The 144179-nt window shown below is 35.2% G+C and overlaps 5 protein-coding genes, 1 non-coding gene and 1 pseudogene across 8 annotated transcripts; 4 read left to right on the top strand and 3 right to left on the bottom strand.

Annotated features, from left to right (window-relative positions):
- Positions 1-11078: 11078 nt before the first annotated feature.
- LOC132032022 (uncharacterized) lies at positions 11079-13243 on the top strand. Its single transcript, XM_059421850.1, has 3 exons — positions 11079-11551; positions 11725-12050; positions 12342-13243. Exons 1-3 carry the CDS (start codon positions 11079-11081, stop codon positions 13241-13243), a joined length of 1701 nt encoding a protein of 566 aa, XP_059277833.1.
- Positions 13244-26733: 13490 nt separating this feature from the next.
- Positions 26734-28282, top strand: LOC132031182 (acetyl-CoA-benzylalcohol acetyltransferase-like; annotated as a pseudogene).
- A 19861-nt stretch (positions 28283-48143) lies between these two features.
- LOC132031181 (uncharacterized) lies at positions 48144-104471 on the bottom strand. Of its 3 annotated transcripts, none has more exons than XM_059421056.1 (5): positions 103355-104471; positions 84037-84154; positions 83597-83820; positions 48916-49131; positions 48144-48810 (listed from the first exon to the last, which is right to left on the bottom strand). In XM_059421056.1, exons 3-5 carry the CDS (start codon positions 83776-83778, stop codon positions 48795-48797), a joined length of 414 nt encoding a protein of 137 aa, XP_059277039.1. In that variant the 5' UTR covers positions 83779-83820; positions 84037-84154; positions 103355-104471; the 3' UTR covers positions 48144-48794. The 3 variants fall into 3 exon arrangements, with proteins under 3 accessions (XP_059277039.1, XP_059277037.1, XP_059277038.1); XM_059421054.1 differs by lacking the exon at positions 103355-104471 and adding an exon at positions 90787-90946 and having other exon boundaries at positions 83933-84374; XM_059421055.1 differs by lacking the exon at positions 103355-104471 and adding an exon at positions 90562-90750 and having other exon boundaries at positions 83933-84374.
- A 1467-nt stretch (positions 104472-105938) lies between these two features.
- Positions 105939-106355, top strand: LOC132032021 (uncharacterized). Its single transcript, XM_059421849.1, has one exon. The coding sequence runs from the start codon at positions 105939-105941 to the stop codon at positions 106353-106355; it is 417 nt and encodes a 138-aa protein (XP_059277832.1).
- A 24011-nt stretch (positions 106356-130366) lies between these two features.
- Positions 130367-131166, top strand: LOC132029340 (uncharacterized). Its single transcript, XM_059418641.1, has one exon. The coding sequence runs from the start codon at positions 130420-130422 to the stop codon at positions 131110-131112; it is 693 nt and encodes a 230-aa protein (XP_059274624.1). The 5' UTR covers positions 130367-130419; the 3' UTR covers positions 131113-131166.
- A 7705-nt stretch (positions 131167-138871) lies between these two features.
- LOC132031179 (large ribosomal subunit protein uL5z) lies at positions 138872-141997 on the bottom strand. The gene is made up of 5 exons (XM_059421053.1): positions 141944-141997; positions 141694-141801; positions 140990-141032; positions 140189-140384; positions 138872-139255 (listed from the first exon to the last, which is right to left on the bottom strand). Exons 1-5 carry the CDS (start codon positions 141944-141946, stop codon positions 139063-139065), a joined length of 543 nt encoding a protein of 180 aa, XP_059277036.1. The 5' UTR covers positions 141947-141997; the 3' UTR covers positions 138872-139062.
- Positions 139449-139598, bottom strand: LOC132032278 (small nucleolar RNA snoR2/U65). Its single transcript, XR_009408418.1, has one exon. It is a non-coding gene; the product is annotated as a small nucleolar RNA snoR2/U65 (small nucleolar RNA).
- Positions 141998-144179: the final 2182 nt, after the last annotated feature.

Raw genomic sequence — 144179 nt, 5'->3', positions numbered from 1 at the left:
TTTTTTGATTTTACATTTTTTTTTTTTACTATTTTTGTCTTTTATTGTTTACTAATTCATTTTTTTTACAGTTTTATATATGGAGACCGTATGATTAGATTTTGAATCAGTTGCAGACATTTTGTAGGGCTGGTGAGCCCATGCGGAGGTCGCGGTGTCCGTTGATACACATGGATGTCGTTGAGGATCACGCGCCTCACTGCTTCTTACGAGAATTCGGGCATGCACAAGATATAGTTGAGCCAGTTCTTTGGGAGCACGACCACTATATGCGGGACGAGCATGCGACCGTCACTCCTGCATACTTGGCCTTTATGCAGGAGCAGATCTAGCGTTGGGATCATAGGATGGGGACACTAGCCGTGGTTGGACAAATTAAAATACTTATATTGGTTAGTATATAATTTTCCATTGCTTAGGATCCAGCTACAGCTTCGGCTCAGGGCCCGCTCGAGAGATCACTGAGGAGCAAGCTCAGGAGCCCTCTCATTAACCCTCTCAGGAGCCCGTCGACACACAAGTTTGATTTTTTACCATAAGATAATGTATTAATTAAATCTAACTTAAAATTAATACTAATTGTGTATATATTATTTCAGGTTCATCCTTCTCCCGATGAGATGGGCCCATCTCCCAATGTTGATTAGATTCTGACCGTACATAGCGCACGTAAACCCAAGAAGAAGCATATTATGGTCAAGGGTGCAAGGAAGGAAGGGAAGGAAGGATGATCATGACATAGAGCATCCTATTATTAAGAGAAATAAGAGGGGTGGAGATGATGGTGAGGGTGGTGGGGGTGGTGCGGATCGATTTAGGCCTAAGGCTACTCTAGAGGCTCCTACATATGGGACCTAAGGTTACTCTAAAGGTTTCCACATGTGGAACCTATTAGAGATTGTGTATATGTAAATAAATTGTACATTTTATGTTAATACTATATTCTTTTTTATATTATTTTCTTAATAATAATTAGTTATCTTAGTCTTTATTATCGTTGATTAATAACTCGTTGTAACATCCCGTACCTTAAGGTTAGGATGCGTCATAGTAAAACCATATGAATTGAAAGGGATTACGATCATATACGAGGTTATAAATTTAGGACCTCATAAGTTCGACGAATTTCAAAACCATTATATGTAGCCTTGATATGGTATTTCCTTTTAAGTGGAACAATTTTTGTAAATATTTGATAAACATGATTTTAGCTAGCTATGTTATTACAACTTTTCGGATACGATTTAAATTATATAAATGCCATGAGGAGAATAACAACTTTTTCGAATACGATTTAAATTATATAAATGCCATGAGGAGGTTTATAAATGAGATTTTATTTGATGATAAGAATAGAAATTATTTCTCATTAGAAGGTTATCCTTTTACCGTTTTGAGAGTTAGTAGGACAAAAAAAAATTGTACCCTTCATAATAGGTTGGAAAAATTAGAATTTTGATAAATTATGTTTTGTGCAATATTTAAGTGAATTGAGATCAAGAAATTAGTCGGGGTTATTACATAATTATTACGTGGACATGGTCCACGTGTGTATGAACAAATGGCAACAAGTGCATTTAATTTCATGCATAGGGTGTTGTGTGGCATGTTTTGGGTGATAGGTACTAAAGAGTAGTACCCAGGGAGCTTACACGTGTAAAGGCGGACGGGGTGCGTGGGGGTGAGTATTCCTCTAACCTTTTATCTTCATTTACTTTACCGCTTAATACAAAAAGAGGGGCTGCACGTTTCTTTCTATTTATAGAGGACTTTCCCGTTTTAGAGTTTAACAAAAAACTTATGCAACAAAATGTTCACTTTTGGAAAAATTCATTTTTGAAGTAACAAAAAGAAAATATCCAATAACATTTTCACTTTAGAGAAAACGTACTTTGGAGTTACCAAAACGTTAGGTAGCAACCATTGTTTTCACTTTGAGGATAATTCTTTCGAAGGCAACTCAAGTTCGATTCGTCGTCTATGATTTTCTACGAGCTCATACAAGCGTCCAAGGTATGTATTTATTAAGAACTCACGGGTTGGTGAACGGAAGCCGTGAGTTCAAGTTGTAGTAATTGTGTATAAGTAGGTTTTGGGTTGTTTTCTTATGGTATGGAGATTGGTGGAGTTTGGTAGCTCGTGTAGAGCTTGGTTGTTGTTAAAAGGAGGTCGGGTGTGGAGTACACCATTGCACATAGCATCGGGAGCTCGTCACTCTTTGATTGCTTGATGATAGTGTTAGAATAGATGTGGTATTTTGACGATGTTGATATTGTTGTTGATGTTTTGGGATTGAATTGGAGTTTGGATGGAGTAAGATATGTAGGGGAAATGCTGCCCGATTTTCGATAGATGACTTGTTAGCTTAAGATGAGATTGTAAAGGTGTGACAAGTATAATTGGGACTGATCTATGTATATATGTGTTGATCATGGACTCGCAGGTTCGGGAAGCCGACATTGAGTGTTAAAGACGATAAGGTATGTAAGGCAAACCTTTCTTCGTTCTTTTGGCATGATTCATACGGAAACAAAGTATAGTTAAACATGTTCCATAACAATTTCCACTCTTAGAAGATGAGAAATGATTATTCGTTGATACTCCATGTTGTTATCTTAAGTTCACAATTGTTTTGATTCTAAGTCCCGAAAGGGCACCTTCTTAGTTCTATAATCTATGCACGTTTACATGTTACCTCCGAAGTCCCGAAGGGGACAGCCATAAGCTTGTATGTCCATACATTATCTTCATGTTTAAGTTCCGAAGGGAACGGTCATAAGAATTCCTTGTTCATGCACTTCATGTTAATGTTAAGTCTCGAAGGAGACGAATAGTTATAGGAAGAAGTTCCTAATACGAGTAAGAGTTGCTCCGAAGGGAGTTTTCGAGTTTTATGAGTCGCATATTCATTTGCATATATATATATATATATATATATATATATATATATATATATATATATATATATATATATCACACACACACACATACGTATCACACATGATTTTGGAGAAAGGAAAGTGGCTATGGCGTTATCGTATTTACACCACCCACCTGATCAGCTGGACCACGATGATTATGATACCCGAAGGGGCTGCCCGACGGGGCCGATATGCTATTATGCCCGAAGGGGCCACGAGCAGGGTAAAGGTTGCATTATATATATTTATATATATACATATATCTGTGTGTGTGTGTGTGTTTTGAAAGTTCATTTGCATATTCATGATTCTCAGTGGCGGTCACAAGTACAGATAGAGTTTGTTACTCTTCTTACTATTTAAATTGTGACGTATACTGTTTTATTTCCATCTTACATACTCGGTACATTATTTCGTACTGATGTCCTTTTGCCTAGGGACGCTGCATTCATGCCCGCAGTCCCAGATTGTTTGACAGGAAAGTTATACATATGAGGACTGTAGAGTATCAGCTTGGATTGGTGAGCTCTACTTCATTCGGGAGCATTACCGAGTCAGTTTTGTTTATGTATAGCAGATTACGGGTATGTCGGACCTTGGCCCGACTTATGTGTTCAGTTATGTATTCTTAGAGACTTTGCAGATAGCGTCCTGTGTATAGTACATCGAGATGTCTATAGTGGTTCAAAGCGGCCATGCAGGCTGATGTGATTACATGCATTACTTAAATGAGTTTTTATTTAAGGTTTCCCTTGTTTATAAAAGTTTTATTAAAAGGCTTTCTTGATTTAGTATGACGGAGGCGTCGCCTATAGCTTGAGGGCTCACGAGATATGGTAAGTAAAGAAAGAACGATAGAATGGCACTCAGCCGGGTAGGGTCTCGGCTTCAGTCACGGCTCTCTGGTTTGGGTCATGACACTCGTGAGACGTTCTAAATAAATTATGAAAAAAATCTCGACATATTTGAAATAAAGTAATGCCTTGACTAAATAATAAAATGCTTAAATCAAAACCTTATAAAATGAAACACTTAAACCCACCTAACAATCACAAGTTTTCAAACAAAACTTACTTCGGGCTACTTTACAACCCCTAAAACGATCATCCAAACGTTTAGGTATACTAGATGTATTGAACCTACATTGTCATTCGCAAAAAAAAAAAAAAAATATCAGGTTCTATATAAAATATTGACATTCCGGAGTTTTGAGACAAGACTAATCTTTGTTCAAAGTATGAAAAAAACGTGAATTTCAAAACTTTGAAATTATACAAAGTGTGGAGAAAATAAAACTAACCCCTATTGTGCACAAAATTAGTGCGCAATAGGACTTAACTGTAGCCGTCACAATTAACTCCTATTGCGCACTAATTTTGTGCTCAAAAGGAACTTTTGTATCCTTTTTTTTTTTTTTTTGTGTGTTATTCTGGATAAAAATCCTACTTTTGGGATCATTTAAGTTGCGGACCCCAGAATAAAGCAATAACGTATACAATAAAAATTATAAGGCCTGGATTCATTTTCTATCATAACATCTTTTTAGTTGAGTTTTCTAGTATTACAACATGCTACACTAGCGTTGAATGGTTGGGTATATAGGATATCAACATGCACAATGATGGTTGGGTATATAGGATATCATCAAATGATGTGGTGCAGTCCTGCTTCTCGCTTAATCATAGGTTCCAGATTTGGGTTTTGGGTATGAAAAAAATTTCGGTAGGGAGCGCTTCCCCTGAATGAGCCCTATGCGGAGCGAATCCGAATTAATCGGGCTCCAATGCGGATACCGAACATCAAATGAGAAAAAATTGGGTTGGGTAGGATGTCATTGTTAAATTAGACATTTTCATCTTCCTCCCGCTAGGGGCAGATTTAGTCATGGCCCAAGGTGTTCACCAGAACGCCTTGCAAAAAATTACAGTGTATATTTAGGATAAATTTTCTATGTTCATGTATATATATTAACTTTTGAACATCCTGAACAAATGCAAAAGACTAGGTCGAGTGGTCCAGTTATTTTTCCGAACACCCTGAGTGAAAATCCTAGATCCGTCACTGCCTCCCGCTAAAGATGATGGCTCACCACTCGTCTTCTTCACTGGACAGATTGATATTCAACACTCATGTCACATGCTTCTTTTTCAAATTTTGGCATTTTTCATTTCAAAGGAATATATTCAAAGATGACATTTTATGTTTTTTCACTATTTACTGTGATCAATTAATTCTTTCATAGTTTATAGAAGAAATACAATATTAATTACTTATCCAAAAAAAAAGTGCAACTGTTCTGTCCCTCTAGAATGCACTTTTATGTTTGTGCGTTTCCAATAATCAATCATTTTTCCATACATTTAAAGAAGAAATATGTCAAACTGCTCTTTCCCTTTTTTCCTTAGTATATCTAATACTCCAGCAAAAAACTATGGAAACGAAATTGAAATGACATTATACGATGTGCCATCCCAACTACAACCCTGATTTTGACACGTGTGGAAAATTATGTAAGAAGCTATGGGGGTCCATAACGCTACAATCGATTTGCTACATGCATCAAGGGACCCATCAATTATTAGTTAGTTTCCATAAATTTTCTCTTGAATAAAAGTCCATTGGAAGGTGTTAGATACCTTTGAAAAATTTCATGGTAGGTGAGGGCTGCGGGTTTTTATTGAAAAGTACACATTGTGGGTTCTACTGCTTCTCTCTCTCCGGTCTTCACCGCTTCAACACCCCTCCCCCCCGCCACCCCCAATACACCTCCCATAACCTACACTAACCTCCCTTACTAATCATTAATCTCATTTGGCTAAGCTTGACAAAAATGCTTTTATTTTTTAGTTTGTTTACACAAGTCATTTGATTGCACAAAATGTAAAATACACAACAAAAAACAGTGAAAGAATTAGTAATGTCCTGAAATTAGTATTACCGTAACTAATTACTTCTGCCGATTCAAAATAAGTGTCACTTTAGCAAGTAAAAAAGTTATCCAAAATAAACATCACTTTAGGAATTTAAGACAAAAAAATTACAAATATTTTCAAATATGTCCTTAGCATTAAAGAAGTAGTCTTCTCTAATATTGCTCAATTATAAAATAAAAAACGGAAAAGAGAAAAATTACCAACTTTGAAAAATAGGAATTCATACCCCGTTATCTTTAGCGCTAGATACAAACGCTTATACTATAGGGTCAATTATACCCTTCGTCTAATTTGCCACGTATCATTTCCCTCAAATAATTTTTTACTCACTAAAATAACTCAATCCGACCCGAATTTTTTTTTAGCGGATAATTTTTCCAAAAAAATATAAAAATAATTCCGTATTATTGTCAAATAGATAGGGATAATTTAGTAAAAATCCGTATTATTTTTTTGGAAAAAAATTCTAAGTTATTTTAGTGAGTAAAAAATTATTTGACAAAAAGAGTAATTAAAGGCCCTTTTCCGTATAAAAAATCATCTAATAGATAGGGATAGTTTAGTAAATTTAACATTGTATTTATTAATTTCTTAATGGGCGTGATTTTTACTAAGATAACATTTATTTTGGGACAAAAAGAGTAATTAAAGGCGTTCACAATGAAGAATAATACGATAAGAATAAAAATGATTAGAGCAAGAATAAATATTCATTAAAGCAATCTTCCCATTCTTTCGCCAACACAGTGCACAGAAGTACTATTGTACCAAGTAGGGGTATAGAAAGAAAATGAATAAATATAATAGAAATATTTAGAATAGATTTTTTAAAGAACAGAAATTAATAGTAAAACAAAAAAAAAATTATAATTACACTATGTAATTACCAAAAATTCTCAACCTCCATTTTTAAGAATTAAAGAGTGCAGTTACTTTTTCTCAATCACACCCAATTATTTACTGACAAAATAATTACTTGATTGGTTACTCGATAAGATAAATATGCTAAAATTATATAATTACACTCAACTAAACCTAAAATTACTTGCAAAGTAACTTTCCATAACTCTTTGAAATTTGATGAAATGGGAAAGAATTGGGTGATAATCGAGATAACATTCTCTGAAAAGTTTTACAATGTGCGAGGCAGACCAACTCCTGCTTGTGTTTAAAATAGTAGATTGGGGAGAACCGAGGAGTAAGTGGGGGTGAGATTATGTTGTCGGTCCCGTACTATAAAGGCAATTAAATAATCCCCACATAACTAACATGGCCGTGTCTCATCCAAAATAAAATTTTCCGGGTTCCATAACGTTACTGTCGATTTGCTTCATCTTGAGGGGGACCCATCAATTAATTATTGAGTAGTTAGTTCCCATAAGTTTCGCTTAAATAAAAGAAAAAGCCCACTGGAAGGTGCTAGATACCATACTATTTTATTTTGTTAGGGGTCGTTTGGTTGCTAGTCGAAATAGTCCCGGGATTATAATCCCGGGACTAATTTTATCCCATATAATGGGATTATTTTATACTTCTAAAAGATGGTATAAAATAATCAAGATAAGTGGGTTAAGAAAGGTATAAGGTGGGCTATTCCGGCCCTAATTTTTATACCACGTTTGGTACAAGGATAAATTTATTCGGATTATTTTATACCTTATACAAACGCGGATAAAAAATAACTTATGCCCACCTTATACCTTGAACCAAACGACCACTTAAAGTATAAATTAAAGAATAAAGTCTTTTGGCCACAATATTTTGATTATAATGGCCCAAATAAAGTAAATTTATATGATTATTTAGTTCAAATTTAATAACTTATGCTTACTTAATGTCATTTCTATCTTTTCTTCTCAAAGTTTATCTTAATTTAAAATTATATAATAGATATTATGGCAAATACATAAGTGTGGTCAATTCAAATTGAGTGCTGTAGCAACTCTCATGTAAAATAGCCCCATGGGGCTTACTTCTGGCCCGTATTAATAATGAAGTGCGTATTTATCATAATATCAATATTAGTTGTTATTTTGGCTTTTCTTCGAATTCTGTGCATAGCGGGAGCATCGTGCATCAGGCTGCCATAACCCATATTAATTGTTGTATACAGGGGTGGACCCAACATGTTGGGTGGGGGGACACGTGTCCCTCCTAACTTCGAAAAAAACCCTATATATGTATATTTATATACCTTGAAAAATTATGATATATTTTAAAAGAACCCCTTAAACATAATTGTAAAAGTAGTTCAGTTGATAGGAGTGCTCACTGATCACCACTTGAGATCAAATTTCGGCTCCAACATAATTTCTTTTCACTTATATACTTGTATTTTCACCACTGCTATGCTATTAGTGAAGGTTCGATATGATATTATCCCTCAGTCGTCATTAAAATTTTTGTTGCTGTGTATGTTAAGATAATGGTGCATCTGCCGTGGGTCCGCCTCTGATTGTATAGCCTTAAGTTTTGAGAAATAGTTAATTAATGTTAGAGGTAAAACATTAAAAAAGAATATATTTTTTTATATGCTAAAGTATACAAGTAAAGTGGACGGAGGGACTATTATTTCCAAATATGGAAGTTTTCGCTTAAATAAAAATTAGTACTTGATAGACCCTATTTTAGCTTCGTCTTCTTTTTTCCTTTTTTTTTTTTTTGTTTTTTTTTTTTTTAATGAAAGACAAAACTGGGTCTTCACCTACCAATGTTCTTTTGTTTAAGAGAAAATTTATAAAAATTAACTACTCCATACAGCCTAAGCGGAGTTAATTACCTACTTTTACAAGGAAAAGAAAAGTTATCCCTTAGTAGTCCGAGAAATTAGAAATTGGAAATTGGGGGAAACTTCAAGGGATTAATATTATGCAGCTACTTAACTAGAAGTTGGAACTGATAAGATATTTTGATTTGTTTAATTTCATAAATTTGGACCAACATAATAATTATTTTTTAAAAGGTACCTCCTCCATCTCAAAATACTTGTCTATTGTGTCTGAATTACAGTCAAGACATCATTGTACATTCTAGGTCCAGTAGATTTCATAAAATTCCAGTAAAAGGGAAGTGATAGCGTCCATTGGCTTTTCGATGCAGAAGTGATAAATAACTTTTTACCTTATTGAATCATTTACTAAATAATATGTATACTTAATTTTTAAAATATGAGATTTGAAATCTTAAATATGAAATATGTTACATGTTACAATAAGTAACAATATAAGATATATTACTTGTTACAATAAGTAACAATAACGTGATGGTGTAAAAAGTTTTTACACTGACAATATATATACTTAAATTTTATTTTTTCTTCATTCGATATTTGTTATACGCTTTGGGACCTCGATTCATTCAAACTAATATCGAGTAAGGGAAAATTTTATTCTGGATGAGACACAGCTATGTTAGTTGCGTGAGGGGTTATTTAATTAACTTTATAGTGCGGGACCCACCACATAATCTCACCCCACCTTCTCGCCAATCTACTGTTTTAACCTTCCTCGTTTACCTCGCTATTCTGTCATCTTTTTTTTCACATTTTATGTTTTTCATCAAATCTGAAACCAATTTTATTATATGGAGACCATAATTGTTTAAGATACTTTTGAGTAAATTTTATGGTCATCTAAATTTGAGTTATCACATAATTTCTTATTATTATATAAAGGTCATTAGTTTTTAGATTTATCGCACAAAATCTTTATTATTTGTTTTTCACCTAAAAATTATTCAACTTTAAAATATCACAATTATTTTTCTATTTGGTCACATAAAAGTCATTTAACATTGGCAAGTTAACTAAAAAATAAATTTTACTTGAATTTTAATATTTTGTATGAAAAATATTATATGACGCTCCAAAATAAGTTAGTTTACACTTAGAATATACTCGAAACCTCCCTCAATAATTTGTTTCATAGCAATAAATTAGTTGTGATGTACAATATTACATTTGCTTTCCTTATTTTGATTTCTTGTAATAATTATAACTCATTATCATTAGTGTTAGAAAAATATGATTTGACTAGTAAATTTCATAATACTCATTTGTATAGTAAAAATCATAAACACCTTTTAAAAAATAGAAAAATAACTTTTATGTGATAAACTTTAAAATTGGATGGCTTTTATCTGATAAAAAATAGAAAAGTGATTTTTGTGTGATAAACATTACAATTAGACAACTGTTATTATAACAAAAAATAGAAATATAATTTTGTATGAAAAATCTAAAGTTAGATGACTACGGTAAGCTTTACACAGATATTCAGTTTTACTATCCATTTTTTTTCAATTCCTTCAAAAATCAGTTTTTTTACCTACCTTAATTTTTATTCAAATTATAAAAATAGAGAAAAAATAAAAGAAAATGATGATGGATTGATTACTCATTAAAAATACTGGTTGAATTCCATACAAAGAAGATAAAGTAGGAGGTAAAGGAGTCCGGCGCCCAAATGGGTTGTTTTTGAAGCTAGTAGACAAAAATAGCATGTCTTTTTTTCTTATATCAAAATGGGTATTTCGTTGGATATCCAACGAAATACCAAAATATTTACTGTTCTGTTCCGGTAAAAAAAAAAAAAAAACCTGCTGTTGCATTTCACCACAAGTGTAGCGAAATGCAAATAAAATTTTTGTTTGCATTTCGCTACATTTGTGACGAAATGTTACAATTTTTTTTTTTTTTAATTTCCTCCTATTTCGTTACATTGCCAATGAAATAGAATAATTTTTTTTTAATTTCCTCTAATTTTGCTACACTGCCAACGAAAAACAATACATTTTTTTTTTTGTATTTCGCTACACGTGTAGCGAAAAATGCTTTAGCCTTTTTTTTTCTTTTTACATCACTGTGGTTTTAATTTTTTTTGTACATTTCGTTTATATTGTGACTCTCATGACTTAAAAGAAAATAAACTTTAGATTCAAATTTCAGACGAGCATTGAATGGTCACATCAAAATAATATCTTTTGCATTTCGTGACTTAATTTGCAAAATTATTTACTTTTCTCCATTAATAAATATTGTCCTATCTTTACCTATGGTATATCCTTCATCTTTCAATTTTCTTTTATCCATCTCATATCTTTCATATATTGTTTTTCTCTTATCTGTTTCATATCCTTCAACTTTCATTTTTTCTCTCATATATTTCATAAAAGATGATGGAAACTCATGTTAAAGTGTATTTATTTTGGGGTGGTGAAGTTGTGTATGAAGCAGGTTAGATACAGCCGAGATCCTGAAATAGGGCAAAGGTTTCCAATTTCCCTAAAATATGATCGTCTGCAAGGAGTCTTAAGGAGTAAAATGTTCGTAAATGATCCTGAACTTTCGGTGGTTATAACCGGACGATGTCTAAGTTCATTTATAGCCGATGGTTTACCAATTTATGGTGAGATGTCGATTACAGACGATGAATCTTTATCGTTATTTCTTCGTAGTCCTGAGATTTTTAAAAATCACATATGCATAGCGGCGCTTGACATGTATGCTACAGTTCAACGCTCTACCCATGTTGAAGTACCTACCGAGAATGAGTTCGATTTCGAAGGTACTACCTATCTCCCAAGTTTGAATATTGGTTTTCCAAGGGGTGTAGTTCAACAACAAACAATGGTAGGATTTGGTAGTCAGTCAAATGATACAACTAATTATGGTACACAGTATGACGGTGGGTGGACCAAGTAATGCTATTACGCAGTTGCATAATTTGAATTGTAATGTACGACACCCTTCACATCTAGGTCCAAGTGAATTGGACAGTGATAGGTAAATATAATCATATTTTGTTCACTTTATTCATGGATCTTATAATTGTGTTTGACTTGTAAATTCTATGATTTTTTCTTATTTATAGGCATAATGATTTTGAAGATAACCCCACATTGACTCAGCTCACACAAATTGTGAGCAATAACGATTTAGCTAATGATATAATAAATGAGTCGGATAGCGATAGTCCATTAGATCATGAAGGGACGGACGATGATCAATCGTGTGCCGACGATGACGATTCGATGAAGATGTTGGCCCCAGATCTTAGTATTAATTATCATTCAAATGTGATCCCATATTTGGATAATATAGAAGAAGTAGAACCGGAAGATTTTTCATACATGAGAGATAACGGGTCTGTTCAGGCTGCACTTTGGAATTCCACTAATCCTAAAGTTATCAAATCAGGTTAGTTTGGTGCGACTAATTTTTTTAATAATATATTATTTTTGAATTTTGTGGTTTTAATTGGTGTAATTAGAAGTTGATATTTTTCCTTGTACATGCAAATAGGTATGTTATTTCACAGCAACAAGCAAATGAAAGGTGCAGTGAGACTCTATAATATAGCCCACAAAAAATAATTTAAAACGGACCAAGACAAAGGTACATTTAGGAAGTTTATTTGCAAGCGGCACGAGGAAGGTTGTAGTTGAATGATCCGTTTTTCGTTGATCGGAAGTGGTATGTGGAAAGCAGGAAAAGTGATTGAGCCACACAATTGTGACACGGATGATTATACAGAGGATCATTTCAATTTGAATAGCAACATGATTGCTACTTCGTTGATACCATCTGTTATGATCAACGCACAAATCAGTATTAAGTTTGTTCAGGAAACTATAAAAGGGATCCATCACTATACTCCTAGTTATAGAAAAGCGCAAAAAGGGCGTGAAGCTAAAGCTTTTGAGATGTTGTATGATGATTTTGAAGGTTCTTTTAGGGCATTGCCTCGATACATGGATGCCTTACAACATTTCAATCCGGGCACTATTGTTGAGTGGACACACGAGTCAACTACAATGCAAGGCGAACACATTTTTAAGTATCTTTTACGGGCCTTTAAACCAAGTATCGATGGATTAAAAAGTTGCGGGCCGATTATCTCAATAGATGGCACCCATGTCTATGGTAAGTATGAGATGAAATTGTTGATTACTATTGGCATTGATGCAAACGGAAATATTTTTCCACTTGCATATGCTATAGTTGCACGTGAGAGCTATGAGTCATGGACTTGGTTTCTCAGTTTATTATGGAGACATGTTGTTTGTGATAGAAAGGGAATTGGACTAATTTCTGATTGTCATCAAGGGATCTTGCAATGTGTAATGACACGTGAATGGTTACAACTACCCACCACATACCATAGATTTTGTGTTCGACATTTGAAAAGCAACTTTAACAAAAAGTTTCTTAACTCTGATCTTGAGAACCTAATGTGGTTGTTTGATAAAACTTACACACAGCAGAAAAAATACCAAATGAAAGAAGAAATACCAAATGAGGATGCAACAAATCAAAACTTTGTCACCTCCACTCACGCATATGTGGTTAAGCATACTATATCTTCCGAAGGAAAAATGGACATTGTATAAGGATAGTGGTTATAGGTGGGGGCTATGATGACAAATGTCTCTGAGTCTTACAACGGTTTATTGAAGAAAGCCCGTGGATTGCCTGTTACTGCCATGGTTCACATGACCTTTAAAAATCTTGTTGATCATTTTGTTAAAAGAAGCGCCCTTGCTGCTTTGCTAATGGTAAATAAGAAGACTTGGCCGCCCGGTGTTGATAAGAAGTTCCATGAATATTGGGATAGGGCCAACATGCACACTGATGTGATGAACTACAACGCTACGAATGGGGTCTTTGAGATTCTGACATTTGCACACGAAGGTAAGGGCGGAAATATCCATAAAGTCTCTGACAATGGAAAAAAGTGTTCGTGTGGGAAGTGGAAAAACTACCACATGCCATGTTCCCATGCAATTAAATTCTGTCGGATCCGTAAAATTCAGCCTAAGGACTATGTTAGCAAGTACTACAGTTGTAGGTATTACAAGCAAATATACAATGGAAATTTTTCTCCCTTAGGTGATGAGGCATATTGGCCTGCAAGTCCCTTCCGTTTAATTGCAAACACCATATACGAGCGAACTTTTCGGAGCCCGTTAGAACAACTAGAAGGAGGAATGAAATGGATATTCACTCCCATCATATTCTCGCATGGCTAGGAGGTGCGGAACTTGCAGGCAAACCGGTCATAACAAGAATCGTTGCCCCAATCGTACTCAGTAGTTGTTGTTGCTTGTTTGCTGTTAAGTTTTTTCATGAGTTCTATGTTGTTGTTATCTTATGTAATCTTCACCAATATGTTATCGTCCTTATTTTAAAATATAAACGGTTCGTATTGTGGAGTTTAATTTTGTCTTTAATTTAACACTTATTGTTTGATAAAACTTACACAACACTTTATTGAATGAACATAAAATTACATTATAATTGAAAATTAAAACACATAACACATAGTTCGTCTAAGGGCGTTCGTTAGGCATGTCAACATCCGATTTGTAAAGTTCGTGTGCTAAAACACTTGCTCTTTCATGTTCGTTAGCGTGCGATTTGTTCTTGCGAGTTGTTCTTCAGCGAGCTTAAGGATATAGTACCTACAACATCTCACCAACATCCTATTATTCTCCTTTCGAATTTGTTTCACAGCTACCTCATATTCTACTATATCCCTGCGCTCCATCCACACAGAGAATCGATGTGGCTTGGGTGCCCCCAGTTGCTCAAGCTCATTCATGAGCCTATTTGACTCATGGTACCTATGCTCCCATTCACGGCGTAATCCGAAGTAGTACTCACATGGATCTGATTTTTTCAGCATCTGAAAATCATCTTCTCATTCGTCAAGCATGTGTGGGTTGTACATGTCCATCTCAAAATCATATGGATCCCATGTTCCAACGTCATTGTTGGGTGACTCTGAACTTGAGCTATCATTCCTGTTTTCCGGGAATGCCCAAGCAAAGGGTGAGGAAGAGCTTCCAGGAGTGTTCTCTTTATTCTTCGACATTTTTTGGATAGTAAATGGATTGTAAATGCTCAGCCGAAGCTTTTGGATAATTTGAGAAATGCAAAACTAAAAAAATTAGCTCTTGCTTGTAAATGCTTACCCGAACATAATAATGAACGGTTAGAATACTTTATAATGTAAATTTTGTTATATTTCATTGCATATGCAACAAAATGTAAAACAAAAAATTTGTGCTACAATCCAATTCCTATTTCTAGCTTTTCGTCATGGACTTGTCAAATTCAAGCTCAAAACTTTGCGAAATGCTTTAAAAAATTAACGGACATTTTTTTTTTTACAGGGACAAGTCAATTCCAATTTTTTTTGAAGAATCTTGTCAGAAGCTTTGTTTTACTTATCTTTTCCAAGCTTTTATATTTCGTTGCATAATTTGCGAAATGCAAAACTAAAATTGACTTGGAAACGAATTCCTTTTCTTTTTACAGGGACAAGTCAAATCCATTTTTTTTTTTTTTGAAGAATCTTGTCAGAAACTTTCATTTTTTTTGACTTGGAAATGGGTTCCTTTTTTTTTTTTTTTTTTTTTTTTTTACAGGGACAAGTCAAATCCATTTTTTTTTTTTTAAGAATCTTGTCAGAAGCTTTCATTTTTTTTTTACTTGGAAACGGATTCCTTTTTTTTTTACAGGGACAAGTCAGTTCAATTTTTTTTTTTTAAGAATCTTGTCAAAAGCTTTGTTGTACTTATCTTTTTCAAGCTTTTATATTTCGTTACATAATTTGCGAAATGCAAAACTAAAAAATTGCCTTGGAAACGGATTCCTTTTTTTTTTTTTTTTTTTTTTTTTTTCATTTTTGACTTGACAACGGATTCCTTTTTTTTTTTTCTTGTTTTGTTTTACTTATCTTTTCCAAATCCATTTATATTTGTTGCATAATCTACGAAATGCAAAACTAAAATTGATAGGAAACGAAATGAAACTTTTTCTTTTTTTTTTTGAAGAACAAGTCAAATCCATTTTTTTTTTGCAAGAATCTAAAAAATTGGCTTGAAGCTTTCATTTTATTTTTTTTTTAAGAATCTTGTTAGAACCTTTCATTGTTTCTTGACTTGGAAACGGATTCATTTTTTTTTTTTTTACAGGGACAAGTCAAATTCATTTATTTTTTTAAGAATCTTGTCAGAAGCTTTCATTTTTTTTAACTTGGAAACGAATTCCTTTTTCTTTTTTACAAGGACAAGTCATTTCATTTTTTTTTTTTAAGAATCTTGTCAGAAGATTTGTTGTACTTATCTCATTACAACAAACATCCATTATGCATTTTCACAAAATAGGGGTAGTTAAGTAAAGATTAGAACATTCAAGCAATTTCCTTCCTTCTAAATACACAAAACTTCATCATTTCCAAACCATGCAAATGAAGAATAAAAAATACTCAATAGTACAAAGAGTACCATGACCAAATCCTTGCTAGGAGCACTTCTTTTTATTCAGTTCCAAAGCATAACAACAACAAGCTAACTTGAAAATTCCATAATGAATTTTGATGGAAATAAAACAAAATACTATGGTTTAGTAACCTTCTAGCCATTAAAACAAACCTAGACAAAATACTAATTGTGCTAAGAAAAGAAAAAGCTCATAAAATATCACAACCAAAAGTAGCAAGTTGGAGCAAATTAGCTATAACAAATTAAAACAAAATCCACCCATTATCACAGTACGAGTTAGCAAAAACTGAACAAAATCTACAAAAACTCTATTGTTGTTATATTTTTCACATTTCTCATCAAAAAAATGCTTGATCATCACTTAGGTTGTCTAAAACATCCCTACAAACTACTAGCACAGCTCGTGCCTCGCTTTCACGAACTCCACGACGAGTCCACTTCTGCGCAAATACTATATCTCATTCGTTTACTCTTAGAGAAAGAAGTAATGGCTACATCGGGATAATTCGTTGCCAAGCCCAAACCTATATAAGTAAATTTAAATGTATAAATATTTTTTGAATTAAATAAAATAACATGAAAATACACATGCAAATTGTGTTGTTATGGCTGGGTTCCGATAATGCGCTAATATTGTCGTGCAAGCCATCCGCAGTATTATAATTTTTAAGATTTATAATACAAATTATAATACTAGGAGATCTAATAGATTATTTATAAGACAACAGAGAAGTTGCCTCGTTTAAACGTGTATCAAGCAATACTTTTAAATTGTTAGCATGATAACTCAAGGAAATCAAGTTAGTCAGCATTTAGATATATACACAAATATTAATAATCCAGATTGCATTATATATAGTGGTATATTTAGTGGTTATAATAAAGCTCAAGTTTCGATTTTTCATTTTTCAAAATTCGGATAATGGTGGTTATAAGAATGTCGCTTGATCTCTTATTTTACCGCAAGTAGAGCAACATAATATTGAAATTCACGTACCTGCAATAAATCCACAAACATCACGGCTATTACACATCGAAGCACGACATAGAGAATTGTACAAGTATGATAATGTCGCTGCTCCCGAAGCTTTCCCGCCGATTGCATCAAGGTCTATTATGTTAAGCAAAAAGCGTAAACTGAGCAATGAACTAGTATTATCAGGGAATATCGGGCCACCAATCAGCCAAAGCAGGTAAAACCTGATCCTCTTTTGCACCACAGACTCATCAGTTTGTTCATCAATAATATCATTCGAGGCAATCAAGGTTTCCAAATGATTAGATAATTTTGTTATTATCAACAAGCTACTACCTTTAATTGCTTCTTCTTCGGACAACCAACCAGTAAGCTCGTACATCAATTCCCGCCACCTTGATTTAGTTATTTTTCTAACATTACTCTGCACCAATGGGTGGCCATCCACGGGAATGTCATACAAGACCTCGACATCCTGCAATGTGATGGTACATTCGCTAGTCCGCATATGAAATGTATGCGTCTCTGGACGCCATCTCTTAATAAGTGCAGTGATGATTCCTTCATCAGACTGCACATCACCTACTGCTAAAACTCCCCTAAATCCACACCTCTCAAGGTAATTAAGGATGCGATTATGTAAAGGGTGTTGCCTCACGTGATTCCAGAATTCATGATTCGCACGATGTATAGTTAAACACGCGTTCCGTCCCGCCAATCCCATCCCACACATTGTACCGATCGGGAGCCGTTGCTGGAGTATTAAACACATCATAGTTTTCTCGGACTCCGGATGTACAAAGTGACCTTTGGGGCGAACCATACCTATAACATTGCAACGCGAAGCCTCTGCTGTTAAAATAATTGACAATCAAGCAAATTACACAATTGTTTACTATATATTCAATAAGAAAGTCAACAAAGGTCAAACTATAAGATATATTATCACGTGAGAAAAGAAAAAATAATGCGAGTCCAACTGTCAAAAAATAATTGCAGTTCGCTATGTGGTCAACGAAATATAATTAAACTTTTGGTTAAGCTCATTATAATTAATTGCCATGATAGTATTCATCTTATATATAACTACTGTTTTTCTATTTAAAACAAACTATATGACTGGAGAGGGGATTAGTCAAGTTAGTAAAAGATGATTATCTACAAAAAATCACAAGTCCAAGTTCCTCACAATTTCTTGATTTTATACTTTTAATTTGAAAAGTAAAATTCTTCATGCTTATCAACAGAAAATAATCTCCAATGACTAGTCACAATTTGAACTTAGAAAATGACCCACCAAATGATACAAATATCTTTATGTTATACATATTTAGCAATCTTACTTTCCTCACAATTTCTTCATCTTTTTTTTTTTTAATTGATGTTCTATGAAAATGACTAACTAAAAGAACATTTTATAATAGGAATTTATACCTTTTTAACCAAGAAATTTCAACGATCTTTTTAAGATTTTAATCAAGTAATTCGTCGACCAATAAACTACTAACATTTTTAAAGCTTTTTAACCGGAGCAACAACCGAAATTACCAACTATTGATTAATTAAACTTGTCACTTTTGTTTTCTTTATTATAATCTACTACATTAAGTACAAGATATAAATAAATCAAAAAATAAATGTGAACTAATTTATAATGAATAAATCAAAAAATATATGTAAAAAGTTATAAAATTAATAAATTACCTCAAAATAGTTTGAAGAAGATTATGGAGCAAAGTTGAGATATCCTTTTTGTGATGGATTCCATAGAATAAGAGAAAGAATGGGAGAATGGATAAGAGAAGAATTCGAGAATGGATGAAGGGAGTGCGGCGTAGGAGCCGATGTTTAAAAATAAAATTGTGGTAAAAGTGGAAAGGTTCCAAAAAACGGTAAAAAAAAAAAAGAGGGTTTGGGGGGGGGGGTTCGGCGCATCAAATGAAATGTAATAAAATAAATTTTGGCTCTATTTTTGGAAATGCACGAAATACAAAAAAAAAAATTATATATTGTAACATTTCGCTACACTTGTGGCGAAATGTAATAGCAGTTTTTTTTTTTTTTTGACCGGACGGAATAATAAATTTTTTGGTATTTCATTGAATATCCAACGAAATACATATTTTGGTATTAAAAAAAAAAAGCATACGCTTATTTAAGTGCCTATGTGTAAGAAAAAAAACAGCCACTTTGCCAAATGCGACTGAGTAAAGGATGGCAAAGAAGAAAGTGCCACGAGTCTTTGATTGTTTGAAAGTAAGACCCACATTTGTCAATAAAGGAATGCCTCACACAAATATGAGTTGGCATGCCTCACACATTGTAAAACTTTTCCAGGACCACCACCTACCAAAGATATTTTTGATCATCACCTACCAACGATTTTTTCATTATTGATTCCATGAGAAGCAGTGGGCCACAGGCTATCATTTATGACAAGCAATATACGGGAGACGTGCCCTTTATATCCGTTGTTGATTCTCTTAATAAATTAATATAATAGAAGTATGAAGGTATGAATTCACATTAAATAATGGGATATATACTCAAATCTCTCAATAATTGTCATTTGTTATAAACATAATAGGATTTCAGTATAACAATCTGATTTTTTCCAAAATTAATTTTTTATATTATATTTTACTTCTCTATAACAACATTCTACTTATAACAACAATGACATTCATTCTAAATTTTAGACATTCTTTGTAAAATTACCTCTCTATAATGGAATTCATCCTTGTTATGTTTCTAATTACGGCTTCTGCTTTTTCATAAACAAGGGTTGTTGATAATGGAGAAAATCAATGGCTAAATGGAGATAGCAATCATCAACGAAAATTCCAACCTTTTTTATGGGTTTCACCTTCAAATTACCCAAGGCTTTGGTGTAAGTTGAACTTACTGCGTATCGTGGATTCGGAACATGATAATCTTACGAGAGAAACGTTATAAGCGTGCGTATGCGGAAGACATTATCACGAAAGCGGAAGCGTTAATTGTAGAAAGCTCGGTTTCTACCTTCTTGCCACTAGCCTTACGTTACCAGTACTCGTCAATGATGGAAAAGTATATAGAAGAAGTGGTAACCCTAATGGGTGGAGGGAGGACCAATTTATAGGGGTTGAGGCATTAATTCGGTACGTCCATCAAGATAGCCGATCTAACGGACGAGATTTATTCTTCATTAAATATTAGTTATGGGCTTTACATTAATTGGGCCACACATAAGAATAATAAAAATTCTTACATTCTCCACTTGGCCCAATGATCACATAGCACTAATATTAAATGACATAAAACATTAGTAGTGCATAAAATAAATCTCTTCTATAATGTCCATCATACATACCTTAATATGACAAACCACTAATGCGAGTTATGGCGGTTATACATAATTTTGTGCTACATACTCCCTTCCATATACTACAACATTAGCAACTTATCATACTAGGTTCATAAGTTATAAAACATTTAACATTATGGTCCACAATAATGTCTCACGGAGACTTATCCTGTAATATCTCAAAACAATAATGTGTACACCATTATGAGAAACAGGAAATTCATTAAAGTATATCGAAACACATAATGAGCTGGAGCGTCAAACATCATAAAGAAAAACATTAATCATAAGTACAACCAAGACCCATTCTATGTACATGTTCTTTAAATGTCTTTGGTTGTAAACCTTTCGTAACGGATACGCAATCATGAGATCGGTTCTAATATGCTCAAGTGACACCACTTTGTTTACGAACTTCATCCTTGACGGTAAAGCACTTTAATTCCATATGTTTGGCACCTTTGGAGTACTTATCATTCTTGGAGAAGAATATTGCTTGCAATATTATCACAATAAATTTTCGGCGCTTGGTAATGGTGTCGACAACCCCAAGTCTGAAATAAAGTTCCGCCGACCATAATGCATGAATTGTGGCTTCAAAACATGCCACAAATTTCTGCCTTATTGTGGATGTAGCAATGACGGATTGCTTAATGACATTCCTCCACGATATTGCTCCTTTCCACTAATAGGAACAAGTAGCCAAAAGTGGACTTTCTAGTGTTAACACATCCACCATGATCTGAATTCGAGTATCCAATAACTTCCAAATTGTTGAATCTCCTATACGTGAGCATATAATCCTTCGTTCCTTTCAGGTACCTCAAAACTTTCTTTGCAGCTTTCCAGTGATCAATTCCTGGGTTACTACGATATCTTCCTAGCATTTCGACCGCAAAACTAATATCCGGTCTTGTGTAAGTTTGAGCATACATCAAACTTCCAACAATAGAAGAGTAAGGAATTGACTCCATTTCTTTTCATTCTACATCATTCTTTGGACACTACATGAGACTAAATTTGTTCCCTTTTTGAATTGGAACAACTCCTGCTGAACAATTGTTCATGTTAAATCTCTCAAGAACTCTTTCGATATAGCCTTTCTGAGACAGTCCCAATAGTCCTTGTGATCAATCACGGAATATTTCTATCCCTATCACATAGGATGCCTCACCCATATCTTTCATTTCAAAATTCTTAGAGAAAATCTTTCGTCTCACGTAATATGCCCAAATCATTAGCGGCAAGCAAAATATCGTAAACATATAGGACTAAGAATATAAACTTGCTCCCAATCGATCTTTGGTATATACACCTATCAACGGTGTTTTCCTTAAATCCAAAAAGATGTGATGGTATCATTAAACTTTATATTCCATTGTTGTGAGGCTTGTTTGAGTCCATATATTGACTTCTTTAATTTACACACCATTTGACCTTTTCCTTTAATTTCGAAACCCTACGTTGGTCCATATAAACTTCCTCCTCGAGGTCTCCATTAAGAAAGCTGTTTTCACATCCATTTGGTGTAACTCTAAATCATAATGAGCCACCAAAGCCATAATAATTCTTAACGAGTCTTTCTTTGAGACCGGTGAAAAGGTCTCTTTATAATCGATGCCTCCTTTCTCGAGTATAACCCTTGGCAACAAGTCCGGCTTTATATCGTTCAATATTGCCATTTGAATCGTGTTTGGTCTTGAAGACCCATCTACACCCGATTCTTTTAGAACTTTCTCTGCAATTCAACGAGATCCCGGACTTTGTTGTATTCCATTGATTTTAACTCTTCTTTCATGGCATCAATCCATTTGTCGGACTCGATTACTTTCTATGGCTTGTGAAAATGAAACCGATCTTTATTAAGTCCAATGTCAAAATCGACTCTTGTAAATAAACCATATAATCGTAAATAGCCGATTTTCTTTCTCTTTGAGATTTTCTCAATGGCCTTGTTTGTGGTTCATTTGCGTCGAATATTTGTAGTTAGTTCCTTCCGGAGTGTTTCATTCAAATGTTGTTCGGTATTGTCCAAGTGTTCTTCGACAACGGGAACGAGATTTGTTATTGGTGTGGAAGTAGGCACATTCATGGGCAATGGAACATTAACCCTTACCTCATTTATTTTCACACTTTGTCGTTCGACACTCCCACTAACTTCGCCATTTTCAATGAATCTTGCATTACCGGTTTCAACAATTCTTGAGCTATGGTTTGGACAGTAAAACCTATACCCTTTAGATTTCTCTGGGTAACCAATAAAGTAACTTACCGTTCGAGAATCTAATTTCTTTTCATGTGGATTATAAATTCTAGCCTCCGGCGGGGCGGCCAAACACGCAGTGTCTTAAACTAGGTTTCCTTCCGCATTACCATACGCTCAAAAGGAGTCTTTGAACTCGCCTTACTAGGAATCTTGTTTAATAAATACACGGCGATACTAAGAGCATACATCCACAAAGTTTTGGGTAATGAGGAATTACTTATCATACTCCTAACCATATCCATAAGTGTTCGATTACGCCTTTCTGCAACCCCATTTTGTTGAGGTGTTCCTAGCATAGTATATTGTGCACATATGCCATGTTCCTCGAGGAACTTTGCAAATGGACCTGGACATTGTCCCAATTCGCTATATTTTTCGTAAAATTCACCACCTCTATCTGACCTAATGATTTTCACTTTCCTATCTAATTGCCTTTCAACCTCATTGACGTACACTTTGAGGGCGTACGTTGCTTGAGATTTTTCTTTCAGCCAGTAGATATATCCATAACGTGAAAAATCATCTATAAAAGTGATAAACTATTTTTCTCTAGCAAAAGATGGAACATCAAAAGGTCCGCAAATATCAGTGTGTATAATTTCAAGAAGCTGGGTGCTTCTTGTGGCACCTTTCTTACTATGCTTGGTTTGCTTTCCCTTAATGCAATCCAAACATATATCAAGATCGATAAAATCTAGATTCGGAAGAATCTCATTCTTTACTAATCTTCTAATCTTTCTGGATATATGACCCAAACTCCGTGCCAAGAAGCGAGAACTTTCATTCGGTGAACTACGTTTAATTCCAACATTTTGATGTATAGCAAGAAGGGATTCGGAAAAAAACGAGATCGAGTTTCAATTTATATAAACCATCAATAAGAACACGAACCATAAAAAACAACATTCTTATATAAATTGAAACATCCATGTCCAAACTTAAAATCAAATCTAGAAACATCAAGTCTTGAAAGAGAAATCAAATTCCTAGAAACTGAAGGAACATAAAGAGTCTGTAATAGATCAAGGTGATGTCCAGTCTCCAAGATCAAACGATAAGTTTCTATGCCTTCAATTGGAGCCTTCATATGATTTTCCATGAACAAGAAATCCTTATTTGGATTTGTAGTTTGGATCGTAAGAAATCCCTGCAACATAGTGGATACATGAGTAGTTGCACCAGAATCAAGCCACCAAGTATTATTAGAACTTCTACTAAATTTGATTCAAAACATACAAAAGCACTAAAAGAAGTACCTTTCTTTTCGAACCAAGCTTTACGTTTCGGGCAATCTTTCGATAGTGTCCTTCCTTTCTACGAAACACACATACGCTCGAGTTCCTTATGAGCATCTTGTTGAACTTTAGCGTGCTTTCTTCTTCTTGAACTTGTTGGCCTTCACTTTAAGTCCTTTACCGGCTCGACCCGAGGTTAATAGAATGACCTCCTTGTTTCTTAAGTCTTGATTCCTCCCGAGTAAGCATCTCGGACAATTCACTAACATCCCACTTATCCTTAATAGTGTTATAGTTAATTTGGAATGTCCGACTCGGGAGGCAAAATAGTTTAGAATAAGCGAACCAAGAAGGAGTCATCCACTTTCATCCCCAAAGTCCGGAGTCTTGTTGCAATATTAGTTATCTCGATAATGTGATTTTGCATACTACGTGACCCATCAAACTTCATGGTCGTGAGTTCGGCCATTAGTGTACCGGGCCGAGACTTATCGGCGGAACGAAAACGTTCTTCCACAAACTTCGTGTATTCCCCGGCACTTTTACGTACGTGGAATAGTACTCTTAATGTTGTTGGCAATAGTCATTGGCATAAACATAAGGCTCAACTGCTGTTAGAGCGTTCCCATGCTTTATGGAAGGACTTCTCATCCTCATTTGCTTGTATCAGTAATAGCGATGAGTTTTCTTTGCAGAGCCAAGTCAAGATCCATCACACCTAAGTGGAACTGGACTTGTTCATGCCATTCAGAGAAGTTCAATCCGTTGAACACAGTAACAGATGAAGCAAGCGAATGAAGAGGAATAGCTGCAAAATAGATATACATATGCTCACAAATTAGAAATGAATGTGGATTCAGCAAAGCAATAAAAGTATATCGTAATTCTCCTTTGGGTGATACTACGACATACTATCATAATTTAAATGCCACTTTCAACTTTAACGGGCAATTAAATATTTTCAATCAAACATATACGACATCTTTGGATATACAATACATATTTGATTAAAGAATACTAATTTGCCTCATTATGTTCACTACTCATAGAATAATTGATTCACCTTTGGGTAAATCCTTAAGTTCTAGCAATAGTGAATGTCAATTTATCCATCTATTTTCAATTATAGGCATTTCATTAGTTTAACGGACAATATTTATACATGCACATCTTTCACAAACATACTAGTTTGGCCACTTTGGTGACTAACAAACTATATAGACATTAATACATGTATAAAATAAATACATAACTTATGTATGTACATTTTAAACATTCTAGTTTGGCCACTTTGGTGACTAACAAACTATAAAACCATAATCACATACATAATATAAGCAATAAATAACTTTATGCATGTAAAATTCATAAACAATCTAGTTCGGCTACTTTGGTGACTAACAAACTATATAAACATAATACATGCATAAAGTTAACATGGAGATAATGTATGTGTAAATATTAAACATTCTAGTTTGGCCACTTTGGTGACTAACAAACTATATAAATATAATCACATACATAAAATAAACAATTAATTGCTTCATCAACCTAACGGCCTAGGTACTGATAAATAGCCCAAAATTAAAATTGTGGCCTAAGAAACAAACATAAATTTCATGATAAAATAGCAATAAGTTCATGATTAAATCAAACAATTCTGGGCCAAAATCCTGCCAAGACTTCCATAATTAAGTCCACATAGATGGCCTAATTTTTAATTACCAAAAATTGATGAGCCAAGTTTTAATTGGTCAAACCAATGACCTAATCCCATACGACGTATACGATGAAAACTTCTAACACTTAATTATTCTACGGTCAATTTCGGAGAACGAAACCAGATATCATGGTTCAATAAATAAAAATCTATGAACAATGATGACTTGCCTTTACTGATTCATGCGTATGGATAATGGGGGAAATCAAAAGCAACAAATAATTCAAAGGTAAAATAAGAGAATTGTAGTTTGTTTGATTTTCCCAATTAATTTACTATCCATTACAAAATTCAATTTCCACAAACAGAGAAATCGTATTCTGACCATAAATTGTGACTTTAAAGTCATGATTTCGTATTTTGCCGAAGGCTACACATGATTTCATATAACAACAACGCAGTCATATAACTAGGTCTTTTCTTAATGAAGATTATCAGTTCAAGTAATTGCGCTCTGATGCCACATGTAAGCTGAACTTAATGCATACCAGGATCTTGAACATGATAATCTTACAGAGAAACGTTACAGAAAGCGTACCTGATGCGGAAGACATTATCACGAAAGAGGAAGCGTTAATTGTAGAAAGCGCTTTCTACCTCCTTGCCCTAGCCTTACGTTACCACGTTCCAATGATGGAAAAAGAGTATATAGAAGAAGTGGTAACCCTAATGGGTGGAGGGAGGACCAATTTATATGGGTTGAGACTTAATCCGGTACGTCCATCAAGTAACTGATCTAACAGACGAGATTTATTCTTCATTAAATATTAGTTATGGGCTTTACATTAATTGAGCCATACATAAGAATAATAAGTTTTTTTACATTTGGTTCAATCAGAAATTGCAGTTTCAACAATTGACTTTTTTCCGGATATATATTTTGCTATTGATTTGCAGGATTTTTTGTTTTTTAACTATAGTTAGATAAATAGTTAAGGAAATTAATTTTAAAACATTGATTGAATAAGACTTAGAGGGATCTGTACTGGCTCCCATTTTCCCTATATAAAGGGAAATCACAAGCTTCTCAAATTACTATTAAAGTGGCTTTAATAGTCTTGATCCTTTTACATAATATATTAATATTAATTCTTGATTGCCTCCTCCTCCGGTCTGGTAGGTCGGTCGCCCTCTAGCTGTGTTTCCCTTGCCACAACTTGAGTACATCAATATGAAGGATCCAACGCAAGTCAAAATCTTGTCCAAAAGCCTCATAAAACCATCATCACCAACACCAAACCACCTCAAAAATTACAAGTTATGTTTCTTTGATCAAGTGGCTGACACAGTACACATACCTCTTGTTCTTTTCTATCCTCATTGTAACAATAACTCAAAAAATGAAGAGCTCGAAGAGTCCTTGTCGAGGGTTTTAACCCATGCTTACCCTTTAGCCGGTAGATTCAGTACAGAAGATGAATCCACTGTTCTGTGTCTCGATCAAGGTGTAACTTACATAAAAGCAACGGTCAATTGTAAGCTCGACGATTTTCTCCAACAAACAAAGAAGACCTTGATCCAGTATTGTCATTTTGGCCTCAAGGTATTATGGATGTGGACGAGACGAATATATTCGTCATGCCACTTATGGTTGTGCAAGTCACAACGTTCGAATGTGGTGGCCTAGCTCTAGGTTTTAGCTGTGCACACCCTGCTATGGATGGATTCACGGCTTTCACATTCATTTACGAATGGGCCAAAGTGTGCAAATTTGGAACTCCTTGTAAGGAGATCAACAACTTCATGAGCTTCAATTTGGGAACTGTTTTCCCTGTCAAGGATTTAACTGCCATTCTTGAGCCTCCTATTGACGAAGGCAAACGTCCAAAATCTAAGTTGGTTGCGAGAAAGTTTGTATTCGAGGAAGCTGCAATATCAAGGCTTAGAGAGAAATTTGATTCAGAAGGTTTGAGTTTCAAACCTTCACGAGTTGAGATGATAACAGCACTTTTATGGAGGTCTTTAATCCGTGTTGCAGGATCAAGCCCGTATTTGAAACGGTCTATAATGGCCTTTCCACTTAACTTGCGGGGTAAGGTTGCAGCTTTTCCTGAAATTGCAAACTCTTTTGGGAATTTAATCATTGAAATTCCTATAAGATTTGAACATGATGAGGAGAGAAAGATGGAGTCATTGCATCACATTGTAAAACTGATAAGAGAGACAGTTCAAGAGATTACGAGTTACTGTGCCAAAGGTACTCCAGATGAGATAGTTTCTCTTGTTGTCAACTTATACAAGGATAGTTATTCTGGATTAGAATGGGGAGGAAACAATGAAGTTGTGAATTTCACAAGCTCAAGTCTATGCAGGTTTCCCATACATAAAGTTGATTTTGGTTGGGGAAAACCAAGTTTAATGCATTTTGGCTCAAGGCATAGTCAAGTGTTTTGGTTATACGATACAGAATGTGAAACTAGCATTGCTGTGCAAATAGATTTGGAGGAAAAGTACATGAACTCCTTTGTCCGTGACCAAGATATCATGGATTTTGCTAAATTTTAGGCTTTCCAATTAATGTCTCTCTACTTTCCTTTAACTCTCTCTGTTTGCATTTTCTTTAAGGGAATAATAAATGAATTGCATATTTTGATATAATACTTATACATTATTAGCATTTTAAAAACTCTTGAAAAATAATTTGAGGAATTAGTAGCTAATGTTATCCGTAAAGAAGGAAAAAAAGGTTGTCTTTCTTTAGAATATTTTACACGCTACACGACACGAGTTTCATCCCTATCAATAAACAAATATATAAAGAAGAGAAGAGTGGTACGGTGAGCCATCATCTGCTATCATAATTCATTGCGAAAGAGAAAAGCTAACTAAGCTGAAACGATAAGGAAAATGACTAATATGACAATGATATCCTACCCAACCATGAAGTTTTGACATTTCTCATTTAGCAGGACTATTTTAAGATGACACAAACTTCTAATGCATTCAGGTTTTTGCACTATTTTCTGTGATCAATTAATTCTTTCATATTCCATCCATTCAAAAATAGATATCTACTTTTATTTATTCAGTTTAGAAATAAAACAAAATTTAATAATTAGTTTCTAATTTACCTTATTATTCACTATAATCATTTACCAAAACATTTCTCAAAACATTGCATTTATTATATTTAAAGGGTGTTATAGTAAACTTATCATTTTATTAATTACTCCTCCGTCCCAAATTATATGATACAGTTCGGAAATTTTGAAAATCAAACTACTTTATTTTAACTGTGAATTCGGGCATACAATCTTTAAGTTTTTGAAAAATAATTTACATATTTAAAAACTATAGAAAAAGTACTATGAATCACAATAATTAACAATTTAAAGTATTTATGAGACATACAAATAAATTGCGGGAAATTTTTTTCTTGTTTAACTCTCGAAATTCGAACTATATCATATATATTTGGGACAAAGGTATTACTTTTTAAGGGATGTGTAACGTGAAAAAGTAAAAATGAACGGAAAATATAGTTTATAGAAGAAATAAAAATTAAAACAAACGTGCAATAGTATGCATTATTATGTTTGTGCGTTTAGTCCTAGAGTGATCAATCAGTGTTTCATATTTTAAAGAAGAGATCTCAAACTGTTCTTTAGTTTTCCTTCTCTAGGGGGGAGGGAACAAGGAAATCGATATCACCTACTCCCTTCATCCCAATTTATGTTTGTGCGTTTAGACTTAGTAGGCGTTTGGCTATAAGAATTATTCACTTTATTTCGAATTTTTTTTTCACTTTTCAGCGTTTGGCCATGAGAATTCCGAATACGACTTGAAGTTATATTCCGGAATATCAAAAACTTATTTTTTGAAAATTTTCACTTTTTTACAACTATATTTCATTAAAAACTATAATTTCAAAAATTATGGCCAAAAACAACTTCAACTCCAACTTCAAAATGCCAAAAAAGTGGTTTTTTTTTTTTTTTTTTTTTTTTTTTTGTATCTATGGACAAACGGAGCCTTAGAGTGATCAATCATTGTTTCATATTTTAAAGAAGAGATCTCAAACTGTTCTTTCGTTTTCTTTCTCTAGGGGGAGGGAACAAGGAAATCTATCTCACCCACTCCCTTCATCCCAATTTGTATGATATAGTTCAATTGGACACGAAATTTAAAAAATGAAAGAATTTTTTTGAAATATATGGTCCAAAATAAGTCGTAGATATTTTTGTGCCTATAAATCATTTCATTAAGGGCACAAGGGGAAGTTTTAAGTTACTCCATCCATCCTATATTAGTTGTCCACATTAGTATAAACGTCCGTCCCAAAATACTTGTGAATTTACAAAATCAAAATAGAATTAATTAAGTTTTTCCTACTTGGCTCTTAACATTAATTGTTTTTTAAAGGTAACCAATATTAATTAGAGTGCAATTAATTAGAGAGAGAGGAGGGTAATGTAATAAAAATACACTTTTATTTATGAGTTTTTAAAGGGCGTGTAAAAGATAGAGTGGACAAGTAATATGGGATGGAGGGAGTAAATTTTTCTAAATATAAAAATGTAATATGGGATGGAGGGAGTAAATTTTTCTAAATATAAAAATGTATCATCCTTTTTGGTATAGATTAAAAAAAAAGTATATAACATAAATTGAGACAGATGGAATAATATATTTGATAATAAAAAACTATGGAAACGAAAATGACATTAACATTAAATGTCGCGCCATCACTCCCCAACTGCACTGATTTTGGCACATATAATAACAAGTGAAGATACACTAAAACAAACACTGTAACCAAAAATATTTGATACTAATAAAAAACTAAAATTGACATTAACACTATAATATGTCGCCATCACTATCCAACTACACTGATTTTGGCACATATGGAAAATAACAAAGTAGATAAACACTAAAATAAACAAGGGAAAAGGTGTAAATATATCATTCAACTTTGCAATTTAGAGTAGTTATACTCCCGCTATAAAAGTGATGTAAATATATCTTTGCCGTTATAAAATGGTGCAAAAATATTCTTTTTGCTTACTGATTTTTTTTAAAAATCATTTAATTTATTTTTTAATTAAAAAAATATCACGTGGCTTTAAATCTACCTTTTTTTTTAGTAGACATATTTTTCTAAAGCCACATGATAAAAATTTTTTCTTGGTGGGTCGGGTCTGGTTCGTTTAAAAAAATGGTAGACCAATTTTTTTTAAAGCCACAAAGTTTATTTTTTTTAAACTAACCAGACCCGACCACCAAAAAAAATTACCATGTGGCATTAGAAAAATATGTCTATTCAAAAAAATGGGTAGACTTTTTTTAAAGCCAGATGATATTTTTTTAATTAAAAAAAAATCTAAATGATTTTATTTTTTTAAAATCCCGTTAGCAAAAAGGGTATATTTGCATTATTTGTGTAAGGACGGGGATATATTTGCACCATTTTGTAACAGGAAGGATATATATGCCTCACTTTTTTAATGAGAGTATATCTACTCTAAATCGCAAAATTGAGGGGTATATTTGCACCTTTGTCCAATAAACAAAAAGGGTTTTCACTACTTTGGGAAAAAAACAAGGAATAGCAGGTTAGTTGCCTCGCTTAAATCAAACTAATCAACTATTTGTCTCACATTTTTCGTTTTACAAGATTCAAATTGTATGATCTTTGACTAATATTTTACTAGCTTATTCACCAAATTGATATGAGAAAAGTTGAAACTTATAGTACTTTTTATGTAATTTTCAAATATATAAATTTTAATCTTAAAATATTAACTTAATCTAATCAAATTTAGCTTTAACATTTAGTTAGATCGACTCTCGAAAAGTGAAAAATATCACATACATTAAACCAAAAGAATAAAAAACAAAGAATCCATCTATTACCTCCCAACCCACGGCTCAAAAGGAATTTTAATACTCCATCCGGTCCATATTATTTGAGTGCTTTTAGCTTTTACATTTCTATATTTGAGGGACTCTAATATTTATATTTCTACTTTGTTCTTTACGAGGTACTTGAGGTTAACATAATTTGCGTGAATTCGACTAGGAATATTATATACCTATTAAATTCATGTGCCATAAGTCTTTTTTTTTTTTTTTTATCTGCAGTTTGAGATTTTAAATGTTTTTAGGCTCGCCTCTCTCCCTAAAAAATGTTTCTTTCGATCTTCTCTCTCTTATTTTTGCACTAAGTCTTGAAATAATTGAAACCCTTATCGCTCCAGCACATCTGGTATTTTACAAACACTCTGTGGGCGTTAGCTCCTTGTTTTGGTCCAGTTTATTTAAGAAAGAGACAATTACCTACAGGTGTCATTAGTTGATCTAGTTAATTAATTCTAGCCTAATTATTAGTTTAGCTTAATACCTAGATAACCCCTTAAATTTGGTAGATTTTGTAAAATAGACATAAACTTGGTAGTGACCCGAATAGACAATGGCAAGCTTAGTAAGTGTGTCTTTCAACACCCCGTGTACATAAGGCTAAGTGTGAAATACACTTGCTTCTAATGTGTTATGTGAACCAATTATTAAATGACATGTGTAATTTCAAAGAAAAAAATTGACAAATATAACTAAAAAGTACTAGAAGAAAACTAAAGCATATATATAGAAAAAATGCAATAAAGAAAAAAGAAATAAACCCTCCTCCCACTATCCACTACCCGAGCAGTTCCCCCTTCCCCTCCCTTTCGCCAGCACCACCCTCTCCCCCAACCCCCTTTTTCCATCTTCTTTCTCAAGAAAACTCTGGCCCTCTCTCATTAACTCGTGCTCCATCTACCAACTTGAACTCCAGAAGTAACTTAACTTGGTTATGATGAGTTAAAAGCTTTACTTAAAATTGGACCTCAACCTCAGTCCTTACGTTTTACTTTATTATGACTTCATCAATTGGGTACAATGTTTGGTTTTACAGTATGAAACTTGAAAATATTGAGAGATTTATTTGTATATTGGGTTTTCTTTCATAAAATTTGATAGCGTACTTGAATTTTATGTTTTTTTGGTGATATAGTAATAACCTAATTATGAAAAAGTAGTTGATCTTTGTAAAAATGGAGAACACACGCTAATGATCCAAGGAGAAGAATAAATATGATAATACTAACGGTTAAAGAAGGAGTATATGGGACCCACACGGAATAATATTTTTATTTTGAAATGTAAAAAATCAATTACATACATGTTTTGAGGGGAAAAAAGAATCACGTTTAACAAAAAAAAAAAAAAAAAAAGAATCACAATTTGGGTTCTCAAGCGCTACTATGTGCGTGCAAAACAATCAACTTGCCATGTCAACATGAGATTTTTAAAAGATGTAACTTTTCTGCCAAGTTTAAGTGTATCTATCGGTCACTAACTAAGTTTGAGTGTCTATCTTATTAAGCACTCTTGAAGTTTAAGGAGCTATACGGTATTAAGCCTATTAGTTTATTACCCAATTTGCTCATTCAGTGATCTTAATAAACCATTCTCGCCTAACTATTAGCCTAACCTAACTATTACTCCCTCCGTCCAAAAAAATAGACACTTTTCATTTTTCGAGATTCAAACAAATTATTCTTTAACCTTAATTTTTTCATTTATCTTTTAATATTTTAAATTATTAATTATGGTGATTTATAGTACTTTTTAAATAATTTTCAAATGTGTAAATTTTATTTCAAAAAAAATAAAATTTTTATATTCAAATACACGATCAAAATTTAGAAATTCGATTCTTGAAAAGCGAAAAGTACAATCGTGGAACAGAGGGAGTAGCTTCTTTTTAAATCTGCCTCAGCACGAGGACTAATCTGAGCAACAAACCCGTGAACTACTCCTCTATGTAGTCTGTTCCTTTGGCAGCATAATCATTAATTAAAATGAAACAGACATTTTTGTACTTCACATGTTAATGATAATGACTCATCTGTTGTAAATATTATCTTTTGTTTGTCCATTAACTTGGAGGCAACGTAAACTTGATAGCCAAGTTTATATCATTAGCTTGGTGACCAGGTTTGTTACTTGGCCACCAAAGTACCATTTCCTCCTATATACAGTAACTCATTTGTATAAGTTGGAGAAGAAATACACAATTGAGAATAGAAAGAAAAGCAGTACTATTACACTTGCTTCTTATGCTCTCTCTCTCTCTCTCTCTCTCTGTTTTGCTACTTTATTTTATTACACCGTTTTTATTTTATAACACGTTATCAGCATGAGACTCTACCATTTTGAGCACTTACTTTGATTTAATTTCAGGTTTAGGAAGCAATTTAAAGAGAAGGTAAGAATGAATCTCGTTGATCAATTTTTAATTGTTTAGTATAGAAAGAGATGGCAGGTATACATCTTTCTGTTACGAAGAAAGTACAAGATATCAGTAAATGAGCTTTTTCACCAAGTCATATAAGGGCTCTTGGTGTGAAGAGCAATAATATTTTTCCTATAGCAGGTATACGTTTTTATGAGTTAATATTAAGAAACAGGTAAGTATTGAATTTGGTTTGTTTGAAATTCAATTTTGTAGTATTAGAGGCAGTTTGACCAAATAATTGCTACGAGCTGACACAAAGTATTATTGTTAAACTCATTCATTGTCCGAAAGCATGTTCACACTTCTTTATGAGGATTGTAGCTTTATACATGCAAGATGGCTTTCTCTGCACTCTTCATCGTTTTACTATGTATACATATAGAGTGTATTTTTTCATAAAAGATACAATTAAACTCCCATAGAGTTTGCGAAGAAATATATGACCACTGTACGTGGTAGTATTTTCTAAGCCTCGTTATTACTAAATTTAATTATGCTTATAACCACCAGAAGTGGTAATATTTTAATAAGTCTGTTGTGGTTACAATTGAAGATATGTATATGAGAAATTATGTCACAAAATCGCTCCCGAAGAGCAATATGAAAAATTTGAGAGATATTATGACATGATTTTATGGTCCACTTTGAACTGTAACACAGGTTACAAGAAATGTTCGACCACAAGAATTGGTATATTTCATGTCTTGGTAAAACTTAATTTGGTTATGCGTAAAAGCATAAAGTGGTACTTTATTTAAAAGACTCGAGAGTGAGTCTCAGTGCACTTTGGCCTATTATGCTATTGGTTTAGGGTAAGACAGTGGAGTCAAGTCCCATTACACCAAGAGAGTAAGACTCAAGTTTGAGTCCCGGTGTACTATGATGATAATATAAAAAGTTTGGTTCAAGTCCCATCGCATTATGGCTTAAAACGCCTTTATACGAATAAGACATTGGGTTTAAGTCCCAATGCACGATATTGATGATATGATGATGACTGAGCAAATTAATATGCTCTTGATAAAATTGTGAAGCCCGTCCCACTGACTTTGCTCCATTCCCTGAAGTGAATGTGGTAGCAGTATATGATAAGTCTAAAAGATGATAACATATTTGTTGTGGCTATATGAATGAACGTGGGTGTTATAAAGGACAAAATAATAATAGTCATCATTATGATAACTATAAAAGGGAAGAACATTATGGGTTCTCAAAATGGTGCTTCAAAAGGTGAAGACAATTTTTATCATCAACGTGATATGAAAGGTCATTGAGCATGCAGTTATTGTGCGACCTAATTTAATAGATTTTATAAATGCTCCATCAAAATAAAGGAACAAAAAGTTGAGACGTACGTGACCTTTCAAAATGATGTTGAGGTGGATCATATAAATATAATAAATTTCACGGCATGACAAGGAACTTATAATGAACATTTATGAAGCACATACAAAGGATTATAGTTCATTCCTTAAAAAAAAAAAAAATGTAACTTGTGATAAGCATCGTGATTGCTGGCCCATTCTTTAAAGTGAATGTGGCAAGATGTGATAATATATATGCATAAATACATGCTTATGTATGGTTATACTATACCACAACTCACCTTATGGGGAGGTTTGAGAGAAATCGATATTGTGATATAAGTGGTCATTGATCACCTTGCCGATGATGATTATTTAAGGGAAAAGGTTAAAGCAAGAAACGGCTCTTGCCTAAAATAATTTTTGATCATGACCCAAATGATATAATTTTCTCTTTTAAAGGGATGTTCATCATACGGATGATGTTATGAAATGTGTGGTAGTACACAATTAATGGGCAGCTCCAGAAGAGCTAATTTATTACTACATTGGAGGAATTAAATTGATTATCAAGAAAACATTATACTATAGTAAGTCTCGAAGAAACTTATTGAGTTTCAAAGGTATTCGCTAGAGTGGGAATTCATAATGAGACTATAAATTAATGAAAGATTTAATATCTTCTCATTACTACAGTCATAGCGAGTAAGAAATATAAATGTGAAATGCCCTGCTTCCCTCCTGTTTGTACTACACATAATATGAGTATGATGACGGAATCACATACAATAGTAAAATAGAAGTTTGTTGAAATTTACATCAGTTGGCATGACCAGTTGACCATCCCGGTTTATATATAATGCAAAAATAATTGAGAATTCACGTGGTTCTATATAGAAGAAATAAAAGATTCTTCAAGAAATTCTCTTGTGCTGCTTAAGATCATAAATCTATTATTAGACCAGCTAAGGTTGGGATTAGGATCCTCATAGATTTGGAACGTATAAAAGGTGATATATATACATGAGCTCAATCACCTGCCATGTGGACCATTTACTATTATATGATTTTAATAGATACACCTATGATTTGGTCACATGTGCGTTTGGTATCTACTTGTCATTTGATTTTTTTGCAAGGTAGTTTGCTCAAATTGATAAATTAAGAGCATGGTTCCAAACAATACAATTATGTTAATAATGCTTTTATATCCATAGTTGGTTTAGTAAAAATTGTATGCCTCCAATGATAGCTGAACCATTGAGTATGAGAATAAAACTCCCAATTTGATATGAGATATGCTATTTAGCATGTAGCAGCGCTTGTATGCATCAAGCTAAACAAGTAATAATAAATCCCCCATCACAATTAGTTCAGGGCCAGGAACCAAATAATGTCCATCTAGAAACATTTGAATGTGCGGTAATAAATTCAATTGCACCACCACAACGCACAAAGATGGATCCCCAAAGAAGGTTGGGGATATATGTCAATCTTACTAGCATCAGGGGAAGAAATGATAAGTAGTTGGAAAATATATTATGTGGAATAAATTATCATTAGCATAATCCTCATTCAAAAGCATAATTCCAGTCAAATGTCAGACGCATTTAACTGACCCAAAAGAATATTATATGCCAGCTACAAATGCTCCATTTAGAATTAAAGTCCTTGAAGGACAGAGTCTACGACACTTTCCAAAGATAAAAATCCTTGAAAGGAGAGTAGCAAATTATTATGATGGTTATAATAAGGAGGCAAGTGCTCTAGAAGAGCCCCAAGACATAACACTTCATCAAACCTTGAAAAAGGTTCAGGTACCTGAAATTTATGAATATAAAGAGATCTCGATAAATTATGTCTATGGAACTGATCCAAAAGATCGTCGACGACATATATGATATAGCGCTCCATATTATGATGATATTCTTGAAGTTTAAATCTGTCATGATACAGATAAAGAAATTATTGGCCAAAATCAAAGGTGCAATCGAGTATTAGTGACTTCACATAAAAATAAAAATAAATCTTGTGGAGTTGTAGTCCAACCGCCTGAAAGTGGAAAGCCAGTGGGGTACATTATATGTACTGCGGAAATAAGATGAAGAAAATAAAGTCGTTAGATATAAATCACACTTATGGCATTAAGGTTTTCTTTTCGCAAAAGCCTGACATTGATTATATGGAGACATATTCTCCTGTGGTGGATGCAATCACTTTCAGAGATCTTATTAGTCTGACAATACATGAAAACTCGATATGCATATAACGAATTGTTGTCACTATTAATATTGCTAGCTAGACAACAAAATCTTTATGAAAATTCCTGAAGGATTCAAAGTGCATGAAGCATAAAATAGTTCTCAGGAAACTGGTTCGATAAAGTTTCGTAAGTCCTTATAATGATTGAAAAATAAATCAGCACGCATGTGGTATAATTGCCTTGTGTTTCTATAAAGAGGTGTAGATCTAAAGTTGTTATGATTATTGTGTATGACTGGGATATTATTGGAATTCTTAAGATTTTACAAAAACAGTGCATTTTCTACTGAAGGATTTTAGATGAATGACTTTGAAAAGACAACTTCTTTTTGGCCTACAAATCAATCATTTGACAAATAGAATATTTGTCTATCAGTCAAGTTACACATAGAAAAGGTGATTCCATTGAATACCCCAATGGTTGTGAACTCAATTGTATGAATAAAGATCTATTTAGACCTCATGAAAATGATGGAATATTCTTTAGTGCAATAGGTGCACTTATATATCTTGCTAATACTATGATTATGGATAACATATTCTATTAATGTGCAGGCAAAATATAACTCCTACACATTTATATGTGAAGGAAATCAAATATTGATATGAATTTTGTTTATTCTAACAAATATTGTCAAGGTCTTGTTGTCTATACAAATGCAGGATATTTATATGATCTGCATGAAGTTGTACGATCTCAGACAATTACTCATTTGCATGTGGGTGGCTTCCATATTATGCTATTCTATAAGGCAATTAATAATTGTTACTTGGGCAAGTCACTTAAAGATACTAGTGACTCTAATGCAAGCCGAGAATGCACATGGTTGATATCAATAACTCAACACATTTAGGAAGGAACTGTGGTCTCTCCTTGAAGATAAAGCTAAGGCTGATGGAGACAACAAACACATTTCACCAAAATTCTTTTTCACATATGATCTTCAACAGAATGGTGAAATTGCTGCTCAACAAATTTGGTCAAAGTAATAATTTGGTGGATTTATTTACTAAGGGGTTGCAAACATCAATATTCAAGAAATTGATCCGCGTGGTTGGAATATGCCCTCACCGAGATACAAAATGATGCCCTTATCAGGGGGAGTAAGATACGCGTTGCACTCTTTTTTCCTTAACCAAGATTTTGCCCCACCGGGTTTTCCCGTAAGGTTTTTAATGAGGCAGCAAGAATGCGTATCGTGAATAACTTTTATATTTCTTCACTAGAACATCACCTATTAATGGACATCAAGGGGAGTTGTAAATATTATCTTTTGTTTGTCATTAACTTGGGCAACATAAACTTGATAGCCAAGTTTATATCATTACTTGTTGAGCAAGCTTTGTTACTTGGCCAGTACCATGTCCTCCTATATATAGTAACTCATTTGTATAAGATGGAGAAGAAATACGCAATTGAGAATAGAAAGAAAAGCAGTACTATTACACTTGTTTCTTATGCTCTCTCTCTCTCCCCCCATTTTACTACTTTATTTTATTACACCGTTTTTATTTTATAACATCATCAATTTTGTTGGACGTTTTCATTTTGGCAGAGTGCAGATTTGGTTCCTTACATATATTATCTACCACTTCGTTCTCTTGCCTATTTTTGTTCCTCACGTATTAATGATAATGACTCATCATAAATTTGCAGTGCATATATTATGTCTTGGCTGAGTGTGGACTATAGTAATAAGGAACATTAATGATTGGCCAAATTATTACTATATATAAGGGAGAATTTTCATTTTTTGTAGTCCTCACTTAAATTTTTTATTCTTTTGACCAAACTCATCGGCGGCCCCCTGTGGTCGTCAAGATTTTTCACCTAAACACCTAAACTTAGGGTTGTTCCTATTAAACACTCAATCTATTCAAAAACTGTCCTATTGGACACTTTTTTGACAATCAGCAAAAAAATAAGGAGAGTGTAATACACCCGCTAATGACGTGGCAAAGTAGCCAATTAATTGATTACATGTGGCATTTTGGCTCATAAAATTATCTATCAGGAAGAAACATTATTTAAACCAATTTAACTAATAATAAAGAAAATAAAAAACCAATTTCCTAGAAAACCCATTCCATCCACAGAAACCCCTCCCTAACGGAAAAAAAGGAGTTTCGCCGGAAAAAGTTGCGAGACTCAAATTTGATTCCTTTTTCAAATGAACTTTTCTTCTTTCTTTTTAGATCTGTTAGTTCTAATTTTGGATAAGACGTGGTTTGGCAGAACAGAGGGAGGGAGGGAGGGAGGGAGAGAGAGAGAGAGAGAGAGTGTGTGTGGCGGCAATGGTGGGTCTGTACTTTTTCCGGTGAACAAGGTGGTGAAAATGGTGGTTGAAAAGAAACCACAACCTACAATTGGGAATGAATATTACCTCTTTCATTATTAGTCCGACTCATAGAAATCGAAGGAACGACTATTATTAATACTTGTCCCACTAAGCAAACCAATTTTTTTTTTTTTTTTTGAAATATCAGCTCATCATCAGTAGATCAGAAGTTTCCAAAATGTTTCCACAAGTCCGCGAATTCACTATCAACAAAAAGATTATGCATAGTTTCTTCTTTGCAACAAGAGAACCTAGAAGGTCCAATCACCCCAAATTTATAAAGGTTCTCATCATAGGTACTAATGCACAATTTATATTCAATGTCGGAGAAAACGTTCAATGTCGGAAAAGACGACTGGCCATCTTCCAAAGATAACTTTTTTTTTATTTTTTTATTTTTTTATTATAAAATTATATATCAATGAAAGAGAAAAGATGAAATTTTTGCCAATATATATATATATATATATAAGAGGAAATGTGCTCCTTTTGTCGTCCTCACAGGGATGAAATTGAAATATTGCAAATATTTTCAATCTTTGATGCTACACGTGGCTGCTGCAGCAGCAATTTGATTTGCTTTTTGGTCCTTTGCTGAAAATACTACTCCTCCGTGGGCCCACTATAATTGGTGTGCATTGTATTTGTTTGGGCATTTCTTTTCTTTCTTTTTGTTCAGTTAAAGATTTCTTCTTGCCCTTTATATCAGATTTCTTACTCCAGTAATTCCTCCTTCAAAATGTTTGTCTTACTTTTTCTTTTTTTCTTTACTTCATTTAAAAAAAAAATTGGTAACTTTTTAATTTCAACTTTTTACATAGTATGTTTAAGACCACAAGATTAAAGGATATTTTGGCACATTCAACATATCTTTAATTAACAACAACAAGATTTAAAAGTGTTTTTTACTTTCTTCAACTCCGTGCCAAGTCAAAGCCAGATAAACATTTTGAAACAGATGAAGGATATATTTTTCTCCGATTTATGGTGTTTTAATTTTTATATTTAATTCAGAATAAATAATTTTTTACACAATAAAAAGGATGTTAATTTTGTTTTGTTTTCAAATTTACTCTTATTTTAACAAGTGAGTTTTTACATAATCAAGAAATCATATTAAATATGTTCTATTTAATTAAAAGTAATTTAGTAAAAATACCTCTTACATTCTTGTGATGAGTGAATTTCCTAACATATACCCAAATAAAAATATCATAAATGTATATCGTAGGGAGTACCTTTTAGTTTATTTTTTTCTCATACGTTTTGATAAATTTAGACAACTAGCCAAGATTTTTCGAACTTAAGCATTTATTAGGTCTTATTTTACATTTAAATATGTCACACGTTGTATGTTCCTCTCCATATTTTTTTCCTCTCTATTTGTTTTAAACCTCTAAAATCTTACTTCCTTAATGAGCTCATATGTGCTTAGCTTCGTTCTAGAATTATTTTCAGTAATTTCAATTTTTTATCTTTATTGATGTACTTGAATTAGTATTTACAAATATCCTTGTAAGTTTCTTAGGTTAATTTGTGTAAAGACTCTATACTAAGATTATAAATATTAACATAGACTTGAAGTTTACTGTGTTATTTAGATGATTCTTCAAGATGAAAATATGAGTTTTTTACTAAAACATGTGAAAATAAAAATGCATTATTATAACCTGAAATGAATTCAAGATAAGCATAAATAAGTTTGAAGTAAACAATTTCATCAACGGTGAGAGTTGAAATATTGTTAAAGGAGTAAAATAATTTTTTTCTCTTATATACCGAAAACATATATACTTATTTGGAATTTTAATTATTATGTGAGATTGTTACTTTATGTGTTTTTTGAAGTGTTTATCTTATCTGCCACTAACTTCTTCATGTACCTTATTTTAGGTTTTTTGTTTAAAGAACATCAAAATCTACTCTTGTATGGGTCTACCTAAAATAAATTAGTACATAATATTTGAAATCACTTAGGATATTTTTGATGGATAAGTGCTTTCTTAGTTGCCCTCAGGTTGTGTTTCTTCCATGAAGCTTTTCATTGCTTGGTTACCTTGTATGGAAAACGTTCTCTGAGGAGATTTTTTCGTTTTACAAATATTTTGATTATAATACGTATCACTTGATTCAACTATTATTTTTCACATTGTTTTCAACCTATATAAGTTGCCATCTAATCAAAGTACTCACGGAGATTCCTACTATAACTTTTTAGCAAATGCTAACTGGTGGAAAGTCTGATATACTATCATTTGAATGGACCAAGAAGGTAACAACCCATCGGATTTTGCAAACAGTAAACCTCAACTATAAGCAAGATGTGTCGTGAAAAAATTGGGACATATTTCATTGCTCCGTAGTAAAATAAGAAGCCTCAGATGAACCCACATATCCAGGTATCATTATCTTCTCCTTCGTCATGTTTTCTCTTCATCTTCATAATCAATGCTTTTGTTAGTTATGATTTGTTGCTTTTGCTACAAGCCTATTATAAATGAGTGTAGCTATTGTGAAGACTTCCCTTACTGTAAAAAACGGTCGGTGATGTTGATTTGCAGTATCTTGAAAATATACTCCCTTTGTTGATCATATACCCTATTGCGGATTCTTTCCCTAGAAGAAGTTGTTTCTTTTCTCCCTTTTAATAGTACCAGGCAGTTTTAGTGACTTAAGAAAGGTCTACATATCAGTTAATGGAAACAAATTATTAGCTTTTCAATGCTGAAACTTCTCTGGTGAATCTCCAGTCCTATTTTTCTTCACAGTTCAAATGAAAGCTCTTTGTTCATTTCCCCAACCATTAAAAATCGCATCATTTTCTCCTACACCAAGTGAAAAACATTAGCATTTGAATTCTAGGGCTCTATTAGCATTTAATTCTTTTATTCAAGTATTTCTTTCTAGATCTTTTCTCAGTCAGCATGATATAATTAAATTATTTTGATATATTTGGTGTTTTGTATACTTTTTATACAGACAAATGTACCATTTCATCTTTTTAATTTAAAGCTTTTGTTATGGTGCTATACGTAAATAGGTTTAATGACCTATATATTCATCTTAAAATGATGGAGATGGTATGTTTGTTTGGTGGGTATCTTTTCCGATCTTTAGTTGCTAGATTATGTGTTAAAATCGTTTGGATTAATGCAGCACCAAATTACTATATTATAGCTTTCTCTATTCATGTTCCATTCAAATTAAGTAACGGATGGCCAAATGAAGGATCAACAATCAAGATCACAATTTTTTTTTGCTTTGGAAGAGTTTCCCCAGAGTGCTAGGGGGCCGTATAGAATGGATCAACTTTAAATACCCTCTTTTAGACTCGAACATAGAAAACATAAATGCTGGTAACTCCACTCTGTAGAAGCCTAATAATTAGTTAGCTGCGAGAGGGTCCTTTTGTTATACATGTATTGTAGGTTAATTATGTGCAGCAGTTCAAAGTGGGAGGCTAGGATGATTAATCCAGCTCTCTGTAAATGAATGTCTATTTTGAGTTGAATGGAAATACCCAGCTACTGGGAAATTGATTAAAAAAAAGGCCATGAGAGAGAACTTATTCCCTGTTTCAGCATATAGAAGTTCCCAAGATACTTAAATAATTTGCTTTCTACTAAATTATGTTGTTTAATTCTAACTTGATTAAGTAGTCCCAACCGAAATGGGACAGTTCGGACTGCCTTGGACATTGGTTGTGGGGGTATGCTTCCTGCTTTGTAAACTTCTTTTTTCAAGTGTAACTTGAGTTATGAACACACTATATTTTTGTGAATGCAATCCTCCGTAACATGAGGGGCTCATGCTTTGTTAGAGAATTTAGAGACTAGAAAGTTTTGTCTTGATCTTTTCTTTTGTCTTTTGCAAAGTTGGAGATTTTTGAGCTATATGCTCCTTTATGACAATCAAGGAGTGTGGAAGGATGGATAGGATCCTGTTTTCTTCTTTAAAGGACCTTACATAGTGCAATAGCAAGAAGCCAATTTTCCTGATCAATGGGTGGTTCCGAATAACGAATGTTCCAAAGAACGAATGATCATACAAGAAAAATACAAATGCATACTATTAATATGATCACTAAATGTACATCTCCATATATATGTTACTGTATACTATGATTCTTATCGTAGGTAATATAACAATATGATGATAAATCTATGACTTCTTATTTCTCCGAACATAATTTCCATTTTATCGCCACATAAATTTCTGCACTTTCAGCATTTTTTATTTTTGAGATTCTCTTATGAATGCATTACTTGCTTTTTTTTATATATATATTTAGCAACGGTACGTAGTTCCTTTCTTTTTATTTCTAATCTTCCATTAATTGCTACTTCTCATTTTAGGATTGCCTTGCTTTCTTTTCTCGGACTTAAATTATCTGTTTCTTTTGAGATCAAATATCTTGTATTACGAATAACAATAACCTCTAAATACATTTACTAATAAGCATTACAATTATTTATAACAATAAAATTTATTTGTGGACTTTATATAACTAGCAAGGGCAGGCTAGAAGACTTGGTACATATCTTTTTCTCTATAAAAAAAATGAAGGTTCACTTCCCTTTCCCATATTTTTTTCTCTATAAAATGAAGGTTCACTTCCCTTTCTCATGAAGGGACTGTTCCTTGGGAATTATATGACACTTTTATATATGTATATTTTATTTTGATCTTTTCTATGTCAACTAAATTTGTAAATCGCATATGTCACCGCGCGAAGTCACGCAAGCCACTTAACTAAGATATATATATATATATATATATATATATATATATATGAGCCATTAACGCGCCTAAGGAAAGTGAGCAACACTTTTTTTGCCATGTCGCATTTTGTGTCTAATAGACGAGTTTTTATTAGGTTGAGTGTTCACGTAAAACAACCCAAGTTTAGGTGTCTAGGTGAAAAATCTTGACAATCACGGTCCCCCCGATGGGTTTGGCCTATTCTTTTTTTAACTACTTGAAATTTTTATGACTTTATAAATTATCACACATTTTGGTAAATGTTAAAAACTTTTGAGGCTTTTTTATGCCACTAAAAAAATAATGTAATGAAAAATGTTATAGTAGCCCCACAAAGTATACTCATACATATTTGAGTTTTTTATTTGAAAATATTATTAAACTTGTTTCAATATATCATTGTTAAGTACTTTTAAAATTTATCAAAAATGTAAATAATAGCCCTTCCGTCTCAATAGAAAAATAAATTCCGAAGTATTATAGTTAATTAATCAAAATTTACATGCGCGCACTTTTAACATAAAATTCTAATAAATTACTATATTAAAAGAGGAACTATAAGATATTTTATATATATATATATATATATATATATATATATATATATATATATATATATATATATATATATATATATATATATATAATAGATATATTGTATTTAAAGAAATATAATTTGATCTCGATACAAAGAATAATACTAGACAATTGCAAAAAGTATATTTTTTTTTTACTTTTAAAATATTTTGTAAAAAACCGAATAATATATTTTATATAATTCAGGAGTAATAATTATAATTTTTTTCATGTTAAACTTAACTTTTTGTCCAAAATTATATAACATATTAATTATCCGTTATTTTGCAAAATATTTTTTGGTAAGAAGTAAGTTAGCCAATATGAGTTCAATTCAAAGAACTCAAACAAAATTTATTTAACATATGGAAAGCTCAATTAGGATCATCGGGGTCTTAATCTCAAAAAATTAAATTAGAAGAGCTTTCAATTATTGATTTTTTTCTTAAAAAAAATTAAAATATAAACTGAGAATTTTTTTTTCCTTTAACATACAATTTATACTCTAATATTTTAGAAGTCTTTCGAAAATGTCGAACTGATGTTATAAGAATAAAGAACCAAGAGCATAAAAAATCTTTAAAATATCTACAAATTGAAATTTTAATGTCGGTTTGGGCTCGGGTTTAACACGGGCAAAGTGATGCTGACATACATAAATAGCCCTTAAACTTGACTGGATTTTCCATTTTAGTACCTCAACTATAACTAGTTTCTATCAACACCACAAATAATGTGTCTATTGAACACCTCATCTGATGTGGCAAAAGAAGTGGCTCTCACCAAGAGTTGGGCAGGTGTGAAGCATTATTTTGTTTCTTTATCACATAACTCCAACCATTATCAATATCTTCTTCCAGTTTGGTGATTTATTTCCAGAGATTTTTTATTTTATTTATTTTCTTATCTTTTGTTATCTTCTTTTGGGGAAGCGCAAATATTTCACCTTTCCCATGCCATAACAAGTTTCGACATTTTGGTGGAACCTTTATATTGGTCCTTGATCTTAGATTATATGAATATTTCTGAATTACTCATGGGTAGCTTTTGTTAAAGATACAATCTTTTTGTTAAATCTGTCCAAAAGGCATATCTGTGTAATGATGTTTTTTCTCACCCTTCTATAGCATTGTTAACCTAAAAGAGATGATCTAAGATACAAGTGTAATTATACAATTTTAACTAGAGTTTCTTCTTTTCTCCAAGCAAAACATCGGAAGAAGCTCTTTTATGGGGTTTCTTCAACAACCCATATTAAACTTCTCAACTTTCTTTAGTTCTTTTCCTTAATTTCTTCTTCAATAAAACGGGTGAAAATATGAATGACATTTTTAGAAAGGTTATAATTACTCAAAAGTGACTACTTACCAGAAGGTAGAAGAAAAAAAAAACAAGAAAAAGAATGGAGAAGGCGAGCGAAGGGGAGGTATCACTTATCAGAAAGGTTTTTTCTTTTTCCTTTTTCTATTTCATTTTGTTTGATAATCACGCGCTGCATTTGAGCAAAGATGGTAACTAAGGTGTTAAATAGCACATTATTTATGGCGTTGAACTGTTCAATAGGAACTAGTTAAAGTTGAAGTGTATGAAAAATCTAATCAAGTTTAAGGGGCTATTTATGTATTTGGCCTTAATGATTCATATTAGAATGGATCATGACTTCTGTCAAGCCCTCCATTTATCTATGATTTTAAGGGGAAAAGGAGATTGTAATTGAAGAGTAATTATTTGTCCACAACAAACTCTTTAGAAGAAGCACGAACTAGTTATGCCCCATTAGACTACCACAAGTTTCTTCCTTCTCATATTCGTGAAGCTACATTCATTTCCAGCATACGGTGCATTATTTATCTTCCTTTTATTCCGTTGTGGGCTACATTAGCTATCAAGCAGATGCAAAAGTTACAAAAGAAGTTGAGCAACTCTTATATAACTACACAAAACACATACATTATCTAAACACTGCAATTTGAGTTGATTTCGTGTGTTTATATATAATTGTAAAAGATACACATTATATATGCATAGTATATGTAATATTTATATATAGCTAAACATACATACATTATCTATACATTCTTGATATAGAGGGGTTCCATCATTCGCAACCAGAATGTGTGGGCCATATAAATACACAAAAACATATCTGTTGATGATACAACGAGCTACATCGATTGGAAACTAGATGTGTGAGTTGTATATATGAGTTATTTTCCCTTTAAGAAACCCGCCTTGGCTTTCTTCCTTGTGTTCCAAGCGAAGAAATTGCACGCTTTTCCCTTCAAATGGACTGGTCTTTAATTTTTTTTCTTAGCAATTGAACTTATGCCTAGGGGAGAATAAGTTAGCACACGAGCGTGGGGCATAACTTGTGGGATATTATGATGCGAAAATATAAAACTATGCCCCGCGAAAAAGTTTGTTTCTTACGAAGGACAAAAATTAAAGAAAAACACAAAATAGGGGCATAAGTGCCAATGTTCCAAGCTGATTGAATGGCTCGAACACTTGAAACCTACCTAGTTTGCCTTGAGGATAAAAATTAAAGACTAGCACAAAATAGGGATTAAAATGCAAATGTCCCCTGTTTCAACCTGTAGCCCTTTTACTATCACAAACCAAATGCAGCAATTCTCTTTCTATCATCAAATCTTATAGCATCATGACAAGGAAATATGGGATGAAGATGCAAAGAAGCTCAATCCGGAGAGTTCAAGTGAAGGTATCTTAAAGGCAACAAAGGGGCAAATTACTTTATTTTTTTCCATTTGGTGCAGGACCCCGAAAATGCATCGGACAAAATTACACGATGTTACAAGCAAAAATTGACATAGCTATGATTATACAATGCTTCTACTTCGGAGTTCTCTCCAACTAAACACATGCTCCATATAATATGATAAATATGCAACCCAAGCATGGTGCTCCTCTGATAATGTGGTTTTCAACTGTACTTTTATAGTCATAAATATTTAATCTACCTTACACAGTTCATACATAATATCTATATCCGTGTTGAAAATTTCAGTTGAACCCGTAGCACATACACTGCATTTTGCCTCTGGCCTTTGCTTCCCCTATCATAATTGTCCTGGATTACGAAGAGTTGACAATGTGTCAAGAGAATATCCCAGGCTGATAGAGGACAGATTTTCAATTCGAAGAGGACAAACTGGCAACGCTACATTTTAAATTTTTATGAATGAAAAGACTGTTTTCATAGGAACCAGCTAACCAAAGCCTTCTTAAGAGTGTTTGACACTATTACCCATTGAACTCCAAAATGTTTAAGAACGTACTCAACATATCCGTGGCTACCACACAGTGCATCAACAAAAGTTTTGCATTCTCTGTCTCTGCTTTACATAGAAATCATCCATTGCAAAGTTCAAATCCTCTCTTCGTCAAGTTGTCTTGTGTTAAGCAAGCTTCATATCCTTTTCCATGGGCAGGAGTATATAATATTTCCGGTGTTAAAACATATGTCAACTTTAACACTAAAAATTACCCCTGTAATTCCCATTCCATCTGATTCAATCCATTCTGTTTCTGCGAACTTTCCTGTTCCAGTTTGTCTAATAGCCTTGTCAAGCAGTTGAGTTCCTGAATAACATAAGTTAGTCAGTAAACACCAAATTTTTGATACATCATAATGTATCACTATTAAAGATGGATAAGCACTAAGCTAGTGCACCAGAAAATAATTACAAGTTGTGCAATTCCAAGAACACGTCTAACATGGCATGTATACGCTGTATAAAAACTAGCAAACAAAAAGTAACCTCAAGACAAAGAATGTTTCTCTTGTCGCCTTCAAAAGCTCCATTGTTCAAAAGCTCCATTGTTCTTTTCTGTCCAAACTGTCCACCGGATAGCTTGGGGTGTAGTATTCCAGAATTTGAGGAACTTTTTGTGAGACCATCTCTGTTGCAGCAAGTGAAAAAATTTTCAGTGGAGTGTGGCATTGGTCCAAAACAAGCCTAGAGTACACACCAAGTATCCTGCATAAGTTTCTTCAACGCAAAACCTCCAAAACCAGCATTAAAAAAGCTCGAACACAATCCTCACATAAACTAACAGAGAAGTCCACATGGAGATTCATGCACTAGCTCATACAGAAAACACCAACTCAAAAGTTTCTTAAATTACGAACCAATAGCTTATATGGAAACCCCATCTCTATTACCATACACTCCAATGAATAGCTTCATCTAACTAAATAGTAAATACCACTCCTCTGTTCCATTTTATGCACCTATTACCATTTGAGGAGTCAAAAAAGTTCTTCTTTGCCCCCGATATTTAGAACATTTTAAATTAACAATTATTGTAACTTATAATATTGATGTTGGGCATATTTTATGTCATTTTCCCGATGCTTTTACCGCTTTTTATGCTTAAATTGTGAATTAAAAATGCCAAACTTAACAACTATGGTGATTTTATGATAACGAGTGTTACTTACTTACTTGTTGATTCAGGGAAATTTTGGAGCGAAAACGAGAAGGAAAATTCGTCAAGAAAAAAAGAGGGAAGAAGCAGTCACACGCGCTAGGCAGGTGTCGCGTCAACCATGGCACCAACTGCTGAACACCTGAAAGGAAACGCACGCCCAGAGGGCGCCTAGCGCTGTGATGGTGCCAATTGCCTGAAGATGGAAATCATGGACACGATAGGCACGCGAAGCGCCATTCAAGGTGCTGAAACCTGAAGACATGTCGAGTTTGAAGAGGGTATTTTTGTCCTGCAAAATTTATACGCCCTATAAGCCACAAAATGATTTTTGGAGAGGATTGCGCTGTTTCTCAGACAAGGAACGTACAAGGAGCGAACGCTATCGAATTCGGCGACGAGTTCTACATTTTTCATCCATTCTTTTGTTAGTTTATGAATTCTTACTTTCTTTGTGAGATGAACGCTATGCGTAGCTAATTTCATTAGTTTTGGGGTTGTAGAAAACCATGATTATTTCTATCTTGATATGAATTACAGTCAAACCTCTATATAACATCATTGGGGCCAAAGTTTTGGCTGTTATAGAGAATGACGATTATACACCTATAACATCATTGACATTTAAATAATATTTCGCTGTTATAGGCAAAAAAGATGCATAAAATGTAATTTTTTATTTTTAATGGCTAAATTTTAAGCTTAATCACACTTTGTATAACGAAGGAAAATCTTTTAATGATGAAAATATATGTTTTCATTTAATATTCTTTGTCGTAAATAGTGTATTAAAGGATCAAATATTTGGTCAAAATCTCTACAGTTATTATTGGTAATCATAGATATTCTACTTTTATAAAGATGGTTAATTATTATGTTACCAAAAAAAGAAGATAGCTATTATATGGAGGTTAAGTTTACAAAGAGCGTACTGTTATAAAGTTGGTTATTGCTGTTATAGGTAAAATGTTGTTATAGAGAACTTAAATATAACATGGTTCCGAAAAAACTTAGTTATTATAGAGAGGTGCTATTATATACGGGTGCTGTTATAGAGAGGTCTTGACTGTATTAAGTTTGATTGTTTCTCTAATTCTGCGTACAATTGCTTGATTGTTTGGCAAATAGTTATGTTTTATCGACTATCTAAGATATGCTTGGGAAAGATGTTCTTAGATTATAGAAGAATTAAAGAGGAATTGATCTAAGCCCTAGAGTTAGGGCACCGATTTGTGGCTAGGATAAAGATATACCTAGTTACCTTATCCAATTACATGTAAATGTAGTGTATTCTTAATAAATTAACTGCATAGGAATATAGCAATCTATTCTGAATAGGCGAGTAGTAATCCGGGAGAATACTACGGCTGATTCTAATCTAGCTAATTAGCAATCGTAGGTAATTCAAATTAATGAATGAATAATTTGAAAACTCGATAGGATTGGTGAACCGACCACAACCCTCGAACATTCATCTCTACTGATTTTTGAATTCGTAACAATAAGTTTTCTTGCTATACTTGCAATTTGTCATTCTTAATTATTGCAAAATTATAGTAGTAACAAAATCATAATTTGGTGAACTTGATTAGATAATAAGTTCTAGATTATTTAGTGAATCACAAGTCTGTGGGCTCGACACTCAACATAATCACTTTATTACTTGGCGACCATGTGTACTTGCGTGTGCGTTTGGGAGCAACAAGTTTTTGGCGCCGTTGCGGTGGACTTTGAAATTAACGGTTTTATTAGATTAAACTATTATTATTTATTGAGTCAAGTATTCACGTTTGTTCTTTGTGGCTGTTAAACTCAGGTACTGGTGTCTAATGTGAAGGGTTGCTAGCCACAACAATCTTGCAGATTTTGACCCGGATCCTGAGCAAACATTTCACAAGCAAAGTAGAGAACTGAGAAAAATTCAAAACCAACAGGCACTCATTCTTCAATTGCATGTAGAGATGGCCGAAAAGAACCAAGTACAGTACAAGAAGTGGCAATGCCACTCGTGGGCAACGTCACTTCAAATATTGTTACGCCCACAGTCAATGGGCGCTTTGACCTGAAACAGAGCATGATCCAGCTACTTCATACTAACGGGCAGTTCTTGGGTTTGTCGCACGAGGATCCTCAATAACATATCCAGAAGTTCCTAGAGATCAGTGATACTTATATCACTAGTGGGGTCAGGTCCAACTACGTCAGGCTCACACTGCCCTTTCTCCTTGCTTGGAGAGGCAAAGAAATGGTTGAAGGCTGAACCATCGATCACCACTTGGGAGGGTTTAGCATGGAAATTCTTGGCTAGATTCTTTCCATCAAGGAAAACTGTGTCTCAGGAGCAAAATTAATTCAGGCAGAAAGAAGGAGTCTCCTTACTCCAATTGGGAGCGATTTAAATTGCTACTAAGAGATTGCCCACACCATAATCAGTCCAATGAAGTGCTAGCACAAACGTTCATAAAGGGATTGCATTCTCAGACTATAATTGTGCTAGACGCAGCAGTCGGTGGGCAGATTCTAGAGAAGAACTATGATGAAATGTTTGCCCTATTGAACAAATTTTTGAAGAGAAATCCAGATTAGCAGGGTGATGTGGGCCGAAGTACAGTTCAAAAATCTAACTGGAGTTCTCAAGCTTGAAGCAGTATCTCCACTGTCTGCATAGATGGCGGCCATAGCGAATCAAATCAACAAGCTTTTGATGGCTCAGCCCCAACCACAGGTACAACCAGTGCAACAGGCTCAAGCATTTTGTAAGGTTTGTGTAGAGGACCACGCTAGCGATATTTGCCCAGCAAATCCGGAGTCCGTATATTTTGTGGGCAATGCTCACCAATGCCAAAAGATCAGAATCATTATGGCAACACTTATAATTCCAATTGGAAAAATCAGCCAATTTTCTCATGGGGTGGTAACCAGCGGAACCAGAATCAGCTCAGACAATACGGGCAATAGCAAAATCATCAATCGGCTAAGAATAATCAGCCAGCACACGGTACGCAAACAGCTAACCCCTTGGGCAATATTGAAGAGATGTTGAAGAAATAATGGTGGACACGGTACGCAAACAGCTAACCCCTTGGGTAATATTGAAGAGATGTTGAAGAAATAATGGTGGATAACCAAAATCGTGATACAGCCATCCACAATCTAGAAAGACAGATGGGTCAGCTAGCTAGTGCACAGAATACCAGACCAAACTGAGACTTCCAAGTGATACTGAATCGAGCCCAACACTCAGATCAATGCTGCGACACTGAGAAATTGTAGAAAATTAGAAGAAGCTCCACCCAAAAATACAAAGCAAGTGGGATCCAAAGAGAAGCAGCCAGAGATAGAGGCACGTGTGAAAGATGTGAATTGGAGAGGCCTGTAGGGGATCGGCGACGAAGCAACCACAACCTGTGTTCACCAAGCCACCTCCTCCATTCCCCCAAAGATAGCAGAATCAGGAGGATGCTACCTATAAGAAGTTTCTCGATATACTAAAGCATGTGCACATTAATATTCCATTAGTGGCCATGTTACAAGGGATACTGAAATATGCTAAGTACATCAAGGACATTGTGGCAAAAGAGCAGCATCACAGAGTTCGCAACGGTTGCACTTACTGAGGAGTGCACACCCAAGGTCCAGAATAAGCTGCCCACAAAATTGAAAGACCGTGGGAGCTTTACAATTAAAATCGCCATTGAGAAGCATAAAACCTGCGAGCATTGTGTGATCATGGGGCAAGCATACATCTGCTGTCATCATCTGTTTTCAGGAAGTTAGGCCTGGGGATCCCTCGATCAACTACTATCATTTTACTACTGGCAGATAGATCTTTGGCAAGACTGGAAGGGATAATTGAAGATGTAATGGTACAGGTGGGTTCTCTCATCTTTCCAGCAGATGTATTGAGGAGAGCGGAAAAGATGGGATGTAGACCCATAGGCACTCCTATGGATCCAAATGCTAAACTCCTGCCAGTACAGGGGGGCCACTCAGTGATCCTGGACTAAGTTGTGGGGACTCTTCATTTTTGATGCCGAACTTGTCTAGACACGACACTGGGACGGGTGCGGGGTATGTTTCAGATTTGGTCAACTTTTCGGATACTTTGACCGGAGTTCATGGATAAATTTTTGTGTGTTTTGTTTTTTTTTTTTTTTGGGGGGGGGGGGGGGTTGAATTGAGATTTTGATTTCTCAAAATGAAAGATAAAGCAGATTTAAGACATGGAAAATGGCATACCTTTAATATTCTTTCAGAAAATGCTTTCAATATAAACAATATGTTTCTCCTTTAAGCATAATTCTACAAAAATATAGTTGTTACTGCAACAAGAGAGAGACCACAACTCTTAGACTAGAAAGCTTCCTTGCCGAATCCCCACACCCGTATCCATACCTGGATCCTCATCCCCGAATTTTAAAATTTAGATTTTGCAGAATCGACACTCGGATCCGCACCAGTATCGGATATCTGCACCCGAGTTCGAGCAACTTAGATCCTGGAAGATATTTAAAATCAACTCCAATCAAATAACTACTCTTCGAGGATCGAGGCCATGAGCAGATTGTTGGACATATAGATGTTGATTGGACAGGAACACTTTTTGATAAACATTCTACATCTAGATCTTGTGTTTTATTAGGAGGTAATTTAGTGTCTTGGAAGAGTAAGAAACAGAATGTGGTTGCTCGATCTAGTGCATAAGCAGAACATCAAGCAATGGTTGTAGCAAATTGTGAGCTAGTTTGGATCAAACAGTTGCTCAAAGAATTAAAATTTGGAGAAATCAATCAGATGGAACTTATGTGGATAATCAAACGGCCCTTCATATTGCATCAAATCCAGTATTTCATGAGAGCACTAAGCATATTGAGACTGACTGTCACTTTTATCCAAGAAAAGATACTCATAGGAGATGTTGTTACAAAATTTGTGAAGTCAAGTGATCAGCTTGCAGATATTTTCACCAAGTCTCTCACTGGTGCTCGTATTAGTTATATCTGTAACAAACTCGGTACATATGACTTGTATCACCAGCTTGGGAGGGAGTATTAGAATAGGAACAGGATAGTCTGGTCTCCTACATGGAAAGGAATTATAATGTAGTGTCTATAAGTAGGGCTTGGTGTAATAATGTAGTTTATGTATCAATAATGTTTTTTTCCTGTGTTGTGAGTGCAAGTAGCACATATTGAGGGTAAAATATGAGGTCGCCTGAGGTGGTTTGGTCACTTCCTGTGTCGACCTCCGGATGCATTGGTCTTAAACATGATGAGTGTGTAAAACAAAACGAGCTAGAAATAAAATCGCATGAAAGTTACCTCGAAAAACTATAAATTCTTGGAATCCATGCAAACCTAGTGAAGGATAGGACACATGGAAGAAAAAGATTTATATGGGGAAACCAATTAGTTAGAATATGTTTTAGTCATATTAGTACGTTTACTTTGGGTCTTATTCTTTGTCAGAGTTATTTTTAACCCTATTCGAGATTCATATGGCAGTAGAAAGTATGTTGAAAGCCAAGTAGACACCTCTAGTTACAAGGGATTAAGTTCCCGATCCCTAGGCTTCACGGAGCTTATTCGGACACCCCAACTTGATTAAACAATGTCTTAAATGCTCGTGACTGTGCATGTCCCTCAATCACGTCAATGTTTTAACCACGTTAGACATTGGCTTATATTAAAGGCTACATTTTGCCTTATAAGTGAAAAAATAAGTTGGGGTAGTCCAACTTATTTTTTTTATAAGCTTTTTCATTAAAACTATTTTAAACTTTAAATGGGTCCTTATTTTTTGAGCTTATTTTAAGCACAAAATGACTTTAAATTTTACTTATAAGCCAACTTATAAGCCAATCCAAACGGGCTCTTAGACAAATATTCCACCACATTATTTTTCTTCATAAAACTATTTTTTTAAATCCTAATCTAGCCCACACTCCTTCACCATCTCATGCCTTTCTCCTTCTCAAACACAGCCATACACCATTTTCCTATCATCTCCACCACCACCACCAAAAGAGCATCTCCCCGACTTTGTTGTATGGGGAGTGCTGGCCAGTCAAGAACTCGTGTTCAGAAGATGAAAGTTGCGTAAATGAGAATGCTGTGATGGATGTGAGGGCACATTAGGAGAGATAAGATTTAGAATGAGGATATCTGGGACAAGATGGGAGTAGCCTCGATGGAGGACAAGATGCGGGACGCGAGACTGAAATGGTTTGGGCATATGAGGAGGAGAGACACCGATGCCCCAGTGTGGAGGAGTGAGAGGTTGGCTATGGACAGTTTCAGGAGAGGTAGAGGTAGGTTGAAAAAGTATTGGGGGAAGTGATTAGACAGGACATGACGCAGTTCTAGTTGACCGAAGACATGACCTTAGATAGGAGGTTATGGAGGACTCATATTAGGAAGGTTAGTATGTAGTCCCGCTTATCCTTTTGTACTAGTAGTCGCAAATTTTCTCTTTAGTTTCTTGTCCTCTGATTTGTGCTACTATCTATTGTTTTTGTACTTCGATTATCTTATTTACCTGTGGTAGCTACTGCTTCTTTTTTCAGATTGCTTTATCATGGCTTTTTCGCTTTCATCATTTTTATTTTCATACTGCTTTAAATTGCGTGTCCGTATCTGACCTTTTTTGTCATGTTTTCTTGAGCCAAGGGTCTTTCGGAAACAACCTCCCTACCTTGGAAGGTAGGGGTAAGGTCTGCGTACACTTTACCCTCCCCAGACCCCACATTGTGGGATTTCACTGGGTATGTTGTTGTTCATAAATATACGCCATTCACTAGTTGGAACTTCACAAGTCTGGTTATTGAAATTTTGAGGGTCGTGAATTGGCAACAGAACCGTGAAGCCAAACCAAAGGGTTTCCACAAAATAAACGCAACAATTGTTGTAACACCGAAGTCAAAGTATGGTCTTAATAATGAGATGAGAGCAGTGAACCATGGACAAACAAAGCAAACACTCGAAACATGCGTTCGGGGGCGATGAGTATTTTCGGCCGGTTGAATCCAAAATGATATGATGATTTTTCTGATTTTGAGAGTGGCTCTAGGGAGTAGGAAATAGAGAAGAGTGGAAAAGAGTGGTCGGAGATGAGAAAGAGGTCAACAGGGAGAGTTTTCGGTGAAACTTCCGCCAGTGGTCATTGCTAGTCGCTGATAGGTTTTTTTGGTGGTATTCTCTTTGCTTCTACCTTTGACGATTTGAGAGCCTTAGGACTTCTTTAAGAAAGGCTAAACAAAAGGAAGAAAGGAGATGAAAAGTCACTGGAAAATATTTTCCCAACGAAAACTTCTTTTCTCAATGATGGTGGCTTTTCCCGGTGAGGTCAAAGTTCAGCCCTCAGGTGGAAGAGGAGAAGAGGGGCGACGAAGGGATGGAGGTGGAGAAGAGGAGGTGGTGCAGTGGGGATTGGGGAAATTTGGGAAGGGCTAAGTCTTTAATCTTCTTTTTAAAATGAAAAATACCAACCCATGCTCCCCATATGTGTATACCACGCATTTTGACCATCTGAATCATGTCAACAGCATGTAGCTCGGTCAACAGGCGTTTAAACACTTGTTTTAAATCAAGTTGAAGTGTTTGGATGATACCCGTGAAATTGGGAAGTAGGCAACACAATCACGTGCAATTGCAAGTGTCTGTTTGGCTATTTGACCAAGAAAATATAGAGAACTTCCCATACTTCTTATTTTTGTTTTGTGTAATGTTGGCCTGAGACAATTTAAATGGAGAGACGTGGTTAATGAGGTTCCACATAGCTGATCCCGACTTGTTTGGGATTGCAGAATAATTTTTGTTAGTGTATAATTTTACCTTGACTAAACTCTGAATATGAACAAGATCCAAACACAGTTTAATACCAGAAAAATTATCTCTTTGGTTTTAACTTTTAAATGTGGGGTGGGTTGAAGCAGGAGGGCCGACAACTTTACCTAAATTACAATAACGCAAATCTATTCCTCAATTACAAGGTAAGCAAGCAAAAGTTTTTTCCAACTTAAAAATACAGTTCAAATTAACTTCGTTTCTTTTTCGTGAAATCACATCATCCTACTATCAAGAGCTAAATATAATTTAATCTATTTCATCCCTAAAATATCGTATTGACGCAAGCATCACTATATCAGCTTACTTACCAATTTATAAAAAATGCTAGTTACCATAAGTGAGTCAACTACCATAATAATGATAATCAGCAAGTAATTAATTGGACTCTTTTTTCTTTCAGAAACTCAATAAAAGTTTGAAACCGCAGTAATTACCCTGCTACAATGCAAAAAACCTAGCTCAAATAAAGTTTTTGATTGTTAAGTTCAAATAAATTTTCGAGTTCTTTGTTTTCTAAACGTGAGGAGAGATCTTGAGCAAGTTATTAAACAGTTTGCCTTTCTAGATTAGAATGCATTTGTTGTTTCTGGTACAAACTCGTGTTTTCTCTATTTACCCTGTATAAATAGTGCTTCCTCTTGGCTTCTTACCATCACAACTTGCTTTTGAAGCTCTCTTCATTATCGATACTTCAAAGACCTACCCACACCCAGCAAGAGTCTCTCTTTCAAGGACTCTCCCTCCCCCACCCAACCTTTCTTCTTAAACGACAGTAAGTGAAAGTAAAAACTTTCATACCCTAAGAAAAATGGCGGACTATCTCCCTGAAGAGATGATGGTCCAGATCTTCTCAAGGCTCCCACCCAAATTTCTCATTCGATTTAGTTTTTTATCAAAATCTCGGAACTTACTAATTTCAAGCCCTGAATTCATATGGCTGCATACACAAAAGTCGGTTCTCCTAAAATCCTCAACATGCGGAATCATGAGGTATTTTTGCGTAACTTTCAAGAAGGAAAAATTTCTACTCAGTGATGCATCCACGGATGTTGACACTGTAATAACGTTATGATCCCCTTTTAAAGGCAGAGTACCAAATTAGTTCTATTGTAGGATCATTGGTATATGCAACAGTGTTTTATGTTTGTCAGATGATTTATTTGAATATGAAAATCGTTTGGTACTTTGGAACCCAAGGATAAACAGATGCCTCACCCTCCCAATGACTCCTCATTGTTGTGACAACTCAAGGACTTATATGTTTGTCTTTGGGTTTGGCTTTGCCATTAACACAAGAGACTACAAGGTTGTGAGGATGGCCTATGCTCATGGTGATGGTCAGCATTTGCTGCCACCTAAGGTTGAGGTATATGCACTTAGTTCAGGAATTTGGAAGACATTTAATGGTTTTATTCCAGACATTGGTGTTGTAGAGTACTTCTGGACACAAGTGGTGGTATTTGGGAAAGTCCACTGGACCGCGTACAAGAGAAATGGGGAGAGAAAGGTGGATAAGCTGATAATGGTGTTTGATCTCAATGAGGAGATTTTTCAGGAATTATAATTACCAGAAATTTTGGTTAATGAACCACCTTTGAATCTGAATGCTGCAGAGTGTAGGGAATCACTTGCTGTGTATCAGTATGATACGCGTCTTTGGAGCAGCAGTTGTTCCATTTGGGTAATGAAACGGTATGGAGACAAGAAGACATGGAGCAAGGAATATATTGTTGCACTTGGCCACGGGGATTTGGGCATGGTACTGGGCTTTACTGATGATAGTGACATATTGTTGACAGACATAACAGGGAGGCTAGCTTTGTATAATCCTGAGACACAAACAAAGGAGGGCCGCTGTACTGCTGGCACTAAGTACTCTTTTATATTGATTATTACGAGGAAAGCCTTGTTTTGCTAGATAAAGGGGAGTTACTGCCTCCACTTGATTTATCATCAGAGAAGTCGACGGATGACGATGACAAAGAAGAAAACAATGTTGAGAAAATGACTCCTCGAAGGTGTGAATTTGAGATGCATTATGATATGCACCAGCATGTCACAGCTTTTCTTGGAGCCAGAAATAATAACGAACAAATGCTTTGAAGTTCAGGCATACTTCTAGGGGAGATGGAATATCTGCTTTCTGTCAGTTCTTCCCAATTTTCTTTGCCATAGCTAGGTGTTGTTTGGTCTATTTCAGGTGTTATGATTATAATTACGACTTTAATAAATTTGAGTGCTCCTCCATTTGTGGTTCTATGTTTGACTAGATCAACTAAATCAAGATGAATGTTCAGAATCTTTTTCATTTTTTCATATGATAACCTAAATCTACCAACCCTTGACCCCTCTCCCTAGGAGTCATGGTGGTCCTCTCTACTTTGATACTTGATTACACAAGTGGTACAGGTGTCACCATAAACCAAAACCAAAACCAAAAATAAAAGCAATTCCCAAAGCCAAAAAATATAATTTTTTATGCTATGACCAAATGATATAACCAACAACAAAAAAATTCATACGAGAACAAAAAACTACGGAGTTGTCTTATGTTGGTGAAATAATGCACACCTCGTGATCAGATTCTTGGAGCTGGTTTTTTTTAGCTTGAGCCTGATATTGATAACAATATGCCTGCTATAAAGCTAAAGGAGAAGCTTTAGTCAAATAGCTAATGAAGAAATCTCTTCAAGTAGAAGATGAAGGAAAAGAATTTCACAAATGCAGTGTTCGTATCTAAATAAAAACGTCATATATTTCATAGTAGCCAAGTGTTAGATGCTAGTAGAAGTAACTGAAACCTAAGGTAACAAATTTCACACCTTCATCACCCCATTAATCAAATTTCGATGAAAACAAATAGATGTTAGTAAAAGTACACATTCAAGAAAGAAACAATAACGGGTCATTTTGGAACTGGCATACTTTACAATGGCCTCTAGGTAAAAAAAAAAAAAAAAAAAAAAAAAACTTGAAAGCAAAAGCTCTAAGATTTCACTTCTTTTGCCAGCAAAATTAACAATAATAAAAGCGCCTACTAACAAGTTTACCAAAGACTTCAAATCATTCATTTTTTGAACTGGGATTTACCCCCATTTTCTATTTTAGGATCAAAAAGCAGAAGCAAAGGGCATACCGATGATTCAGCGATATAAGTTGGGAAAGCCAGAATTTCTGGGAAGAGCAACCATGATTACCTTCACTATTCTCACAAATTTTCACAACAAATATAAAACGAGAAAATGACAAAAATGGTCTCTTATCTTTGGTAGTAGGTTTAAAATGGTACCTAAGTATCAACTGAGTAGTTTTAGTCCTTGAAATTTGCTAAAAGTGAGCACATTTCGTCTCCGTCAAATATTTTCCAAACTATAATTCTTAAACCGCGACTATGAAACTGCAAAATATTTAATGGGAACTAACTTTTGGAAGTACAAGTTTTGTAGTTTATGTTTCTTTTGGTATATTTCAAGAGTCTTGTGCAACTTTCTAAGGGGTAATTTCTATTATTTTTTTGAGAATGCGGTGTAATTTCTATTATTTTTGGTCTACTTTTTGTGTCTGGTGTAGTTTTTTATCTTGCGGTTTCTGGAATTTTGACAGAAGTTTCTGGTGTTTATGGTTAAATTTTACACAGTTCCGGTTAAATTTATCAATCAGAGTTCAGTAAATATTTGATGCAGACCAAAACTGCTCAATTAAGAACCAAAAGTGCGCAGTTGATACTTGAGGGATTATTTTGAACCTATTATCAAAGATATGGGAACATTTTTGTCATTGTCTCATTACAAAACAGTCAGTCAGTAGAAGAAGGTGATGAAAATGAAACACATCAGAAAAGGAGGACAACGAAGATGAATGTATTAGAAAAACGGATAAGATCAAAAATTCCTTTCAACTATTCAAAACAAAATAAAAATGCCCTCTATTTGTGTTTTGGTCCAAAAACATCCCTACTATTAGAAATAGGATAAAATGCTCTTATTGGTAGCAAACTGGACCAATTAAAACTATAAACCTTCAGGTCTCATGTAATCACTTTTAAACTTATTTCTTTATTGAGATAGACTCCCCCTTAGAAACCTGAATTTAAATCTCAAAGAGAAAAAAAAAAATGGTAATTTCTTACCACCTATACAACAACAACAACATACCAAGTGAAATCCCACAATGTGGGTCCGGAAGAAGGGTAATCCTGCACACGACCTTACCCCTAACTCGGAAGGTATTTCTTACCACCTACACAACAACAACAACATACCAAGTGAAATCCCACAATGTGGGGTCTGGGAAGGGTAAATTGTACGCAGACCTTACCCCTAACTCGGAAGGTAAGGAGGCTGTTTCCGAAAGACCCTCGGCTCAAGAGAAAGCATGGCAAAAAAAGGTTAGATAAGGACAAGCAATTCAAAGCAGTATGGAAATGAAATAACGAAAGCAAAAAATCATGATACAACAATCTGGAAAAAAAAGAGCAGTAGTTACCACAGATAAATAAAATAATCGATGTACAAGGAACAACAGATAGTAGCATAAAACAAATGACAAGAAACTATAGGGCAAAACTACGACTACTAGTACAAAAGCGCAAGCGGGACTACCTATCTAAGGTCATGTACTCGATAGTGCTTTTCTCTCCCTCGCTGCCCGAACGCCATGTCTGTCTAATCACCTTCCCAATAAAGCTTCTTCTGCCTACCTGCGCTTCTCCTGATACGCCACCTCCATAGCCAACCTCTCACGCCTCCGCACTGGGGCATGAGTGTCTCTCCTCTTCACATGTCCAAACCATCTCAGCCTCGCTTCACGCATCTTATCCTCCACCGAGGCCACTCTCACTTTGTCTCAGACATCTTCATTCCTAATCGTATCCTCTCTGGGGAAATATGCTGCCCACACATCCATCGCAAAGAGATTCCTCCATTTCCGCAACTTTCATCATCATAACCGAACGTCCCGAGTTCTTGATTGGTCAACACTCCGCCAAATCCTCACAACAAAGTCGATCTAACCATCACTTTATAGAACTTGCCTTTAAGTTTTGGTGCACCCCATTCTTATCACACGGCACCTCCTTTAGCTTTAAGACGACCCATTTGGTCTCTCGGATACAAGTTGGTACATCTCCTCTTCAAGAATCTTAACTAGCGCGGACTTCCCCGTTAACGGTGTGGGACATCATCGTCAATATCCCCGTTTCCTTGTATAATAAACCAAGCGAGATATTAACTAATAAAACTTCCTTTCTGTTTGAATGGCACTGAGTACCAAGCCTCACTTCCACGTCATACTGTTCATGCGGTATGTCACTGAACTTGCCCTCCAAGTACTGGAAAAGAGAAAGGAAAAAAAAAAGAAAACAGTAGGGAAAAGATACTCCTCGTCCTACTCAACTCGAGCCCAACAGCAGCTTTAGACTCAAGAGTTTGTCTCCAACCTCCCGGGAGTTACCTGGTCAAGATTAACTCCGCTACAGAGAGAGAGAAGAGAGAGAAGAGAGAGAATCTAATCAAGATTTGTAATCAAGACTATGTCATCCGCGAATAACATACACCCATTACACCTCATCTTGAATTTTTAAAACTTATTTCTTTATCAGGATGGACTCAAAAAACCTCATCCGTCACCAAGGCAAACAAAAATGGGCTAAGAGCAGCAAATTGACGTTCGGTGCAACCCCATCACAAGAGAAAGATGACAAAAAAAGTTGCTTTGAGTCCCCTACAACGATTGTCCTTACCTGGAACAATCTTGGCTACAATTCTACATACATGTCCTTGATCGCCTATCAATGTACGCCAAAAGGTACCATGTCTTCTAGCCTCCGAGCATCTCCGTAGAACCTCCACACCGGCACTTTGTCGTATGCCTTTTCTAGATCGATGAATACCATGTGTAAGTTCTTCTCCTCCTCCCTATCTTTGCTCCACCGGGTCTCCTCACAAGATGAATAGCCTGCCTTTAAGTTTCGTGTTGAGCGTCTCCGCATGATCATCATTCGGGCGGATTCTCGAAATATCATGCCTCTCTCTCATCTGCATCTCCCACCACCCTTTCCACAACCTTTCCATTAATGTGGCTTACGTCATTTGATATCTCTATAGTTGTTGCAAGTTTGAATGTCACCCTCTTTGTAGTTATTGGAGGATAGAGTTATTCGATATATGTACTGGTGGAAAATAGCAGACACTCATAAATGGTTGAGTTGCACGCAAATCGACTATTAGAGTTGTGAATTAAGTCATATTTTTTTTTTTTTGATAATGGTAACAGTAGTTGTGAATTAAGTCATATGTCAAATAACTTCCGTGAATTTGTAAATTAAGGTGGTAGGCACTTCAGCGATTTCCCGATCATGGCTAACATGACATCAATATCCTGTACAAACACTAGTTTGCAACATCAAGCTAGCAGCAGAAAAAAAAAAAAAAAAAAAGAACCTTAAACTTAAGGCAGAGAATGTTTCTCTTATTTCCTTTAAAAATTCAATCTATTGTTCCTTTTTGTCCAAACTGTCCACCAGATTTTGAGTGACAGTAGACTCAACATAGTTGCTCAACAAGAATGATTTCTTCCCATCAGGGATACTGATATACTTAATTTATCTGCTCGATCATAAAAATCAAGATTCCCGATATACTACACCAACAGACATTACCTATTTCTCCTGATCCCAATAGCACTTGAAATATCATGCTTAATCCATAAAAATTCTCAGTTGCAGACTATTTTTCCAAAGCGGTTCATCACCCAAACAGTAGAACATTGAGATTACCACAATCATGACCCCTTTATCAAAAAAGAGCAGCCCAATTCTCATATAAATTAACAGACAAGTCCAAAAGATGATTCATGCGCTAGCTCATACAGAAAGCACCAATTCACTAGAAGTATCTTAAATTACGAACCAATAGCTTATTCGAAAGCTCCATCTCTATTACTATAACACACAATCCAATGAATAGCCTCATCTAAATACCACTCTCTCTGATCCATTTTATGCGACACTATTACCATTTGACAAGTCAAAGAAGTTCTTCTTTGCCAAGATTTTCTTAAATATTTTAAATTAATAAATAATACTTGTAATTTAAAGTACTTTTTTTTTATGAAGTTTTCAAATATGTAAAAAAGAACTCAAAAAAATTAAAGAATATGTCTGAATTCACATCAAATATTCAGTAATGTGACCCTGTACAACGAATCCCGCCACATAAGATGGAACAGAGGGAGTATTATGTAATGTTAAACCAGTAATATCATGGATATCTCTAAGCTTCTAATTCCTAAGTTAATCACTACTATATTTATCCATAAAGTTCATTCAACTCAGAAGAAAGACACAGATCAAGAAAGTATCATCCAGCTTTCAACAATTTTTTGCCTCCCAAGGAGCATATTTTCTCAACATCATTATCTTCATCTTCGTCGTCATCCATCGTCTCCTCATAAGATACATCAAGCCGTAGACAATAACTCTCCTTTATCTAGCAAAACAAGGCTTTCCTTGTAAGTATCCAATAAAAAGAATACCTAGTGCCAAGAACACCATGGCACTCCTTTTTTTGCGTCTCAGGATTACATGCAGTTAGTGTCCCTGTTGTGTCTATCAACAATATTGAACTATCATTACGAAAGCCCAGAACCATGCTGAAGTGCCGATTGCTGAGTGCAACATTATATTCCTTGCTCCATGAGTGAGTGTCTCCGTACCGTTTCGTTACCCAAATGGAACAACTGCTGCTCCAATCACGTCTATCTTACTGATACACAGCAAGTGATTCCCTACACTCTGCAGCATTCAGATTCATAGGTGGTTCATTAACAAAAATTTATGTTAATGAAAATTCTTGAAAAATCTCCTCATTGAGATCAAAGACAATAATCAAGTTCTCCACCATTCTTCTTGAATGCACTCCAGTGGACTTCCTCACAAACAACAGCTTGTGTCCATAAGTGCTCTATAACACCAAAGTCTGGAAGAAACCATCAAATTCCCGAACCAAGTGGATATACCTCAACCTTAGGTGGCACCAAATACCCACCGTCACCATGAGCATAGGCCATCCTCACACCCTTGTAATCTCTCATTTTAATTGCATATATAAACCAAAAGACAAACATATAAGTCTCTAAGTTGTTACAACAACGAGAGGGCTTTGGGAGGGTGAGGCATCAGTTTATCCTAGGATTCCAAAGTGCCAAAAGATTTTCATCTCCAAATAAATCGTCTGATAACCGCAGCACAGCGTTGCATATACTCACAATCCTACAATAATATCGCACTCTGCCATTTAAAGGAGATCCTAATGTTATTGCAGTATCTGCATCTGCTGAAGCATCACTGAGTAGAGTTAAATATTTTTCCTTCCTTTGAGTTGTTGAGAAACCTAACGCTTGCACCTGTAGAGGGTTTTAGGAGAAATGGTTGTTGTGTATGCTGCCATATGAACTCAGGGCTTGAAATTAGAGAGTTTCAAGATTTCGATAAACACATAAATCGGAGGAGAGATTTGGGTGGGAGCCTTAAGAAGATTTGGACCATCATCTTTTCAGGGATATAGGCTGACATTTTTCTTGTGGTATGAAAATTGAAGATTTTTGCTATTTTCTTACTCTCACTTTTCTATTGTTTGAGAAGAAAGGTTGGGTGGAGGATGGAAAGTTCTTGAAAGAGAGACTGGTAGGTGGGTAAGAGCTTCAAGAAGCCACAGAAAGCAGTATTTTATGCATACTAATCCAAAAAGATAGAGCAAAGACAAGAGTTTGTAACAGAAAATATTTTTTACGAGGTAAATAGAGCAAAGACAAGAGCCTGTAACAGAAACAATAAATGCATGCTAATCCAGAAAGATATATTTTAGTTACTTGCTTAAGATCTTTTTACATTTGCAAGGCAGGACACATAGAAAACGGAAAATTTATTTCAGGTTGGTTTTGTGTATTGAAGCAGGGTAATTGTTGCTTTATTTTAGAGCCGAGGTCTAGCGGAAACACCCTCTCTACCCTACATCTTACCAACCCCCCCCCCCCCCCCCCCGACCCCGCTTGTGGGATTACACTGGGCATGTTGTGGTTAGTTTAGATGCATGGTGCCTTCACTAAACCATTGATTATGAGGCAAATCTAACTATGTTGCACCGGTTCAGGTGCTTTTAACATTGTACATAACCTACATGATAGTTCCTTCCAAACAGGTTGTCCTCTCCACCGAACAACCATAGTTGGATAGACTTGACAATCTATACTCTATAGCAGGCTAGGTACAAATACCGTCTTTTGTGGTCTAGGCTAGCAACGTTAGCCTTTAATTCAGTTTCAAATTCACTTCCTTTCTTTTTTGTGAGATCCCATTATCCTATCATCAAGAGCTAAACAAAATTTAATGTATTCATCCGTAAACATCAGATTTGTTAGGTAAAATCTTGGGAAATTCATAAATGCCCCCCGAATAGTCGGATTTTCAGTTACACACTTTTATCTTTGCGAGTGAAACGGAATCAATGCCACCCAGCAGCTGACGTGTAAACAAAGTCTAAACTTATTTAGTGATGTCGCATATACGCGCGATGATCTGGAGAAATAAAGACAGATCCTTCGTGTCTTTCCCCTCTTCAGAAATTTTCCAACATTTGTCATAAATTCTGTTTTTGCCTTTTAAAACTATCACCATTTTTGGTGATACAAGTCCCTGCATCAGTTTTCATTGCTAGAAAATCTCTTTATGGAGCATTTCTTCATCTGACATTTTTGAATTTCAAATCAAAAGAAAAGCACAAGTTCTTCTGATGAAAAGGGCAAATAATGAACTGTGCAAAAGCTAGCGACGATCACTAGAATATGCCTCCAACGACGCTCTCTTCCTTTTTTGTCTCTCAAATCACTTATTAGTTTTCCGAAAACCTTTTGTGAAAAAATTCCCAAACCAGCAAGACCCCTCGAACAAACTGAGCTTCTTTAGTGACAAATTGATCGAGAAACCTTCAGATCACCAGAAATTCATCCGGCGAAACCCATCCCATTTTCCCGTTTAAAGAGTACACAAATTTGGGGGAAGAATTTAAATTAGAAGCACTAGCTTTAAAATGTAAAACCCACATAATAAAAACTATAATTTACACTAAAATGATATAACCTCTTCAAACAAAGTTCAATTCTAAACCACTGTTACGAAGTTACGGCTTCAAAAGATCAAAAATGGCTCCCGAACAGTTGGAGAAGATAAAAGTTTACCCAAAGAGGGGCAAACATAAGCTCATTTTGACTCCACAAGGCCAACAAAGAACAGTATTGGGGATCTAACTTCACTTCTCACGCGCCTTTAAGGGTGTGCATTCGACCTTGTTGACAGCTCAGCAACTGAGGTGGTATTTATTCCATCTAAAATTGTTGAAAGGGGTAATAGCATGCATTTATTGTTTCTGTTGCAAACTCTTGTCTTTGCTCTATTAACCTGCTAAAAAATAGTTTATGTTACAAGCTCTTGTCTTTGCTCTATCTTTCTGAATTAGCATGCACAAAATAGTGCTTTCTGTGGCGTTCTTGCCATCACTTGCTTTGGAAGCTCTTACCCACCGAGCATGTCTCTCTTTCAAGAACTTAGCCTCCTCCACCCAACCTTTCTTCTCAAACAATAGAAAAGTGAGAGTAAGAAAATAGCAAAATCTTCAAGTTCATACGACAAGAAAAATGTCAGCCTATATCCCTGAAGAGATGATGGTCCAAATCTTCTCAAGGCTCCCACCCAGATCTCTCGTCCAATTTAGGTGTTTATCAAGATCTTGGAACTCACTAATTTCAAGCCCTGAATTCATATGGCAGCATACACAACAGTCAATTCAAAAAACTCCAATAGTGCAATCATTAGGTACTTCTCAACAAATCAAAGGAAGGAAAAATATTTAATTATACTCAGTGATGCATCAACGGATGCTGACATTGTAATAACTTAAGGATCCCCTCTTAATGGCAAAGTGCGATATTATTGTACGATCGGGGGTATAAGCAACGGTGTGCTCTGTTTGTCAGATGATTTATTTGGACATAAATATCTTTTGGTACTTTGGAAACCTAGGATAAATAGATGTCTCACCCTCCCAAAGCCCCCTCTTAACTTAGGGACTTATATGTTTGTCTTTGGGTTTGGCTGTGCAACTAAAACGAGAGATTACAAGGTTGTACGGATCGCCTATGCTCAGTGGGTTTCGTAACGATAGTTCAATAATGTTGACAGAACAACAGGGACACTCACTTCATATAATCCCGAGACTCAAAAAAGGGGCGCCAGGGTATTCTTGGCACTAGGTTCTCCTTTTATTTTGATACTTACAAGGAAAGCCTTGTTTTGCTAGACAAAAGGGAGTTATTGTCTCCACTTAATGTATCATACGAGGAGACGACGGATGACGACAAAGATGAAGAAAATGATGCTGAGAAAATGGCTCCTCGACAGCATGAAAGCTGGAAACATTATGTTATGCACCAGTATCTCACAGCTTTTCTTGGAGATAGAAATATCAACCCCTATCTTATATAATGAACATACGTTGTAAAGTTCAGGCGTACTTCCGGGGAGATTTGATATCTGCTTTCTATCAGTTTCATCCCAAATTCATTTATCATAGCTATATGTTGTTTGGTCCATCTCAGGTGTTCAGCTTATATATACAACTTTAATCAAATTTTGCTTCTTCATTTGTGGATCTATGTTTGGCTACATATACTAAATCACGATGAATGTTTCACAATCTTTTATCTTTTGGTCGGTAACCCACATCTATCAACCCCCAACCTCTTCCATTAGTGGGCTCTCTACTTTGCTCCCTTGGAGGTGGAGGGTGCTTTCCTCTTGAGCTAGCCTCTCTGGTCAGATGAAATGTTTCAGAACCAAATGTGCTAGTCAAAGCATTTTACTTTAGGTGAGGAAAGCATAAGCCCATGAACCTTTTAGCTAGGAGATATTTCAATAACACAAAACTATTTTGAAACTGTAACTACTGACAGATGAATAAGAATACGCAAATCACACCAGTAACAAATGGCACACTTAAAGTAATCAGAATTCTTTGTTAAACATTACTGGGAAATCTATTTGTTGATTAGTTATAAACTTCTCAATCAAAGATGAGACAAACCCACTACCAAATTCCTGTGCTTTCAACTTAAATCTTCTTAAATTTCAGCATGCGTGGTGGTGTTGGCCTAAGAGGATGTTTCTATAATCGGCTTAAGCTCGCCTTGTTGCCATGGAGTATACTCAGATATTTGAGCTAGATTACAGTGACACTTTGTAATCTTTCTCTCCTGTGGCTAGCATCTATCCGTCTTTTTCCATCCATAGTTGTTGATCATTGGCCTTTTAGCAGTTGAACATTATAAATGTTTTTCTCCATGGTGACCTTGAGGATGAGGTTTATATGGAGCAACCACCTGATTTTGTTGCACAGGGGAGTTTAGTAGCCTTGTATGTCGATTACGCTGGTCAGGACAGGGAGAGCCACTCAGCACTCTTGAAAGATAAGCAGCTGACTGGTAATTTAAACTATCTCACAGTATGGATTCTCCTTGTGAGTCATTGGGATGTAGTTGTCCGCATTCTGCGATATATAAAACCAGCTCCGGGCAAAGGAATACTCTTCGAGGATCGAGGCCATGAGAAGATAATTGGATATAGAGATGTTGATTGGGCAGGATCACTTTCTGATAGACGTTCTACATTTGGATATTGTGTTTTAGAAGGAGGTAATTAAGTGTCCTAGAAGAGTAAGAAACAGAATGTAAGTTGTTCGATCTAGTGCAGATACAGAGTATCGAGCAATGATTGTAGCAACTTATGAGCTAGTTTGGATTAAACGGCTGCTCAAAGAATTGAAATTTGAAGAAATCAATCAGATGGAACTTGTGTGGATAATCAAACGACCATTCATATTGCATCAAATCTAGCATTTCATAAGAGGACTAGGCATGTTGAGATTGATTGTCACTTTATCCGAGAACAGATACTCTCAAGAGATATTGTTACGAAATTTGTGACAAAGTCAAGTGATCAGCTTGCAGATATTTTCACCAAGTCTCACTAGTGCTAGTATTAGTTATATCTGTAACAAGTTCGATACATATGACTTGTATGCACCAGCTTGAGGGGGAGTACTAGAATAGAAATAGGATAGTATATGATCTCCTACATGGAAAAAGGGTTTACCTTCTCAAAAAAAAAAAGGGTTGTAACGTAGTAACTATAAATAGGGCTCAGTGTCATAATGTAGTTTATGTATCAATAATATTTTTACATGTGCTATCCTTCACAGCACACATGCAGATACTAAGATGGGATGTGCAGCCATACAAGGTTAGACAAGAAACAAAGGTAAATTACAACAACGCAAATTTACTCCTCAATTACAAAGGTAAGCAAGCAAAAGTTTTTTCCAACTTTAAAAAGCAGTTCAAATTAACTTTGTTGCTTTTTGTTGAAATCACATCATCATACTAGCAAGAGCTAAATATAATTTAATGTATTCCCTCTCTAAGGCCTCATTTGTTTGCACTTAACGGAGGTCTGAATCTGAATGGTTCAGATCTTAGACCGTTAAGTGCATTTGTTTATATCAAGATTTAAGCACTTATTTGGTCTGAACAAAGTCTTAATATCACTAAGAGGTATTTTGTCCACCGGCTCCACCGCACCCACCCCAACCCTCCACTACCCACCCGCCACCCAGCCTCCGACCACTATCCACCCACAACCCACCCACTACGATAACCCAACCCCCCCCCCCGATTCACCATCCCCACCCACCACACCCCCTCACCACCACCCACCACCCACCACCACCCCCACCACCACCACCCACCCCCACCCCATCCCTGAAAACCCTCACCCACCACCAGTACAAAGCATCTCCACCATTACTAGCAAATATAAATGTTTTATTTCTAATCAAATAATATTTTTCTTTTATTAAATTTGTATTTATTTTCTAATATCTAATTACTTTTTTATTTGAATTGTATATTTATTATGTATAAATAAATACATTATGCACATTCAGATGTTGAAAAACAAACAGTATTAATCATTCAAAGGTTCAGATCTAGAGACAACATCTTAATCATTCAGATGTGCATTCAGATTCAGACGTCCCAATCTTAATGAAAACAAATAAGACCTAAGAGTGTGTTCGGTATGGAGGAAAACACTTTCCGGAAAATGGAACGTTTTCTAATTTTTCCATGTTCGGTTGGTCAAAAATTTTTGGAAGACATAACCTCTAGAAAAACAAGTTCCTTAAAGATAAGGAAAATGACTTCCCTAGTGGAAGTAGGGAAAACAAGTTCCACAAATGGCATTCCACATTGATTGTGTCCTCACCACCCTCCAACACACCTTATCTTCACCCCCACCCCCGTAGCACCCATCCCCACCACCCACGCCCCTACCTCCACACCCCACCTCCAATAGTATTTGTCTAGATTATATACAAATGCTTTTAAGATAATACTTTTTGCTAATGTACCGAACACAAGAAAATAAGTAAGAAACCCACTTATTTTTCCTGTAAAAGATTTTCCAAGAAAACATTTTCCATGGAAAACATTTATCTTCATACCGAGCACACCCTAAGGCACTATTTGTTTTCATTAACAATAAGAAGTTTGAATTTGAGTGCATATTCCAATTACAAAAAATCGCCAGACAAATTTGAAAATGTTGATACATAATTGCATAAACGAACCCTGTAGCAAGATTTTAAATGAGCCTGTTAATTGATCACATTTAGGAGGAGAGAAATTAAGAGAGAAAGAGCATAGCACCATTTCCACACTCATATATTGTTTCATAACTAAGAGAAAAGGAACAATCATGCACCCACACGCTCCATATCAGCTAGAGAGGGGCTCAAGGAGTGGCAGTAAGTTATAAGCTATTAGCTTAAGCCAAATAATGATAACATAAGAGGCTTACGTTCTTGCTTATGTGGTTCCTTCTCATATTCGAGAACTATTTGATCAATCCTGCGACCAAGAAGCTGCAAGTTGTTCCATATTTTGGCCAACACCTGGCGTGATAATAAAATTCAGACCCATTGAAGAGAGAAAGATAGAATGAGAGAGAGAGCTGAAGTTAGTAATTCAACCTTATCCTTCGGGAGATCAGCACTAGTAGTCTGGATCTTTGAAGACGCTTAAGCGTCTTTTCCTCATCCACCATCACATCTTCACACTGTTCATCCATTTCACCTCTTTAAACTGCTCATAAATTTCATCATTGTCTGACATTTCATCTTCCTCTTTAACCAATGTTTCAAACTTCTGACTTTTGCAGCTCTGCCTCTACCCATTTTAGCATTTAATCCCGATGGGCTTAATTTACTTTGTTTACCCTTTGCAAGAGGTGTTGCGGTGCTGGGAAGGCTTTCCTTCTGCTTGTTGGAAGCCTTACGGCCAACTTTTAAACTAGTGTTCTTCCCACCAACAGTTGCAACTTCCTGTTGGCAAGACTAACGTGGGTAAGTTATACAAGTAACTGAAAAGCTAAAGTTCTTAGAATAGACACGCAACATAAAAAAGATCAGTGAACTCCACATCCTACAGCTGGAAGAATTACTGCAAACTAAGAGGAAAAAAAATTCAACCACAAACCCAAAGGAATTTTCAAGAAGAGGCAGCAGGTATCAAAAGTCAGTAGGAAGCAACTGAAGACCTTATGGTTGAACAAGTCCAACATATTGGTACAGTTCACCATTGTAAAGATAGAGATCATGTCATGATTGATATGAAACAGCAGCATGAGAACCACACAGATGAGGAATTTACTATCAATGTCAATGACTGCCTACACAATGAGACCAGAACATGCTGATATGGCATCGCTATTTTCCTTCTTGACGGCAAGAGAAGCGGAAGTACAAAGGGGGCAGGTCAATCTTTTTCTGTGCCCAAGGGTCCTTCGTCTTTGTGTTGTTTAGTACAACTAGAGGAGGTGAACCGAGGGCTTTTTTTCTGAGTGATAAGAGCGCAAAGTGTAATGTGTGGATTAGTTGGGCCTCAGGTGTTTCAACACCATATAGTTCGGTCAACAGACGTTTCAACACTTGTTTCGAATCAAGTTGAGGTGTCTAGATGAAACGGGAACTAATCACGTGCAATTGCAAGTGTCTATTAGGCTATTTGACCAAGAATATATAGAGGATTTCCCTTACTTTTAATTTTTATTTTGTATAATATTGGCCTTAGACAATTTAAATGGAGAGACGTGGTTAGTGAGGTTTCATATAGCCGATCCCAACTTGTTTGGTATTGAGGAATAATTTTTATTATTGTATAATTTTAACTTGACTAGACACTGAATATGAACAAGATCCAAACATAGTTTAATAACAGAAAAAATCTCTCTTTGGTTTTAACTTTTTTATTTGGGGTTGGGGGGTTGAAGCAGGAGGGCCAATAACTTTACCCCACTAAATTACAACAACGTAAGTTTACTCCTCAATTACAAAGGTAATCAAGCAAAAGCTTTTTCAACTTTAAAAAACTGTTCAAATTATAACTTCATTTCTTTTTCGTGAAATCACATCATCATAATATCAAGAGCTAAATATAATTTAATGTATTTCCTCCCTAAAAGTCCAAATTAGCTATGTAATATCTTATTGACGCCAGCATCACTATATCAGCTTACTTACCAATTTATAAAAATCCCCAGTTACCATAAGTGAGTTAACTAACAGAAATATGATAATCGGCAAGTAATTAATTGAAACTCAATACAAGTTTGAAACCACAATTATTACCCTGCTACAATGCACAAAACCTAGCTCAAATAAATTTTCGGTTTCTTTGTTTCCAAAAATGTGAGAAGAGATCTAAAGCAAGTTATTTATTAGAAAATAAAATTACTTAAGAGGAAATGTATGAAAGATTTGCTTTGTGTATTTCACTGTATATCTCATGCTCTGTACATTCCTATATTTATAGCTATCTAAAGGAATCAAAAATGTAACAAACTATACAGTTGTGCTAATTCTATTGGATTCCTATCCTAACTAACTATTAGGAAATTAAAATACAGAAAATGTATTTACAATGGAAGCTTCTAGTAGTATATAAACGTATACACTGTGCAGCTGTCTAATGAAATGTGAAACCATGATAATCGGCTTCTGATGGAGGAAATGGAACTTGGGCTTGTGGTTATTCTTTGTGTCCAGGCCCAATGATCCAATAAACACGTTGAGGTCCATTTCCTATTCTGAATAAAACACTTCTAGAACAACCTAGGTCATATCGAACGTCAACCTTGTTTTCTCCAAAAAAAATCACAATTTGAGCTTGAGAGAAAATCAGTCCACTGGAGAAAGTGTGTGAGGATCGTCTTCTTTATTTTTCCGGCAAACATTATTAAACATTTTACCTTTCTAGATTAGAATGCATGTGTTGTTTCTGTTACAATCTCTTGTCTTTTCTCTATTTACCCTGTATAAATAGTGCTTCCTCTTGCCTTCTTACCATCACAACTTGCCTTTGAAGCTCTGTTCATAATTCAAAAACCTGCTCACACCCACCAAGCAGTCTCTCTTTCAAGAACTCCCTCTCCCTCTCCCTCTCCCAACCCAACCTTTCTTATTTAAACAACAGAAACAAAATCTTCAATTTCATACCCAAAGAAAAATATCAGACTATCTCTCAGAAGACTTGATGGCCGAAATCTTTTCAAGGCTCCCACCCAAATCTCTCCTCCAAATTAGGTGCTTATTAAAATGTTGGAACTCACTAATTTCAAGCCCTGAATTCATATGGCTACATACACAACGGTCTGTTCTCCTAAAACCCTCTAAAGGTGAAATCGTGAGGTATTTCTGCTCAACTTAAAAAGAAGGAATTAATTAAACTCGGTGGTGCATCAGCGGACGCTAACACTGTCATACCATTAGGATCCCCTTTTAATGGCAGAGTGCCAGATTATTTCATTGTAGGATTGTTGGTATATGCAACGGTGTTCTCTGTTGGTCAAATCATTTATTTGAATATGAAAATCGTTTGGTACTTTGGAACCCTAGGATAAATAGATGCCTCACCCTCCCAATGAATCCACTTTGCTTCGACAACTCAAGGACTTATATGTTTGTTTTTGGGTTTGGCTTTGCAATTAAACCACGAGATTACAAGGTTATGAGGATAGCCTATGCTCAGGGTGATGGTCAGTACTTGCTGCCACCTAAGGTTGAGGTATATGCACTTAGTTCAGGAATTTGGAAGGAACTTGATGGTTTTATTCCAGATATTGGTGTTGTAGAGTAGTTTTGGAAACAAGTTGTGGATTGTGGGTAAGTCCACTGGACCGCACACAAGAGAAATGGGGAGAGAAGGGTGGATAACTTGATTATGGTGTTTGATCTCAATGAGGAGATTTTTCAAGGATGCTAGAGACAATTTTGAATACCGTGGACCGCTTGGAGGAGCTGAATTAAAGCGGTTGACTTGGGGGGAGGAGTATGATCTGAAAACAAGAACATGGACTGAAATTCCAAACATGTCTCCTGTTCAAGCTAATGCAGATAGGAATGATACGCATGCTATATCTGTTGCACCTCCCTTGGTGGCTGTTGTAAATAATGAATTGTATGCTGCCGATTGTGCTGACATGGAGGTGAGGAAGTATGACAAGCGAACTAAAGCACGGGTTACCATAGGACAAATGCCTCAAGGAGCAGCTTCTATGAACTGTTGGGGTTTGGCTTTTCGAGCATGTGGTGATAGGCTGATTGTAATTGGAGGGAACAGGACTAGAGGTGGAGAATATATTGAAGTGAATTCATGGGTTCCATGAAGAGCAGCTTCTATGAAGTGAATTCATGTTCCCGTGAATTCACTTCAATATATTCTCCACCTCTAGTCCTGTTCACTCCAATTACAATCAGCCTATCACCACATGCTCGAAAAGCCAAACCCCAACAGTTCATAGAAGCTGCTCTTTCAGGAAATTGTCCTATGGTAACCCATGCTTTAGTTCGCTTGTCATACTTCCTCACCTCCATGTCAGCACAATCGGCAGCATACAATTCATTATTTACAACAGCCACCAAGGGAGGTGCAGCAGATGTAGCATGCGTATCATTCCTATCTGCATTAGCTCGCACAGGAGACATGTTTGGGATTTTAGTTTTCTTGTTTTCAGATCATACTCCTCCCCGCAAGTCAACCGTCTCAAACCTAGGATGCAATAGACAATTTTGAACACCCTGGACCGCTTGAGCTAACCTTTGGCATATGTTCAAAGTATTCAAAAGTAAGTATATGTACATAAACACAGAAAATCTATCCTATATATACAATGTAAGTTTTGCCGAGGGAGTTCGGCTGAACACCCTCCCCACCCTCTAAATTCGCCCCTGCTTGACAAGCAGCTAGTTTCCCAACCTACGTTATTCATGATAACAAAAGTTAGTCAGAACACACCAAAAATTATATACTCCCTTTGACCCAATATGTGTGACACACTTTCCTTTTAAGTCTATTCCAAGGAAAATGCCGCCTTTCCATATTTAGAAACAATTTAATTTTAAATTCTCATTTTAACTTAATGAGATGAAATTGTAGACACAAATGTCTGAGACTTGTTTTACTTCCTTCCTTAAACTTTGTGTCCAGGCAAACAGTGCCACATAAGATTCATGTTTATTATAAGTACTGGCCTGACACTGTGCCAAAACAGGCTTCTTGGATGATGCAGAAAATCTTCATGGCTCAGAAATACTTAGTTGAAGCTGTCTATAACATGTCTCAGTTTCAAAGCTCAGAGAAGATCACAATTAAGGAGATTTATCTCAAATTAAGAGGTGTGTTCCCTAAAGTTCACAGGAGGAAGATTATATGCAATAATATAGGAGCACCAAAATGGATTTTCATCTTGTTTCTGGCTATCCATGGTAGGTTGTACACCAAGGATAGGTTGTTGAAATGGGGAGTGACTGATAACAGTATTTGCCCTTTGTGTGAAGTTGAAGATGAATCAATTGACCATCTGTTTTTCAAGTATGAACTGTCGAATGGAGTGTGGTGCAAATTATTGAGATGGCAAGGGATGAATAGACCAGTTATGAGGTGGGCTGATGCAGTGGTATGGATGGTGGCGAATGTTAATGGGAAATCTGCAGCTGCAAAAATGTTCAGGGCTGTTTTAGCTGCTGCGGTATATATACTATGGCAGGAAAGAAACCAAAGAGTGTTTCAAGGCAAAAAAAGAACGGAAAGAGTACTTACCAGATTGATTATCCAGGAGACTATTTGTCAAGCAAGCAAATCTGCACCTCTAGCGGGGAGGCTTAGGGAATTAAATTTTTATCCTCAATGCTAGTGACTGTTTTGTAGTTTCAGTTGATTACTGCTTCCTGGGACAGATGCGTCTATAGAACGTAGCTGCTTTGTAAATATTCACTTTTGGTAAGACAAATATTCAGTAACGAAAAAGGAAAGAAAAAAAAAAACCGGTGCCACATAAATGGTCAGAGTGAATAAATGATAAGGTATTTCATCCGAAAAATAATTACAAGTTCTGCAAATTCCCGATCATTGCTAACATGACATCTATATCCTGTACAAAAACTAGTTTGCACCATAAAGCTAGCGGAAAAAAAAAACCCTTTAACTTAAGGCAAAGAATGTTTCTCTTATTTCTTTTAAAGATTCAATCTATTGTTCTTTTTTGTCCAAACTGTCCACCAGATTTTGAGTGACAGTAGACTCAACATAGTTGCTCAAGCAGAATTATTCTTCCCATCAGGGATATTGATATACTTAATTTATCTGCTCGATCATAAGAATCCAGATTCCGAATATAATACTCCAATAGACATTACCTATTTCTCCTAATCCCAATAGCATTTGAAATATCACGCTTCAAATCCAGAAAAATTCTCAGTGGCAGACCATTTTTTCAAAGCGGTTCATCACCCAAACAGTAGAACATTGAGATTACCACAATCATGACCCCTGTATCAAAATAGAGCAGCCCAATTCTCATATAAATTAACAGACAAGTCCAAAAGGAGATTCATGCGCTAGCTCAAACAGAAAGCACCAATTCACTAGAAGTCTTTTAAGTTACGAACCAATAGCTTATTCAAAAGCTCCATCTCGGTTACTATAATCTAATGAATAGCCTCATCTAAATACCACTCTGATCCGTTTTATGCGACACTATTACCATTTGACGAGTCAAAGAAGTTCTTCTTTGCCATGATTTCCTTAAATATTTTAAATTAATAAATAATTCTTGTAACTAACACTATATTTTATGAAGTTTTCAAATACGTAAAAAAGAACTCAAAAAACTTTAAGAATATGTCTGAATTCACATCAAATATTCAGTACTGTGACCTTGTACTACGAATCCCGCCACATAAGATGGAACAGAGGGAGTATTATATAATGTTAAACTAGTACATCATGGATATCTCTAAGCTCACTGTTTCACAGAACTGGTACTGAAACTATAGAACTCAACTTCATGCGGCATTACAGAAGTCCAGTATTACCACAAGCAAAGACAATAGAAAGCGATAAGTGCTTAAAGTGCAAAGCACAGTTTAACAAACAATTTTTTAAGAAGTCCATAACAATTTACTAGTTGAAGCATGCTTAATGAAGAAAGACACAGATCAAGAAAAATAAAAATAAATTACCCCATGTGTTGTGAAAAAAGACAACTATAAATGAAACAATAATTTTTTGGACCAAAGAATTCAAAACTACAATTGAATAGGATATATGAAGTAAAACATCATGTCATTTAAGTCCAAACATCATTTTAAACTTGGTCTATATGCAAGTCTTTGAGTCGGATTATTGACTAATTTTCTTCCACTTAACTTCTAATTCCTAAAGTTAATCACTACTATATTTATCCATAAGTTCATTCAACTTGGGGTATCGCAAGGTTCATCCCCATAAGTTCATTCAACTTGGGGTATCGCAAGGTTCATCCAGCTTTCATGCCTCCGAGGAGCAATTTTCTCAGCATCATTTTCTTCATGTTCGTCATCATCCGTCGTCTCCTCATATGATACATCAAGTGGAGACAATAGCTCCCCTTTATCTAGCAAAACAAGGCTTTCCTTTTAAGTATCAAAATAAAAAGAGTACCTAATGCCAAGAACACCATGGTGCTACTCCTTTTACATGCAGTTAAGAGTCGCTACTGTGTCTATCAACAATATTGAACTATCATTACAAAAGCCCAGAACCATGCCGAAGCGTCGATTGCCGAGTGCAACATTATAATCCTTGCTCCATGACTCAGTGTCCCCGTACCGTTTCATTACCCAAATGGAACAACTGCTGCTCCAATCACATCTATCATACTGATACACAGCAAGTGATTCCCTACACTCTGCAGTATTCAGATTCGTAGGTGGTTCATTAACCAAAATTTCTGGTAATGAGAATTCTTGAAAAATCACCTCATTGAGATCAAACACCATTATCAAGTTCTCCACCTTTCTTCTCTTGAATGCACTCCAGTGGCTTCCTCACAAACAACAGCTTGTGTCTATAAGTACTCTATAACACCAAAGTCTGGAAGAAACCTTCAAACTCCTTCCAAATTCCCGAACCAAGTCCATATACCTTAATCTTAGGTGGCACCAAATACCCACCGTCACCATGAGCATAAGCCATCCTCACAGCCTTGTAATCTCTCGTTTTAATTGCATATCCAAACCAAAAGACAAACATATAAGTCTCTAAGTTGTTAGAGCAAAGAGGGGGCTTTCGAAGAGTGAAGCATGTGTTTATCCTAGGGTTCTAAAGTACCAAAAGATTTTCATCTCCAAATAAATCATCTGACAAGCAAAGCACACCGTTGTATATACTCACTATCCTACAATAATATCGTACTCTGCTATTAAAGGGGATCCTAATGTTATTACAATATCTACATCTGCTGATGCAACACTGAGTAGAATTAAATAGTTTTCCTTAGTTGTTGAGAAGTACCAAACCATTGCACCTGCAGAGGGTTTTAGGAGAATTGACTGTTGTGTTGCCATATGAATTCAGGGCTTGAAATTAGTGAGTTTCAAGATTTCGATAAACACCTAAATCGAAGGAGAGATTAGGGTGGCAGCCTTGAGAAGATTTGGACCATCAAACCTTTAGAGATATAGGCTGACATGTTTCTTGTGGTATGAAATTGAAGATTTTGCTATTTTCTTACTCTCACTTTTCTATTGTTTGAGAAGAAAACTTGGGTGGAGGATGGGAAGTGATTGATAGAGAGAATGCTAGGCGGGCAAGAGCTTCAAAAGCAAGTGAGGGTAAGAAGCACACAAAAAGCACTATTTTATGCATGCTAATCCAGAAAGATAGAGCAAAGACAAAAGTTTGTAACTGAAAATATTTTTTACGAGGTAAATAGAGCAAAGACAAGAGCCTGTAACAGAAACAATAAATACATGCTAATCCAGAAAGATATATTTTTAGTTACTTGCTTAAGATCTTCTCTAACATTTGGAAGGTAAGAAACGAAGAAAATGGAAAATTTATTTGAGCTTGAGTTTCTTAAAATAAGCAAAGTGTCCAATTAATTACCTGCCGATTATCATTTTTTTTGTTATTTGAGCGTTACTCAGCTTCTCCTAATTTAATAGTCTTTTTTTAGTATTCTCGTTGTATCGTACGTATTCTCCATCTCTCACTACTACTATTGCTTTATTTGCTTTGTTTATCTTGCCTTTTGCTATCGTAATTTTCCTTTCACTACCGCTTGGATTACTTCCTTCGAGCTGAGGGTCTACCGGAAACAGCCTCTAAACCCCACAAAGGTAGGGGTAAGGTTTGCGTACATCATACCCTCCCCAGACTCCCCTTGTGAGATTACACTAGACATGTTGTTTATTTAGTCATGCATGGTGCCTTCATTAAACCATTAATTAAGGGAGGCGAAAAATCTAACTTTCTATTACAAACTCGTCTTTGTTCTATCTTTCTAAATGAGCATGCATAAGATAGTGCTTTCTGTGGCTATCTTTCCATCATTTGCTTTTAAAGTTCTTACCGACCGAGCAGGTCTCTCTTTGTAGAACGTGCCCTCCTCCACCCAACCTTTCTTCTCAAACAATAGAAAAGTAAGAGTAAGAAAATAGCAAAATCTTCAATTTCATACAAGAAGAAAAATGTCAGCCTATATCCCCGAAGAGATGATGGTCCAAATCTTCTCAAGGCTCCACCCAAATCTCTCCTCCAATTTCGGTGTTTATCAAAATCTTGGAACTCACTAATTTCAAGCCCTGAATTCATATGGCAGCACACACAACAGTTATTTCTCCTAAAAAACTCCACAGGTGCAATCATTGGGTACTCAAAGGAAGGAAAAATATTTAATTCTACTCAGTGATGCATCAGCGGATGCTAACACTGTAATAACATTAGGGTCCCCTCTTAATGGCAGAATGCGATATTATTGTAGGATCTCGGGTATATGCAACGGTGTGCTCTTTTTGTCGGATGATTTATTTGGACATGAAAATCTTTTGGTACTTTGGAACCCTAGGATAAACAGATGCCTCACCCTCTCAAAGCCCCCTCTTAACTTAGGGACTTATATGTTTGCCTTTGGGTTTGGCTGTGCAACTAAAACGAGTGATTACAAGGTTGTAAGGATGGCCTATGCTCAGTGGGTTTTCGTAATGATAGTTCTAACAGGGACGCTCACTTTATATAATCCTGAGACTCAAAAAAAGGGCGCCAGCGTATTCTTAGCACTAGGTACTCTTTTTATTTTGGTACTTACAATGAAAGCTTTGGTTTGCTAGATAAAGGAGAGTTACTGTCTCCACTTGATGCATCATATGAGGAGACGACGGATGACGATGAAGATGAACAAAATGATGCTGAGAAAATGGTTCCTCGACGGCGTGAAAGCTGGAAACATTATGATATGCACCAGTATCTCAAATCTTTTCTTGGAGATAGAAATATCAACTCGTACCTTATATAATGAACAAATGGTGTAAAGTCCAGGCGTACTTCCGGGGGAGATTTGATATCTGCTTTCTATCAGTCTCATCCCAATTTCATTTATCATAGCTATATGTTGTTTGGTCCATGTCAGGTTTTCAGCTTATATATACAATTTTAATCAATTTGTGCTTCTTCATTTGTGGATCTATGTTTAGCACTTTGGCTACATATACTAAATCACGATGAATGCTTCACGATCTTTTTATCTTTTGGTTTGGTAACCTACATCTATCAACCTCTGACCCCTCTCCCAAGGAGTCGATAATGGCCTCTCTACTTTGCTCCCTTGGAGTTGGAGGGTGTTTTCCCTAGAGCTAGCCTCTCTTGTCAGATTAAATGTTTCAGAACCAAATATGCTAGTCAAAGCATTTTACTTTAGGTGAGGAAAGCGTAAGCCCATGAACCTTTTAGCTTTGAGATATTTCAGTAACACAAAACAATTTTGAAACGGTAAATACTGACTGATGAATATTAATACATAAATCACACCAGTAACAAATGATGCACTTAAAGTAATCAAAATTCTTGGTTGAACATTACTGGGAAATCTATTTGCTGGTTAGTTATAAACTTCTCAATCAAAGATGAGATAAACCCCCTACCAAATTCCTGTGGTTTCAACTTAAATCTTTTTAAGTTTCATTCTTAATGCCAAATATCTGCTCCAATAGAACGAGGCAGCAAATTATTAGCTTCATACGTGTATCTATTTGATACTGAAGTAAACACGTGGTACAAGTGTCACCAAAAATAAAAGCAATTCCCAAAAACCAAAACCAGGAAAAACAATTTTATGCTATGACCAGATGATAAAACCAACAATTAAAAATTCATGCAAGTCCATCAGCAGTATGCTCGTTTTAGCTGTGGGCATATAGATAATACGAGATCAAAATTGCATTAGAAAAATTCACTAAGTTACTGCCAATAAGGACAGTAATAATCTAAATATTATAAATACAATGATTCAAAATTTAGAAAGTCAAAGATTCAAAGCAGAGTACTATATTATATCAGCTATGACAACAGAAATAGCGAACAGCAAACAGAAATTTGCAAAGACTACTTACAGACTCAGTAAAAAATTGCAGCAGTTTGAGAGATTTTTATTTGGTTCTTCATAAAACATGGGATTAGGTACAGCACCAATTGTCTGTTCATAAGACAGCTCCTTGAAAAGGCATGAATGTGGCTCTTCTTCTTTATTTCTCTTTGTCAGCTTAGAAGCAATGAAATCTAAAGCTGCCTTCATCCAAGAATGCACACATACTTCCCTTGCTTCACTATATTTCAACTACAAGACGGACTCAAATATAACATCAGGATACACTATCCTAGTCAAAAAGGCGTACACATCAAAGGGATTTAAGATCACAGTAACTCAGAATGGCAGATTTGAGACTTACCTATAGATGTTAGCGGACAATTTTCTCTGGCCTATCATCTAGGTCTTCTGAAATCAAAGTGATTCAAGATCACAGTAATTCAGATAGGCAGATTTGAGACTTACCTATAGGGCCATCATGAACTGTGCCTTTGCTTTTGCTCTTGAAACTCCAATTACCCCAGAATCCTCAAGGGTCTCTCGTAAAGCTACATCTTCTAATGGCTCCAATTTCCCAATCATCCTGTAATTTCGTTGCCAAAAGAAGAGAAGGCCAATCAAAGAATGATTAAGAAAATTGTCCATAGGGAACACAAAAGAACAGACCACTGGATGGAACTGTACTTAGAGAAAATCCATCTTGGACTCTACTTTGAGATGATCAATAAGAATTTCAAATCATCAATTTGGGCCCCCTGTACTGTAGATGATTGGCTGGGTTTCTGTATCAGTATGGAACGCATCTGCGCCATTGGTACAATAACAGAAAAGTCAAATCAGCCTCTTCATGAACAAACTGATCAAAGAATATCAACAAAACTCCAATACAAAAGAATTATCAAGAAAAAGGATTATACAATCTTCTTTAGAATCAAGTTAAGAATGTGAGAAATTATGGGACAAAATATTATTGAAATTGTGTATCTACATTATTACATTGAGCCCTATTTATAGACATTACATCCCAATCCTTTTCCATGTAGGATAATATGTACAAATCCTATTCCTATTCTAACACTCTCCGTCAAGTTGGTGCATACAAGTCATATGTACTGAGCTTGTTACAGATGTAACTAATACGAGAACCAGTGAGGAACTTGGTGAAAATATTTGCAAGCTGATCACTCGACTTTACAAATTTTGTAACAAAAAAAGTGAAATTTATCACAGTAAAAGCTGAAGACCAAGAAAGGGCATAACTTGATTGGCTGCTAAGCTTTTAGAATTGTACGCCTCAATGGTTCCATTAAAACCCAAGATTGTGAATACCCACAAAACCAAAATGCATATACACATATATCATGTATGTCACTTTTTAGAGAAACAGACTTATAAATTCCATAAATTAACTCACCGCAAATGAAAATTGAAACTTGTAGCCAAAAAAAGTGAAGCTTATATCAGGGAAAGCTGAAGACAAGGAAAGTGGATAACTGATTGACTGCCAGCCTTTTAGACGAGGTAAAATTCACCTTATAATTCCGCTAAAAACCAAGATTTTCAATATCGACAAAACCCAAATGCATATATACAACTACAACCACATACCCAATGTAATCCCACAAGTGGGGGCCGGGAGTGTAGGATGTACGCAGACTTTACCCCTAGGGTTGAGAGGATGTTTACGATAGACCCTCAAAACAAGTGTAATCAAAGCATGATAGAAAGGATATATCATGAATTGTCTCACCATAGATGCATATTGTTGTGGATGTGTTTGTGGGAAAGACATATGTTTCCCAGCTTTAAGGATTAGGTTTAGCTGTCGCTGTTATTCTAGAATAGGATTTATGTTTCCTAGCTTTAAGGATTAGGTTTAGCTATCGTTATTATACTAGAATAGGATTTATGTTTCCTAGTTTCATAAGGATTAGACTTCCTAATTGCTGTAATAAGACTCCCTATTCAAAGGGGAATTTGGGGAATAAAACAGCAAGCGTATTTTAACCAAAAACAAGAGATCAGAGTTCTCTCTTCCATTGAACTCTAAGATTTCAGCTTCCCTTTAGCGAGCTGAATTTATATTCAAAATAGGTCGTCTAGGAAATCGAACAAAGGCAAGGGAAAGTCGAAGTTGATTGATTTAGATTTTCCTGTTCATCGTCCTGTGACTCGATCCTTCTCTAAAAGTCTTAACAATTTGGTATCAGAGCCTAACATAATAGGCGATGAAATCAATTCCAGGTTCCAGGAAGAACGTGCTATTACAGAAGCACTAATGGACTTTAAACTTGCAGCGATGGAACAACGGTTGAGCGAGAAAATTGACCAAGTCATCCAAGAAAACTTTTCTGCCTTGGGAATTGGCTCCACGAAACCAGTGAACAACGGAACTGAGTCGAGTAGCGCCCCGGTGACTGGCAGATCAACAATTCCTGCTACTAGAGGCAATACACTGCCTATTCATCCGGCAGATCAGAATCATCCAACAAGTGGTAATTCTCATTCGAAAGTAGCAAGGTATGCAAAGATGGATTTTCCTACTTACGACGGCACCAACGACCCATTAATTTGGGCACATCGCTGTGAACAATTTTTTGAAAATCAACATACAACAGAGGCAGGAAAGGTTGGAGTGGCTGGGTTTCACATGTTGGGAGAAGCACAATTATGGTATTACCAGCTTAAACGAGCAAAGGGGCCAATGAGTTGGGAAGAATTTCAGAAACATTGTTTCCGACGATTTGGACCTCCTGAAAGTAGCAACCCGGTGGGCGAATTGGTCACACTTCGGAAACTGGTACAATTGAACTTTATCAACGCCAATTTCAAGAAAAGTTGGCTAGGGCTGATGAGCTTATTCCAAAAAACTTGCACGTGGGAATATTTATGGCGGGGTTGGATGATTCAATCAGAATGGACGTGCAGTTACTCAAACCACCTGACTTATCAGCGGCCATGAGTGTAGCCAGGGCTTATGAACAAAAACAACAACTGCAAAAAGTCAGTAATATTCGCAATGGGACATGGCAACAGTCTCGGACAGATTTTGGCAGCACAGTAAACTCGGCAAGGCCTGCTAGTAGTTTAGTCAGCTCATCTACCTCGGTTAATACCCAGACCAGCAACCAAACCCCTTCTGTCAAGCGATTAACTCGTGCAGAAATGGCAGAGAGAATATCTAAGGGATTATGCTTTTTTTTTAGTCAAAGGTAACCATTTGTATTAACCATAACCTAACACCTAAAAAATGTTAAGTTAAGAACTTTACAGAATCATACTTACAGCAAAAGTCAGTGCCCCTATTCAAAAGGAAAACTTATACATTGCCAATTAAATCTACCAATTCTCCTATATCCCCCCACAAATTCTGTTTACACCAAAAAAAGAACAAACTAAGACAATCCATCCTGATTTTCTGAATGGAACTGCCAGTATCCTCAAAATGTCTTGAATTCCTTTCTTTCCAGACTACCCACCATATACAAGCAGGGTTGACCTGCCACCAATCTTCATCACTATTTCTTTTACCCACACTTTTCCAACTGCTTAGAAGTCCCAATGTAGAACTAGGCATTACCCATTCAACACCCAAAATACAACAGAACATGTGCCACAGATTTATAGTTGTCTTGCAATGCAAAAAAAGATGCTCATTGTTTTCACCTTCCTGCCCGCATAATAGACATCTTGAACAAATCTGGAAACCTCTTCTTTGTAGCCTCTCATGTGTTAAACAGGCTTTGCTAATCACCAGCCAGACAAAACAAGAAACCTTCATAGGAATTTTTAACTCTCCAAATCTCCTTCCATGGCCAGTTCACATTAATTTGACTTCTTTGGTTCAGATGCCAATAGACAGATTTAACTGAGAAGAGGCCCTTGCTATTCAATTTCCATCTAAGACTGTCTGATCTCTCAGTTATACCACTAAAAGTTTCCAGCAGCTGTATCATTGTAGCAACACTCTCAATTTCCCAATCATTAAGTGCTCTCCTAAAATTCAGATTCCACCCTTGCTGGTTCCACATTTCATTAATTGTAGCATTACCTTGAAGACATATTGAGTACAGAACAGGATAAGTGACCTTTAAACTATTCTGGCCAATCCAATGATCTTCCCAGAAACAATCTTTCTTCCATCACCAACAGAGATCTCCACCTTGCCCCAGAACTCTTGCCATTGATTCCTAATAGTTTTCCAGACACTACTACCATAGGGACTATCAACCTCCTGGATAATCCACTGATTCATCATCCCATACTTTTGAACTATGAGCATTTTCCAGAGAGCCCTGTCCTCTATGTTAAATCTCCAAAGCCACTTCTGTAAAAGACTTTTATTGTGAAGCCTCAAATTCTTTATGCCCAAACCACCTTGTTTCTTGTTAAGCCTCACTACTTCCCAGTTTACCAGATTAGAAATTTTTTTATCCTTATTCCTTTCCAGAGAAAGTCTCTTCTCAGCCTGTCAATCTTCTTTTCTACCCCTCTAGGCATTAGGAATACAGCCATCATATATGTGGGTAAAGCATCTAGCAGACTAGTACCGAATTTATGAAAACCAATCTTCCACCTAAAGATAAGTATTGAGTTTTCCACCTAGCCAATTTATTATCGCACCTTTCAATCACATCATTCCATATGTCATTTGAGATGCTCTTTGCCCCCAAAGGCATCCCCAGATACTTTGTAGGAAGGGCACCTACCTGACACCCTAGATTAGCTGCCAAAACCTGCATATTATGTACATCATTAACTGGGTATAAAAAACTCTTGCCCCAGTTGACATGTAAGCCAGACAAAGCTTCAAAGATAGTTAAAATTGCTCTGAGATGTCTAATCTGGTCCACCTCAGCTTCACAGAAAACAAGAGAATCATCAGCATACAAAAGATGAGAAATTTCCATGCCTCCAACACCATTGATTTGGGAGCCAAAACCTCTGATCCACCCATTTGCCTTAGCTATTTTGATCATATGATTAAGACCCTCCATAGCTAACAAGAAAAGGAAAGGTGACATTGGATCACCTTGCCTGAGGCCAATTGCCACGGACCAACTTTAAGATGTGACTGGATGAAACCCTCAGGACTACCATTGATCAATATGGAGAATTTTACATTGGTTATGCAAAATTTAATCCAGTTGATCCATTTAGTTAGCACCGAACCCCATATCTTTAAGGACTTTTAGCAAGTACTCCCAATTAACATATCATTGCAAGCCTTTTCTGGATGATCCAGCTTACAAAGAATCCAAAATTTAATCCGGGTTTTTTTGCTTTGGTTCTGGAGATCCAGCTAACTAGTTCATTCGCCAACAAAACTGCATCCAGAATCTGTCTCCCTTTAAGGAAAGCCATTTGATGAACATCCACCAATTTCCCCATGACTGTCTTCAATCTTTCAGTGATCAACTTGGAGATAATCTTGTAAATTCCCCCTATCAGACTGATAGGTCTAAAATCCTTCAGTTCTTCTACACCATTCTTTTTAGGAATTAAAGCTATGAAAGTTGCATTAAACGACTTCTCAAAGAGCTCATTCTGATGAAAGTTATGAATGGTTGACATTATGTCCTCTTTTAAGTATTTCCCAACATTCTTTAAAAAAAACCATTGTGAAACCATCAGGGCCAGGTGCCTTGTCCGCTGCGCAAAGACTGATAACTTTAACCACTTCAGCTTCTGAGAAAGGTTTTTGCAGCCATTCTTTTTCCTCTTCATTAATTTTTTGGCAATTTGGAAAATTGAAGCAAGGCCCCCATCCTTCTGATTCCGCGTATAATTTTTTGTAGTAGTCCACCATAGCTCTTTTAATCTCTGTAGCTTGAACCACATCTTCACCCTCAATTTTTAGCCTGTCAATGGTATTATATCTCTTATGAGCTGTAACCATTCTTTGAAAAAATCTAGTATTTTTGTCCCTTTGTTGAAGCCACAACACTCTTGATTTCTGTCTCCAACTTGCTTCTTCATTTTTAGCAAGTACCTCCAACTCTACCATAATTGTTGCCCTGATCAACACTTCATCCTCAGTTAAGTCTCTGTCTTCTTGGATCTGGTCCAGCTCAGCCAATTCGTTCAAAAGGCTATTTTTCTTATTAGCCAGTACCTTAAAATTATATTTACTCCATTCTTTGAGCTTATTTTTCAGCAATCTTAATTTACTGCAAAGCTTAAAGTCAGGAAAGCCTTGCACCTCAAACTCAGACCACCATTTCTGTACCACTTCTTTGAAACCCTCCACCCCTAACCACCAACTTTCAAATTTGAAATAAGACTTCTTTTGATCCCAATTGCCACACTCCAAAGAGATTGGAGTATGATCTATAATTGTGACGAACAGTATTCAGCCACTCACCAGTGCAAACGACTATTCTGGCTGGAATCGGATGATTCAGTTGACGATACTATTCCGGATGACTGCCCGGAAATTTCTTTACATGCAATTACAGGTCAAAGGCATGCAGAAACTATGCAATTGCCTGCTATCATTAACGGTGAAGCTACTGGGAGGTTGTAGACTCTTTTCCACTTCGAGCTTGAGGGCAAGCTCTTTCAGCTAGAGAGGAGTAATGTTGTGGACATGTTTGTCGGAAAGACGTATGTTTCCTAGCTTTAAGGATTAAGTTTAGCTATCGTTGTTATTCTCGAATAGGATTTATATTTCCTAGCTTTAAGGATTAGGTTTAGCCATCGTTATTATTCTAGAATAGGATTTATGTTTCCTAGTTTCATAAGGATTAGACTTCCTATTGTTGTAATAAGACTCCTATTTAAAGGGGAATTTGGGGAATAAAACAGCAAGCGTTATAGGCCAATCTAGGAAATCGAATAAAGGCAAGGGAAAGTCAAAGTTAATTGATTTAGATTTTCCTGTGACTCGATCCTTCTCTAAAAGTCTTAACACATATATACAAAGATACAAATTACATGAATTGACTTTCCTTAAATGAAAACATATAGCAAAGAAAAAGTGAAATTTACCTTTAGTCAAAGTTGAAGACAAAGAAAGACCATAACTCGATTGACTGATTGTTTGTCTAGAATGATTTCGTTTGAAGCCAAGATTTTGGATACCCACAAAACCCAAATGCATATATATAGATAAAATGTATGTATAAAACAATTCCAGGACATAGCTCACCATGAATGAGGATTGGAACATATAGCAAAAAAAAAAAAAAAACACAGCATATATTAGCTGCTCACCTTCGCAGAGAAAGAAGAAGAAGAATCAGCAGCGTGAATTACAATGGCAGATAAATGGTTGATCTGTAACTAATTTTGTGGAGAAAAAAAGATTACATACTCCTAATTATTTTCCCCTTTTTGGGTTTCATTTAAATTTACTTTTCTATTATTTACTTGCTTAAAAACAAAAGTAAACTGTGACCTTTCATATTATATTATATGTAGTATAATACAAAATAAAAGAATCTCTAAGAAATTCTCGTATTATTTCAGAACAAATCCAATATAGGATAACTTATACGAGAATTAGTTTTATAATAATGAAACAGCTAAAATTCAAAAAAAAAAAAAATATTTACTTAAAAAATAAGGATAAACAGTGATCTTTCATATATATATGTAGTATATAATACAAAATAAACAGTGAGCTCACGTAAAATTTGATTAATTAAGTACCATACTTGGGAATTCATTTTTCAATTGAGACAGAAAAGCTATTATTTACATTTTTGATAAATTTTAAAAGTATTTAACAATGATATATTGAAACAAGTTTAATAATATTTTCAATAAAAAGTTTCGAATATGTATGAGTATCTTTGTGGGAGTGGCATATAACATTTTATGACATCAAATCTTTTTTAGTGGCATAAAAAAAGCCCTAAAGTCCTTAAATTTTACCAAAATGTATGCACAATTTATAAAGTCATAAAATTTCAAGTAGGGGTAGAAAAAGGATAAAAAATTCATGTGAGGACTACAAAAAATAGGAATTCTCCCTTATAATTAGTAGTAATAATACAAAATAAAAGAATCTCTCAGAAATTTTCATATTATTTTATAACAAATTCAATGTAGGATAACTTATATGAGAACTACCTTTACAATAATAAATCACTTACAAATTCCAAAATCATTATATTTCATTCATGGAAATTTGTTTTTTCCAATTTTTGGTCTTATGCAATAGTGGTAAAATTCTGTTTATAATTTTTTTTTTTTTTTTTGAGAATTCTTAGGATTATAAATACTCCAACTTTCAATCCTCCACTGAAAATTTTGAAAGTTCTAAAATATCTAGTGTCTAATTTTGTGAATCCAGCTAATACACTTAAAGTTGTTCTTATCACTTTTCACCTACAAAAATATTTTTCTTACTTTGATATTTTCTAAATTTCACATTTATTTTTACATTAATACACAAATCTGAAATCAGATTAAGGCACTATTTGTTTTCATTAATAATAAAATGTTTGTATTTGATTGCATACTCCAATATCGAGAAATCGCCAAACAAATTTGGAAATGTTGATACATAATTCCATAAATTGACTGCCATCCCTGTAGCAAGATTTAAATGAGCCTGTTAATTGAACGCGTTTAAGAGGAGACAAATTAAGAGGGAAAGCATAGCTCCATTCCACACTCATGTACTGTTTCATAACTAAGAGAAAAGGAACACTCGTGCCAGGTAGAGAGGGGCTCAAGGAGTCGCAGTAAGTTATAAACTATTAGCTTAAGCCAAATAATGATAACATAAGAGGCTTACTTTCTAGCTTATGTGGTTCCTTGTAAGTTATAAACTATTAGCTTAAGCCAAATAATGATAACATAAGAGGCTTACTTTCTTGCTTATGTGGTTCCTTCTCGTATTCATGTAACAGCCCAATCAACTAGTGATATTATCCGCTTTGGGCATAGGCCCGCAGCGCTTTAAAACACGTCACTAGGAGATAAGGCATGCTTACCTATATATCCAGCATCTCTCCTGTGTTTTGTCGATGTGGGACTTTCCTCCTAAGTTGGGGTGTTACATGCACCCCCTCTTATGGACTCAACATCCTCGCTGAGGTTTGCCCCACCCACATGGGATTTGCCTAGACTCAACACTGAGGTTTGCCCCACCTACCCATGATTCGCCTAAACTCAGTTAAACTCTGACTTACCATCGACAAGGCTGACACAGGAGTGGCTCTATTATCATCTGTAATAGCCCAGCCCACTAGTAATATTGTCCGCTTTGGGCCTAGGCTCTCACGGCTTTAAAATGTATCATTAGGAGGTAAGGCATTCTTCCATATATACCCAGCACCTCTCATGTGTTACGCTGATGTGAGGCATTCCTCCTAAGTCGTGCGAGCCTAGGCCCAAAAGCGAACAATATCACTGGTGGGCTGGACTGTTACAAATGGTATCAGAGCCACTCTTGTGTTAGCCTTGTCGATGGTGGGTCAGAGTTCTACTGAGTTTAGGCAAATCACGGATAGGCAGGGCAAACATCAGTGCTGAGTCTAGGCAAATTCCATGCGGTGGGGCAAACCTCGGCGAGAGCGCAGAGTCCATAAGAAGGGGTGTGTGTGACACCCCAACTTAGAAGGAAAGTCCCACATCGGCATAACACGAGAGAGGTGCTGGGTATATATGTAAAGACATGCCGCTCTGATGACGCGATTTCGCCGATGCGAACCAGGCCCAGCGGCACAATATCACTGCAGTGGGGTACCGTTTACAGATTCGAGAACTATTTAAATAACCCTACAACCAAGAAGCTGCAAGTAGTTTCGTATTTTGGCTAAACCTGGTGTTATAAAAAAAATCACACACATTGAAGAGAGAGAAAGAGAGAGGGAGGGAGAGCTAAAGCTAGTAAATTAACCTTGTCCTTCGAGAGATCAACACTAGTAGTCTGCAATCTATAAAGACGCTTAAGCGTGACTTTTCCTCATCCCCCCTCACATCTTCGCACCATTCCATCAATTTCACCTCTTTAAACTGCTCATAAACTTCATCATTGTCTGACATTTCACTTCCTTTTTAACCAACGGTTCAACCTTTTGCAGCTCCTCCTCTACCCATTTTAACATTTAATCCTAATCAACTTAATTTACTGTTTACCCTTTCCAAGAGGTGCTGCGGTGCTAGGAAGGTTTTATTTCTTCTTGTTGAAAGCCTTACGGCCCATTTTTAAACTAGTGTTCTTTCCACCAACAGCTGCAACTTCCTGTTGGCAAGACTAATGTGGGTAAGTTATACAATTAACTGAAAAGCTAAAGTTCTTAGAATCCACACAGAACATAAAAAAGATTAGTCAACTTCCACATCCTACAGCTGGAAGAATATCTGCAAACTAAGAGGATGAAAAATACAAGCATAAACACAAAGGAATTTCAAGAAGAGGCAGCAGGTATCAAAAGTCAGTAGGAAGCAACTGAAGACCTCATGGTTGAACAAGTTCAACGTATTGATTCAGTTCACCATTGTAAAGATAGAGATCATGTCATGATTGATATAAAGCAGCAGCATGAGTACCACACAGATGAGGAATTCACTATTATTGTCAATAACTCCCTACATAATAAGACCAGAACATACTGATATGGCATTGCTATTTTCCTTCTTGACGGCAAGAGAAGGGGAAGTACAAAGGGTTTTTTCCCAAGGGAAGAATTCATCCTTCGTCATTGTGTTGTTTAGTACAACTAGAGAAGGTGAACCGAGGGCTTTGGTCCAAGTGGTAAGAGCAAAGTGTAATGTGTGGATTTGGAGCGCCTCAAGTGTTTCAACACCATATAGTTAAGTCAACAGACGTTTTAACACTTGTTTCAAATCAAGTTGAGGTGTCGGGATGAAACCCCGTGAAATCAGGAAGTTGGGAACTAATCACGTGCAATTGCAAGTGTCTATTTGGCTATTTGACCAGGAATATATAAAGGATTTCCCTTACTTTTAATTTTTATTTTGTATAATAGACGTGGTTAGTGATGTTTCATATAGCCGATCCTGACTTGTTTGGGATTGAGGAATAATTGTTCTTAGTGTATAATTTTAACTTGACTAAATACTGAATACAAACAAGATCCAAACACAGTTTAATAACAGAAAATCTCTCTTTGGTTTTTTATTTTTTTTCTGGAGTTTTTTTGTGTGTGGGGGGGGGGGGGAGGGGGGTGGGTGGTTTGAAGCAGGAGGTCCGACAACTTTACCACGCTAAATTACAACAACGTAAATTTACTCCTCAATTACAAAAGTAAGCAAGCAAAAGTTTTTTCCAACTTTAAAAAACAGTTCAAATTAACTTCATTTCTTTTTTGTGAAATCACATCATCATACTATCAAGAGCTAAATATACTTTAATGTATTTCATCCCTAAAAGTCCAAATTAGCTATGTAATATCTTATTGATGCAAGCATCACTATATCAGCTTACATCACTATATCAGCTTACTTACCAATTTATAGAAAACCCCAGTTACCATAAGTGAATCAATTAATAGAATTATGATAATCAGCAAGTAATTAATTTTCGGTTTCTTTGTTTCCTAGATTAGAATGCATTTGTTCTTTCTGGTAACACTCTTGTCTTTTCTCTATTTACCCTATATAAATAGTGCTTCCTCTTCCTTCTTACCATCATAACTTGCCTATGAAGCTCTCTTCACTATTGATACTTCAAAAACTTGCCCACACCCAGCAAGCAGTCTATCTTTCAAGAAATCCCTCTCCTCTCCCCCACCCAACCTTTCTTCTTAAACAATAAAAAGTGAGAGTAATAGCAAAATCTTCAATTTCATACCCAAAGAAAAATGTCAGACTATCTCTCTGAAGAATTGATGGTCGAAATCTTCTCAAAGCTCCCATCCAAATCGCTCCTCCAAATTAGGTGCTTATCAAGATAACTTGGGAGAGAAGAACCGTGGAGAACTTGGTAATGGTGTTGGATCTGAATGATGAGATTTTTCAAGAATTATCATTACCAGAAATTTTGATTAATGAACCGCCGATTATTAATCTGAATGCTGCAGACTGTTGGGAATCACTTGCTGTGTATCAATGTGATACACGTGTTTGGAGCAGCAGTTGTTCCGTTTGGGTAATGAAACGGTACGGAGAAAACGAAGTAAAGGAGTCACTCATCTGAGGTACGGCATTTTGCTAAGGCGAAAATGCGTGACGACAATCTCAATGGACCTAAATGCTCCTTTCTTTGAGAAGTGGCCTCCAAGACAAGGATCTATAATCCGACAAAAACAATGCCTATCTGCAAGATATGGTTTTTCCCATGCCACTAAGTTATGTTAACCCCTTGGTCTACTCTTGTCCATGGCTCTTCGACTGGTCATTATTTCAAGGAAAACCACTCCAAAACTACAGCCATCACTTTTGTTTTGAAACTTGGTAAGTGATGTCTATAGCTTTGGAGTGGTTTTTCTTGAAATAATGACCGGTCGAAGAGCCATTGACAAGAGTACACCAAGGGATGAACATAACTTAGCGGCACGGGAAAAACCATATCTTGCCGATCCCAAGAACCGTTTGTTTCCGATTGGTCGATCCTTAACTTGGAGCCACTTCCCAAAGAAGGGGCATTTAGTCCACCGAGATCTTGCCGTTCAGAAGCTTAATGCAAGCGACCTCGTGAGTGACTCCTTTACTCCGTGTTCTCTCCATACCCGTTTCATTACTTTTGAAAATGAAACTGTTATCCAAACACGTGTATCCCTGTGATAAACGACAAGTGATTCCTGATCTGAAGCATTCAAATTCAAGAATCATTGGTTCATTAACCAAAATTTCTCGTAATGATAATTCTTGAAAAATCTACTTTGGGATTGAAGAATAATTGAAGTCATTGTAGGCAAGGTTTAGTGTCTGAAGATGAAGAAGTTGGAAAAAGCTGCTGTTGGGAAGAATAGTTGCACAAAGATGACTATCACTAAGATCCAGGCCAATAAAATAACCGGTTAACATGTTACAAGTGACTCCGTTCCAACTGCCTGACAATCCGTACTCTCATCCCAAGAGACTGCTATTAGGGAAGAAGGATAACGGCTAATAAATGATTTCTTTAACTGAAGCATAGCAAAAGCTTCACTAGGAGAGCAAAGACGATGCACGAAGGAAGAAAAAAAGCTTTGACTCACCAACACAAAACAGAGAAGTGAATAAAGGAACAAGAGATTTCCCTTTTTTCGTGTTCTTGCCCTTTTTCAGCACAAACAAAAAAAATTTAAAAACCATAATCATATTCCATATATATAGTTGGTCAAACGGCCAAGCATTTGACAAATGATCATCAGCAATCAGATCCTTATCAATATTGACAAGCAAATGTAGACAATGGTGGAACTTACAAAGACGTGGTTCCTCTTGCGTTGATGTGGGTTGTTTGGAGAAAGAGAAATGGGAGAGATTTTGAGGGGGTAGAGTCGAGTTTTACTCAGTTGAAGAGTAGCCTCCGGCCACTTATTTTCTTTTGGTGCACCCATAAAGTTCCTTGTTGCATAGAAGAATGGGTGGGTTTGTAGAGAATCATGTTTTTTGGTAGATTCTTTACCGCTTGGTATACCCCTTGTATATACGGCCAGCTCTTTGGCCATGTTTATGAATGAAATACATTTACCTTATCCAAAAAAAAAAAAAAAGGACCTGGCCTTTTTCAAATGAGGTATTATAAGGATGTTGACCTAGTCATCAGCAAACTGACCTTTAAGTCAAATTTCTTGTAATACTGACAAATACTACTTATTGGATTTTGTCAATTTTCAAATGCTTGAACTCGTCATGATAAAAGGAAAGATGGAAAGCTGTTCTAAGCATCTTTTATGATTGACGTCCCATGGATTTAGAATTTCAAATCAGTAGATTCACAGTACCGCTATATCCACCACTATTTTCAGACTATATACGTGAGCAAATAAAATATATATTAACAATATACACATAACCTATTATTAATGCATCACAAGTTGTCCCTTTCTAAGGTGCATCGACACATATTATTCCACCAACACATCACAATAATCTCTATGCATAAATGATGAGACTTTAAGGATAAGAATTTCGTATCGATAGATTCATAGTACCGCTATATCCACTAGTATTTTCAGACTATATACGTGTGCAAATAAAATATATATTAACAATATGCACATAACCTCTTATTAATGCATCACAAGTTGACCCTTTCTAAGGTGCATCGACACATATTATTCCACCAACACATCAGAATAATCTCCATACATAAATGATGAGACTTTAAGGACTTGCTCGAATAAGGAGATATGAAATTTGTTTCAAAAAGGAAAGAAAGAATTTAAGGACGAAAGTGCTTATCAGGCAAATGTTTAATGGTGCAATGAATTTTACCGTAACCTTCATCAATCTGTCAAATTGATAGGGTAACAGCAAAATTGACTAAAAAAAACCCGCTATTCTATTTTAGTGCACAAGTAAAGATCAATGATCATTTAGGAAGAAGAGAGAAACAGAACAATTAATTTGAACCACAGATGAAAATTAAGCAAATGTAAAAGATTATCAATATAGAACCAACATTTGTTTTTTCTCTATGCAGGAAAATTTAGAAACACATGCTTTTCCTGTTTTGTTATAATAATAAGTGGCTGTATGGATCACTTCTATCAACAACTAGATAGTAGCTCTTCTTTGAGTATTCACGTAATTCTTTCAAACATGTCAAAGTTTCTGAAAATCAATGATGAGGAATTGTGGCAACATCTTTAATATATAAAACAAAGGTGAATCTATTTCTTAAACACTGATGAGAATTTCACAAGTGTGGTCAAAGTTTCCTGACATATTGGGACTAATCGGTAGTAGAACAGTGAAGCCAAACTCAAATAGGATTTTGGCAAAATAAATGCAGCAGTTGTGTAACACTGAAGTCAGGAGTATGGCCGCAATAATAAAATAGAGGCAGTCAACCATGGACAAACAGAGGAACACCAGAAAAACGAATAAAAAGACTTGCCAATGAGTATCTCCGGTCCGTCGAATCCAAAATGATATGGTTGTTTTCGTGGTTTTGAAAGTAAGTTTCATGGTTTTGAGAGTAAGTTTCATGGTTTTGAGAGTGGTTTTTGGAGGAGCAGTGTGAGAGTTCCCGTGAAACTTCCGCTGCTTGTCATCATTGGTCGCTGTTGGCTATTTCCAATGGTCTCCTTTTGGTGATTTGAGAGCCTTTTTAAGATTTTTTAAGAAAGGCCAAACTAAAGGAAGAATGGAATGAAAAGTCACCAAAAAGTAATTTCACGGCGAGGACTTGTTTTTCCAATGATTGTGGTGGTGGCAGCGGGATTTGGGGAAATTTGGGAAGGAGTAAGTCTTTAGTCTTTTTGGAAAATGAAAAATGCCATTTCACGCTCTTCATACGTGTTTACCACGCATTTTATTCATCTCTATCATATCAATGTCACATAAGCTCAGTCAATGGTCAGAGGTGTTTAAAACAGTTGTTTTAATCACGTCGAGGTGTCTGGATGAAACCCCATGAAGTTGGGATTTCGCGAACACAATCCTGGGTAATTACAATTGTCTATTCGGCTATTAGGCCTAGAAAGTACAAACTTTTAGTACTTGCTATTATTATTATTTTGTATAATATTAGCCTGGAACGAATTTAAATGGAGAGACATGATTAAGTGAAGATTCATATAGCCAAATCCAACATGCTTATTGGGATTGCGGCGTTTGTTAGTATATAATAAAATCATTCACTGAACATGAACAAGATCAAACCATAATTTAATTGCATAAAAAATATCTCTTTGGTTTCAACTTTATTTTATTCTTTTACGGGGAAGGGGGTGAAGCAAGAGGGGCGACAACTTTACCATGCTAAATTACAACTAAGTAAATTTATTCCTTAACTACAAGTAAGCAAGCAAAATAGTTTTTCCAAATTTCAGAAGAAAAAAACATTAGTTCAAATTCACTTCCTTTCTTTTATGTGAGATCCCATCATCCTACAATCAAGCGCTAAATAACGTATAGTGTAGATCATCCCTAAACAGCCAAATTTGCTATGTAAAATGTTATTGATGCAAGCATCACTATATCCCCTATTTACCAACTTATAAACAAGTCAACTTACCATAAGTGAGTCAAATAACAAAAAAATGATAATCGGCAGGTAATTAATTAGACTATTTTCTTATTTTAAGAAACTCAATAAGAGTCAGAAACCGCAACAATTACCCTGCTTCAGTACACAAAACCAAGCTCAAATAAATTTTCCGCTTTCTTCGTTTCCTACCTTTCCAAATGTGAGAGGAGATCTTAAGCAAGTAACTAAAAATTTATCGTTCTGGATTAGTATGCATTTATTGTTTCTGTCACAGACCTATTTACTCCATAAAAAATACGTTCTGTTACAAACTCTTGTCTCTGCTCTATCTTGGATTAGCATAAATAAAATAGTACTTTCTGTGGGCTTCTATCCATCACTTGCTTTTGAAGCTCTTACCCACCGAACAGTCTCTCTTTCAAGAACTTCCCCTCCTCCACCCAACCTTTCTTCTCAAACAATCAAAAGTGAGTAAGAAAATAGCAAAATCTTCAATTTCATACCACCAGAAAAATGTCAACCTATATTCCTGAAGAGATGATCGTCCAAATCTTCTCAAGGCTCCCACCCAAATCTCTCCTCCGATTTCGGTGTTTATCAAAATCTTAGAACTCACTAATTTCAAGCTCTGAATTCATATGGCGGCATACAAAACAGGCGATTCTCCCAAAACCCTCTACAGGTGCAATCGTTAGGTACTTCTCGGCAACTCAAAGAAAGGAAAAATATTTACTTTTACTCAGTGATGCATCAGCAGATGCAGATACTGTAATAACATTAGGATCCCCTATTAATGGCCGAGTGCAACATTATCGTAGGATCGTGGGTATATGCAATGGTGTGCTCTGTTTGTCTGATGATTTATTTGGAGATGAAAATTTTTTGGTACTTTGGAACCCTAGGATAAACAGATGCCTCATCCTCCCAAAGTCCAATCTTTGTTGTAACAACTTAGGGACTTATATATTTGTCTTAGGTTTTAGCTGTGCAATTGAAACAACAGATTACAAGGTTGTGAGGATGATCTATGTTCGTGGTGACGGTGGGTATTTGGTGCCACCTAAGGTTGAGGTATATCCACTTAGTTCAGGAATTTGGAAGGAATTTGATGGTTTTATTCCAGACTTTGGTGTTATACAGTCCGAATGGACACAAGGTGTTGTTAGTGGGAAAGTCCACTGGACTGCATTCAAGAGAACTGTGGAGAGAAGAAACTTGGAGAACTTGATAATGGTGTTTGATCTGAATGAGGAGATTTTTCAGGAATTATCATTGCCAGAAATTTTGGTTAATGAACAACCTACGAATCTGAATGCGGCAGAGTGTAGGGAATCATTTGCTGTGTTTCAGTATGATATACATGATCGGAGCGACAGTTGTTCCATTTGGATAATGAAACGATACGGAGACACTGAGTCATAGAGCAAGGAATATAATGTTGCCCCCGACTATCAGTGCGTGGACATGGTACTGGGCTTTCATAATGATAGTTTAATATTGTTTACAGATGCAATTGCGGCGCTATTGGCATATAATCCCGAGACGCAAAAAAGGGAGCGCCATGGTATTCCTGGCACTAGATTCTCTTTTTATTTTGATACTTACAAGGAAAGCCTTGTTTTTCTAGATAAAGGGGAGTTACTGTCTCCAGTAGACGTATCATATGAGGAGACCACGGATGACAATGAAGATGAAGAAAATGATGCTGAAAAAATGACTCTTCGAAGGCGCGAAAGCTGGATGCATTATGCTATGGACAAGTATCTCATAGCTTTTCTTGGAGACAGAAATATCTAAGAGCTCACTTGTATCTTATATAATGAACAAATGTTATAAAGTTCAGTCCTACTTCCGAGGATGATTTGATATCTATTTTCTGTCAGTCTCATCCCAATTTCATTTATCATAGCTATGTGTTTTTGGTCCACCTCAGGTGTTATGCTTATTATTAAAACTTTAATCAACTTGACTGCTTCTCATTTGTGGATCTATGTTTGGCTACATCAACTAAATCAAGATGAATGTTTCACAATCTGTTATTGTTTTGGTTTGGTAACCTACATCTACCAACCCCTCTCCAAAGGAGTCAATATTGGCCCTCTCCACTTTGCTTAGTTGGAGGGGGAGGGTGCTTTCTGCTTGAGCTAGCCTCTATTGTCAAAATAAATGTTTTAGAACCAAATGTGCTAGTCAAAACATTTTAATTCAGGTGGGGAAAGCTTAATCCCATGAACCTTTTAGCTTTGAGATAGTAACACAAAACTATTTTGAAACTGTAACTATTGACAGATGAACAAGAATACATAAATCACATTACTAACAAAGCATAACTTGATTGTTTCTTTTTTTCTTTCTTTAACTGCATTTATCTTATCATATGTTGCTATTACTGCCTATTATTATTGTTGTCTTGGCACCTTCTCTTGAGCCGAGGATCTATCGGAAACAGCCTCCCAACCTCCCAAGGTAGTGGTAAGTTCTGCGTACACTCTACCCTCCCCAGGCCCCACCTTGTGGGATTATACTGGGTATATTGTTGTTGTTGTACACCACTAACAAATGGCACACTTAAAGTACCAAAGTTCTTTGTTAAACATGACTGGGAAATCTATTTGTTGGTTAGTTATGAACTTCTCAATCAAAGATGAGATAAACCCACAACCAAATTCCTGTGCTTTCAGCGTAAATCTTCTTAAGTTTCATTCCTAATTCTAACTATCTGCTGCAATAGAACAAGGCAGTAGATTATTAGCTTCATTCATGTATCTATTTGATACTGAAGTACACAGGTGGTACAAGTGTCACCAAAAAAAGATTCATAATTTAGAAAGTTAAAGATTCAAAGCAGAGTACTATATTATATCAGCCGCGACCATAGAAATAGCGAACAACAAACATTTGCAAAGGCTACTTACAGACTCAGTAAAAAATTGCAGAATCTTGAGAGATTTTTATTTAGGAAAGAAATCTAGACCGTGGCCACTAACTTTGTAGCTTCAGCACCTGCAAGATAGAACATTCTTCAGTTCAATTACATGCATCAGGAAACGGGTATATAAGTTATGCACTATAGAAACTTTAAGTTTAACTGCCTTCTTCGTGAATTGAGCTATCGAACTTTGAAAAAAAAAAAAATAGTTTTCCTTTGCTGCACAAAAGTTCTCAAGCATCATTTCCTTTCCGATTAAATGAGCTCTACTACTACTTTTTCCAAGTAAACAAGTCTTCCATTAGTTTACATATGGCTATTGCTAAAATGTCATCATAAATTAGACCCAGCTCAAGATATAGCAACAAACTAATTCGACTAGGCTCTTTAATGAAAGAACGCAAGTCAAGAAAGAAAATGCAGCATTAGACTGTTTCAAAATTGATCACTTGATATAAAAGGGTTAGCAATTCTCAGCTCTTCACAGGTCAAATCATTTACTTCAATGTTGATTCTTGGTTCTTCATAAAACAGGGGAGTAAGTACAGCACCAATTGTCTGTTCATAAGACAGTTCCTTGAAAGGGCATGTCTGTGGATCTTTTTCTTTATTTCACTTTGTCAGCATAGAAGCAAAGAAATCTAAAGCTACCATCATCCAAGAACGCACACATACTTCTCTTGCTTCATATATTTCAAATATAACACAAAGATACACTATCTAAGTAAAAAGGTATACAAATCAAAGTTATTCAAGATCACAGTGGCTCAGATAGGAGAACTGAGACTTACCTATATATATTCGCGGATAGTTTTCTCTGGCCAATCATCTGCTTCTTCCGAAATCCAAGTGATTCATGATCACGGTAGTTCAGATAGGCAGATTGCAGACTCACCGATATATGTCCATGGTGCCTTTGCTTTTGCTCTTGAAACTCCAATTACCTAAGAATTCCTGAACCTCAACCACACCAATTACCCAGATTCCTCAAAGGTCTCTCATAAAGATACATCGTCAAATGCCTCATCAGTTTCTCAATCATCCTGTAATTTCATTGCAAAAAAAATAATTAAAAAAAAGAATACCAGTCGAAGAATGATTAAGAATATTGCCAATGCTCCAGATAGGGAACAAAATGGAACAGACCATTGGATGGAACTGTACTTAGAGAAAATTCATCTTGGACTCCACTGCGAGCTGATCAATAAGAATTTCAAATCATTAATTTAGGTCCCCTGTACTGTAGATGATTGGTTAGGTTTTCTGTATCAATATGGAATGCATCTACACCATTGGTAAAATTAACAGAAAATTCAGATCAACCTCTTGATGAACAACAAGAAAAAGGATTTTACAATCTCTTTTATAATCAATTAAGAAATCAATCCAACCCCGCATAAAAAGTTTTCAATTTTCTTAAAACTCAGCCAAGAAAAAGGGTCGGACGCTCCATTTTCTCATTGAGATAACAACAATCATAACCGTTGTACCAAAACACAAAGAAACCAATCCTCACACAAAACTAACAGACAAGTCCAAAAGGAAATTCATGCTTAATTAAAAACCATCAATTCAATAGAAGTCTGTTAAATTACAAACCAATAGCTTATTTAGAAACCCGTCCCTATTACTGTTACACACAATGCAATGACTAGCCTTATCTAACTAAAATATCACTCTCTTTGTTTCATTTTATGCAACACTATTACCATTTAGCTGAAGTTCTGGCATGTAAGGTAGAGAAGTTGTCTGCAACTTATTTGGGACAACCTTTGGGTGCTAACAAAAATCACCAAAGAATATGGCAGGGAGTACTGGATAGATATACCAACAAGCTAAATACATGGAAAAAGCAATATTTATCATTTGGAGGCAGACTCACATTAGTAAGCAGTATATTAAATGGAATTCCAACCTATCTTATGTCTATGTTTCAGTTGCCTGTACACGTTGAGAAGAAACTAAACACAATAAGAAGTAATTTTTTGTGGGAAGGCAAGGTAGATAAGAGAAAGCTACATCTAGTTAAATGGCAGAAAGTAATGATCGCCAAAAAAGGTGGAGGCTTGAGGGTTAGAAATTTGGGTCTTCATAGTAAGAGCCTATTGTTCAAATGGTTATGGAAGTATAATAATGGGAATGACAAGATTTGTAAGAGTCTGATAAATGCAAAATATGTGAAAAAGGACACATGGAGTCCCCCTTCGGCTCAAAATGCCTCAAGACGTAGTATTTGGAGCAATATGAGTAAGTTGTGGAATGAGTTTGAGCAGCAAACTAAATTGAAGCAGGGAAATGGTGTCAGAATAAAATTCTGGTCTGATGTTTGGTTGGGGGAGGAAAGCTTAAAGAAGAAATTGCCAGCTCTATACAATTGCTCTTCTAATAGAGAAGCTTGTGTTTCTGATATTCACTCATCTTATGGATGGCAGTTGAATTTCAAAGATTGAGGTAGAGGAAGTTGGCAATTACTACAACTATTGGACACAATAGTGGTGGAAAAAGATAAAGAGGATGTTATGTTATGGACAGCAAGCAATGATAGGAAACACTTGGTTAAAAGCTGCTATAGCATTTTGCAAAAACAGTAAGTATTTTGAGCCAAATTGGCCATGGAAAATGCTATGGAAATCCAAACCTCTACTCAATGGAAGCATGCTTAACCCAAGATAATTTGCAGAAGAAAGGTTTCATGTTAAGTAATAGATGTTATCTTTGTGAAGAGAATCTGGAATCAATTAGTCATTGTGGATAAGCAATGCTGGGAGCTCTTCCTAAATCTGTGTCGTTTAGTCTGGGCAATGCCTTAGTTAGAAGGCTACTGAAAAATTGGAAAGGGCAGAAGACTACAAGTATCCAAAAAAAAGTTTTGGAGGACTATCCCTTTGTATATTTTCAGGACCATATGGAATGAGAGAAATAGTGCTTGCTTTGAGAACAAGAAGCACCATATTTCTAGAGTCAATAACTTATGTCTTCAATATCTGTTTTTTTGGTGTGAGAGGAATCTGCTAAACAATATGGATCAGTATATGGATTTTTTGGATTCACTTGGGAACCCTGTAACCTGATCTTATTTTAGGGATGTTTGTTTCTGTACTTTATCTTCTACTTCCCTTTGGATTTATAGCAGCCATATCGGTTTATTCCGCTCAAATAGGACAATTCCATACTAAATGAAACCTAAGGTAACAAATTTTACACCCCTTCCATCTACCCACTAATCGAATTTCTATGAAAACACATAAATTTATGATCTAGAATTGCAATAATCTATACTATATGAAGTTTTTTATTTGGATGAGAACACAACATGCTATAAGAAAATTCCTTTATCTTCTACTTCGCTTTAGCTCGGAGCACTTTCCAGTGATGATGGGGTTGCACCAGGGATCAGCACTTAGCCCATTTTTGTTTTGCTTGGCGATGGATGGACTGGCACGGTGCATGTTATTCACGGACGGTATAGTTCTGATTGACGAGAATCACAGCGAAGTTAACGCTAAGCTGGAGGTTTGGAGACAGTCTCCGGAATCTAAAGGGTTCAGGTTGAGTAGCACCAAGACAGAATACTTGGAGTGCAAGTTCAATAGCGGGATGCAGGAGGTGGATGTGGAAGTGAAGATGGGTACTCGGGCCATTCAAAAGAAAGGAAGTTTCAAATATCTTGGATCTATTATTCACGATGATGTCACACATCGTACTGGTGTAGGGTGGATGAAATGGAAGCTCGCATCCGGAGTCTTGTGTGATACAAAGGTTTCACCAAAACTTAAAGGCAAGTTTTACTGAGTGGTGGTCAGACCAACTATGTTGTATGGGAAAAAGTGTTGGACAGTCAAGAACTCTCGTGTTCAAATGATGAAAGTTACGAAATGAGGATGTTGCAATGGATGTGTGGCCATACTAGGAGAGATAAGATAAGAAATGAAGACATCCGGGACAAGGTGGGAGTGGCTTCTGTGGAGGATAAGATGCGAAAAGCGAGATTGAGATGGCTCGGGCATGTGCAGAGGAGATGCACGGATGCCCCAGTTCGAAGGTGTGAGAGACTGGCTATGGACAGTTTTAGGAGGGGTAAGGTAGGCCAAGTATTGGCAAGAGGTCATTAGACAGGAAATGACGCAGGTCCGACTTATCGAGGACATGACCTTAAATAGGAGGTTATGAAGGATACAGATTAAGGTAGAAGATTAATAGTTAGTTGAGTGTGTCATACTAGTAGTCGTAGTATTATTCTTGTAGTCTCTTGTCATTCGAATTCTGATACTATTTGTTGTTTCTTGGACTTAGACTATTGTTATTTTTCTTTTTTTTTCTTTTTTCTTTTACAGACATCTTTATCATGCCTTTATAGTATTTTGTCATGACTTTTTATATTGCTTTGAATTGCTTGTCTTTGTGTCGAGGGTCTCCCTACCTCCCAAGGTGGGGTAAGGTCTACATACATTCTAGTCTCCTCAGACCCCACTTTGTGGGATTTCACTAGGAATGTTGTTGTATTATACTTGCAAAATGGCAATTCTAGAAATCAAAAGCTCTGACATTTCAGCTATTTTTTTGCAAAAAAATTAACAATACAGAACCCCTTAATAAAGACTTTAAAAAAACACATAAAGGGTCATTTTAGAATTAGCATACTTGCAAAATGGCAATTCTTGAAATCAAAAGGCTCCAAAAATTCAGATTCTTTTTTTTTCCAGCAAAATTAACAATACAGCAGACCTTAATAAAGACTATAAAATCATTCAGTTTTGAATTAGTATTAACCCGCTTTTTTTGTACGAGAAACAAAAAAGTGGAAGCAAAGGCGTACCTATGATTGAGCGATATAAGTTGGTTGACAAGAGGGAAACATTGCAGGTGGTCATGTTTTAGGCAGACAAAAAGTTGGTTGCTTTTTGTGTGCGTGATGTGTTAAAAACGAAATAACAATTCGCTTCCTTAAAATCATTTTGTACAACTTTTGGAATAGTAGATTGGGATAATCATCAATATATATATATATATATATATGTAGGGTGCTAACTGGCACAATCCATTTTGGCACAAAGCAGTGACGGACCTAGAATTTTTACTAAGTGGGTTTAATATATAAGAAATATATAAATAACACTGTATATACATATATATTTTTTAAAAACAAATTAAATATACATATATATACAGTGTTATTTTTCAACGAAGTGGGTTCATATGAACCCACTTGAAACCACATAGAACCGCCTCTGGCACAAAGTGTCGCAACAAAGTCTACTTAGCCTTAATGAAAAATGGCTTCAACTGGTGGTATTTCTCTCCAAATTTTTCCCTCCAAAACAAAGCAATTATTATACTTAAGCATGCTTAAGCTTGTCATTCTTCCAATACCTAAAATCCATAAATTGATCTTGTGTAAAGATTAACTTTAATTTTTCCTCTAATATTTTTATACATTTAAACATACACCTAGTTTAGCTATACAGTAAACTTGTTTATACGGTCCACCAATACAAACTACATATTAACGTACCCTATAAATAATATCTTGTAAACAATATAAAAAAACTAATTACATACAAAAGTTGCCTAATTTTTTGATGAAATTCCTTTTGTTTTATAAAAAAATGATTGAATTGAATCAAAATTTAGTAAAAAAATTTACTCAATCCTATCTAATATTTAGCTAAATTGAAGTAATTCAATGTTTCAATTACAGTCAATCATAGTGTTGGCTGCTTGTTTCATCCTTTTCTTGTCATTATTTTTTAAATTGATTAAATTAAATCAAAACCTGCTAATTGTTCCTCAATCACGTCTAATACTTATCTAAATTTTTGCTAAATTAAACCTTTCATTCAAAGTCAATCATATTTTTGACTACTTGTGGCGTTGTTTTTATTTTTAAAGAAAATTGATTGAAGTAAATCAAAATTTGCTAATTGTTACTCAATTTAATCTAATACTTAACTAAATTGAGATAATTTAATGTTTCAATTAAAGTCAACTATAGTATTGACTAATTGACACACTCACTGCTTTTTATTTTTTAAAATTGATTGTTTATTTTTAAAATTGATTGAATTAAATCAACTAGTACAAAATATTTATTCGATTTAATCCTATCTAATGTTTAACTAAATTGGGATAATTCAATGTTTCAATTAAAGTCAGTCTCAATGTCGACTATTTGTTACATTCATTATTTATTTTTTTAAAGTTGATTTAATCAGATTATAACTTGTTCATTGTTACTCAATCATATATAATATTTAGCTAATTTGAGATAATTTAATATTTTAATAGAGTCAACCATAATGTTGATTACTAGTTACATTCATTTTTTCAAAAAAGTATACGATGAAATTGAATCAAAACTTGCTAATTGTTACTCAATTTTATCTAATACTTAGCTAAATTGAGATAATTCAATGTTTCAATTAAAGTCAATCATAGTGTTGACTACTTGTCATATCCACTTATTTTTTTTTAAATTGATAGAATTGAATCAACACTAAGCAAAACTTTTATTTAATCATGTCTAATGCTTACATAAATTGAGATAATTCAATATTTCAATCAGAGTCAATCATAGTATTGACTACTTGTTACATCTTTTTGTATCGTTTCAATTTTATTGGATGACCACGGAGGGACACTACTTGTTACATCAACTATATTTTAAAAAAAAAATTGAATTAAATCAAAACTTGCTAATTGTTACTCAATCCTATCTAATGCTTAACTAAATTGAGATAATTTAATGTCGCTATTAAAGTCAGCAATAGTGTTGACTACTTGTTAGATCTATTATTATTTAATAAATTAATTGAATTAAATAAAAACTTATTAATTGTTACTCAATCATATCTAATACTTACCTAAATTTGGATAATTAAAAATTCCAAACAACGTCAACCATTACATAGTGTTAACTACTTGTTACATTCACATATTTATTTTTAAAAATGATGAAATTGAATCAACACTAGACTGTTTACTAAATTTTATCTAATACTTAGCTAATTTGAGAAAATTCAATATTTCAATTAAAGTCAACCATAGTGTTGACTACTTATTACATCCTCTATTTTTTAAAATTGATTGAATTAGATCTAAACTTGCTAATTGTTACTCAATTCTATTTAATACCTAACTAATTGAGATAATTCAATCTTTCAATTAAAGTCAACCATATTATTGACTACTTGTTACATCTACTATTTTTTTAATTGATTGAATTAAATTAGAAGTTGTCAATTGTTATTCAATACTATGCTTAGCTAAACTGAAGCAATTCAATGTTTTAATTAACGTCAATCATAATGTTGACTACTTGTTACATCCACTATTTATGTTTAAATCCAATTGAATTACATCTAAATATGCTAATTGCTACTCAATTCTATTTAACACTTACTAATTGAGATAATTCAATATTTCAATTAAAGTCAACCATAGTATTGACTCCTTGGTACATCTACTTCTTTTTTAATTCATTGAATTAAAACAAAAGCTGCTAATTGTTATTCAATCCTATATAATGCTTAGCATCCTATATAATACTTAGCTAAATTGAAGCAATTCAATATTTAATTAAAGTCAATCATAATGTTGAATACCTATTCATTGTTTTATTGATTGTATTAGAACTAAACTTACTAATTGTTACTCAATTCTATCTAATACCTAGCTATTGAGATAATTAAATGTTTCAATTAAAGTCGACCATAGTGTTGACTACTTGTTATATCCATTTTTTTTTAAAGATTGTATTAGATCTAAACTTGCTAATTGTTACTCAATTCTATTTAATAGTTAACTAATCGAGATAATTTAATTTTTCAATTAAAGTTAACCATAGTATTGACAACTTGTTACATATACTTCTTTTATAAAAAATAAAAATAAAAATTGATTGAATTAAATCAAAAGTTGCTAATTGTTACTCAACCCTATATAATACTTAGCTAAATTGAAGCAATTCAATGTTTCAATTAAAGTCAAACATAATGTTGACTACTTGTTACGTCCATTATTTTATTGATTAAATTAGATCTAAATTTACTAACTCTTACTTAATTCTATCTAATACTTAGCTACATTGAGATAATTCAATGCTTCAATTAAAGTCAACCACAAAGTTGACAACGTGTTACATCAACTTTATTTTTTTTTAAATTGATGAAATTGAATTAGTAGTTATCAACTTGTTTTACTTAATCTTATACAATACTTATCTAAATTGAACCAATTCGATTATTGAATTAAATCAAAACTTGCTAATTATTACTCAATTATATCTAATTTTTTAGCTAAATTGAGATAATTTAATGTTTTTGTTAAAGTCGACTAGTTGTGACAACCATGATTGCGCCCTCAAGCCTCCATGTAGAGAGAGAAAAGAGCATTAGAGTTTTTTGATTAGATTATATTCTAGTTGATTCATTTTTTCGCCCCAACCATAGTGTTGACTACTTGATAAGCTAAATTGAATTAGTTCAATTTTGAACCAACCCAAAGAACAAAACATGCAAAAAATATCAATTTTTCAAGGATCGTAAAATTAACGAAGATCTTTAATCAGAATTTAAAAAAAAAAATGAAATCTATACCCCTTTTGTTATTTTCGAAACCATCAGTCTTGTTAGCTGATACACAGTTAGTGAAAAGCATTTTATCACCACCACGATTATTATAAGTAAAAGGAAAAAAGTCCTTAGCCATTGGATTGACCTTGAGTTTCTTCAACACGTCAACAATATGTTGCATATGATAATTATATGATTTATCCAATGAAAATATTTTTGGAGTAGTATTTAAAAAAGAGATAGGCATGAAAAAGTATTGAAAAGAAAAATAATAATTACATTAAGGAGAGAGAGAGAGAGAGAGAGTGAAATTCAATGCATCGGGAAGAAAAGTAATAATTACCTTGAAGAGAGAGAGAAAATTTGAATTTTCATCTTTTTTTTTCACAGAAGGATATTTTTGGTATAGAAAATATAGTAAGGGACTATTATGCCCTCAAAAGTCGAGTGAAGTTACTTTAGTATTCTCAAAAATCACGTGAACTTACTTTAATGCCCACATTTGTACCAGTTTGTGCCAAAACGCGTTGTGCCAAATATAATTTTCCTATACATTGCTCCCTCTGTTCACTTTTACTTGTCCACTATTCCAAAAATAGATTTTCGCTTTTACTTGTCCACTTTCGCATACCAAGAGAAATACAATTTATTTTTTCTGTTTTACCCTTAGCATTAATTACTCATTTCCAAATCACTTTTCAAATCCATTAAGAAGTCATACACTAATTAATATGGGTATTATAGTAAAATACACACTTCATTTATTATTTCTTAAGGGATGTGCAAAGTCCATAGCTGACAAGTAAAAGTGAACGGAGGAAGTATAAAGCTAGGCATAGACAAGGTGATGTGATACCTCTCTATGACATCCATTCCCATTTATTATTTTACTCATTTTTTATTTTACTCATTTTTTTTACTTTTTCCTTTCTTCATTCTTCATTTATCTTATTTTAAATTAGCTCAAAAAAGCTCTAAATTAGATTAATGGTGCTAATTGCCATTCATTGTTGAGTTAATACCTACCATGAAAGCTACAATTGCTACAAAAATATATTCGATGATTTTTCTGGTAATTGTAAAATATTAAAGTGACTTTTCCTAATACCCCCTCCGGTTCAAATTGAGGTTTTAGATTGATATTAGGAAGGAGAATAGTATGTCATTAACTATTCTCCTTCCAAAATCTAAAGCCAAAAATGACAATTATCCTTTTTCTCAATTTTTTGACATTTTTCTTAATTTTTTCTATTTACATGATATATTAAAATGTCTACAAATTATTTCTTAATTACCCATCTCTTTTCAGTTTAGAAAGCCCAAAAATCATTATCATTAATTTAGTGACTTAGTGACCCCTCTGCACGTAATATTTTTGAGAGCTAAATTGAAATCCTACTTCTCGTACAAATGCAGCCTATTCCATTTAGTAGGTTGAGGAGACTTATCTCCCCATTTTTGTGTACTGAACTGTTTGATCTATGGAATACATCCACTCATATTGAGATAGATGAAACGTACCTTCCAAAGGAGATTAAACGTACACTGCCATTGGCTTAAATAACGAAACGGTAATTATTAGTTTTGATCCTTTCAAAAAAGAATGAAACGTTGACATGAATATTGAGCCGGTTGCAGTTTTAAATAAGGGAAAAGGGTCAAATATACCCCTCTATTTTGTTTTATTAGTTAAATATATTCTCTGTTAGTGAAAGTTAATAAAAATACCCCTGACACCTTCAAACTTCACACTTATGCCCCTATTTGGATGGAAATCCCCAAATCATTTCAAATTATCCAATTTCAAAAAAATTATTCACTTTTTTTGTTGACCATTACCGCCCAACCCCGCCTATCATCGTCAATATTCTAACTTCATCTTCTTCCATGGAGAAAAAAAGAAAAAGCAAGAACACATCCAAATGTGATAAAATCTCAAAACTCCCTCAAATTTAATCTTTAAATCCAACTCCAAATCTTGATGCAGCCAGTACTCCGGAGTTGAATATAAAGATTAAATTTGAGGGTGAGTCCAGTGTTTCTTCTTTGATGAAATGCATGTATTAACCTGTTGTCAACCCCGGAACTAGTCTAAAGCATCAATACAATTATGGCCTTTTTGCTCTGTGATTGTTATACTTTTCATAAATGATGTTGCAGTTCAAGATTTTTTGTAGCGTGTCTTTTGTATACATTCCATACATCTTCTTTTCCTTATTTTTCATTTTAAAAGGAGGAGTAAAGGTTTGTGCTTCAAATATTCTGTGAGTGTTCTTTAGTTGGCTTAGTTTGGATTCGATTTCTGAATAGTTTTGGAAGAACTGTTTCCTCAGGTTGATTTCCGAAAAACAATTGTACTTGTTTGGGTTGTTCTTGGGGAAAATGTTAGAAAACTCTGAAGTCTGAAAGCTACCTGACTGCACTAAGATTTGGAGTTAGATTTAAAGATTAAATTTGAGGTGATTTTTGAGATTTTATCATTTGAGTGTGTTCTTGCTCTTTTTTTTTTTTTTTGCTCCATGAAAGAAGATGAAGGTAGAGCTTGATGATGATGATAGGCGGGGCGGGTCAACAAAAAAAGTGGATAATTTTTTTGAAATTGGGTAATTTGAGATAATTTGGGATTTCCATCCAAATAGGGGCATAAGTGTGAAGTTTGAAGACGCTAGGAGTCTTTTATTAACTTTCACTAACGGAGGGTATATTTAACTAATAAAATAAAGTAGAGAGGTATATTTGACCCTTTTCCCTTTAAATAATGATTGTAAATACCGTTGCACAGGTAACATAATTTTCTTAATGGGTCTCAGAATCTTCTCCTCTTGTCCCTCCCTTCTTCTTGAAGATGATAACTGTGCGCTATAATTTAAATTATTATTCGCACAATATTGAGGCATTCATATTTTTTGCGAAGATGGTTTGATAATGTTCAGTGGTAAAAAGAACTTGCAGGGGAGTAGGAACAAAGGCAAATTAGCTTAATAAATTATATATATTGCAGGGTCATTATAGTTAATTTTCTTTACTCTTTAATTTGTTTTGACGGGGTTTTTGGTTGAGCACCTGTATCATTGCGTTACTTAGGGGAGCAATGCTTTAATTAATTTATAGGACATAGTTTGGGAAATTAGCTGTCAAGGAAGAAAAGGCAAGTTTGCACTTTGTCCACCGGAATTTCCTTGTGATTTTTGTTCTTAGTAAGAGATCATCACAAAGGAGAAATCTGACCATTATTTTCAGTTTTTAGCAAACAAATATCTAGACGTGGCGGATTCACATTTTTTGGGCCACAGGCTTGTGCTTATAATTTGGTTGGTCTTAAACAAATTAGATTTAAATTTATAAAAAGCCCCTCTGTCCACAATTTGTATCTTCATATGAATGGGTAAAAAGATGAAGTGGCCACAGTTCATGATCATGTTTAGGTTCATTCTACTTCATAATACTTTATATATATATTTTCAATGAAACACTGTATATGATATCTCTTTAGAATTGATTCTTATGTGAATCTACCATATTATACATTAAATAAGCTCGCTTCACTATAGACCATGACAAGTTAATTCGATATATCAATTAAACGGCAATTGCTATTTTTGTTTTCCTTTATCGTCATTTATTGTGATATTTAAATCCGACAAAAGTTTTAGTTTGTAAGTATTTGGGATAACTACATAGCATAACTAACATTACTACATATTTATCTTTAGTAGCTATAGTTTAAAATAATTACATTCCATAGCTAATAATTATATGTTAAATACAACTTATAGCTATATACATATACAAAGTAAAATATCCCATCATTACATTATTCACTTCTAACCGAATCCTCCCATCTCTCTCTCTCCCCTCTCCCCCACCCCTGCTCTGCCGCCGGCCACCACGACCTTTCTCCGGCAAACTTTTACGGTCAGATCCGGTCAGATATTGGCCGGATCTGACCGGATATACATCAGATCTTCACTGCCTCTCATCCTTCTCCGGCGAACTTTGACGGTCAGATCTTGGCCGGATCTGACCGGTTATAAATCAGATCTTCACCGATTGGCCTTCCATCCTTCTCCGGCGAACTTTGACGGTCAGATCTGGTCAAATCTTTGCCGGATCTGACCGGATATACATCAGATCTTCACCGTCGACAAGTGTTGCTTTGTCGGAGTCTGGCCGACGGTGGCTTTTCCGGTCAAATTCCGGTACCGGATCTGAAAAATCACGTTTCTTTTTTAGTGTATTCATTAATTTTTTAGCATACAATTCAGTGTATTCATTAATTTTTTCGCTGTATTTTGTTGTATATTTACCGTGTATATAATATTTTTCGCTTGTATTTGTTAATTTTTTGGTGTATCTATGTTGTATACAGTATTTTTCGCCTGTATCTGTTGTATACATACCGGAAAATATGATGTTTTGTGTAATTATTGGTGTATATGTATTCAGTTTTTTACTTGTTGTATTCATGAATAAAATAAGCCAATTTATGAATACAGACACTTATTTCATGAATATTGGGAAAAAAATTATTTTAGTCATGAATACAGCGAAAACAAAAATTGAATACAGCTAAAAAAATGAATACAACAAACAAAAAAGTAGCTACGAGCTGTAAATAAGCAAAATGTTTCTATGCCAGATTTTTAACCCTTAAAATGTAGTCATTTATGAAATTTTCCCTTTTATTTTTCCCTTAAGTCTAAGAAATGTGGTTCCAGTACCATTTTCTAGCTCTTGGTGTTCTTTACATTGTGCTATGCATTATTATTTCATTCATTTGCACTTCTCCAATAATTATTAAGTTAAAAAAAAAGGGTCCAGTGCACTAGGCTCCCAATAATTATTAAGTATATGTTAATAATATTAGAATGTGCACTTAATTAATATTGATGGGCTGGTTCTTTTCTTATTGCTGAAAGTTATCCTCTAATTTATTTATTTATTTATTTATTTCTTACAATCAAACTATTTGGTTTCTTTTTTTATTCTAATCAAATTGGATAACCAATGAGGAGGTAATTAATCAGTATTTCTCATGTTTCATCCTTTTTTATAGTCTTTAGGTAATTTTTCAATGGCTGAATGCTTCCATAATTCTCTTTAATCGCCAATTTCATTACAAGTAGAGAATTGCATAATAAATAAGTTGCTAACGTATATTAACTCATGGGATCACTGGGAATTATCCAGTATGACCTTCTATCAGGAATTGGTTCATTAATTCTCAAGCTCAAATTTGAATTTTCTAGCTAAATATGAAAAAATCATCTCATCACATCCTTCGATAAGATTTTTATTGATAAGATATGAACCTATAATATTTGTAGTTAATTTAACTTTACTTTCATATTTTTTGTCTTATTTTTGTGTCATGACATGTAATTGTTATATTTGTAGTTCTTTTGATAAGTATATGTATTTATTATAGTTCTTTGTTGGTACTTTCTTGGTTTTATATATTAACAACAACATATTTAGTGACATTAAACTAGAAACATCGAAAAATATATTGTGAAACATTTATTGTCTGAAGAAAAGGAAAAGAAGTACACATATTCTCTTCATTTCATATATAATACTGTTATCGATTGTATAACTATGTAATTATTTGTAGACAATCACAGGACTTTATGAGGACTTACATACTATTTTTTTTGATGATTTTAATAAGCTGTAATTATGAGAGATGATTATATATCCGTTCAATAAGCTCACGAATTTTTGTGGACATGCGAACGGTCAATCATTTAATAATTATTAAGATGATTGGAGGATTCGAGACGTAGAGAGTTATCACTTTTTTAAACTTTTATTCTCTCAACTTATAACATATGACAAATAGTTTTAATATTGATGCAAGATTTTTTGTGTTTTTGTTTTTATATAAATTATAAGTCTCTTCCCGTCAAAATCATCTGAAAAGGGGGGAAAAAACGAGAAATCTTAACATAATTATGATAAATTTGTAGATATTAAATTATAATCTTTCCAAGGAAGAATTTGTTTAGGTATATTGCAAGATCAATTGCTATTAAAATTGTTCAGAGCAAAAAAGCTCCATTAAAAGGGAAAGAAATGCATATAAAATACGAATTAATTCCTTACCTTATATGATTACAAGTTCATTCCTTTTATTTTCTTAGTTTGTTTAATTTGTATAACCCCGCGAAGCACGGATGTATTCACTAGTGATAATAAATTGAGGATAAAATGCAAGATTAATTTTTCTCCGGTGGAGGGTCTATCGGAAACAATCTTCGTACCCCACAAAGTTAGGGGTGAGGTTTGCGTCCATTCTTTCCGGACCGTACTTGTGGAAATACATTGGATATTTTGTTATTGTTATTGTTGTAAGATGCGAGATTATTTTATCCTGTATTTAGTTATGGGTATTAATTAGCATCGGGATTATTTTATCTCGGTACTTGTATTACAATGGTGAGATTATTATCCCATATAAAAGTGGATAAAATAATCTCATGGGATATTCTTTTTATCCCATCCAGCATACCAAACGACCCTTTAAGAATTTATATGAATTTAATGGTCAAAAACACACTTGAACTGTCATTTTTCCGCGAGTTTCACACTCCACCAATTAGTTGTTCATGTTTTTTGGAAGAGAACAACTGATAGTTGAGGTATGTTTGAATACATAGATGATGATAGTTCAGGTAGAAAAAGGGAACAAGTGATAGTTAAACTCGCGAAAAAAAAATGATAATTCAAGTGTGCTTTTTACTACTATTCAAATAATTAAATTTATTTATGATGGATCTTCTATTGTTAACTCATATACCAAGAAATGACACGTGGTATTCATAACGTCAGAATCCACTCCTCAAAGAGAAAGTGTACACAGTCATCGCAAAATAATTTACCCAACTATGAGTCGGGGTCGAATCCCACAGAGAACAGTATAAAGGCGATTAAGAAAGTTAAGGATTTATCATCAACTAAGCTAAGCCAAACACTTTTTCAATATTTGGTTTTTGATTTAAACTAACAAAGATAAAATTAACCTAGAAAGTAAGTAAAATGATCAATGGCCACAAGCATGGATACAAGGAAAATTACTCTCAAATAACGATCTAACGTATTTTATGATTTTACAACTAAGGGTGAGTTATGTTAATAGATAATGTCTTCCAACCAAATCAATGAATTTCACTCTAAACTTTTCCAAGGCTTAGAGTGTGATATTAAGCACAACCAATTGAATCTCAAGTTAACCATCCTATTTCTAGCTCAAGTTATTAGATGAGGTTTAAAACCTCAAATTCTTGCTATTTACTCTTTTCCTAACCCTTAACTCTCTTTTCCAATCAAAAGAAAGGTAACTAGGCCCAATTAATGTTTGCAACCATTAAGAGACATGAAATCTTGAAGAATAAATAGAGAAACATTAACCCACTTCATTAGAAATAAAAATCAATCAATACATAAGCATAACAAGAGATATAATCCAACTTTCCAAATGACTATTGATAACGTCCAAATCCACTCCTCAAAGAGAAAGTGTACACGGTCGTCGCAATATAATTTACCCAACTATGAGTCGGGGCCGAATCCATAAGAACAATATAAAGACGATTTAAACAAGTAAGGAGTTATCACCAACTAAGCTAAGCCAAACATTTGTTCAATATTTGATTTTTGGTTTAACAACTAACAAAGATAAAACTAACTAGAAAGCAGGTAAAATGATCAATGACCACAAGTATGGATACAAAGGAATTGCGCTCAAGTAAAGATCCAATGTATTTCACTATTTTATAACTAAGAGTGAGTTTACGCCAATTAGATAATGATTTCTAAAATCTCATCAAAAGTCTCTCAGCTAAATTGATGAATGCCATTACTAAGCTTTCTCAAGTCTTAGAATGTAGAAAATGTGAACAATCAATATAATCTCAAGTAACTTTCCTATCTCTAGCTCAAGTTGTTAGATGAGGTTTAAAGCCTCAAATTCTTGTTAATTAATCTTTTCCAACCTCAATCTTCTTTTGCCGAGCTCAAATCGAAGTAAATGGGCGGGTCTTAGGGTTAACTAATCCCTTAAGAAACATTAAAGAACAAGATTAACTAAAACAACATTAACTCACTTCATTAGCAAAAAAAATCATTCAGTACATAAGCAAAACAAGAGTTTCATCCAACACTTTAATCATAGAATATTTCCATAAACAAGATTCAAGTGAAGAAATAAATACTACACACTTAGATGTTCAATACAAAGCAAGAAATTAAAGAAATGAAGTAAAGGTTCAAGAAAGTGCTCAACCAAATCTTCAAATCTTCAACCTCAAAGTGTGTTGTAAGAAACCCTAGCTCCCAAACTTGTGTAAAAATGGCCAAAGATGAAAGTGATTTCACTAAAGTCTTCTTTTTGTAGTTTCTCAATTTTCTCAATAAAAAATAACCCTCAAGTTTTCAGATTTTCGATGTTGCAAGTTCAGGCCACTTTTTGCACTTTTAGCCACTTTTCTCATTTTCTTCAATTTGACCTCTTTTTGACTTATTTTTCACTTGATTTCTTTCTAATCACTTCTCAAGCATGTAAAACCTATAAAATGGAAGCAAACGATATTAAATGCGCTATCAAATAAGTCAATCAAACAATTCAAAAGTCTAAGATTAAAGAAGATATAAGTTGGAAAATACCAACTTATCAAATATGTCCATAAAGAAGATCAACTTAAGTAATGGAATAAAATGCTACACTTAGATATACATTACGAAGCAAGAGTTGAAGAAATGGGTAACGAATTTCTCATGGTATGCCTCCAAATCTTCAAATCCTAGGTGTAGTTTCTTGCTCCAAGCTTGGAAGATGGTCAAAGATGAAATTGATTTCACTCCTAAGTCTTCCTTTTATAGTTGCAAAATTTTCCAATCAAAATATGTCCAAAACAATCCCAATTTTCAGATTTACAGATCTGGCCGTTTTTGCACTTTTAGCCACTTTTTTCGTTTTCTTCAATTTGGCCTCTTTTGACTTTTTTTCACTTGATTCTTTTCCGATCATTTCTAAATCACATAAACATGTAATAGGAGTAAACGGCATTAAATGCACTATTTTCTCAATCAAACATAGTAAAAGTCTAAGCTTAAAGAAGAGATAAGTTGGTAAAATACCAACTTATCAGGTATCTTTAAAAGTATTCGGTTTTGAAGCTTTATCCTACTTAACATAATTTTAAAAAGTGACCTTATCTTGGAAAATTCACTGGGAATAGAACCTTTGTTGTTCATAAGGTATAAGTTTTAGTTTTTGCCTATAAGGCAGAATTTGTGGTCAATTGAGCAGGTTCATTATCTTGAAATGTTCTGAACTTCTGCCTTATATGCAAAACTAATTTATGTCCACAACTTATGTCTGACGGGCAATAGAATTATCTATAATGCATAAATTCTAGCTTTTACATATAAGACAGAACTTACAATCAATTGAGCAAGTTCATTATCTTGAAATATCTTGAACTTTTATGCCTTAGACAAAGCTAATTTATGTCCACAACCTATGCTAGACGGGCAACAAAAGCTTTGCCTAGCTAATTTTCTTAAACGAAGGTTATTTTAAAAAAAATGTTTAGGGGGACCAAAAAATCAAGATCACCCCTTATGGAGGCGATTCATGAACTTAACCCCTCATATATTGTTGTTGGGCAATTACTTCATTTTCCCTTCGGCTAATTTATTCGAATTCATTTATTGGACGGGCCTTCCCTACAATCCGATTGAGAGGCCTGAATTTTTGTCCCTCAATTCGCTGGTCTTTAATTTTTTCCTTTCGCTTAAAAAGGTGGCCGAAAATACTCCAAGGTTATCGATTCGAAATTCAGTAGAGTAAAAAATAATCGCAAGGCATAGGTTTCTATGAACCTATGCCTATTCCGGCGAAGTTACATAGAACCTATGCCAGAGACGACAGGCTTTGCCTTAGGCAAAGTCTTGCCTTGCGATATTTTTTTCTTGACTGAGCGGGAGTTCGAACCCAGAACCTCAGGATATTTTTAGCCACCTTTTTAAGTGAAGGACAAAATTTAAAGACCAGCAATTTGAGGGGCAAAAATTAAAGATCACTCCAAAAGAAGGACAATCCGCGCAAAAATTTGAATTTTCGCTCATATTCTGTAAAGCCCACTTACATTATGACGGCAAGATAGGGAACTTAACATTGTATGATACAGAGAGCCCTACCCTCAACAACAACAAAGATATCCAGTGAAATCCCATAATGTGGGGTTTGAGGAGGCCCTACCCTCAACAACAACAATATACCCGGTGAAATCTCACAATGTGAGTTTTGAGGAGGGTAAAGAATACACAGACATTACCTCTAACTTGGAAGGTAGAGAGCCAAGAGCCCTACCCTCCTCGATCATTAATATTGTCGTCCCCACAACTGGGATGGCCTGAACATCATCTACTTCACCATCTGTTTCTTTTCTCCCACTTTTCCATAGATGGACATTATCGTTTTTACGATATTGTTGCACCATTTCACCAGAACCAGAAAGCCTTCCAAAATCCACCATCTTTTTAAAAAACAAGAATCAAGCTCGTCTTTGTTGTCCAGTACTGGTTTTTTATCCCCAATTTAATTCTTCTATCTTCCATCTTCTTATTCTTACTTACTGTTTTGAATAGAAGAGGTGTTTCGTATTATTACGGTGGAATTGCTTGTGGTATGGTCGTTTTCTAGCAGTGGTGCGACGAAGGATGTGTGAAAATAGGTGGAACTTTACGTCTATGTATATATGTGTATATCCTCTTATATCTCAAGTTTATCATGTATATAATTGTATATCCATAACAACATTTGTGTGATATACATTAGTATACACACGTGATATACCATATCCTAGTGAGTTCTCTAGATTGCTCCAGCTATGGGTCTTAGATTTTTGAAACTTCGATGCTCTTTTTTGTGTTTTTGACAGATAATGGGTCTGTCATTCCGATGAAGATGGTGGAAATGAATCTCGACATTAGTGTCTGTGGAAGAATATGAGAGATGAAGGATGTTTTATGGTTGGAACTACACCTAACCCTTGGCTAATTCATTGTCAATAACTACGATGACATGTATATACATGTCAATCAAAAATAACCTATAATAGGGAAAGTGCACAGATAGCCGTCTTTGAGGCTATCGCTTATGCCGTACCTTAAGTTTATAAATTTTTGTATGTTTAGCCACTTGTAGACAACTTTCGACATATGTGATCGAAGTTACAAATTTTTGTTTCTGAAATTACAAATTTTGCCTAAAGTTTGGCTTGCAATATCCCAAACTTTAAATCCCAATTTTTCTCATTGGCATAAGTTCCCTTTAGTACAGTTAACAAGTTAATTATCTTCAGTATCTCGTATGAACGTGAGGGTATTGTGGCTGTAGTGAACACCCAAAAACGAACAAAAGAAAGAAAATAAATAAATTGTACTAAGAGATAGCATTCCATATATTATGATAAGCACAGAGAATATAAACTAAATGTCTTAGTTCACCATAACATCTAAAAGAAACAAAGGAACGAATAGTTCTGCTAAACAAATGAACATATGCACAATCACAAACACAAACACATTCGTTGCTGATATATATAGGGAAAAAATAAGTTGGGAGAAGTCAACTAATAATTCGTATATGAAAGTAAACAAAGAAAATTATGGTGCAGTGTTTGCAAACTTTTCCAATAACCTCTCAGTTTGACATCCTTAGTCGACATATTTGGTTGAACTCGGAAACAAAATTGAAAACAACTAGTTGTATGTGTTAATACTGATAGTCACATTATAATTTCTAAATACTGAAATCCAATATTTGAAATAGTGAAATGATAATCATCTATTATATATTTGCGTGCAAACAAAGAAATTCTTTGAATTAAGAATGCTTTGATATACGACGTATACATGGAGTAATATGAAACATGCAAATGAGAGAGCTTTCATTTTTTGTTGGTCTTATTAAAGTATGTATACACAGCCCAAACCATTGAATTTGTTAATCCAGAGCACCGAGTGTGTGAAATAATCACATTCAATTAGGGTGGATCTAGGGGCGCAAATGGTTCATTCGAATTCCTAATTACACTAATATAGTGTGTATGCATATATATATATAAAAGATTAAAATTATTTGTTATGTATATATAGTAAACGTTGAATTTCTTCGCGTGTTTACTTCTTTCTATTTTGAATTCCTTTAGTGAAAGTCCTGACTCTACCACTAGAGGCAAAGCTAAAATTTTAGCTTTCTAGGTTTTGGATTATAAAACGACGATTTTACATGTTAATAAATGAGTTTTAAATTTAATATGCGTACACATTAATAAATTTCTTAATATAAATACAATGTTTGCAAAGATTACATACTAAATTTGGTCAAACCCGTATTTGAGCTTCTGCCTCCGCCGTTGTCCGCTACTGCACCCAAACATTTCTTGAAAGTGATTGAAGAAGGTCTTTTTTTTTTTTTTTTTTTTTTTGGCGGAGAAGATTGATTTGACATACTCATGATAGTGGGAAATAAACAAAAGGATGTAATTTGCTGGGGAAAGTACATGAATTTGCTGGGAAAATACACATTAATTTCCTAATCACATCTACATCACCTGATGAAACAACCACAAAAATATCCAACGATCTATGTCCTACTAATATGTCTAATCCATTGTACACTTCCATCTCTTATTTTAAAAATGATTATTTCGTGTCACTACCAACCAAATTGACAAAACCTTGTGCTTATCAATAACTAAATATTTTGTTACTTTAACAAATTTTTAACTAATAAAGCAAAGAGGTTATGCTTAATAGCGACATATGTACATTGAAACTTTAGGCCCTGTTAGGCTGTTTGTCCATAGGTCCTGTTCCCAAATTCTGAAATAATATTTGGATATTACTTTAAGTAAGTATTTCTTTATCAAATTAGTCAATTATTCTCACTTCAAACTTTACATATGAAATTTGAAAAATCGATTTTAGGAATTTTTCAAGTTTTTTCAAATCTTTACTCGAAAACTTCAAGTCTTTTTTCATATCAAAACACAACTTTAGCTTTCAAATACCCTTTTTCTACATAACTTCAGATGCTAATTTTTGTCAAATATATTCAAGTCCAAACGCATACTAAATTTCACAACCCGTCAATTTTCTAAAAATATAACCTAAGAATTACAAAATTAGAAAATGAAGGGATAAGAGCATCCCTTGTTTTAATAAAAAAAAATTAAAATTTATCTCAAAACTCGTCTTGACATGAGATATCACCTAAATGCTTCGGAGGGACGATAGGGAGCTCTAATGTCATTAGACTGATGTTTGATAGGTGAACATTCGTCTTGTGCACGGGGGCGGAGCTAGGCATAGCTAAGGGGTTCATCCGAACCTCCTTCAGTGAAAAATTACATTATTTATACATGGTTAAAATTATTTTTTTATGTATATTTAGTAGATGTTGAACCCCGTTCGACTTCTTCGTGTTGAGTAGGTCCCTCAGACATGTGGGGCCCACCAGAGTTGAATAGTAAATACGCGTGGTGCGTTCACACGTATAAAACGCGGTTTCTTGTTCACGCGGTGATGTTTTGTCACGCGATTGTCTTTTCACGCGTTTTTACTGAAGCTTATAAATAGAGTTCCTAGCTTCATTTGGAAGACACACCAAAATCTCGGACAATACATCGAGTGAAGACAACGTGAGGTATACCGTAGATGTGTAAGAAAATAGTGCAACAAGAAAAATAGATGTTAGTGATATTGTAGTAAGGTGGGAAAAATCAAAAGAGTGTTTTTCTTTTGTGGGTGTAGTGGTCTTAGGAGTATTTATACTCGTTACTACACGTTGTAAAATTCCTTACTATAGTGATATCAACATCCTCTTGGCCGTGGTTTTTCCTTATTCAAAGGGTTTCCACGTAAAATCTTGGTGTCATTATTCTGCATTTTATTCTTGCTAATTTAACCATAAATTAGTGTTCCGCGTTTATCACTAATACCGAATATTATTTTTGCGGGGCTATTTTATTCCCAACAAGTGGTATCGAGCCAAGGTTAAAGCCGAGGTATGCTACGTGGTTGCGGCACGGTCCGAACTTCCACATCGAAAAGAATTACTTTGGTCTTAGAATAAAATAGTATTTGTATTTGTGATAAATGATGAAATAACACTAGTAGAATGATTACTTTGAGTGGCGTAAATTATGCCATTTGGAAGGGCAAAATGGAAGATTTGCTCTATGTCAAGAATTTTCATGAACCTCGTTCTTTGCAAATAAAAGGCACGATAATAAATCGGATGAAGAGTGGAATTTGTTGCATCGGCGAGGTTTGCGGCTTTATTAGACGGTGGGTTGACGATAATGTGTTGAACCATATTTAGGGGAGACACGTGCCGGATACCATGGGAGCATCTTGAAAGTTTATGCTGGAAACTCAAAAACAAACAACAAGATGTTTTTGATAAAGCAAATGTCTTTGGGTTTAAAATACCACGATGGTTCAAGAATGACGGATCATCGAATATTTTTCGGGGGATCATGAACCGATTATACGCTATGGGCATTAACTTTGATGAAGAAATTCAAGACTTGTTTCTACTTGGTTCTCACTCCTCTCGATTCTTGGGAAATTATTAGAACTTCATTATCAAGTCTGCTCGGATGGTGTGATCTCTATGGATCTTGCCAAGAGCGCTCTTTTAAATGAAGAGATGAAGAAAATCTCAAGGTTCTCCTCGTCGGATGTCTTGGTAGTGACACTAGGGGGAGAGGCAAGAATCGTGGTTCTCAAAATGAGAACATCATAGAAAATCCGTGAAACGGACTTAAAGATATTGAGTGCTATCATTGCGGGAAAAAGGGCACACAAAGAAGTTACGCCGATTTTGAAAAAGGAGAATAGAGATAAGGAGGAAAAGAAAGAAGATGGCAATCGTGTTGCCATTGTCATACGAGAAGATCTTGTTACTATCCTTGATGCGGATGCGATAAATATTGTGATGAGTCAAGCGGGGTTGTGGACGGTGGTGCCGCATCTCACATGTGACATCACGGAAAGAATTTTCTCATCCTATACTCCGGGTGACTTTGGAACTTTGAGCATGGGTAATGAACTTATCTAGGGGGTGGTGTTGGAACGATTTGTTTGAAAACTAGTATTGGAACTAAACTAGTTTTAAACAATGTAAAATGCTTCCGATGTTCGTTTGCACTTGATCTCCGTTGTGTTTTGGATGATGAGGGATATGTCGGCATGAATGGTCTTCCAGAAAAGTGGAAGCTCACTAAGGGTTCCATGATTGTGGCTCGGGGCGAAAAGCGTCGTGGTCTATACTGGACTACGGCCTCTACCTGTGTTGATATGGTGAATGCAGTTGAGAGCAATAGCTCTTCAACGTTATGGCATAAGAGGCTTAGCCACATTAGCGAGAAATGACTAAATGTTCGTCAAAAAAGAAATTATTGTCAAATTTCGAAAGTGCTAAATTAGAAAAGTGTGAGCACCGCTTGGTGGAAAAACAAAATAGAGTTTCTTTCAAGTCTCATCCTCCTTCAAGAAAGACGAGTTGCTTGAGTTGGTGCATTGATTTATGTGGTCCAACGAAGACAAGGGACTTTGGGTGGTGCGCTTTACTTCGCTACCTTTATTGATGATTGCTCAAGGAAACTTTGGGTCTACGTCTTAAAGACTAAAGACCAAGTGTTGGGTGTCTTTAAGCGAGCCGGCCTCGGTTGAAAGAGAAACAGGAAAGAAGCTAAAGTGTATTCGTACTGATAACGGTGGTGAATACTGTGGACCGTTTGACGAATACTGCAAGCAACAGGGTATCAGACACCAAAAGACTCCTCCTAAGACCCCTCGAACAATAGTTGCGGCGGAGAGGATGAACGGGACCTTGATGGAAAGAGTTAGATGTTTGCTTTCGAAGCAAAGTTGCCGAATTCCTTTGGGGTGAGGCATTGTTGACCGTCGCACATGCTATTAATCTATCCCGCGTTTGCTTGCAAAGTGATGTTCCAAACAAGAGTTTGGTATGGCAAGGATGTTTCCTATGACCACTTGAAAGTGTTTGGTTGCAAAGCTTTTGTACATGTGCCTAAAAGATGAGAGGTCAAAATTAGCGCAAGACAAGCGTTGCATCTTCATTGGTTATGGCCTTGATGAGTTTGGTTACTGTGCTATATGATCCAATTGATAATAAGCTCATAAGAAGTCGTGATGTTATCTTCATGGAGGATCAAACCATTGAAGATATTAACAAAACGAAGATAAAATCTTGAAGTTACGAAGGCTTAGTTAATCTTGATCAAGTTCCTCGAAACAAATGTTAATGAAGTTGGTGGGCTCGATGACGATGGTGATGCCCGGAGAATGATGTTCCGGATCGGCATGCCGATGATGATAATGATCTTTCGCTATTGATGAGGTAGATGCTCCTACCATGAAGTCGTGGAAGAGCCGGATATTCCACTTAGAAGGTCTCTAGACAAGATGTTCCTTCCTCTAGTATTCACCTAATGAGTATGTATTACTCAGCGGGGGAGAACACAATGTTATGAGGAGGCCATGGAAGATTAGCACAAGGATCAATGGATTGAAGCCATGCAAGATGCGATGAAATCTCTTGCATGAGAACCATACTTATGAGTTGGTGAAATTGCCTAAGGGCATGAGAGCTTTGAAGAACAAATGGGTGTTCAAAGTTAAAGCCGAAGAACACAAAACTTGAAGCCCGGATACAAAGCTAGATTGGTTGTTAAGGGATTTGGTCAAAGGAAAGGTATTGACTTTGACGAAATATTTTCTCTCGTCGTGAAAATGTCCTCCATTCGGACGGTTCTTGGTTTGATGCTAGTCTTGATTTGGATATTGAGCGAGATGGATGTGAAGAACGCTTTCTTCATGGTGATTTAGAAGAGGAGATTTATATATGGAACAACTTTGAGGGCTTCAGGGAAAAGGTAAGAAAATTTTGTATGCAAACTTAAGAAGAGTCTATATGGATTGAAGAAAGCTCCCAGACGATGGTACAAGAAGTTTGAGTACGGTATGGGGGAGCAAGGCTACAAGAAGACTTCTTGCATCTTTGTGTGTTTGTACAAAGATTTTCTCATGATGACTTTATCATCCTTTTCCGCTATATGTGGATGATATGTTGATTGTAGGCAAGAATGCTTTCGAGATTGACGAGTTGAAGAAACGTGGTTGAGTAAGTCTTTTGCAATGAAAGACTTGGGTCATGCTAAGATTTTGGGCATGAGAATTACTCATTCAAGAGATGAAAGAAAGCTTTATTTGTCACAAGAAAGGTACATAGAACGTGTACTAGAGCGCTTCAATATGAAGAATGCTAAGTGGGTTAGCACACCTCTCCCTGGTCATCTGAAACTGAGCAAAGAGATGTGTCCTACAACAACGGAGGAAAAAGAGAGAATGGCCAAGATTCCTTATTCCTCTGCCGTCGGAAGTTTGATGTATGCAATGGTATGCACTCGACCAGATATTGCTCATGCAGTCGGTGTTGTTAGCAGATTTCTCGAAAATTCCGAAAAAGCATTGGGAAGTCATGAAGTGGATACTCGGTATCTAAGAGAAAGCTCGGATGAATGCTTGTGTTTTGGAGGATCAAATCCAATTTTGAAGGGCTATACTGATTCGATATGGCAGTGACCTTGATAACGGAAAATCCCCTCTTCGGATATTTGTTTACTTTTTCGGGGGAGCTATATCATGGCGATCAAAGTTGCGAAGGTGTCGCATCGTCTACAACGGAAGCGGGTATATTGCGGCTCTCTGGGTTGGCAAAGAAATGATATGGCTCGAGAGATTCCTTCAAGAACTTGGATTGCGGCAAATGGAGTATATTGTCTATTATGCGGTCGAAGTAATAGACTTGAGCAAGAACTCGATGTACCATGCGAGAACAAAACACATTGATGTCGATATCAACGGATTCGTGATGCTACGGAGACAAAAAGATTCCGGGTTGAAGAAAATCCACACGGATGGAAATGCAAAATACGATATGATGACAAAGGCGGTCTCGAAGCAAAAGCTTGAAGTTTGTTCCAAGCTATCATTTGGTATGAGCTCTCGGTGATTCACAAGAACATTCTTCCCCGTAGAGTCGGGAGGGGAGAATTGTTGAGTAGGTCCCTCGGACATGTGGGGCCCGCGAGTTGAATAGTAAATACGCGTGGTACCGTGCATTCACGCGTATAAAATACGGTTCCTTCACGCGGTGATCGCCCGGTGTCTTGTTCACGCGGTGTCTTTGTTCACGTGTTTTCGAATCTTATAAATAGAGTTCTAAGCTTCATTTTGGAAGACACTGCCCTTCAAAAATCTCGGACAATACATCCGAGTGAGAGCAAAGTGAGGTATACCATAGGCGTAAGAAAATAGTACGCGAAGAAAAATAGAGTGTGAGTGATATTGTAGTAAGGTGGGAAAAAAATCAAAAAGTGTTTTTCTTTTGTGGGTGTAGTGGTCTTAGGAGTATTTATACTCGTTACTACACGTGTAAAATTCCTTACTATAGTGATATCGAAATCGCTTTCCTCTTGGCCGTGGTTTTCCCTTATTCGAAGGGTTTCCACGTAAAATCTTGATGTCATTATTCTTTGCATTTTATTCTTGCTAATTTAACCATAAATTAGTGTTCCGCGTTTATCACTAATACCGTGAATATTATTTTTGCGGGGCTATTTTATTCCCAACACTTCGTGTGTTCACTTCTACCTATTTTAAACTCCCTTAGTGAAAATTCTGACTCCGCCACTGCTTGTGCACACTTTATGCCTTAAACAGTTCATCTAGTGTATGTTCCGTTCAGTGAAAGTCTCTACAAGTTGATGTACAAATCTTATGTTAAGCACTAAGCACCAATATATTAGTCACTCCCATAATCTAGTCTTAAGAAATGCAAATTAGCCCAATCAGAATGCATAATCTGTCATTCAACCCCATATTGAGGCACCATTAAATAAAATGTTAGGTCGTTGGAGGAGTTGACTTGATTTTCCTACTAACACAACAATAATTGGAAGAGCTAAATGGTGCTTAGCACATAAAAAATCATTTCGAGTCTTCTAGAGGAGAAACGTGGGCCTACTTTTATAGTAAACCACTTACAAGATTCGAATAATCACTCATCATATTCCTATAACCTCCTCAATATTCAATAATATACATCTATATATACCATACCATATAACTTCCAAGATTTGTTTGTAAAAAAGAAAAGTCTGTTTTCTAGTACACAATTATATATGGCTGCTGAAGAAGTATTACTCCTCAAGCTCTTTGATACTTTTTGGTTTGAACAAGGAATATTATCTACCAACACACATAGATTCTCATGTGATCATGTACCACACAACAAAGTACTTCAAGAAAATCCTCATGAAATTCAACAATCAGCAAATCTCTTTGGTCGATCAGAAAGTGATTATTGTATAAGCTTGGATAATACTAATAGTATTACAAGTTTTAGTCCACTTGGGAATTCTCCAACATCCGTGATTATCACAAGTAACAAAGTTGCAGAAGCAGTACAAATGAAGGATAATAAGCAGAAGAGAAGGATAAAGGATAAAAGAGGAGTTAAGGGAATTATTCGAATTCGAAGAAGCTCATCGGATCTTGAACTTGAAGAATTAAAAGGTTTTATGGATTTGGGATTTGAGTTTAATGAAGAAGATAAGAATTCAAGATTGGTTACAATTGTTCCTGGATTACAAAAATGGGGAAACAAGGCAGTTGATGAAGAAGTAGAAAATAGTACTAGTAAAAAGAAGGATATTGTTCAAAGGCCTTATCTTTCTGAAGCATGGGAGATTCTTGAAAAAAGAAAAATGATTAGAAAATTGGTGAAGTGGAGATTTCCAGCTATGCATAATGAGATTAACATGAAAGACAATCTTAGATTTTGGGCTCAAACTGTTGCATCAACTTTCAGATAAAACACAATGTTGTTTGTATTGCTTTTTCTTATCTGTTTGTTTCATTTTCTGTTAGTTGTTTCTAGTTTGCTTTACATTTTGTAGCCTAATTGGGGCTTCTTGCAACTGTAAATATAGCTTGATTCTTTCTTCCAATTTTCTGTGTAGCAATTGAACTCGGTATCGAGTTTTCACCTTGCCATTTAAGCTATATAATGCTTTCAAATTATTTAACTGGAAGCCAGTGTTGGCAGTTCGAGACTGCCAAACCAAATTTCAGACAAAAATGTATGCCAAACTTCAGACACAACAAAGATGTATGTCTGAAGTAAGACTTTAGACACTCATATGCCTGAAGTTGGTTCTGAAGCGGTTTAACTTATAAATTTTCCGCACCATGGCTATCACATAAATAGTGGTCCCAAAATCGGTTATCTGTGAACTTGCCCCATTTTCGGTCCAGGGATTTTACAGAGTACTGATGTCTTATATCTTGATGGTTACCTTTTCAAATCCCTCAAAATCAGAACTAAATGGCCATTGCTGCATCTTCCCTTAAGGAATTTCCAAAAAAAAAACACGGCTTCTGAATTTGAAAGTTGACATTGGTGTATCATATTAGGACATAAATGAATTATTCATATCAACATTTTTTTAAAGAATGAGGGGAAAGTCTTTCTTTCCCGATGAATTTAAGTTATACGCATTGACAATCTAATACTATATTTTTTACATTAAAAATGCAGTTTAGCTAATTATATCAAATTCTTACTCTTGTCATACTTACTATGAACTATGAAGAGTAAATTTAACTTGATAACATAAAAAAATTATATATTGTCAGTGCACATAACTTAAAGTTCAACGTGAGATATTGGAATATATCAAAATCATCAAGGAAGGAGAAGTCAGTCCTAGCCTCACCTCCAAGTATTGAAACTTTCTATAGATAGTCAACAAGCACTTTGCAAGATTTTGGTTTAAAGCTCACATTATATTATTAAACCAACCCCAAAATCCCAAATGTAAAAGTGATATACTAGCAACTTACAAGGAATACCACTAAGAAAAAGATATGGTGACGATATAAGCAAATTAAATCACTATTGGAGTATATAAAAAAGTGAATTATTTGCTGCCTCAACAACCAGGGCAAATTTGTTGGAACTAGAAAATTGGTTTCTTATTAGTTGATAATCACAATATTCCAACCAGTCCAAGCACTCCAGACAAATTTGATAATTAACTCTATAAAATCCTAAATATCCTATTATGCAGATCTCTAAGATAGGGAGGTAGGTAATCGATATACTTTAACTAAAAAAATTACCCCATAAAATACATTTTTTGGAGTCAATGCAGCAATATACCACAAAAGAAATGGAAACAGGCTACTGGATTATGTTTATAAGTTTAATTCGTTACATTTGGGAAAATTGCGTAGATAATAGTACAGAAAAGGGAAACTAACATCTCAAGAAACATTTACCATTGTTCGTACGGTTCATAGAAGGATATCAAAATGTATTTATTTATTGGAACTGTCACTCATTTATATTCAAAATATGCCTCTGTAGCATCACGATTTGTAGCTCAAATGGTCTCTTATGAAGTCTTTATTGGTTTTAGTATTGTTGTGTGCATTGTGGGAGCATTTGGATTCGTGAAGGCAATTGCTCAAGTGTCCCCTAAGCCAACCCGGTTTCGGCCGAAGGGAACCACAACGAGAATGTACACGAAGAATATCTACTGAAAATTCATTTTTTCACGGATGTAATTTAAGTTATACATTCTGACATTGTAATACTTTTTTAACTGACTATATAAAAAGGTGAATTGTTTCTTGCCACAACAATTAGAGCAAGCTTGTTGGCACTAACAGGGCATTCTATTCCTCCAAGTCCCAAGAAAGGGAGAAAATAATGCAATCACTAGTGACTGTATTTTTTTTTTTCTGAATGATTGCGTATATTGAGAATCACCCGGAATAATTTCAACTTCATGAAATAACTGACTAAATTTTGAAACGACATACCCAGTGTAATCCACATGTAGGGTCAGGAGACGGTAGATGTGGAATGTACACAGACCTTATCCCTACTTTTGGGGGGTAAATTTGGAAAAAATGTTCTATGTGAAACTCTAACTTATTGTTCTAATATCATTAGTTCCACTAACATTCAACTGTCCCATTTTTAACATTCAAAAGAAAGAATCCAGTGCTCTCTTTAGATCAAAGCCAAACAATTTTCAAATTTCACCATTGACTAGAATCAGGGCGGAGACAGTGTAAGCAGTTACGGGATAGTACATAAGAAATTTTGAAGTTGTCTTGGTTTGCAACTCGCACATTTAAACTATGTTGTATTCCACGGTCATATGTATTTGAGTAGATAGAAGTACTTTTACATACGTAGTCACGATTTGTAATGAGGCAATTACCATTGGAACTCCAATCTTATAATTCCATGACTGCCTCGAGTTGTAGTTAATTCTAGGATCATAAAGCATTTCAAGGAATAGTGCCAACGCATACGATTAATACATTTATGCCACTTGCCACATTTTTCCCGGCCCTTTAGTTCATCCAACAGGACCTACAAATTAGTAGCATTGTACTTAGTAAAATGAGAGAGAAGTGAAGATAGGAAAATATTAAGCTGAAGAAAAAAAATCATAACTTTGTAGAATACCTGTATAAAGTTATATCTTAGGGCTTTTGGATTCACTTTCACTAGCAAGGTCTTCGGACGGAAGTAACTAAACAATCCGTCAATTAAAAATTTATAATTTTGTACCCATGAATAGAGTATTTCCAAATTTATGTGCTTCATAAGAAGTGGTTGAATGTTGCTTCCGAAATTGCCTGAGTGAAATCTTACCTCCTTCATAGACAATGAAAAATTATTAAATATTTTTGAGGAAATACTAACTAGAAAAACAAGATGCAGCAATTAACAATAAAAAAGAAGAGATAAAGTTTAGGATGTGAAAAGCTGATTGATGTTATTGCCAGAATATATTTTCCTTGCTATACCCAAGTGCAAATAGTAAAATTGTGTTCTAACTCTAAAAGATACAATGATCTGCTCATGAATCTTTCAACGTGCAACCAAATAAAAAGGCCAAAAAACTCTTAAATCTTTCAACCGTTTTTGTAGAAAATTATATTTAAAAAAAAAAAAAAAAAAGACTTCACGAGAGTGAATTTATATTTTACGAGTTCAATCTTTAAGGTTCTTGAAGGGGCCTGAGGCAGAGGCGAATTTACATATAAAATTTGGGTCACGTAAACACATGATCACTCGACTAAACTCGATATGTTATGGGTATAATTTTGAAAATATATCTAATATTAACTGAAGGAACACATAGTCAAACCAGGTCAAATGGAGCACTGGTTAGGGGTTGTATTTATTTCCTTAAGGTCTCAAGATCGAACTCAAGCTCCTGGACATTTTATGGTTTTATTTTCTAAAGCAGCCTTTTAAACTTCCTTTTTGTATTATTCTAAATCCCTTTTCTTCTATAATTCTAATTATCCAAAAGTAAAAAAACGTGTGTTTCTCTTTTATGTTACATCTAGTGATTTTTTCTTTTCCTTTATTTCTAATTACCCAAGTCCCAAAAGGCAAAAGAAATCAAAAAACCCTATAGGCGCTAAGCTGCAACGAACTAAAGGCAAAAAATCAAAAACCCCCATAGCTAATGGTGAACTCATCCTCTTGAAATCCTGGATTCGCCTCTGGCCTGGGGTAACTGGTAAAGTTGCCGACATGTGACTAGGAGGTCATGGGTTTGAACCGTGAAAAGATCTATATGAACTAGGAGTCATTGAGTTGGCTTCTCTCTTGCAGAAATGCAGGATAAGGTTGCGTACAATAGACCCTTGTGGTCCGACCTTCCCCGACCCCGCGCATAGTGGGAGCTTAGTGCACAGTTTTGCCTTTTTTTTTTTTTTTTTTTTTAATCTTTAAGGTTCTTACTATTGCACCTAGAGGTGGCAAAATGGGTAAAAAATATGGTTATCCACCCGATCCAAGCCATTTTAAATGGGTTGGATACCCAACTCCTTTAATATGGTTCCAATATGAGTCCACCCATATTATCCACTTAAAATATGGGTATATTAATGGGTAAAATGGATAAAAACCCACAACATATAGAGTGTGTTTGGTATGGAGGAAATGTTTTCCAATTTTTCCATGTTTTCCAATTTTTCCATATTTGGTTAGTCAAAATGTTTTGGAAAACATTTTATCTAGGAAAACAAGTTCCTTAACCATCCCCTCCTACCCCCCCCACCCCACCACCTAACCACCCCTACACCCTCACTACCCCCAACCTACCCCACCGCTTAACCACCCCTCCTACCCCCACCCCCACCCCCACCACCCCGCACTACCTCCCTCCCCACCCTTATAACCACCTACCCCACTCCTACCCCTATCACCACCTACCCCCAACCCCTACCTCTCACCTCCCTACCACCACCCCCTATCTCTCAACTTTGCAAAAGTAGACATTTGTGAAAGTAGTAACTTTCAAAGATAGCAACTTTACAAAAGTAATCACATTACAAAAGTAGCCGCTTTTTCAAAATATTACTTGCGAAAAGTAGCTACTTTTCAAAAATAGTCATTTTGCAAAAGTAGTCACTTAAGAAAATAGTCACTTTTAGAAAATAGCCACTTTGTGAAAGTAGATACTTTTTAAAAATAGTCACTTTTTGAAAGTAGTCAATTTTCATGAATAGTCATTTTGTGAAAATAGTTACTCTAAACTAACTACTTTGCAAAAGTAGCCATTTTTTAAAATAGCTTCTTTGTGAAAGTATTAAAATAACCATTTTTGCAATGTGTCATTTCTCAGATAGTGGTCACTTTTATAAAGTAGCCATTTTTTAAAAGTGACACAAAAATGGCTACTTTTGTAAAGTGACATTTTTTGAAAAATGACAAAAAAAAAGTTGCTATTTTTGCAAATTTGCATTTTCAGTCGTTTTGCAAGAAATATGTTTTTACAAAAATAACCATTTTTATGTCACTTTTCAAGAATGGCCAATTTACAAAAATAGCCACTTTTTGTGTCACTTTTAAAAAATGGCTAGCTTACAAACATAGTCACCTTTTGGAGTTGTCTTCAAAGTGCAAAGTAGTCATATATGAAGTAGACGCTTTGGGAGGGGTAGGTGGGTCAAAGGAGCAGCTGTGGTGCAGGATGGGGTGGAGTTGGGGTGGATAGTGTGAAGATGAAGTGTGTTCGAGGGTGGTCGTTGGGTGGGGCTGGAATTTGGTTGGGGAGTGGGTGGTGGGGGGGTTAAATATGGGCGGGTTGGGTAATTGATCCGTTTTTTGTCAACCCATTTTTGACCCGATCCATATCCGACTCGACCCGCCCATTTGCCACCCCTAATTTCACCCATTGTCTTTTAAAATTATGGGTTCAAATCTACTATATGTGCAAATTTAGTGAATCTTCACAGATAAATTTCTGCTTGAGTGCTGCATCCATCCCTGAATGAAATAGAAACTAACTCATGATAATTCCTAGGGTTGATGGGATAGGTACTTGTAGAGAGTGAAATATATCATTACTTTAGAATCCCTCAAATTAAAAAACAAACATAACTTAGTTATCTATTGATCAATTAGCCATGTAAACGTACCTCTGATACCTCTGCATTAGTTTTCAAGGACAAGCTGATGTTTTCACCCAAATATTGAGCAAAATCTCTCAAGTCAAAAAACCTATTGATTGCATTAACATTAAATCCAATCTCAACTTCCATTAGCCTTGAACCAACCACTGGACGAGAGGGTGGAAGCCGTGGAACGTTCCATGAACCATCCACTAGAGACGAGGTTGGAATATTTATTGCATCTATTAGCTTGAAAGAACGTAAATTGGGAGCAAAAATGCTAGCATATTCCAAGTCAACCATATTGCTTAAGCGCAAATTCTCCAATTTATGACTCCAAAGTTCTATTTCATCCAATCTTTCGCATAAACGAAGAAACAAGGATTCAAGACGCTTGCCCTTGTTGATAAGCGTGGAGAATGTTGAGGAAGAGATAGAAACTTGATCGAAATATACCTCTTTCAATAGCGGCAAATCCTCAACATCATCACCTAAGTTTTGCTCGTCAAATACACAACCCCGTAAATGCAGAACGGTTAATAATCTCAACTTGAAAATTGCTGGAGACAAATTGAAAGAGTAACGGCGTACGATCAAATAGAATTCCGTGAAACTGTTGGGATCATCAGCAGCAAGTTTGATAACAGCGCGGAGGTGATGGCAGTATCTGCATGAACATGCTCCGCGATGCCAGTATCTGCATGAACATGCTCCGCGATGCCAGTATCTGCATGAACATGCACGGTTGAAAAATATATTAAAGTAGCAGTTTGTGCAGTATCTATTTGTAGAAATTACTGTTGGAGAGTCATCGAATGATGCTATGATGCGACGCCAAGTGCTGCAAGCAAGTGAAGATGTTGCTCTTTGTTTGAGATTGAGATAACGGAGGATTTTGTGAAGGATATCATCTGGTAACTCAGAAAATAATCCGGCAGAAGTAGAGGCCATGAATGAGTTTGGGCATGAAAAGTTTTCAAGAATTTATGATAAACTCGAAGAGTTTTTGTTTTTGTTTTATAGGGTTGTATCCAACTTTTTTGGTTGTAATTTGTTTGTAAATATAACATTAAAATTTGAATGTCCACTCCTTTTGTGGTAAGATTTACCAAAGTAAAGTATCCTAAAAGGAAAAAAATTCTATTGTAGTTTGGTTTCTTTAATTAAAAGCAAACGCCTCTTTGCATCAAAAAAGGGAGGGGGGAAAAGAGTTTGGGAACCAATTAGCACAAAACACGCAGGGGATTTTGATTTTCTGTAAAGTTACAGATTTCCTTGTATGTTAATTGCAATTTTCCTTTTTTTTTTTTTTTTCAATAAGTATAATAATACTAGTCGCAAGAAAAAAAACATTAGGACTAAGAGGAGTACTGCCAAATTTTAGGCAAAACTCTCTCGGTATATCGGAAATTTCTTGAGCTATGCTAGCAGAGGGAAATCCCTAAGAGAGATAGAAAAATGAGTAGAAGGAATGAATTATGTTCGAATTATTGGGTCATGTTTTAAATTGCCAACCTTATTTATTATTTTTTTGGTTTTTTCCGATTTGCCAACCTTGTTTACAACCATGGATGTTGAAGGCATAATGGCCATGGGATGACAATAAAACCTTCATAAACGAGAATTTATCATGCATGTCACTGTTACTCAGACTCTTCAAAAATGTCAACGGTTGCGTATCAAATACTCCAAAAGTAGTGTATATTTGGAGAATCCAACACGGGTGCGGCACCGAAAGTGGAGAGTCCGAGCAACTTAGGTTACAACCATTACTCGGCCAAAAATAGGCTTTTCTGTTATTTATTTAGTCAAAGATTACAAGGTTTACCCAGCACTAACAAATTGTACACCCTCTAGAAAATGACGAGACACCAACTAATTAGAAACTACTAAGAGTACCAAACTATAACTCGGCGACTAAGTACCAAATGGGTCACGGGTTCAAGACGTGAAAATAGTCCCTTTGCAAAATACAAGAGAAAAGGTTATATGACCTCCCTTGTCATTGCCTGAAGCAACTAGTGCACAGGGTAAACTCAGAAGTATCAGAACTGCTAAAAGAAGATAAAATTTAAATTCAAAATCAGATAAGTTTGTCCGCCATGAGGGAACAAACTACTAGAATTGCACAACGGAAAATTAACACAAAAAAAGGATATATTAAGATTGAATTCATCTCCATAAAACAAAATGAAAACAAGCATACTATGCCAAATAACAGCAACTCTTGAAAACTATTCAACTCTAAGAGTAATTAGATGTTGGTCTACAAAATGCATAAACATACACTTGCTACCAGATATACTGATCCAGCAGTCAGCTCTCAGCTACTAAATGTTCGAGGACTTGTTAAGGATAACACCTTCATATTTGACCTGGAACCACTTCATGGCGTCATCCTTTGTGACTCTGTGCTGGATCCCAACTCGAGACTTGCACCTACGACGCCTAGCAACACGGTATCCTGGGCGTTCCAGGACAACATAGAAATCCATACCATAGATACCCGTTGAAGGGTCATACCTTTAACACAAGGGAATACTATGTTAATGACTTAATAAGGGCACAACATACACAAGGGAATAGTATGTTAATGACTTAATAAGGGCACAACATTTCAAAGATATTAACACAAACCAGCTGATAAAAAGCCTCCTAGCCTCATATAGTAAGACGGTAAAAAAAATAAAAAAATTGAAGAGATATGTAGTCGTGCAAGTCGCACGAAACGGCTCCATGGAAGAATTGAAGATCCATCCACAGATTCCTATCAAAATACAAAATGTTAATAAAAACCTGTTATTGGTCCAATCATAGCATCGTCGGTCATAGCTTCATTTTGCTACCGGCAACGTGGCATCGGACCTCAAGACAGGGTAAAATATAATTATTGCCTTTAATCATTTTTTGGGCAAGGTAAGAACTATTCCTTATAAACTCATGGAAGATGCGACTACGAGGATTAAGGGTTTGTTTGGTATGAACAAAAATGTTTTCTTGCTTATTTCTAGTGCTTGGTAAGTAAGCAAAAAAATATTACCTCAAGAGCAATTATATGTAAATGCGGTGGAAGTGGGGGTTCGGGGTTGGTGCGGGTGGGATGGTCAGGGGTGTTTGGTGGGTGGAGAGGAGACAATGAACTTGGAATGTCATTTATGGAACTTGTTTTCCCTACTTACATTAGGGAAGTCATTTTCCTCATTTTTAAGGAACTTGTTTTCTTGGAGAAAATGTTTTCCAAAATACTTTGACCAACCACCAAACATGAAAAAATTGGAAAATATTTTCCCGAAAAGGTTTTCCTCCATACCAAACACACCCTAAGTGGAAAATTTATTGACTCAGATATGCATCACTATTTTGGCATAATAAAAGCTAGCAGCACTCCTAAACTAAATGTGTAGAATTTGAAAGTAGTTTAAACAACAAATTAAAGCTAAATCCCAGTCTGCTTACTTAATTCCAAGATCAATGTGCTCCTGAATACCAAATCCAAAGCAGCCAGTTTCACTGAAGTTCCTTCTCAGCAACTCATACTCCTTGACCTTCAAGCCACTCTCAAGGAGTTGCATAGCTTTTTCCCCTCTGACTGTGACGTAGCAGGCAATCTTTTCATTACGTCTGATTCCGAAAGACCTCACAGTATACCTTGCTGTCAATGGGAATAAAGCAAGCAGATAAGAAAAAATGAAATAGCACTCAATGCAAAATGTGTGATAATGTTTAGTCAGTTAAAGACAAACAACACATACTCAAACATATCATGGGAATTTGTGTTCGCCCGACTACAGAGTACCCAATATCAATGTAATACAAATGAGGAACACTACAAGTAACTTGCAACACCTAGCTCGTAAGTTTTGAATATTTCAGATTGTTCCACCAACTCAGCCAACTAAGAGTACTAATAAAAATGAACACACATTAATCAGAAAACTTTAAGCTTTAGCCCGTCATAATAAGAGAATTTAAACAGCAAATATAAATAGGAAAGGGGAGATAAAACCCAAAAACCTCATATTCCTACAGTAACGGACTACAAATTAAAGCCAAACTTTAACAAATCACCAGAATCAAACAGCTCAAAAACCAATCGTGAGATTGCTTCATATATGTAATCAATTTTCATTCTTTGACAGACACGGAGCTCAAAGAACAGAAGGTATTCGATAAAATGTGCCTAAGAAACTGAAACCAGTCATAACATCCAAAATCAGATAAATGTAAACAAAGTGGATATGAGATTAAAAAGCGTACCTTTGGAGAAAACAGGGCTTTGTCCACTGAGTTGTTCCAAGACCTACAAGTACAAGAACACATTCAATCAACCATCTACACCTTGATCCCGAACTAATCCAAATCATTTATATAAAACATTTATATCCACTCCGCTCTATTAGGGTTCATCTCATTCAAATAATGAAAAATTATGGAAAATTAATTTACATAGCCGCTCACAGAAAAAAAAATAATAGCCGGCAGATGTATTATATAAGTATAATTAGTTACAATATATGTAATCCCTCTGTTCACTTATACTTGTCACATTTCGCTCTTGAGAGTCATACAACATGGACGTTGACTAACATTTTCAGATGTTTTTTTCATCATATTAATACGAGATGAATTGCAACTTATAGCATTTTTTTCGTATAGTTTTCGACTATCTAAAATTTAATTATAAAATATTGAATTAATCTAATCGCTCCCAAGACTAGTCAAACTGACTCTCAAGAAACGAAAAGTGACAACTGACATGTAAAAGTGAACAAAGGGAGCATTATTTTAAAATAATATCTCGATTCCCTCATAACTAACATCAGCATTAACTCTAACCAGCTACGAAACGATCCCTTAGTGTATAATATGTGTATATTAGCTAGCAGGTGTTCGTCGAGCGGCTAAAATGTGTAATTTCCCCCCAAAAAATAATTTGTGTTTTACGGTATGATTAGGGTTACCTTGGCGGCTCTGGTGAGACGATCTCCACTTTCACCAACAGAGATATTGAGGACGAGTTTCTGGACTTTAATGTCCCTCATTGGGTTGCTCAATTTCTTCTCTGAAGCCTAATCTCACACAACACACAAATAAAGTGAGTACGTTACATTACACAAATATACATATGTAAAAGCAATATGTATGTGAGAAACCCATTAGAAATATCAACTTTCAACAATATTCAATGGAAAATGAAAGGGAAAGAGATACCATGGAGCTTCCTTGTAGTTGCAGGGCAGGACTTTAGGGTGTGGGGGGTGGGGGGGTACTGAGGGGAAGCGGAGAAGAAGAGTGAGAAACCCTAGTTCGATCGAAGTATATATATGTGTGTGTGTTTGTGTTTGTGAACCTAGGGGTATTTTTGGTACGAGGGCTAAGTTTATGCTCAGTAGATTGCATTTCGTGTTGTACTCTATGCTTCATTAGATGAACCTTTTCCTTTTTTCTTTCTTTCGTTATTTTGTTTTTGGTCTGAAACAGTGTTTTAAAAGACAGTTTCGGAGTCACGAGCAAAATGCATCAAGGCTTATGTGTGGGGATTACTTCGGTGAGGTTTACGCCCTAAGCGTCCGATTATTCGCCCAAAACACGCCTAACACCCAACGTTCGGGGCTCACCTAACCGTTTTTACACAATTATGTGTCAAATTCTTTAATTAACACCGTTGACTCTCATAATTCTTTACCAAATGAATGATGCTTAGTAGTTTTTTCATATATAGAAATAAGAAGACTGAGAATAACTCAAATAACAAGCCGCATTATTTTTTGGTAACTAAAAGTTTTCTTATTAATCACCAATGGAAACGTTACAAATTTAGCCAAGCCAAACACAGCCAGCTAAGGTCTATCAGAATCACTGAAACAACAATTCATAACTTAGGCAGGGGCGGATCTACCTAAGGCTGAGGGGTGTCACATGACACTGCTTCGTCGGAAAATTTTACTAAATATTTAATAAATAATTAAAAGACAAAACAAAAATGAGGATATATGATATAAGGTGACACCCCTTCACGGATAGGGACGCATAGTTAAACTGGTTGGGCGCCTCAATTCTTCGAGTAATGAGGATGCGAGTTCGAAACCATACAGCATCACAATTTCTTTTATTTAAGATTTTGCTCCCTCTCTACAAATGATACATGCTTGGGTTCGAACCCTTGACATCTTGAAAGTTAACAAAACGTTAACCAATTTGTCCAAACTCAAATTAGCGGTACAAGATCACTTTGATTAAATATGTAATATTATTTCTAATGAGTTTTTTTTTTTTTTTTTTTTTTTTTGAATTTATTTCAAAAGAGAAAAGTAAATTTCCAAAACAAAAGTGTTATAGTAAAGTACCGAATTGTGTTTTATTTATATATATTTTGTTCATTTTTTTTTTCATATGGTGTTACATTGTTCTATTTATTGTTTCTCATTTTAAAAGGTGACACCGCTGGCGAAAAATCCTGCGTACGCCACTGAACTTAGGACATAGCAATCACTATAATTGTAAACTGTAAATGAACTGTTGTAAGCCTAGAGGGGCTTGAACAATACAGAGGAAAGTCGCATATTTACTATTTGAAAACACCGTGAGAATGAATATCACTTAATATTTCTTTTAGAAATACATGGCTAAATTTTACATCTTAACTTGTCATTGGTCTTCATATTTTTGTCATATGTCTCAGAATTAGCATATATTATTATTTCGCTATTTGAAATTAAATTTATTTTTATTCAAGAAGAGTGATGTTTTTGTAAAAATACTGATAAAGTTTATTGATTATTTTCTTTTGGCAAAAGACATTAATTGACCCTTAAACTATAACCCAAATGTCGATATCACGCTTAAACTTCAGCAGTGACCTATTACACCCCTAATATATGAAAAAGTGATATTATTTAACCCCTGAGAGCTGATGTGGCATAAAATATAAAAATAATTTTAAAAGGGGAGCGTTTGTTGATTTGATTTATCTTTTTTTTTTTTTTTTTTTGTGGTTAAATATACATATTTTAGGATCCCTCTACCCCCCCCCCCCCTCTTCATCTTCACAAAGAAAACAACATCACTGTCCCACCAGACCACCCCCCACCAGTCAAACCCTTCTTATTCTTCATTTAACCACCACACCCCAACCCCTCCTCCACCCTCACGCCACCTCCAGCGCCTTCTTCTTCTACATTTCAACACAGCCACGCCCCTCATTTTCTTCTTCACTTCCACCTACGCCGGAGCTCCGACGAGCTCGTCTCCGCATTTTCGTTTCGTGTTTTTTTTTTTTTTTTTCACCGTGAACATTCACAATTTGTATTACTTGACAAGCAATTGTTGATTACCAATTTTGACTAACCAACAAACAAAAATTTCAGATTCAAAATTGGTAACCCATCAACATTTTCGACTACCCATTTCAGATTTAAAAATGTGAAATGATTTCAAATTGTGGAAA

The sequence above is a fragment of the Lycium ferocissimum genome, chromosome 9 (assembly GCF_029784015.1).
Source record: "Lycium ferocissimum isolate CSIRO_LF1 chromosome 9, AGI_CSIRO_Lferr_CH_V1, whole genome shotgun sequence".
Taxonomy (NCBI): Eukaryota; Viridiplantae; Streptophyta; class Magnoliopsida; order Solanales; family Solanaceae; genus Lycium; species Lycium ferocissimum.
Note: the sequence above shows the minus strand (reverse complement) of the source record. Positions and strands in the feature narration are given on the sequence as shown.

Coding starts and splice junctions, on each gene's coding strand:
- LOC132032022 (XM_059421850.1), top strand. CDS start 11,079: ATGAAGCAGGTTAGATACAGCCGAGATCCTGAAATAGGGCAAAGGTTT. Junction 11,552..11,724: donor TATGACGGTGGGTGGACCAA/GTAATGCTATTA, acceptor TCTTATTTATAG/GCATAATGATTTTGAAGATA. Junction 12,051..12,341: donor TCCTAAAGTTATCAAATCAG/GTTAGTTTGGTG, acceptor TGTGGAAAGCAG/GAAAAGTGATTGAGCCACAC.
- LOC132031181 (XM_059421056.1), bottom strand. CDS start 83,778: ATGAAGGCAGCTTTAGATTTCATTGCTTCTAAGCTGACAAAGAGAAAT. Junction 49,132..83,596: donor TGCAATTTTTTACTGAGTCT/GTAAGTAGTCTT, acceptor TTGCTGCAACAG/AGATGGTCTCACAAAAAGTT.
- LOC132032021 (XM_059421849.1), top strand. CDS start 105,939: ATGGGGTTGCACCAGGGATCAGCACTTAGCCCATTTTTGTTTTGCTTG.
- LOC132029340 (XM_059418641.1), top strand. CDS start 130,420: ATGGCTGCTGAAGAAGTATTACTCCTCAAGCTCTTTGATACTTTTTGG.
- LOC132031179 (XM_059421053.1), bottom strand. Junction 141,033..141,693: donor GTCTCACCAGAGCCGCCAAG/GTAACCCTAATC, acceptor TTGTACTTGTAG/GTCTTGGAACAACTCAGTGG. Junction 140,385..140,989: donor AAGCCCTGTTTTCTCCAAAG/GTACGCTTTTTA, acceptor TCCCATTGACAG/CAAGGTATACTGTGAGGTCT.